At 39.2% G+C, this 134,302-nt stretch overlaps 6 protein-coding genes and 1 long non-coding RNA gene across 45 annotated transcripts in view; 5 read left to right on the top strand and 2 right to left on the bottom strand.

Annotated features, from left to right (window-relative positions):
* The first annotated feature begins 18,178 nt into the window (after positions 1-18,178).
* On the top strand, positions 18,179-46,263 carry LOC138369772 (hormone-sensitive lipase-like). 2 transcript variants are annotated; one of them, XM_069333349.1, is made up of 12 exons: positions 18,179-18,562; positions 23,988-24,177; positions 26,666-26,786; positions 27,179-27,286; positions 27,590-27,783; positions 29,837-29,944; positions 30,929-31,103; positions 33,654-33,842; positions 34,001-34,470; positions 34,853-35,085; positions 37,035-37,200; positions 38,020-46,263. In XM_069333349.1, the coding sequence occupies exons 1-12, from the start codon at positions 18,213-18,215 to the stop codon at positions 38,239-38,241; spliced, it is 2,526 nt and encodes an 841-aa protein (XP_069189450.1). In that variant the 5' UTR covers positions 18,179-18,212; the 3' UTR covers positions 38,242-46,263. The 2 variants fall into 2 exon arrangements, with proteins under 2 accessions (XP_069189450.1, XP_069189449.1); XM_069333348.1 differs by having other exon boundaries at positions 27,590-27,795.
* Positions 46,070-93,804, bottom strand: LOC138369774 (uncharacterized). 2 transcript variants are annotated; one of them, XR_011229944.1, is made up of 4 exons: positions 93,562-93,798; positions 90,167-90,270; positions 59,615-59,730; positions 46,070-46,787 (listed from the first exon to the last, which is right to left on the bottom strand). It is a non-coding gene; the product is annotated as an uncharacterized lncRNA (long non-coding RNA). The 2 variants fall into 2 exon arrangements; XR_011229943.1 differs by lacking the exon at positions 90,167-90,270 and having other exon boundaries at positions 93,562-93,804.
* LOC123765162 (uncharacterized) lies at positions 52,365-55,865 on the top strand. Its single transcript, XM_045753639.2, has 2 exons — positions 52,365-52,480; positions 53,771-55,865. The coding sequence occupies exon 2, from the start codon at positions 53,778-53,780 to the stop codon at positions 55,863-55,865; it is 2,088 nt and encodes a 695-aa protein (XP_045609595.2). The 5' UTR covers positions 52,365-52,480; positions 53,771-53,777.
* On the top strand, positions 59,737-65,186 carry LOC138369773 (uncharacterized). 7 transcript variants are annotated; one of them, XM_069333356.1, is made up of 5 exons: positions 59,737-59,916; positions 62,513-63,658; positions 63,812-63,835; positions 63,881-64,006; positions 64,037-65,186. In XM_069333356.1, exons 2-5 carry the CDS (start codon positions 62,521-62,523, stop codon positions 64,924-64,926), a joined length of 2,178 nt encoding a protein of 725 aa, XP_069189457.1. In that variant the 5' UTR covers positions 59,737-59,916; positions 62,513-62,520; the 3' UTR covers positions 64,927-65,186. The 7 variants fall into 7 exon arrangements, with proteins under 7 accessions (XP_069189457.1, XP_069189459.1, XP_069189455.1 ...); XM_069333358.1 differs by having other exon boundaries at positions 63,881-64,216; positions 64,355-65,186; XM_069333357.1 differs by having other exon boundaries at positions 59,738-59,916; positions 63,881-63,994.
* LOC138369771 (uncharacterized transmembrane protein DDB_G0289901-like) lies at positions 72,267-77,738 on the top strand. The gene is made up of 2 exons (XM_069333347.1): positions 72,267-72,366; positions 74,568-77,738. Exon 2 carries the CDS (start codon positions 74,581-74,583, stop codon positions 77,446-77,448), a length of 2,868 nt encoding a protein of 955 aa, XP_069189448.1. The 5' UTR covers positions 72,267-72,366; positions 74,568-74,580; the 3' UTR covers positions 77,449-77,738.
* LOC123764982 (exocyst complex component Sec15) lies at positions 81,754-118,368 on the top strand. 5 transcript variants are annotated; one of them, XR_011229941.1, is made up of 15 exons: positions 81,754-82,104; positions 100,108-100,273; positions 100,984-101,168; positions 102,777-102,944; positions 103,256-103,377; positions 105,655-105,854; positions 107,161-107,301; positions 107,622-107,720; positions 108,553-108,642; positions 110,711-110,934; positions 112,334-112,525; positions 113,909-114,149; positions 115,010-115,180; positions 115,291-115,477; positions 117,321-118,368. XR_011229941.1 is itself a non-coding variant. In XM_069333350.1 (15 exons), the coding sequence occupies exons 1-15, from the start codon at positions 81,950-81,952 to the stop codon at positions 117,439-117,441; spliced, it is 2,433 nt and encodes an 810-aa protein (XP_069189451.1). In that variant the 5' UTR covers positions 81,755-81,949; the 3' UTR covers positions 117,442-118,368. The 5 variants fall into 5 exon arrangements, 3 of the variants coding, with proteins under 3 accessions (XP_069189451.1, XP_069189452.1, XP_069189453.1); XM_069333350.1 differs by having other exon boundaries at positions 81,755-82,104; positions 115,010-115,151; XM_069333351.1 differs by lacking the exon at positions 81,754-82,104 and adding an exon at positions 90,063-90,219 and having other exon boundaries at positions 115,010-115,151.
* A 14,183-nt stretch (positions 118,369-132,551) lies between these two features.
* Positions 132,552-134,302, bottom strand: part of LOC138349576 (electroneutral sodium bicarbonate exchanger 1-like) — a 287,070-nt gene continuing 285,319 nt past the window's right edge. For all 27 annotated transcript variants that reach the window (XM_069333338.1, XM_069333316.1, XM_069333339.1 and 24 more), the window contains one exon: positions 132,552-134,302. This exon is cut by the window's right edge and continues 2,264 nt beyond it. The gene's annotated coding sequence lies outside the window, so the exon portion shown is untranslated.

The following is a 134,302-nucleotide window of genomic DNA, read 5'->3' as shown; positions in this document are numbered from 1 at the left end:
AAGAGCAACAGGTGTATTGTGCAAAGCAGGAGGAGGTGGAGGGGCAGATGGAGGTGGAGGAACAGGAGGACCACGTGAAGGAAGACCTGGAGGTGGAGGTTTAAGAAGAACAGGAGGTGAAGGTGGAAGAACAATAGATAGGAGGAAGTGTATTCGATAAAGGAGAGGAGTACAACGGAGGCTGAAGGAGCTTAACAGGAAGACTGGAAGGAGAAGAGTACACAGGAGGAATCATGTATCTGAAGCCAGGGAGCCCGGTGCGTGTGAGATTGGATCTTTCCATTGGCAACAAATTCTAACGTGTCTGCGGGTACCCTAGATAGTTTTAGAGTCAAAACTGACCACTCAGAGAGAGCGGGCTCAATTTGAATGCGCCAATCAGAGCACTTCAGATTTAAGCTCATCCAATGAGAGGTCGCCTCGGGGAGTAAGGAAGGTCGGTCGACACGGCGAGATGTACTACTGACGGGCGGGAGGACCAGGATGGACGCGGCGAAACATCTCTGGCTGCTGAAGGAGTTCTTCAGTTACCAATTTAGAGATCACTGCATGAGTGGAAGTGTCGCAAGAGCGGCCAGGGGAGTGCCGGCGTGAGGTTAGTGCTTCCAACACTGGTTGTGGAGACCTTGAGGTCATCACAGTGAACACGCCGCAACATGGAGCAGCATGGGGCGGGTCAGTAGGTCCCCGTGCACCGTGCACCGTAGTGGTAAAGCCCTCGTCTGGCGCGTCGCGACCACTTTGGCCCGGGTTCGTATCCTGGCCGGGGAGGATTGACCGGGCACCAATCTTTAACTGTAGCCTCTGTTCACTCAGCAGTGAATGGGTACCTGGTTGTTAAACGAATTGTTCGGGGTCGTATTCCGGGGAAAATTAGCATTAAGGACCTGCCCGAAACTTTCTGCGTACTTGTGGCTGTACAAGACTGTAACAACTCTTGTATATATAAATAAATAAAAAGTAGTTCGACCTTGGGGGACCGCGATATCAGCCTAACGTATATATATACATGTATATATAAACATAGGCGAATTACTATTGAAGGTGGTATGGGCTGTGTAAGTGTAGATGTTTGATGAGTAAATGATACATTGTTGCAGATGGCAGTGAGCAGCAGTACCAGCACCACCAGGGCCCTCATGTAGGGCGCCTGGCACCCTGGTCACGGTCACCATCAGTGCCAGCTGCAGCCAGTGATGGAGCGGGGAGGGAGGTGGTCTCCCTCACACTGCTGCCTGTGATGGAGCGGGGAGGGAGGTGGTCTCCCTCACACTGCTGCCAGTGATGGAGCGGGGAGGGAGGTGGTCTCCCTCACACTGCTGCCAGTGATGGAGCGGGGAGGGAGGTGGTCTCCCTCACACTGCTGCCTGTGATGGAGCGGGGAGGGAGGTGGTCTCCCTCACACTGCTGCCTGTGATGGAGCGGGGAGGGAGGTGGTCTCCCTCACACTGCTGCCTGTGATGGAGCGGGGAGGGAGGTGGTCTCCCTCACACTGCTGCCTGTGATGGAGCGGGGAGGGAGGTGGTCTCCCTCACACTGCTGCCTGTGATGGAGCGGGGAGGGAGGTGGTCTCCCTCACACTGCTGCCTGTGATGGAGCGGGGAGGGAGGTGGTCTCCCTCACACTGCTGCCTGTGATGGAGCGGGGAGGGAGGTGGTCTCCCTCACACTGCTGCCTGTGATGGAGCGGGGAGGGAGGTGGTCTCCCTCACACTGCTGCCAGTGATGGAGCGGGGAGGGAGGCGGTCTCCCTCACGCTTCCATCACGTCACCACGTCATTCAGCCCCCTCCCTCCCGCTCCCGGGGTCCACCACCTTGATAAACACAATTTTAACCATTAACACGACCTAAACTGGACCAAAAGTGCCTATTATTGGTCAATACAGGCTGCCTCGTATGGACCAATAGGAGCTGCCACTTACAGACCAATAGGTATATCTGTATGTTATGAAGTTATAATAATTTCCCACAGTCAGGGTTACAATACTTTGTTACAATTATCGAGGTTGTCATGGGGCCAACTAGTGATTTTCCACTGGATGCAATCAGGTGAACAGAGGCATCAGGTGAAATAAAAAGTTGCCAAAGGGTTCTATCTTACCACGGGATTTGAACCCGGGTCCTTTGGTGTGTGACCGACCTCTCCTGAGCCCTGAGCCGCAAAACTGTTGTGGTGTCACTAACATAAGTTTACTTCCGTGTTGGGATTAAGGCCTCGTGTCCTCTGGGGCAGCCATTAAGGTGGTGGCGCGACCTGACTCACACACACAAGTAAGTGTATTCACGACTTTAGCGCCGCGGGGTTCATTGTTGTTGTTGACCAGACCACACACTAGAAGGTGGAGGGACGACGACGTTTCGGTCCGTCCTGGACCATTCTCAAGTCGATTGATTGTTGCTTCATTGTTGTTGTTGTTTAAGATTCGCTACTTGCAACAAAAAGATCCAAGTAGCACGAGCTATGGTGAGCCCGTAAACTGTCTCTTAGACGGGATTCAGTTCCTGGACCCGTTATGTGCCTCGCTAACCCTTTCCACCACCGCTATTCTTAGCTATTTGTATCTGAATTTACCTGAGAGCCGGTATCTCCAGTGTCCTCGAACAGTACAATAAGGTGACGACCTCTCAAAGGTCTCCTTATTATTCCTGGAGATATTTTTTTTATGTGAATATTAAGCTGGAGTACTGTCCTGACATTTATGGCTTCGGCAGGTAGGCGGTTCCGTAGATTTATTAACCAATGGGTGAAAAAGCATCCGTTTTACATTGTGGCTGGTTGAGCTTGAAACTGTTCCTCCCCGTGTGGGTGACACGTCTCTTTAAAAGAAATGGTCTTCGGACACACCTCTCGGTGAATATACCCCTGATTGTGTGTGTAACTTGCCATGCCTAGGCTTCTACCGCCCATTTCTTATCCTAACTGGGTTCACACTGCTAAAATATTTATGTACACTATTATAGTGTTGCCAGCCAGAGGCTTAGGGCCCGCGTAGGAGTATCCCTGAAATAAACAGTACCGCAGTCATGCATAACATTTCTGACCTTCACCGAGACATACTCACCCACGTGATGACCGACAGTGAATGTCTTACTGATGACACCAGGTACAATCTTACCTAACAAGGTTTATATTAGCTTATAACTATATTTTACTGTATTATTTTAGTCAAACAATAATAGCCCCTGGCAGAGCTCTGATGTTATATCCGTCGACGACGCTACGTCACAGAATGACGGCACTCGACCTCAATACTCTGAAGTCAAATCAGAGTCTTTGCTTGTCTGAAGTCCCAGAGGTCGGGTCGACCCAATTCTTGAGCAGCGGCAGTGTCTTTGTAAAGCAGAAGTACTGTGACACTCCTGTTTCACAAAGACGGGGAGAGACTGGCCCGGGCAGCGCCGGGTACCCCGCCTGGTGAGTGACTGACAAGAAGGTCAGAGGTCTCTGCTCCCCAACACCAAGTTACTGCTCTGTTGCAGTATTCTATGTGAGATACTGTTGAATAAAATCGGCTCTAATCTGGAGGAGTAATGTCGATTATTTGTGGCGTTCTTCATGTGCCACCGATTTTGTCAAGCAACGTTCCTGCTACGACATTCATATTCGTCTTGACAAGAGGAGGCAGACACATATGCCTGTACACACAGAGATCACACTAACGTGATGCATCAAATGAACAAATCCACAAGGGCCGTGACGAGGATTCGAACCTGAGTCCGGGAGCATCCCAGACACTGCCTTAATCGACTGAGCTACGACAGGGTTAACTCTTTTTCAACTCTTTTTAACCCTGTCGTAGCTCAGTCGATTAAGGCAGTGTCTGGGATGCTCCCGGACGCAGGTTCGAATCCTCGCCACGGCCCTTGTGGATTTGTCCATATGCCCGTAAATCAGACCATGTCAAATGTTTGTCACACATACGCCGAATTTCGGGGAGAAGCAACCTATATACGCATATTCTGGGTACCTACCCAGGTCGACGGGTTAACTCGATAAACCGGTCGACCAGGGTTTCGGTCGACGGTCGACCTCCACCCTCGCCACCCAGGAGGAGGCGAGGGTGGAGGTCCAGCTGCACCCTCCCACCATGATCAAAGGGTCGATGAAATACCTGTGCTATATCTCTCACAGGTGGCGCGGGGTATTGGGTGCTGGCAGGCTGCTTGCTATCTTATTTCAATACTCACATCCCATACACACGCCTCTGACACATTTTCTAGTGTTACCATGGCTTCGTATATTTATATCTACAAATCAGAATTGTCTGTCTGTCTGTCTGACAGAGGTTGGAGGCAAGACCCTTCAGGATAGCCTCACACAATTGTTAACATTAGTTACTGTTAGGTTCGTGCCTAACATGATCAGGTCAGTGTTAGCATAAATGGAACGAGTGCTTCTTGGCATAGTCTCAGGCTCCCTCCTGAAGCATCCCAACAAATTTGTCAATATTTTTGTAATTAATCTAAAAATTAATCTTTTAATTTTAATATAAATTATATATATATATATATATATATATATATATATATATATATATATATATATATATATATATATATATATATATACATTATGTATATAATATATATATATATATATTATTTATATAAATAATATATATAATATTATGTATATAAATGGATACCACTTATGATGCAAGTATAAGGACCCATAGCCTCGAAGAAGGGAATAAAGAGCATTCAGAGAAACTGACAGGGGTCAACGAACGCATTTCTTAACGCTAGTCCATAATAAAACTGTAAAATGACTTCGGAGATTTAAATTTTTCAAATATTAGTATAACCATCATTTCCCGGACATCTCGTGCGCGACGTCTTGCCGGCCAACAGAGTATTTGTTTACAAGAAACGACAAAAAAGATAACAAATAAACAGAGTTCCCGATGTCTCGGCAGGAAATTAACCTGAATTTGTGTGTTGGCAACAGTTTCTGCCCGAAACGCTGCGCGTACTAGTGGCTTTACAAGAATTTTATTACTATGCTATGTATCTTCACAATCCCAATGTACCTTCTTGTATATAAGGCTCTATATATCTTGTATATATATAGGCTCTGTATAAATAAATAAATAAATAAACAGTGCGTGGCGGCAGGGGAGGGAGATGGGGGACGAGGTGGCGTGTGTGTCTGCCTCAGTTTTCACGGAGCCTCATCCACGCACGGAAAAAAAAAAAAAAAATATATATATATATATATATATATATATATATATATATATATATATATATATATATATATATATATATATATATATATATATATATATATATATATATATATATATATAATATATATATATATATATATGTCGTACCTAGTAGCCAGAACGCAATTCTGAGCCTACTATGCAAGGCCCGATTTGCCTAATAAGCTAAGTTTTCATGAATTAATTGTTTTTCGGCTACCTAACCTACCTAACCTAACCTAACTTTTTCGGCTACCTAACCTAACCTAACCTATAAAGATAGGTTAGGTTAGGTTAGGTAGGGTTGGTTAGGTACGGTCATTTATCTATGTTAATTTTAACTCCAATAAATAAAAATTGACCTCATCCATAATGAAATGGGTAGCTTTATCATTTCATAAGAAAAAAATTATAGAAAATATATTAATTCAGGAAAACTTGGCTTATTAGGCAAATCGGGCCTTGCATAGTAGGCTGAGAAGTGCGTTCTGGCTACTAGGTACGACATATATATATATATATATATATATATATATATATATATATATATATATATATATATATATATATATATATATATATATATATATATATATATATATATATAAAGAAGGTACATTGGGTTTATGAGAGTACATAGCAATGAAGTTTTTTTACATTCTTGTAAAGTCACTAAGACGCATAGCGTTTCGGGTCCTTAATCTAAACAGATAATTTTAAGTGGGTAATTCGCAGTAAAATTTGAAGAAATGTTAACAGGTACAGTGTAAGAAATTTTGAAGAAAATTAATTGGTACTTTATAGTAAATTTTGGGGATTATAAACAGGTATATTGTAGCATAATTTGAGGATTATTTTTAGGTACATTGTAGTTAAATTTGCGTTCAATATAACAAATTTTCAAATTCAAATTCAAATTCAAATGTTTATTTAGGTAAAGTACATACATACAAGGGGTGATACAAATATTGATGAAATATCATGAAACAATCATGATATTTTTATCATGAAACAATCATGATATTTTTATCATGAAACAATCATGATATAAGATGAAAGAAGTGATTACAATGGTATAGTATGTCTTAGGCACATATATTGGGGCAGTTGGTAGCCAAAGATACAGTATATCTCCACACTCCCTCTATACACACACACAAGAAGCCTGGAGATATTATATAGAGATATATGACAAACTGGCTCTATATAATAACCTGAAGTCATTATATAGAGTGAGGTCATGTGCATGACCTCACTCTATATAATGATCTTGTATAATCTGGCTCAATACATTTCTTCTACCTCCTGGCTCAATATAATCTATTGTACATGACCAGGCTCAATATATTCTATGCGACCAGGCTCAATATAATCTATTACAGTATATATATATATATATATATATATATGACTTGTTACAATATAATATATTTGATAAAGAAATTTGGTTCTCATTGATCGTAAGTTTTTGTGAGAGCCGAGACAACAATCCCGGCTGATCACGTCACACTGAAGAAATTACTGGATATTTGCTTTGGTGTTGGGCTAATTAAAGTCTATATTAACCTCTGAAGGATTATTAAAAAAGTTTTTGAGGCGCAGTGGTAGCATTTGTTTGTTGTTTTTACATTCAGCTACCCGGAACAAAAAGTTGCAAGTAGCACGGGCTATGGTGAGCCCGTAGTAGACTTACCTGCCGCAGGAGCGGGGCTGTAAGGGAGTAGTAGCACATTCTACCCCCATGTCTTTGAAGCGATTTCGTCAGAGTTCGAACCCTATCCGGAGTATATATTGACTAGAGGCTAATCCTTGACTTTCACCCAGTAGTAATTGAAAACCTGGTTGTAAACCAATTGGCGGATAGTGCTCTAGGGGAAAACTAGTAGAGTAAGGCTTAGAGTAAGCTGTGGGAAAATAAAAACTCTAAGCCTTCTAACAAAAGTCAGAAGTCCTCTACACTAGTGCCCACCTGAGGGGGGGGGGGGGAGGCACCCTCAGTAACTGTCTGGTCACAAGCATACTTTAGTCCTGAACAAAACTATGGGTAAACTATGGGGTTCAGTGCCTGAAACTATTATGTATCTCTGTAACCCTTTCTACGGCCGCCAACGGGATGGGTATTGGGTGCATAATAAATGACTAAACTAAAATATACACCGAGAAGCGTCCATCTCCGCTCCTGTGGGATGTATCCCCATTGATAAGGGGTGTTGGGGGAGAGGGAAGAAGAGGAAGGGGAAAAAGGGGGGAAGAGGAGAGGAGAAGGGGTAGACGGGGAGGACGAGGAATAATGAGGGGGCAAGGGAAAAAGGAGTGAAAAGGGGAGAGTGAAAGATTGGGGTAAAAGAAAGGGAAGGGGAGGAGACCACCACCGGTTTCACAAATCAGATCTTTGAATATGTTAGATATTAAGTCACTGAACATCCTCTCGTGTGTACGCTATATATTTAAAACTCTGAATTGTAACGTCATTCCTGACCTTAAAACCTTCCTAGAAGGTTGTAACAGAACCCATGAGCACCACACCAGAAACAAATACCTATTTGATATTCCAAGAGTGCGACTTAACCAAACTAGAAATACTCTACAATTAAAGGGACCCAGAATGTGGAATGACCTTCCCAATCATGTTAAAGGCTGTATCTCTCTCAACCAGTTTAAGAGAAAAACTAAGTACTACCTAATTAACTCCATGTAACCTCCCTTACCCCTAAATGTCAACCCGTCTTACTATTTTTAAACAATGCTGTTTGTTGACCAACTTGTATATTGGCTATTTTCTACCATGTTCCCCCCCGCCTTTTTTATCTTTTATTTGTTTGTTTTTTTCAACGCAATTTATACTTTAAGCTCAATTATTATTAAGTTTCAGTCTAAGTGTTTTTTCCACCACCTCACCTTGCCCGAAACGCTATGCGTACTAGTGGCTTTAGGTATTGTATGTACCACCTCTATCTATAAATCCAACATTATGTTTGTAAATCAACTATGTATGTACTTTCCTGAATAAAATTTACTTTACTTACTTACTTTACTTGTTTCAATTAGCCTAGAACCCAGTTCCTTCAATATATATATATATATATATATATATATATATATATATATATATATATATATATTATTAAATATGACCGAAAAAGTAAGATTAATAATTCTAACACGAATTTTCTCAATCTTTCGTACATTACGCTTGTGAAGCGTAATGTACGAAAAAATATGTCTACAGGAAAGACTGCTACCAAAATATACTAATATATATATATATATATATATATATATATATATATATATATATATATATATATATATATATATATATATATATATATATATATATATATATATATATATATATATATATATATATATATATATATATATATATATATATATATATATATATATATATATACAAAAAAAGATACAATAGGTTGTGTAAGTACAGTTTTCTGATTTACTGGTACATTCCCGAAACGCTTTGCGTAATAGTGGCTTTAGGCATTGTATGTACTAGCTATACCTATAAGTTAAACAATCCTTGTAAATATTTATTGTATGTATGTACCTTACCTAAATAAAATTGTATTGTATTGTATTGTATTGTATTGTATTCTTGCAGACACAATACGACTTCAAGAAATAGTGTTGTTACTCCTTCTGAAGAACACGTTTTCTCTAATATACAACTTTTAGTAGCTGAGACTGTATTATTTTATAATATTCCTGAATTTACCTGAATGGCCACCCATATCTTTAGTGACCTTGATGGGACAGGAAGCCGGCTACTTGTCAAAGGTCCCCACTGTTCCTGAGGATTTTTTCCAATTGCATTTTGAGTTGAAGTAATGTACGTCTTGGCATTTGTCACCTGCAAGAGAACAGTAGGCATTTGTGTTAATTGCAAGGGAACAATTAGGTATTTATTTATGTCAGTTGCAAGGGAACGGTAGCCATTTATGTAAATTGCAAGGTAATAATTGCTATTTATGTAATTTGCCAGGGAACGGTAATCATATCAGACGTATCGAGGTATTTATATTTCCCATCCATACGGGCATTCAACCTGCAGTTACTAGCCAACAGATCCAACGGTGTTTAACCCATTTGCAAAGTGACGGAGAATTATAATGGTAATTATGCTAATTAATATAATTATGAATCCGGTAAGTAAACACCCGAAGCATCAACATTGTCCTGAACTGATTGCAGACGATGAGTCACAATAACGGGGCTGAAAATTCTAACGATTCTTCGCGGCGGGGATCGTTTTCCAGGGACCGTAGGATTAAGGACCTGCCCGAAACGCTACGCGTACTAGTGGCTGTACAAGAATGTAACAACTCTTGTATATATCTCAAAAAAAAAAAAAAAAAAAAAAAGATGATGACCAGACCACACACTAGAAGGTGAAGGGACGACGACGTTTCGGTCCGTCCTGGACCATTCTCAAGTCGATTGTGAGAATCGACTTGAGAATGGTCCAGGACGGACCGAAACGTCGTCGTCCCTTCACCTCTAGTGTGTGGTCTGGTCGACATACTGTAGCCACGTTATCGTGACTCTTCGCCTGCAGAAGATGAAGAAAAGACGTTTCTATAGTCCAACCACTTGAGCTGGAGGGTAGAGCAACGGTCTCGCTTCAAGCAAGTCGGTGTTCAATCCCCGACCGTCCAAGTAGTTGGGCACCATTCCTTCCCCTCGTCCCATCCCAAATCCTTATCCTGATCCCTTCATATAAGTGCTATACAGTCGTAATGACTTGGCACTTTCTACTGATAGTTTTACTGATAGTAGTTCTACTGATAGACCCTCCTACTGAGAGTAGACCGTAGAACGGTAGACCGTTCTACTGATAGACCCTTCCCTTCGGTCCGTTCTGGGTCATTATCATGTCTTGTGATAAAAGAGAGGAAGGACAGACAGATTAATTATTAGCCAATTAGCCAAGAGAGTGAAATGAAAGTTGAGGAGCAGTGAGGGCGTCAAACGCTTTGCTAGACTTGGGGTTTTATTTATCAAATAATTACAGTACAGTTACATGCTGCAATAATACCAAGCCACATAATATACAGTTTAAGCACTTTTTATTTACTATAACGATAAGCAAACGGCATATTAAATAAAGCTAAACCAATAGCAGTCTCCGTGGTGTAGTGGTAAGACACTCGCCTGGCGTTCCGCGAGCGCTATGTCATGGGTTCGTATCCTGGCAGGGGAGGATTTACTGGGCGCAATTCCTTAACTGTAGCCTCTGTTTAACGCAACAGTAAAATGTGTACTTGGATGAAAAAACGATTCTTCGCGGCAGGGGATCGTATTCCAGGAACCATAGGATTAAGGACTTGCCCGAAACGCTACGCGTACTAGTGGCTGTACAAGAATGTAACAACTCTTGTATATATCTCAAAAAAAAAAAAAAAAAAAAAATAAGAAAATAAGAGAGTACATTACACGGACCTGTACACACATGAGTCACAGCTGATCTGCCACTCACTAAAAATCTTACTCTCTGTACCTATTTTTATTTTCAAATTACGACTTTTTACACCGAAAATATGCCAATTACTGAAAACGGCGATGGGTCATATTTTGCCCAAACCCCCCTGCAGTTTTCAAAATATCTGAAATGTCGGAAATTTGACTCCTGAGCGTGATTTTTGAGCCGAATTCTGACTCTCTGCACCTATTTTCATTTTCAAATTACGACTTTTTATACCGAAAATATGCCAATTACTGAAAACGGCGAAGGGTCATATTTTGCCCAAACCCCCCTGCAGTTTTCAAAATATCGTAAATGTCGGAACTTTGACTCCTGAGCGTGATTTTTGAGCCGAATTCTGACTCTCTGCACCTATTTTCATTTTCAAATTACGACTTTTTATACCGAAAATATGCCAATTACTGAAAACGGCGATGGGTCATATTTTGCCCAAACCCCCCTGCAGTTGTCAAAATATCGTAAATGTCCGAAATTTGACTCCTAATCGTGATTTTTTAGCTGAATTCTGACTCTCTGCACCTATTTTCATTTTCAAATTAAGACTTTTTATGCCGAAAATATGCCAATTACTGAAAACGGCGTTGGGTCATATTTTGCCCAAACCCCCCCTGCAGTTTTCAAAATATCTGAAATGTCCGAAAATTGACTCCTGAGTGTGAGTTTTGAACCGAATTCTGACTCTCTGCATCTATATTCATTTTCAAATTACGACTTTTTATACCGAAAATATGCCAATTACTGAAAACAGCGATGGGTCATATTTTGCCCAAACCCCCCTGCAGTTTTCAAAATATCGTAAATGTCCGAAATTTGACTCCTGAGCGTGATTTTTGAGCCGAATTCTGACTCTCTGCACCTATTTTCATTTTCAAATTACTACTTTTTACACCGAAAATATGCCAGTTACTGAAAACGGCGATGGGTCATATTTTGCCCAAACCCCCCCTGCAGTTTTCAAAATATCTGAAATGTCCGAAATTTGACTCCTGAGTGTGGGTTTTTAGCCGAATTCTGACTCTCTGCACCTATTTGCATTTTCAAATTACGACTTTTTACACCGAAAGTATGCCAATTACTGAAAACGGCGATGGGTGTTTTTTGCCCAAACCCCCCTGCAGTTTTCAAAATATCTGAAATGTCGGAAATTTGACTCCTGAGCGGGATTTTTGAGCCGAATTATGACTCAGGGTTGCCAGATTCAAATTGCTAAAAGTAGCGAGCTGACGGTCTAAAAGTAGCGAGCTGAAGGTCTAAAAGTAGCGAGTTTGTAATAAGAGTAGCCCAATTTTTTGTTTAGTGACTGATACGGGTTTCAAAGTAATCTATTATGATATATAGAGTACATTAAACGATTTTAATTGTTTTATTAACATTATCTCTGCATATATATATATATATATTTAACCAATATGATAATAGGAAAACTTACCAATATTTACTGTTTGAAGCTTAATGGGTGTGGAGTCCTTCCACGTCTTTACAGTTGAAGATTACCAAGATCTTGATCTGCATCCACAACCTCGTTCTTGTATATTGCAGACTCATATTTAAGCATTGACATGGGTGGTTCAAATGACGAGCAACAAGTTACATTTTCTTCAAGATATGTTTTGATTCTCAAGACTGGTGTCAAAAGCTCAAGTCCCATTCCCATTCAAGATTTCTCAGTTTAGTTTTCACAGACGTTACTCTCGAAAATATCCGTTCAACCAGGGCATTACTGATTGGCAAGCTGTATATTTTCAACACAAACTCAGCGAGGTCAATCAGTATGGGATCGCCAGCAGTGTTCTTGACAGTTATTGTCTTGGTCTAAAATGACGATTCAGATGTCGGAATTTGTCCCTTACAAATGTTGGACTAGTCAATGGTTAACAGTAGGCGCCACTGACTTTCAATTTCACTAAGCTTAGATTGGTCAGCTAATACTAACGGAAGTTCCGAAAATGGTGGCCATGTAAGCTAAGGCATACGATAGGTAACAGATTTTTCACCTTTTTTTAAAGTTTCAACATTACTTAGAATACGAGAAAGAAGCTATTTACAAGCTTTCACTAAAAAATTATCGCATCTTTCTTGAACATTTTGAAACTTTTCCTGGGTTGTAAAATTGTTTTGTCTGTTAGTGGCCATAAGTGTTGAAAATTCGTAACCAAAGTCAACTTTCTCCAGGGGCAGATACATAGAATTGTAGTCCAAATTAACATGAAGCTTTGCATGATGAGGACGAAAGATTCTTCTGAGTATTCCAAGAGTGAAGTTTTCTAAGACAGTGTGAAGGCTATACTGATCTGCTTCATCTTTTGATAAAGTCAATTCATCCTTTCAAAATCATTTAGGATTGGTTTGAGACATGTGAAATATAGCTAATTGAAAATTGAAAATAGTTGCCTTGCAACATATTTATCACAAGAGGAAAAAGCTAATTGGTAATGAGTTGTTAGAGAACCCCACTGATCAAACGGCCGCTTTACACTACCGCTCCTTGCCAACCATCGTCTTCCTGACGAAGGTATTAACTGTAAGGGATCTTTCCCATCATTTATCAATCTGTAAATTTCTAGATAACTTTCTCCCCTTAATGAAGATCTGTGGAACCAGGTGTAGCTTTTGGGATGAACTATTATTAACAATTAAGGTTGGGAAATCTATGGCCCCTGGGGAGGATTACCTTGCCTTGCGGTTACTTTTTCTTTCAAAGGTTCCTAGGATCAACGTCCCCAGGGGCCGGTCTCTGACCAGGGCTCTCCTGCGGTAAGTGATCTAGTCAATCAGGCTGTTGGACTCGGCTGTGATTTGTACAGATTATATTATTAAAGCATAAATAATCATCATTGAGTTTCTTAATATTAGTAGCCCAACTTGCGTTTAAACTAGCCAAAAAAATCGCAAGTAGCGAAATTAAAAATTTGGGAGCGTGGGGCTCTCAAAAGTTGCCCAATTCGCTACTTGTAGCCCAATCTGGCAACCCTGCACTAAACAATAACAGTCAAGCGAGCACCCAACAGGTACAACAATAACTCCAGTCAGGTACGATAGATACAACACTTTTTACTACAAGAAGGTACGAATAAGATGATAGTAAGAATACTTTTCATCTTATTATTAGAAAAGGATGAAGGTATAAGAACAAAAGGAAAGTAAGAATACTTTACTCTTATTCTAAGAAGGTAAGAAACGTCGTCGTATCTTTATTTTGTGATGTGTCCTCACCTAGTTGTGCTTGCGGGAGGGGAGGGGGGAATGAGCTTTGGCTCTTTGATCCTGCCTCTCAATTGTCAATCAACTTGTGTGGTTTGGTCATCAAACTGTTTATTATCTATCATTGCAACACTTATGTTATGCGAGGCTGACTCACGTAAAAGTAACGATAAACTCCAGAATGAAACCGAAATTTCCGATGGCTACATCATCCGGCGCCTGAAAGACATGATTATTGAGGTCATCAACTCCTTCTTAGATATCGTTACGGATGGAATTTTCGGTGAACCTGTGACTTATTTTGTATATAAAGTGAGCTAGTTTCGTGCCTGCCCCGAGGAATAACGTGTCATCACGTAACTGTTCGTATTAGTGCCACGAGCAGGTGACGAGGGCGCACCCAGACCCACCGCCCTCTGTCACCTGCCACGGAGGTATAATCTATTTATTCTTCTGAATGTGAGAGAGTGACAGATAAATAATTATATAAAGGGAGAGGGTCCCGGTTGTACAGTCGGGTTCGTTTTCGACTTACAATCAAGAATCCCGGTCGGGACAGTTAAATAGTTGGGCGCATTTCCTATCACCTAATGTCCAGTTCACCTAGCAATAACTAGGTACCCAGGAGTTAGTTAGCTGGTTGAGGGGTTGCATCCTGGAGGGTGGGGGTCAGTAATTTGACCCTGGGGGGGGGGGGAACTTTGTTATAAGCCTAACATATACACTGGCTGCCTGTCCCTCAACACAATGAAATATTTTATTATAAAGGAAAGAGAGAGAGAGAGAGAGAGAGAGAGAGAGAGAGAGAGAGAGAGAGAGAGAGAGAGAGAGAGAGAGAGAGAGAGAGAGAGAGAGAAAGAGAGAGAGAGAGAGAGAGAGAGAGAGAGAGAGAGAGAGAGAGAGAGAGAGAGAGAGAGAGAGAGAGAGAGAGAGAGAGAGAGAGAGGGGAAGAGTGTGCGTGACTAGACTCGATCTGAGGGGATAAAAACTGGGCCGAATATAGGTGACTCATGTGGCACCAGGCTCTCCCCTCACCCTCATATATCACACACTATCTAGCCTCCTCCCCGTTCCCTACCCTCATCCAGCACACCATATCTACACCCCCCCCCCCCCCCCACCCTACACACACTATACATCAGCCCCCACCAGCCCCGCCCCCACACAAGGCACCCTGTGTTTCAATCTAATGTTATCGGTGATTATCTCGCACCATTAGATGTGTGTCGGAGGAGCAGGACGGGGGGGGGGGTCATTGACCTCATTACTCTCTCACATAAGAGGCAGTCATTCCCTCCAGGAGCACTGCACGCACGCACGCACGCACGCACACACACACACACACACACACACACACACACACACACACACACACACACACACACACACACACACACACACACACACACACACACATTAATTGGAATGCATTAGGGGGTGATGTGGTGGAGGCTCACTCCATACACAGTTTCAAGTGTATATATGACAGAGCCCGATAGGCTCAGGAATCTGTACACCTGTTGATTGACGGTTGAGAGGCGGGACCAAAGAGCCAGAGCTCAACCCCCGCAAACACAACTAGGTGAGTACAACTAGGTGAGTACACACACACACACACACACACACACACACACACACACACATCCTGTAACTACACTTAGGTAATTACCGGGGGCCGGCCGGCCGAGCGGACAGCACGCTGGACACGTAATCCTGTGGTCCCGGGTTCGATCCCGGACGCCGGCGAGAACCAATGGGCAGAGTTTTTTCTCACCCTATGCTCCTGTTACCTAGCAGTAAATAGGTACCTGGGAGTTAGTCAACTGTCACGGGCTGCTTCTTGGGGTGTGTGTATGTGGTGTGGGGAAAAAAAAGTAGTTAGTAAAACAGTTGATTGACAGTTGAGAGGCGGGCCGAAAGAGCAGAGCTCAACCCCCACAAGCACTACAGGTGAATACATGCCCAAGCGGTGAGGCGTGTACGAGGGTGGGCAGGGTACGTCAAGAGTGTACCGTACAGGAGGGTGGGCAGGGTACGTCCAGAGTGTACCGTGCAGGAGGGTGGGCAGGGTACGTCAAGAGTGTACCGTACAGGAGGGTGGGCAGGGTACGTCAAGAGTGTACCGTACAGGAGGGTGGGCAGGGTACGTCCAGAGTGTACCGTACAGGAGGGTGGGCAGGGTACGTCAAGAGTGTACCGTACAGGAGGGTGGGCAGGGTACGTCAAGAGTGTACCGTACAGGAGGGTGGGCAGAAATTGAAATTGAAATTAAAATAAGTTTATTGAGGTAAAATACACACAAAGGGATGTGGTAGCTCAAGCTATTCTCACCCCGTTCAGTACATCGTGTTAATACATACATATAAACACATCACAAACAATAAACATATTACCAAACATTCTGAGAGATAAACATCTACATTTCCTAAGGGTGGGCAGGGCACGTCAAGAGTGTGGCGTGCACGAAGGCAAGCTACGGGACTGCGAGCAGCTGCCAGATTGGGCTACAAGTAGCGAATTGGGCTACTTTTGAGATCCCCGCGCTCCCAAATTTTTAATTTAGCTACTTGCGGCTTTTTGGGCTAGTTTAAAAGCAAATTGGGCTACTTTGGGCTATTAATATTAAGAAACTCAATGATGATTATTTAGGCTTTTATAATATAATGTGTAAAAATCTCAGCCGCGTCCAACAGCCTGATTGACTAGACCACTTATCGCAGGAGCCCTGGTCAGAGACCGGCCCCCTGGGGACATTGATCCTAGGAACCTTCGAAAGAAAACGTAACCGCAAGGTAATCCTCCCCAGGGGCCAGAGATTTCCCAACCTTAATTGTCATTAATACTTAATCCCAAAAGCTACACCTGGTTCCACAGATCTTCATTAAGGAAAGAAAGTTATCTAAAAATTTTCAGATTGATAAATGATGGAAAAGATCCCCTACAGTTAATACCTTCGTCAGGAAAACGATGGTTGGCAAGGAACAATAGTGTAAAGCAGCTGTTAGATGAGTGGGATTCTCTAACAACTCACTACCAAATAGCTTTTTCCTCTTGTGATAAATATGTTGCAAGGCAACTATTTTCAGTGTACTCTGATCCCCCCAATAAGCTATATTTCACATGTCTCAAACCAATCCTAAATGATTTTGAAAGGATGAATTGACTTTATCAAAAAGATGAAGTAGATCAGTGTAGCCTTCATACTGTCTTAAAAAACTACACTCTTGGAATACTCAGAAGAATCGTTCATCCTCATCATGCAAAGCTTCATGTTAATTTGGACTACAATTCCACATATCTGCCCTTTCTTTCAACTTCAGAAAGTCAACTTTCTACACGGAGAAAGTTGACTTTGGTTATGAATTTTCAACACTTCAGGCCACTAACAGACAAAACGATTTCATAACCCAGGAAAAGTTTCAAAATATTCAAGAAAAATGCCATAATTTTTTAGTGAAAGCTTGCAAATAGCTTCTTTCTCGTATTCTAAGTAATGCTGAAACTTTAAAAAAAAGTGAAAAATCTGTCGCCCAGCATATGCCTTAGCCACACATGGCCACCATTTTCAGAACTTCCATTAGTACTAGCTGACCCATCTAAGCTTAGTGACATTAAAAGTCAGTGGCGCCTACTGTTAACCATTGATTGGTCCAATATTTTTGAGGGATACATTTCAATATCCGGATCGTTATTTTGGCAATAACTGTCAAGAACGCTGCTGGAGAGCCCATACTGATTGACCTCGATGAGTTTGCATTGAAAATATACAGCTTACCAATCAGTAATGCCCTGGTTGAAAGGGAGAATAACATCTGTGAAAACCAAACTGAGAAATCGAATTTTTGACATCAATCTTGAGAATCAAAACCTATCTTGAAGAAAACGGAACTTGTTGCTCGTCATTTGAGCCACTCATGTCAATGCTTAAATATGAGTCTGCAATATATAAGAACGAGCTTGTGGCTGCAGATCAAGAAGAACTTCTTGATAATCTTCAACTGTGAAGACATGGAAGGACGCCACACCCATTATGCTTCATTCAGTAAATGTTGGTAAGGTATCCTATTATCATATTTTTTTAAAATATATATATACAGACATAATATTAATAAAACAGTTAAAATCGTTTAATGTACTCTATATATCAAAATAGATTACTTTGAAAACCGCATCAGTCACTAAACAAAAAATTGGGCTACTCCTATTACAAATTCGCTACATTTAGACCGTCAGCTCGCTACTTTTAGCAACTTGACTCTGGCATCCCTGCAGCGGACGACACTGGCTGGAGTGTGTAAACAATGATGGCTGCGGACGGTGGTGCGAGCGGCTCCTGCCAGCCCATCCTCCCGACCCTCTTCCACATGCTGGACGACAACACCTCCCACTTCAAGGACGACGACTCTGAGTACGGCCAGCGGCTGCACAGTGGCTTCGTGCTGCTGAAGGAGAACATGGAGAAGGTGCTGTATCTGAGCGAGGCGGTGAGGAAGGAGGCGCACTTGTACGACTTCGACCAGCACACTCCAGGCAACGGCTTCAGGAGCTTCAACAGCATCGTGCAACAAGCCATCCTCAGCGTCTTCGACCTCTGCAAGCAGATCTGCACAAACAGGGATTCTTTGCTCTTTAGGAAAGGACATTTTGTTAGGTAAATATTAAGGATGGGATTGAACGCTGAGTGCAGTTAGCGATACTGGCCAATGGCTTGCAGTGCAGTGTGTTAATGAACCTCATAAACAGTACATTACCTGCAGAACTTTACCTCATAAACATTACATTACCTCAAAACATTACATTACCTGCAGAACATTACCATATAAACATTACAATACCTCATAAACATTACATTACCTGCAGAACATTACCTCATAAACATTACCTGCAGAACATTACCTCATAAACATTATATTACCTGCAGAACATTACCTCATAAACATTACCTGCAGAACATTACCTCATAAACATATTACCTGCAGAACATTACCTCATAAACATTATATTACCTGCAGAACATTAACTCATAAACATATTACCTGCAGAACATTACCTCCTAATCATTACATTACCTACAGAACATTACCTCATAAACATTACATTACCTGCAGAACATTACCTCAAAGATTACATTACCCACAGAACATTACCTCATAAAGAATACATTACCTGAAGAACATTACCTGCAGAACATTACCTCATAAACATTATATTACTTGCAGAACATTACCTCATAAACATTACCTGCAGAACATTACCTCATAAACATTACCTGCAGAACATTACCTCATAAACATTATCTGCAGAACATTACCTCATAAACATTACATTACCTGCAGAACATTACCTCAAAGATTACATTACCTGCAGAACATTACCTCATAAAGAATACATTACCTGCAGAACATTACCTCATAAACATTATATTACCTGCAGAACATTACCTCATAAACATTACCTGCAGAACATTACCTCATAAACATTACCTGCAGAACATTACCTCATAAACATTATATTACTTGCAGAACATTACCTCATAAACATTACCTGCAGAACATTACCTCATAAACATTATCTGCAGAACATTACCTCATAAACATTACATTACCTGCAGAACATTACCTCAAAGATTACATTACCTGCAGAACATTACCTCATAAAGAATACATTACCTGCAGAACATTACCTGCAGAACATTACCTCATAAACATTATATTACCTGCAGAACATTACCTCATAAACATTATATTACCTGCAGAACATTACCTCATAAACATTACCTGCAGAACATTACCTCATAAATATTATATTACCTGCAGAACATTACCTCATAAAGATTATATTACCTGCAGAACATTACCTCTTAAAGATTACATTACCTGCAGAACATTACCTCATAAACATTATATTACCTGCAGAACATTACCTCATAAACATTATATTACCTGCAGAACATTACCTCATAAACATTACCTGCAGAACATTACCTCCTAAACATTATATTACCTGCAGAAAATGACCTCATAAACATTACATTACCTGCAGAACATTACCTCATAAACATTACATTACCTGCAGAACATTACTTCATAAACATTATATTACCTGCAGAACAGTACCTCATAAACATTAGCTGCAGAACATTACCTCATAAACATTATATTACCTGCAGAACATTACCTCATAAACATTACATTACCTGCAGAACATTACCTCATAAACATTATATTACCTGCAGAACATTACTTCATAAACATTATATTACCTGCAGAACAGTACCTCATAAACATTAGCTGCAGAACATTACCTCATAAACATTATATTACCTGCAGAACATTACCTAATAAACATTACATTACCTGCAGAACATTACTTCATAAACATTATATTACCTGCAGAACAGTACCTCATAAACATTAGCTGCAGAACATTACCTCATAAACATTATATTACCTGTAGAACATTACCTCATAAACATTACATTACCTGCAGAACATTACCTCAAACATTATATTACCTGCAGAACATTACTTCATAAACATTATATTACCTGCAGAACAGTACCTCATAAACATTAGCTGCAGAACATTACCTCATAAACATTATATTACCTGCAGAACATTACCTCATAAACATTACATTACCTGCAGAACATTACTTCATAAACATTATATTACCTGCAGAACAGTACCTCATAAACATTAGCTGCAGAACATTACCTCATAAACATTATATTACCTGCAGAACATTACCTCATAAACATTACCTGCAGAACATTATCTCATAAACATTATATTACCTGCAGAACATTATCTCATAAACATTACCTGCAGAACATTACCTCATAAACATATTACCTGCAGAACATTACCTCATAAACATTATATTACCTGCAGAACATTACCTCATAAACATTACCTGCAGAACATTACCTCATAAACATTACCTGCAGAACATTACCTCATAAAGATTACATTGCCTCATAAACATTACCTGCAGAACATTACCTCATAAACATTATATTACCTGCAGAACATTACATGATAAACATTACCTGCAGAACATTACCTCATAAACATTATATTACCTGCAGAACATTACCTCATAAACATTACATTACCTGCAGAACATTACCTCATAAACATTATATTACCTGCAGAACAATACCTCATAAACATTACCTGCAGAACATTACCTCATAAACATTATTTTACCTGCAGAACATTACCTCATAAACATTACCTGCAGAACATTACCTCATAAACATTATGTTACCTGCAGAACATTACCTCATAAACATTACCTGCAGAACATTACCTCATAAACATTATATTACCTGCAGAACATTACCTCATAAACATTACCTGCAGAACATTACCTCATAAACATTATATTACATACAGAACATTACCTCATAAACATTACATTACCTGCAGAACATTACCTCAAAGATTACATTACCCGCAGAACATTACCTCATAAAGAATACATTACCTGAAGAACATTACCTCATAAACATTATATTACTTGCAGAACATTACCTCATAAACATTACCTGCAGAACATTACCTCATAAACATTACCTGCAGAACATTACCTCATAAACATTACCTGCAGAACATTACCTCATAAACATTACCTGCAGAACATTACCTCAAACATTACCTGCAGAACATTACCTGCAGAACATTACCTCATAAATATTATATTACCTGCAGAACATTACCTCATAAAGATTACATTACCTGCAGAACATTACCTCTTAAAGATTACATTACCTGCAGAACATTACCTGCAGAACATTACCTCATAAAGATTACATTACCTGCAGAACATTACCTCATAAAGATTACATTACCTCATAAACATTATATTACCTGCAGAACATTACCTCATAAAGATTTCATTACCTGCAGAACATTACCTCTTAAAGATTACATTACCTGCAGAACATTACCTCATAAAGATTACATTACCTGCAGAACATTACCTCATAAAGATTACATTACCTGCAGAACATTACCTCATAAAGATTACATTACCTGCAGAACATTACCTCATAAAGATTACATTACCTGCAGAACATTACATTACCTGCAGAACATTACCTCATAAAGATTACATTACCTGCAGAACATTACCTCATAAAGATTACATTACCTGCAGAACATTACCTCATAAAAATTAAGTTACCTGCAGAACATTACCTCATAAACATTACATTGCCTGCAGAACATTACCTCATAAACTCTGCATTTGCCCCAGGAAAACGGTAACTGCTTCCTAATTTTGACCAAAAGCATCATAGCATTTCCACACTATTCAGACACCCATTGTACTGAATATGCAATTTAGTATACAGTACAGTACTGTATTACTGGATATTCTTAACACACTAATTAATTAACCTAATTTATCCTAACATATATGGTATAAAATTAGCTCTGGATGATTACAAGTTAGTGATTCTTGTGTTTGGAACATTGATCACTGGTTACCTTGCGATGATTTTGGGGCTTAACGTTCCCGCGGCCCGGTAATCGACCAGGCCTCCTAGTCGACACCTGGTGGATGTATGCATTTTATAATACAGAAATGTTGATCTTTCTATTTATGTCTGTGATGCATTATTGGATACATGGACGTAATTAAAACACTGTGTTAGTTGCTGAAGAGGCAGGACTGTTTGGAGGCTGCCTCTTTGAGTATTTCCTGGGGTACTGTACTTGCTAGGATTGTTGCTGGATAGGTTATAGGAGTTCTCTGATGCTTTTTTTTCTTTCTATTTGGAAATTAGCAAAAGATATCCGGACAGCCCTTTTTTTTCTGATAAGCTCCATTTTTTTAAATTTATTTCTCTCTTGGTAAAACACTCAGACTGCCCATGTCTTGCTATGTAATTACTGTAATGTTGAACTCTTAACGATGCTCTTTGATTAAGCCCTCAGATAATGAGTCCTTATGCTTAACATCAAGAACCTGACAGGTATGTTTCCAACTACATGGTCTTCAATCCAAGCTTCAAACAGTGAATGTCTGACTTTCATAACTTTTGCAGCACTTAATGGTGTCACACACCATTAAAACCCTGGTTTGTGTCTCGGAGAGGCTGCAGGATCCAGTAAATTCAGTAGAACTCCGGTTTCAACTATTTTGACCATGTCGTAGTTCAGTCGATAAAGGCAGCGTCTGGGATGATCTCGGACATAGATTCGAATCCTCGTCACGGCCCTTGTGGATTTGTTCATTTAATGGTGTCACACACTAAGCACTTACTCTTATACTGTCAGCAGTCTTAATAATTGTGTTCAGTCATAGGTGCTGAAGCATCAAACATATTTAACATTTTCATTTTCACGTATAAACTGATGGTTTTCCTGGCTTTGGTTTTGGTTTTGAGGCACCACTATTATTTGATGGATGCATTCCGCTCATTTTGGTGTGGGGTTCTTCTACTTTAAACATGGAATTAGTATATATGACAAGTCAGTATATTTGCAGTGGAGACATAAAATTAAGGGACAATGCAGAAGGTATGCTGAGCCTTGTGGATCCCATTGTTAAGAGAGCAAACAAAATTGGTTTTATAATTTTTTCAAATTAACACATTTCTGTTGAGGAAACTCTGGACATAAATTGAATTTAAGGGATGTAAATTAAAAAAAATGGTTGCAAAATATCATTGCATGTTAATTGAAATGAGTTAAATTGAAGGATGTATAAGCCTTCATAAAACCATGAAATTGTCATGCTGAAGTAAAATGGTAACCAGTTTAAATTAATAATTAATCTTACAAACTTTGTTGAGGAAAATATGGCATGGTTGAAACCTCATATAACATTTAATTTAAACAGCCTGAAATAATAAAGTGGCTCTTCTGAACACAAAGTTTTACTGTGTCTTTTAACTGCATTAGTCTAAACCTGCAGAAGTTTTATTGATATGCCTAGAAAACCTTCTTGATGTAGGTGTCAAAATAAATTTGTATGATCTCTATGTCTTGGATATCATCATTTGCAAATTAATATTGGTGTTAGAACACAAACTTTAAATTATACTTTTCTGTTTATTACTTTAGGGAAGTTGAAGCATGGGGGCAGACCTTAGCATCATTGGCTGTACTTCTGGAGTACATTGATAGCATGTTGTTGCCACGGTGTGAAGATGGTAACCTTCTTTCTGGCACAAATAGCTCTCCCAATGAGTTGATGAGTATGCTGAACTCTGTACCTCAGTATTCTTTCTATGGCCGCTGTCTGGGCTTCCACGTGAGTATTAGTTAGGTCTCTGATGATACACTTTAGATGCAGCTATGTTTTTTTGGCAACAAAATTAACACTGTGCAAAACAAATATTTCAGAATTTTCTTTAGAAGTGAATGAACGTTACCTCAACAATTATGTTTTCTGATGTGCCATTGCTTCATCTTCTGATCTATCTTAATTGTTCAGATGTCATAATACTTCATAAAAAATATCCTCAAATAGTCTCACTAATCATTATTTATGTAAATTATGCTCTTCACACAAACATTAGTAATCTCTTGTTTATCAGATATACTGTATTTTATTCATATACTGTACTCAAGAACATTCATTGGCATTTTTGATGTTCTTGAACATTCAAGAATATTTATTCATATACTCAAGAACTAAATCAATGTTTTAAGTCTAAAAATAGTTTTACAAGTAAAAAAATAAATACCCATTACTGTAACAGTATAATTTTGTTAACATATTGAACCACCTATTGTACTGTCAATGGCTTCACATGCAAATTATAATTCACTCAGAATTTATTAAGTACGTGTATATATTATTCAAGTTTTTTTTATTCATATAATATCAGTCATTTGCACACATTTACATTTAAAAACTTAGGGCTGTAAATAATTGCACTATGAGAATATTTATAAACTTGTGAACTCAAAAGGGCCTCACCCTGCACTGTTTAACCAATTTGTGTATCTATACTGAAGAACATTCATTGCTAAATATTTTGATGCTGAAATCAATGTTTTAATTCTAATAAAAGGTTTACAAATCAATTGAAGGTCTGTATATATATTTTTTAACATTGCCAAGTGAGCAGTCATAGACGTGGTTTTCTTTGGACAAGAAAATTATCCCACCCCTGGAATGCAAAAGTATTAAAAATAAAACATTCTCCTTGTTTGTCCTCTTGTTGATCTGGCATAATCACATAGGAAAGCAGAACCAGGGCTGACCAGTGAGAGCAAGCAAACAAACCCTGTTAAATGGGCAAAGCCAGACTGGTGAAACTAATCAGCTGAAACTAATCAGCTGAAGCTGATTAGTTTCACCAGGGAAAGACTGGGAAAGGCAAGCAGAATCAACCAAGATGGAATCAGGAAGGATGGACTGAATTAAAATGAGCAAACACTTAATAGAACCAAAGGAGAGCCCGATAAGGAAGCAGACAGGACCCAAACACCCTTTATTCCAAAAGCAATCCTATCCACGGCATGATGAACTGACAGTTATGCAAACAACAGGAGTCACAGTAGTAGCCCCAGGGTGGGCACAAAAACCCCAACACTGAGGGAAGCAGTTCACAGCTGATCAGAGACCTGACACCTTAAATGGAAATAATACCAAGCACCTTCCTTCTCTGACAGTACAACCACAAAAATGAGGTAATATTTTCAGAGCCCAGCCCTGAAACTGAAACCTGGCTTCAAGACTCTTGTTCTCGGTATTCTGATCCAACACCCTGTTAACCACAGATTAGAATGGGTGAAGGCATGCCTGTTACCAAATAACAAATGATCTCTCACAAAAAATGTTATTTAGTGATAAAAGGTGAGATACACAGATATTAACAAAGCCACAAATGAATACAATGGCAATGTGGTGACAAAACTACAGTAACTCCAAAATGCATGTGCAGCACTAAGCACCTTGACCTAAAACAAAACCCAAGGTACTGTTATATTCTGGATTAAATGAATGCGAGAAAAACCAAGCTGCAACACTGCTGAACGATCACAACAAAAAATGCCCGTTGACAAATGCTCGATGAACACACAATAGGTTGTGTATACTGTAGATGCACATGTGGCATCCACTGAAAAGCACAGGGCAACTAAGCATGAGACTGTCTCAGGATGGACACTAATTAAACAAATGGGTACCTTACTGACCAGGAAACTTGGTTTACGAAGGTCTGGAAAGAAAAGAAGTTGGTGTTTCTGTCGACAGTGCTAATACTGTAGTTGCATCTGATGGCTGGTTGGGACAGCAGTCAGGTATCCAACTAGCAGTTTAGTAGAACAATACTTGACACTCTTTGAAGCCAAATAGTTTGGAGAAGGTATTTTGAGTAGATAATTGAATCTTCTGAAGGTTATTCCTGGTCAGATGGAGAATTCTCTGGTGTTTCCCTTTCCCAATTAAAATTCTGGCAGGGGAGGTTTGAAAGAACCCTGCACTACATCAGAGATGAGGTCACTCTGGTCTGGTTGGAATCTGGGTATGTCCTAGTTAATATCAGACATTGCTTAAGGGACTGAATGAGTGGTTTATGTCCAGAAATATATTCTATGTTAATTTGGTAAAGTGTAAACTGTGGGTCTCATTGTTTGGTGTGAAAATTAAAAATCACGATGTTTACTGGAGTTTTGTAGTCAACTTCACATAATACTAGTTGATGATTATACTGTATGTTAAAGGCCCACACATACATACATTTTTAACCATACATTATCTGAAATTAAAATAAGTTTTAATATTACAGTACTATCCATCCCTGCGGAAGACTCTGAAGTATCTGAATATATGTCTTAGTGCATTCAGTGAAGTTTACTATGCAGACGGCAACAGTTTTATGCAGCGGACTAAAAACACGGTTATGTCAAGTAAGTGAGAGAGGCTCAAAAGGACTATATAAAAGGCTTTTATACTATGGTTAGTACAAGTCTTTGTATAGACAGTGGGCTGTTCAAAATCTGGATCATATTGTTCTAGAATCAATCAGAATTTGCTAATAATCTTAATATTATAATGCTGTACAGTTGAATCCCCTTTTTTTGGCTATTTATCATTAAATGTTAAAAGATTTTTCTTATAGCAAGTATATGTGTTTTGCATGTCCCAGGCAGGACAGAAATGGTTGGGCATGTTTCCTTTCACCTAATGCCTTTCTTTACCTAGCAGTAAATAGGTACATGGGAGTTAGTCAATTGTTGTTGGGTTATAAGTAAGCCAATTTTAAGAGCTGTTCTTTTACAAATAAAATTTTCCTCTTTAGGCAGCAAGTATGTTGTTGATGCTGAGCTTCGATCTCGTAGAATTGTTGATGTGGTTCAATACTCTTCAGTAGAGTTCATTAAAGCATTTTGGTCTGTGGCAGAGACAGGTAAAGTATAAGCAAGAGGTGCACTCTTGAATTGTTTGTCATAAGTAGCTTTTAACAATAACATTTGCTTTTATCTTTTTCATAACACTTGTTTTGCCTGTAAAGCTGTTCATTAGAAACAATGCAGTAGAGTGAATGGGTTTTGTAGTATTCCATATTTGTATTTTTAATATCATTTTTCTGATTCATGTAATATCCTTTAATTGCTCGGCAGTCCTCTTATACGATACACGCCTCCTAAGTGTCAGAAACTTGCTAGAATTAGAGGAATTAATCCATTTTGTATATCATTTTTTTTTCCAGATTTTATGACACAGTTGCCAGGTATTGTGGGTCCAAGTCTGGCTGTGCAGCAAGTAGTGATAGTGCCATGTGAAGAGCAGCAGGTTATGAAAATGGATGGCACTGCTACTGTTGTTGTCCCGCCTCCACATTCCCACATTGAGGGGCAACCCATCACATGCCACTTACTCTCGGCCCAACTGCGTGAAGGAATGGTAGGCAGGAAGGTAGGGTAGAAAAAAACTTAGGTAGGCATGGGAGCATCACAACTGTTTGGCTTCAGAAACACCTGCAAAACCCATGGTAACAAAATTTTAAATCTGATATCTGCTCTCAAAGATTTAATACATTTTATTTGCTGAAATTCTTGGAATGTATATTTGCTAAAGATTTATCTGGCTTATTTTACAGTAGCAAGTTTTTTTCAAATACAGTACTGTAGTTACATTTATATCAATCTTGAGTAATGAACATGAAAAAAGGAATGTCGCAATACCAGACGGGAAAGAAAAAGTAATAGGAAATCTTAGTTGTGGGATAGCAAAGAAAGCTTGTTTTAGATGTGATGAATTGTTTGAAGATATTGGTAGTTAATGCTAGTTTTTATAGTACCAAATTTGGTTTCCCTTATTATTTTTCATATCTTTCTGTATGCATCATTACAAATTCTATCCTAGGGATGAAAATGGTTTGTTTGCAACTCTTGTGGGAAGGGGTCAACATAAATACTTGTATAATAATCTGGTCATATGGAATATATGATGGCATACCCTGAGCTATAATAGAACTTTGTCATTTTCCACCCCATCACAGGGTTGCTCCCATGGAAAATAAGTATGAGATACACTGGCCGGAACAGTAATCTCGAAGTGTGCAGTGTTGATGTTTTATTGTTCTTTGTATAATTCAGCAACCAATATTAAAATGTAAAAACCAGTAAGAATATTTTACATTCTAACCAAAGTTAGAATGTAAAACTGGCTAATCTCATATATTTGGAGAAGAACAAAATGACCATGGGAGGTTATTAGCCTGAAAAGGCTGTTCAGTGAAAGTTGAGTAGAGTATATACCACTAAAATAATTATTATGAATTAAAAGTACTGTACATATTAGTGAAAAAGGGAACTATTCTGGTAGCTTGTGCTGCATACATTCTAGCTTTTCCTAATGTTCCACTGCAGCCCATCCTCTAAACAAAGACCCAAAGTCCATTCCATGCACCTGCCAAACCCCCTGGTTATGAATGAAAAACGGTTTACACACGACTCACAACTGATGATGTTCGAACACTTCCAGAACAAGTTCTTCGCTGGCGACTTTTGTTAGAACAATGCTGTAAATGCTTCACCCACATACTATAAATAATCGCCAACAGAACCTTAACACCTAACCGAACCTAACCAGAGACTAAATATGCACAATATGCTAATATATAATAATATTAATTTGTATTTGAGAAAAGTTCTATTTTGAATGAACAGCATGTTAAAAATTGATGAATGCGTCTTTGGGGTCGACCAGTGGATGGAATGGACTTGGTCTGAGGACGGGTTGTCTACTGTAACTATAATAGTCTAATATAACATTGGCTCAATAATCATTTTCCGTCTTTGTAATGTGTTTCTACAGATTCCCCTGAAATAATTTATTCTTACCACCTTCTTTCCACCGAGGTAATTACATTTATTATTCCATATTTTTTTGTTTAATTTTTTCACCCTTAGCTTCATGTTTTCAAAAGCTGTTGTAATAAATTGTTTTGGTCTTACCGTTTGGTACTTTATAACTAAACTAATCTGTGGCCAGGCTTTCTCTACAGCTTGTTGTGATAATTGTTGACACTAATACCTTACCAATAATTTCTTGAAGGCCAGCATTCACTACTAATCTAACTCACTGCACTTGAATAAGCCTTACTAATGCTTGTACAGTATATATAATTTATGAATAATTGACTAATAAATATGTTATCTTGACAAAATATGATGCTTTTTATGATAACGATATAAGAAATTTGATTGAAGTAAATTTTTTATTGAGAATTTTTTTAGTTTTGGTTTCATATATATTTTTACATTGATAGTTGCAAAATATTAGCAAAAATTGATTTCCATTACTGATATGACATGCAAAACAAACATGAAAGGTATTAATTAATTGACCAGTCCTGTACAGTATTGCTTGTGTGAAATATCAGAATGATAAGTTTTAATTTATTGGCCAAATTTGTTTACACTTGTTTTTTAAAGGATTTAATTTTGTTTAGCCTGGAGAGCGAGAAAGCAAGAATTCGTCAATATTGGCTCCTTCAGATGGCTTGCTCATCCACTGTCACGGTGGAGGCTTTGTTACCCAGTCCACCAAGGCACAAGAAGTGAGTAGATCTCTTCTTATTACACACTATCCACACTTCAGCTCATCAACACCTATAAGAAAAAAACTTTGGAGGTTATAAAATGATTTGACACTAAAAATGATTAAAAAGATTGTTTTTAGACAGGAAAAATTGTTAGAAGATTCATCAATAAAAAATGTCTATTTTTGCTCTAAATTACTCCATTCACCTGGGCTGGGTTTTTAAAACACAAATTACTGTTTGTTTTCTGGGGAGGGGGTCCCTTCGGCTCCCCGGAGCTATCTGGCCTGATATGAATGTATTAGACTCTAGCATCAGTCAATGAGCATGGAGTTCTAGGCCTACTGGAGACCACGAGCCAGAACCTGGCCCCCCCTCAAAGAGGCACGAGGAGCAATGGCCTATAGAAACCCCCGTGTGGTTGGAAGCATTCTGTCTGCCATCGAGACATAGATGACCTCCACGGAGACACGGGGAGCCTCCGGGTCTCGCCCAGCAAATGGCATTTCATTACTTTCAATGCAGTTTTTTTAAAACACTGACATAACAATCCACCTCCAACTGTGTCACTGACACAACAATCCATCCACCAACTGTGTCACTGACACAACAATCCATCCACCAACTGTGTCACTGACACAACAGTCCACCCACCAACTGTGTCACTTAAGCATTCATCTTGTTTCCATGTACAGGTGTATTAGTTGTAGGCAAGACTCTCCTAACTATTACACACTACGTTTTTACTGACTTGATCAGTTTGGTTAGCGATCGTTAATTGGCCTCCTTCACAGGCTGTAGATATAATAAAAAATTTAAAATCAAAGTGTTATTCTGTAAATGAAAATGCATTTACTTGTATTTAATAATTGAGTTTTTTTTAAGTTCTGGGTCATTTTCTTGTAATTTAATTTTATTTGTTGTAGAAATGGTAATCTCTACACACCCACTCGTGTAAACAAAAGGTGTTCCTAAAGTCTGACCTCTCTTTGTTCTGGACAGGTATTTCTCCGGGAGTGGGCATCCAATATTGGTGTTCCAATTCTGTCAATTGACTACTCCTTGGCACCGGAAGCCCCTTACCCACGTCCTTTGGAAGAAGTCTTGACTGTTTACTGCTGGGTGTTAAACAACCTGAAGCTGTTGGGAACTACTGGAACCAAAATTGTTATGACAGGTAGTGTAACCAAATTAAATTTTTTTTAATTCAGAGCTCATGTTTTTCCACCAATATCCGATGAAAAATACGAGGTGAAAGTTAGGTAGTTAATGTAGATTCTTTAAAATATTACTCTGTTCACTAAATTATTTGATTAGCTTTAATTAAAAAAAAATGGCAGTATTATTTAGATTTTGTGAAGGTACCTGGTATACAGTATTTTGTTTTTGCTGCCACTTGAATGTCAGCTGTGACTCATTGTACAGCTAACATGTACAAGACCCTGATACACTGTCCAGTTATCTGACTCACCCGAGTGTACCAGAAATGTCATTTTATCATATTCTTTCATTGTCTTATTAATTCATGATGGTTTCTATACAGTAAGTACAATGTCATCATCATTACCTAGCAAGCATTCACTATCATATATCATAATTTCTCACCACATTGTTACTATCTTTTTGAGATCTTGAGATGATTTCGAGGCTTTTTAGTGTCTCCGCGGCCCAGTCCTCGACCATGCCTCTACCCCCAGGAAGCAGCCCATGACAGCTGACTAACACCCAGGTTACCTATTTTACTGCTAGGTAACAGGGGCATAGGGTGAAAGAAACTCTGCCCATTGTTTCTTGCCAGCGCCTGGGATCGAACCCAGGACCACAGGATTACAAGTCCAGCGTGCTGTCCGCTCGGCCGACCGGCTCCCTATACAGTACTCTACTTTTTGTTTTGCTCTACCATTTCATCTATTTATTTCATCCTATAGTTGGAGAAATAATTGTGCTTCATCAGATGTAAAATTCTATGCATCTGTCAAGTGTAATAAGAAAAAAAGGTACATACATGATAAATACTAAAAAATAATAATAATAATTTGTTTTTTATTTGGGCCTGCAACTTTTCTAACTTTGTTTTGTTGTGTGTTCAATTCGGCTCAATACCATATTATTGTATTGCCCAGATGTGCATCTCTTTCTTAAATAAAAGTTAATTGAGGCTAGTTTTTGTCTGTTATTGATAGGTAACATGGCCATGGTATTTGTATATAGTTGTTCTTATACATATTAAGAAGGTATTCTGGTGGTGCAGAGGTAATTACATTTTAAACTCAACACTGACACTGATCTGTCAGTGTTGAGTTTAAATCAACACTGACACATCATTGTTAGTTTCAAACATGGGATGACTACATTTTGTAACCAGCTTGTCATAAATCGTTTAAAGAATTACCAGCTATATATCTTGCCAAATGGGCAAGTGGCACAGTAGGGTGACCTGTGGTGAGGTTTCCAGTGCAGTCAGCTCATATCTGATCGGTCCCAGGTTTAAGTTCCCGTCAGGACAAGATGTTGCTGTGTGTGTTCATTTTAAAGTAAAATAGGAACCTGGGAGTTAGGCACCTATTATGGGTTGCATCATAGAGAAGGTCAGTTATTGGACTAGAGCAGTGGTTCCCAACTGGGGGTCCAAGGAACTAGTAGTATATATTGGATTGTAATTTAACATACTAAGAACCACATATGAATGTGTTGAACTGAATGTCTCCTGTTATCATTTACATGTTGTTTTAAATAAGGAAAACAATGCAGGGTTTGTGAACAAATGAATGTGGATTTGTTGCAGCAGTGTGAACTGTAAATTTTGCTAGCTTGATCTGTTGTAGGAAATTCACAGGTGAGAATGGGGTTGTAGGGGTCCACAGGTGGGATCTTTGTTGTATGGGGTCCAGTGGTGAGAACGTGGTTGTTGGGGTCCACAGGTGGGATCTTTGTTGTATGGGTCCACAGGAGAGAACGTGGTTGTAGGGTCCACAGGTGGGATCTTTGTTGTTTGGGGTCCACAGGTGAGAATGTGGTTGTAGGTGTCCACAGGCGAGATCTTTGTTTTATGGATCTGCATGTGAGAACGTGGTTGTAGGGGTCCACAGGTGAGAATGTGTTTGTAAGGATCTACAGATGAGAGGATGATTGAAAAGGAGGAATGAGACATAAGAGATTGGGAACCACTGGCTCTAGGGTAAGCTTGATAAGCCTAACTAACAGGTTTACTGTCACCCAACAATGGAAAACATGTACTTGTCCTTTCCTTAAGTCTGTGGCTGTGCAATAAAAGTCATAAGTGAGTGAATAAAAATAGAAGGGAAGAAATAGATGGTACTGTATATAGGCACAAGTAAAGGGGGAAGAGTCATATATAAAAGGAATTCTGTACCAGGTACAGAATTTAGAGCAAGGACAGTGTAGAAGAGAGAAAACAAGCAATGTTTTCATAATTATGTACCCAAGGGTATCACTTATCACTGGTAAACGGAACACCTGCATGGTTATCCTGAGTTGAACTGTGCCTCTACCTTCAAATTAATGTTCTCGCCTTCAGTTGCATAAACACTTGTTGGTAATTATCTTTTTAGAAGCCATTCCACAAGAATATCCTTAAAAGTATTTTGTAAAATAAATTAGTGTAAACAATTGTTATATTTATTCACCCCAAAACACTATGTACTCAAATGTTAGAATTGTGTGTGACCTCCTTTATGATCTCTCATAACTGTATTACTGTCTACAGGTGACAGTGCTGGAGGTAATTTGATTGCAGGACTTACAGTCAAGTGCCTGGAGCTTGGAATACGTCCTGCAGATGGTTTGTTCTTTGCCTACACACCTTTTGTCTTTGAGCTTGTTCCATCACCTGCAAGACTCTTGGCTGTCATGGACCCTATGCTGCCTCTTGGCTTTGCTTTAAGGTGTCTGAAAGGTAGGAATTTCTTAGGAAGTGGCAGTTTTATGCATATGTTTAACTTTGGTATAATTAATATCTATAGATAAAATGCCTACAGTAATGCCTTCATGTAAATATGTGAGTTTCACTAAACTTGTTATGCTTTTCTTAATGATGGACACTTCTGGCAACAGCATATGCAGGTATTTCAAGTGGAATAACGTCTCGAGTGACATCGCCAGGAGATGTAACGCTGCCAACCTTCACTTCTCAAGCATCAAAGACTTCCACAAATTCAGAACTCATAGAAGGCCCAGCAAATGATGCTTCAGCAAATGATGCTCCAGCTTCACTTAATGTTCCACAGACAAAGTCAGGAGTGTCAGATACTCAGAGTGATACAGAATCATTTGTTGAAGTCTCAGAAAGTGATGTCAAAGAAGCAGAGACATTAGTCAAAAGTCCCTCTTTTCTCTCAGACCCAGGATCTGATACCCTTACTACAGTCTCACTTACATCTGAGGCTTCCAAACTAGAAGATACATCCACAAAAAATAGTAATGGAAATGGGAGCAACAAACCAGAAGAGAAAGAGGAACGCTCTAGAAGATATGTCACAGAATTTTTAGAAAAATATGTTCTTGATTCTCGAACAGATAAACAGGTGAGTTACATATCATAGTGCAGTGATATAAAATAGCATTTTTGGAACAGTGGTCCACAGTACTAGTTCACAGTTACTGTTATTAGAATTTTGACTTAAAGTTTCTGGTCGGTGCTTAATTTGTGGTATGTTGTATATTGGCAAGTGCTGGAAGACTATTTTCAAAGTCTATTTTTATGCAGATCTTTAAGCATATTATGGGATATTTTTCTTTATATAATGTGTTAACAGTTTAAATGCATACTGCATAGGCTACTCCACCTTGCTTGAGAATCTTAGAGAGTATTCATTTAAAACTGCTCATACATAACTTCATGTCATTTACTGCCTGCATTCTTGTGATGTTTATTGCTCCAGTTAACATATTTGTGTGTTATACAAGGGTCGAAGGGTTCCAATACTTCGAACTGGAAGCGACGAGAGTGAACAGGAAGATGAAAATGTTCTATTTGAGGCTCCTAGTATGGGTGCTGGTATCACTGCTAAACTTGGCCGAGCCAAAGATGCAGTAGTTAGTGGCATTTCAGCAGGACTGACATCATTTGGACTGAGAAGAAAGGAAAGTGTCTCATCACCAACATCCCCTGTGAAGCCACTGCCTACAGCAGTCAAAAGGTCAGTGAGTGAAGTGTAGATGCATGTTGTCTTTGGGTGGAGGATGGACATGAGACACGGGTCAGGATTTGGATATTGGAACAGTTCAATTAATGTGAAATAAAATTTTGTACAAGAATTAAGTGAGATATACATAACATTAATTAGTGAGTGTATGGTAAGTAATATTAAGAGGTAATAAGCCATAGTGACTATGAAAACTGTTGTGACAGTTGGAGGCGCTACTATCTGTAACAGGTGATGCCGAATGGTTTGAGAACAGTGACTGATTGTTACAGTTAGTAAACTTAGTAAACAATAACAGTAGTGCTAATTTACATGGGGTTATATTTGTGCACAAAAATAGGGAAACACAGGAGTGATGGGGAAGGTGCTCCAGTGGATAAAGGAGCATTCTGCAACAGACGACAAACACACTGTGAAAGGCGAGACCTCATTGTGGCGAGATGTTACCAGTGGTGTCCACAAGGGTCAGTACTGGGGCTGAGCCTATGTCTAATCTAGGTAAATAACCTACCAGAAGGGATAAATTCCTTTCTCTCAATTTCTGCTGATGCAAAAATTATGAGAAAGACAAATATGAGGGAAGACTGCAAAAGACAACAGGAAAACCTGGACAAAATGAAAGTATGGTCCCTCAAGTTGCTTCTAGAGTTCAACTCAAGCCAGTAAAAAGTAATGAAGCTGGGCACAGGGAAAGACCAGACACAAGATATCAAACGAGAGAAGAAATCCTCCTGGAATCTGACAGAAAAAGAGACTTGAGTTGATATGACACCAAACCTGTCACCAGAAGCCCATATCAAAGGAATATATTCAGCCACATATGGAAAGTTGGTAATATACAAGCTGCTTTCTGGAATCTTAAAAAAAAAAAAATCAGGATTTTGTGTATCATGTCGGACTAGTTACGAAATTTGTGGCACTAGGATTGAGTCCTTATCTCGTTCAATACCAAACAAAGCTGAAGAAAGTTCTGAGGTATTCCTCCAGACTTAGTCATCAGAGCTGAGAGGTCTGAGTTAAACAGGAAAGACTAAAGGAGTTCAACCTCATGTCACTGGAGGATAGAAGAAATAGGGTAGACATCATTAACATACAAAATACTCAGGAGAACAGACAGGACAGACAAGACAAACTATTTAGCATGGGTAGTACACAAAGGGAAGATAGATGGAAAATCTATCACATTCTCTCTTGAACATCGTGAGAGGCCAGCCAGGTATGCCCTTACGTATAGTGGGAGTGTTAAAAAGCCTTGTGCCTTTGGTGTTAATAGATTTCTCTCTCTGCATGCCTATTGCACCTCTGCTTTTCAGTGGGGCTATTTTGCATATCCTGCAATGCCTCCTGGTCTTGTGTGATGTTATTTCCATGTGAAGAGTTGGAACCTGTCAATCTGATATTTTCCAAGAATAAATTATTGTGTATCTCTCCCACCTGCTCTCTAGAGAATACAAATATACAAATTTTAATCGGTTCCAATAATTTTGAGTGGAGGTAAACACCATACTCAGCTTTAAATATAGATATAACCAAGGCCAATATGTTCTTGAACCTATTAGACCCAAGAACTGGGGCTCTCATCCCTTGCGATGCAAATACAACTAGGCGAGTTGGTGTAGATTTACTGGCAACCTTTTGTTACACCATCTTGTGAGATCTTTAAGGAATAAATGGCATGCATGTAAATATGGAAAAATGGGGACTTTGGTGTTATGAGTGACATAGTAAGGAATTTGTGAATGCTTAAAAAATTAAAATTTGTATTAAAGTACAGTATGCTAAAATGTTTATTTCACCATACTCAGCTTTGCTTCACTTGAGTAACTAGGATCACGCAATACTGTTGTTTTTTCAGAGATTAGGCAGTAAAATCAATGTAAAGGAAAGAGTAATTTTAACTACTGTATTTTGTTACTGATAATCAAATGGTTTTTAAATTCCAGATCTTCTCTAGGTCAAATTCTAATGGGCAGGTCTCCGTCACGGAGGAACAGTCGATGTAGTCTGATGGAGGAATTCAGCGGAGTGGAAATAATAAATGATCATTATCTGAATCCTCTTAGTGCTCCTAAAGACATTCTCGCCAAATTTCCTGCTTCTGCCATTCTCGTGAGTCTGTCAATGTCTTATTAATTCCTTAGCTGTATTACATTTTAATAACTTTAAAGAATGAATGCTTGATATTTCTCATGTGTTATTTGGGGCTGTGCAATGTTAGGATAGGAATGTATGATAGTGCTTCAGTGTATGCATTATTAATCCTTAATTATAGGAGGAATTAAATTATCAGTAGTAAATATTTCGTTCTTTTCTTGCAAGCCTACGCAGCACCTGTCTTCCACTGTTGCTCTTCTTTTTTATTATGCTGTACTGTACTACTCTTCATAATATTGAGCAGATTAATATTTACTATTTCCATCCCATGGCAAGGCTGTGAAGTTTTTGGCCTTCATATTCAATCTTAAACCTTGGCTGACATTTGAGGCCTCATGACGCTTCATTTTTAATTAATTGTGATTTGTTCGACATGTGTGATATGAGGGATTTTTCTACCATAATTTTAATATAAATTGAGTCATAATGAGCATAAATATCTTTACACGTGTATCAACAGTTTCAATACTATTATGTCCATATATACTTACATACTGTCCATATATACATACATACTGTCCACATATACATACATACTGTCCATATATACATACTTTATATTTACATTTTGTAGGGACCACATGCACCATCACTATCTTGTGTTTGTTGATGAACTATAATTTAGTAAGCATGGCTGATTGCCACTTGCCTTCATGTAGGTTATAAAGGAATGATACATCCTGTAGGTTGTATAATTCCTGAGCTAAATCACTAATTGGGTATTCCCTTATTAATTGTAGCACCTCATTGTAGCTATTCTCTACCCTGTTTCAGACTGTAGAATATGACTTCTGCTTGGATGATGATGTTACCATGGCCAAGACATTAAAGTCCCTGGGTGTACCAGTCACTATTGATATTTTGAGCAGTCTTCCCCATGGATTTCTCAATCTGTCATTAGTGTCACAAGAGGCTCACTCTGGGTGTAAGAAGTCCATTTCACGCATAAAACAACTGCTTGGTATAGAAGAAAGGGAAGAAAATGCAAAGGGGTGATACCAAGAGTTAAGTCATGCTCATTCTCAGAATTTGCAGTTGGTATGTGCTTTTGAAGAGTATGTGACAACGCATAATCAAAGTCAGGTATTTTTAATTTATATAATGCGAGACCCTTATGAGTAAAATTTAGCAGCTTGCAATTTTGTGCCAATGCTTTAATGCAACCATTTAATGAGTTTTTATATTTTAGTATTTTTACTTTTTAAGGGATTAAGATTTATATACTTTTGAATAGATACATTTATATGTATGTTTCAAAGCTTTTGAGACAAAATAGAATTTGTATACCAGTAATTACTGAAGTATAAACACTTGTGGAGACTTAATTCTCAGCTCTTTAGCTGTAGTGAGTTTATATTGAGTATAGTATTAATGCTGCTCTAAGAAATAATGTAATCACGAACACATGTTATGAATGCAATATTGTCCGCACTCCTGAATCATTACATTTTGAGTTTGCATTAGAGGCTTTTATAGCAAGTTGATTATACAAGGTCTTAAATGTAAGAATTTTGTAACTGCCTAATTCAGCATCAAACCTCATTGCATTGTTGATGTCAGTTTTTTACAAGTACAGTACTCTCTTTTTATTATATTTATCATAGCATCAATACTAGACTAAAATGTTTGGAAAGAACTGGAATGTTACTTGCTTGACTAAGCTGTAAACTAATGCAACAACTCTCTCTCTCATCAACTGCAAATAATGTACCTCTATTTACTTTCCAAATAGTTTCCCATGTCATTGGATGTTACAAGAGGTATTAATTATGCACCAATCTCTATGTGTTGGTGCTGAAATGTTCTAACACAAGTACAATTCAGTATGAGCAAAACATTAACGGAGGTGCACCACAGTCATGCTCGGCTCGACTCAAGGAAGTGTGAGGAGCTGATAACACTGGCTGATCACAAGATTATTAACTTACCTTGTTTCGTGTCTGGCTTAATATAGTTAATTCATTTAATGATAAGAGATGAGTATACAGCTCAGTTATTTATATTATCACTTTTAATGTTGTATCATTGCAATAGGGTGATCCAGAACTGTCCACTTTCATTAGTTAGTATCTAATGATCATACAATAAAAAGGTTTATTGACAGAACTACATTACATGGCTTAATATGCAAGGCCTGGCTTGTCTAACAAGCAGTGATTTTTGTTATTTTCAAATATTTCTTTCCAAATTGTTTTATTCAGGTGAATATTATTATGCTGTGTTAAGAACGTGAAAGGCTGATTTGTTATGTTAGGTTTGATCAAATTTCTATGTTCTTTCAAGTCAAATTAAAAACAAATCCAATAATATATAATGTAAAGAAAAATTTTATGATAAATTTTTTGTTTAAAAATATGACATTTCAGGAAAATTCAGCTTGTTAGGCAATGTGGCCTATTAGGTACAACATATATATTTTATTACAAACATAACAGTGCTGTAGACTATTACAGGTGAAGGATGTGATTTGTACTCGGTGATGGAGTCAGTATTGGGGAGCTACTGAGCGGCCCTCTCGGCAATCTGACTTGAGTCCCTCAGTAGCTCTCCATCCCCCACCTGGTGAATAGGAAGCCACTCAGTAGCTCTCCATCCCTCACCCGGTGAATAGGAAGCCACTCAGTAGTTCTCCATCCCCCACCCGGTGAATAGGAAGCCACTCAGTAGCTCCCCCCAACCCCCACCCAGTGAATGGGGAGCCCCTGAGTAGCTTCCCATCCCCCAACTGGTGAATGGGATGGTTGGCAAACAAGACTCATGGTTGCATGTATCTAGGTGGGGGATTTTATAATGATAAAAGTTTTTTGCGTGGTTTCATCAGAGTTACAAGTTTCTTTAAGCAGTTACTTGTTTTGGAGCATTTGTGGGTTTCTGTTGAGTCCATTGGTTGATTCTGTGGTGATTTCTGATTGCCAGGCTTCCCTCGACCCAAGTGGGCCAGTTACTGGTCGTGGTACCCGGTAGGCACTCACGGGTCATAAGCTACTAGGTTTGGGTACTTACTAGTACTAGGCTAGTACAGTACTAGGCTTGGGTACTTAAAGGCTGTAAGAGTGATTAGCTATTGAGTGGTCTACTAGAAAACAGGTGTTTCACTAAATTCAGTGTTTGGTTTTTGAATATAATTTTATGGTCTATTGTGCTTTAGTGAACTGCTAGGGGGAAGCCAATTGGCATTTACATTTCCTAACATTACCATTAATGTTACTTTCATTAGTCATTCATTCATTGTGATTGTTACATTTCTGTTTGCTGTTTTCACCTAGATCTGTGACATGATCTAACTAGTCATTAGAATGTAGTTTGTCTTGTTATGTATCATCTTTAGTAGTGTTTATGATTGTTAATGTTAATTCTAATGTTGAAATGCAGTTATCACAGGCAAGAAAGAATCTCCCATTATAACAGTGAGCAAATACGGAAGTCAGAAGACGTCTAATTCTTCAAGTCCAGTAAGCATTTATATGTATATATTGCTGTTGCACAAAGAGTCATATTCTCAACAGTGCTGTTAGTCATCTTGGATTTTGTTGACAGATTTAATTATGTTCTCATATAGTTTATGTCTATGTGCTCTTGTTTGACTGTGCAGTCAGACAACAAATATGTACACATTTGCTTTTGCCAATATCAATGACCAGAAATGGTGCATATGTAACATAATGTTATGAATTGATGAGTACATTTTTTTTTTTATTTGGTCATCAGTTATCACATTTGGTAGCTTATAGGAAGTGGTAGCTAAGGCATCCAAAATATTGTACGAAACACGTGAGATGTCTGTTGTTAGTAAGACAAAGATACACCAATAGAAGAATGAATCATTTGTAAATGTAAAAAAGAAAATAGTGTGTGATATTGGATGAGTGGACTGAATTAGGTGATATGAAGTATGTGTATCTATTGTATATGGTCTGGCACTGACCATAGACTAGTATGCAATAGCTAGAAGATAGAACAGGAACATTTTTCTATTTTAAAGTTTCTCTTTGGTTGATGGAGTTTTATTAAATGTTGTTGCTCTGTCTTGAGATGATGTTTTGTTTCATTATGGTTGTAGCAGTCTACATTGTTGGTTGATTATAAAGTTTATATGCAAAATATTTTATTAGTGCCTAATGTTAGGCTCCAGTGCAGTTGGTTAATAATAATTACCTCAGAGGAGAATAATGTGCTTAAGCTCAGGTTTTATTAATGTATTGTGTGAAAATTGTTGATTAAGTAGTCCATTCTACCACTCGAGAACAAGAACAGCATCCCCCTTTTCTTAGGGGAGATGTCATCTATGGTGCCAAGGCCTCTTCTCATGGGCACTTAGTGCAACAGTATCTTGCACTTTACTCTTGGATCTGCATTGTCTTGCTAACAGTTATGCACAGTCTTGTAGAATGTCCGGATTTTTAGGATAATGATGAATCTTCTTTCCCCAATATTTCTTTGAGGTACATATTTTTTGACAAAACCATTGGTGAATCTGATACCTTTGACATTACTCCCTATATATATGTATATTTTTGTTCTTATACCAGTATTGGAATCTGAATGATATCTAACTATTTCTGAATATTGTGTGACAGTGCTAAATAGTCTTCCAGGCTTGGCACCTTATTTTGATAATTTATAATTGCATGTATATGTGATGAGGCTATCATGTTCTAGTGGCCTGTGGATATCAAATGTAATTTCATCTCTACCGATAATGTTTGAATGACATTCCCAGAGAGATTCACATCAAAGAAATGGGTTACAAAACACTTCCTTGAGCTATGTCAGAAAGAGCTTTACGTACAATATATACAAGCAAAAAAAAAAAATACATAAAAGTAGCATCCAGATTGAACACTTGAGTCGTGAACTAGTCAGAACTCTTGTGGCATCAAAAATGACCCCAGCATCTCGATACACTCAAACTACGGAACACATCATTTTTGTTTTTGTTTTTTATTCCTTTTCTGTGTATGTAAATGTATCATTCCCTTAATGCAAATCTTGTTGCATAATTTTTATATATTCTTTCACACAACTTTGATGGTGCAGTTTTGATGATAACCACATGCTGAGGATTTATAATTTAAATCTGAACTATAACTAGGTGTGCTAAACAGGGATGATCTGCAGGTATTTTTTGTTGTAGAGTGTGCAAGGTAAAGCCCATTGTTGATCATTTATATATATATACCAGCACCTAAGTCTTTTGTACAAGGATTTTTTATGTGGCTGTATGGTCTCATGTTTTAAAATTGTTTGGGTTATTAAATATATTTGTTGAAGGCATGTAACTGAATCTCTTTTATATATATGTATGTATGTATGTATGTATGTATGTATGTATGTGCTGGACTTATTTACAATAATGATAGTACAGTATGTATGCAATATCTTGGAGGCATTTTGTTATCATTAATTTATTTTTGTATTGGATAATACATAACATTTTCTGATTAGAGAAGTTCTTTAGTAAATGTTATAATGATACCTTTAATAAATATTACATCAATAAAAGTTATCGAGGTAAGACATTAATTATATAAATCATTGATGACAACTATTACTTTATTCCTGTGTTACAGTCTTTGTTGTGTGTGTAGGAATTGTAGCGTGACTGTTGCTTGAGTGGTTACGGTAGTCCGTTACAAGGTAGGACTTGTATAGCTGTGTGTGTGTGTGTGTGTGTGTGTGTGTGTGTGTGTGTGTGTGTGTGTGTGTGTGTGTGTGTGTGTGTGTGTGTGTGTGTGTGTGTGTGTGTGTGTGTGTTAAGCTGTGCCATACTCATTGTCAACATTGTATTGTGAATTCTCGACAAATCGTTTTAGTTAAATCTTCTTTCAAGTAATTGAAGAAAAGTTCCCTTTGCAGAATGTACACTTCCATTTTATACACAGCAGGCTTGCTTGGTAGGAAAAAGAGAATAAATGTACAAATAACGTGCATATACCAGCTAAACATATTTATGAGAAAAGCTTTTTTGTTATTGCAGTGTTAGAATACACATAATGATCCTAATTTGACTTGGGGCACACTTTGTTCAACACTTCATGGATGAACTGTCGTGTCTGGTTATGTTTTTGGTCTGGAATCCTTCATGAAACAATCCTGTAATTAATTCTGGTAAATTAGATGCATTAGCAACTTATAAATGCTGAACAATATGAGACAGTATCCAGACAGTATATTAGTACAGTATCCACCCACATAAATAATGTGGGTGGATACATTAAAAATAATAATAAATTCCCTTATTGTTTGTTGCCAGTACTTGAGCCTGAACAGTACCTATCCTCATTAAATAAAAACTATTCATACATTACTGTAAATATAATTTAATAATAAATCATTATACTGGGGGACAGACAGCCAGCAAATGTATATATTAGGCTTGTCAAAGTCTCCCCTCCCTAACGTCAAAATTACTGACACCCCCAAGCATGTAACCCCACAAGAAGTTGACTAACTCCTGGGTACCTATATACTGCTAGGTGTACAGGGGCATTAGATGATAGGAAAAATACCCAACCATGTCTGTCTCACCCGGGATTCAATACTATTGTTACTTTGGTGCAATGCTGTAATAATAAGGAATAAGCAGCCCCATTGTTATATATATACTGTGCTGCATTATAAATGGCTGAAAAACAGTTGAAAAACACTAGTACCTGTATACAAAATCATAATTTCTGACTTCACAAGAGTCACTGGGTGTTGCATTTGGAGATAGAGGGGCAAAGAAGCCATCCCTGAACTGTTTATGACAATAACAAAAAGGGGGCCTGGTCGAGGACCGAACTGCAGGGACGCTAAGCCCAGAAATCATCTCAAGCTAACCTCAAGATAGATCACCTACCACCCATGTGTCATCCTGAAGAGATGATTGACTAGCCCTAAATATCTGGCCTCCAACCACAGACAGTCAGACATTCTCTATTATAGATATGGGTGAACAGTATAGTTAACCCACTATTGCTTACAGAGCAATGAGAGTTTTTTTTTTTTTTTTTTTTTTTTGAGATATATACAAGAGTTGTTACATTCTTGTACAGCCACTAGTACGCGTAGCGTTTCGGGCAGGTCCCTGGAATACGATCCCCTGCCGCAAAGAATCGTTTTTTCATCCAAGTACACATTTTACTGTTGCGTTAAACAGAGGCTACAGTTAAGGAATTACGCCCAGTAAATCCTCCCCGGCCAGGATACGAACCCATGACATAGCGCTCGCGGAACGCCAGGCGAGTGTCTTACCACTACACCACGGAGACTGTCAAAGGTCCATGCTTTATGTTCAACGCAGAAAGTGTTGTTTCATTATTATTGTGGTGATGAATGTTGAATGTTTATTCCATTTGTTTGTTTGTATTCAGTATTATTTCTGTGCATAGTTATTGTCACATAAATCATGAAATTACAACACTGACATTCTAATACCTTTGATTGTAGTACTGTGCTAACATAGTCCCACCTTAGTTGTACTGACATCCACTTACCTTTGATTGTAGGTGGATGGCTAAAACACAATTGCTGGAAAAAATACACTTAAATTGCATGCTAGTCACAATGTCAAATATTTATGATTAGTATTGTTATCTTTCAAGTAAGATGCCTGCTTTATTTTATTTACACATAGTTTTTTTTTTTACAATTCAACATAAAATAATAAGTACATGAGGTTTCATTATGTGTGTTTAAGTTACGAGCTAAGTAGTTACACCATAATTAAGTATTATATCCTGTTTTCAACTGATACTCAGCATATTATTAAAAATGAAGAGACTGGTTATTTTACACAATGCATGTTGTGCATCAGTTACCTTGGACTCCTGAACTACAATGGTTCAGGAGGTCAATGGGTGTGGCAGTTAACTTGACCTCATGAACCACAAAGGCAGGGAGGTGTCGGTTAACTTGGTCTCGTGAGCCCCAAAACAGGGAGGTGTCGGTTAACTTGGCATCATGAACAACAAAGCAGGGAGGTGTCAGTTAATTTGGCCTCATGAACCACAATGCAAGTGGTGCATCAGTTATCTTGGCCTCATTAGCTATTAACCTTGGTCTTTACTTTAGTTCATTATATTTAAACTTACATATTTATATAATATATTCAATACCCTTTATCTACATTTAAAATTTAAACCATATAATATGGCTTTCTAGTTTCTCAGCCTTTTTTATGGATTTTATTTCATAAAAATGTGCGCGTGTTTATAGGTTCACATTTTGGAACCAAAGCCATGTGTGTATATGAGCATGTAAACATTCGGACATCCACCCTGTGTGTGTTTATGGGCACACATTGTGAAATTGGCATCTCTCAAATCATCATCAGTAGTTCCTGTGTAACAATATCCCATAGAAAGCCCAAGTCTAGCTAACACCGTCTGCCAATTGGAAATAGGGTGATGTATAGTAACTTTTCAAAATAACTATTTCAAATGTGTGTTTTATTTTAAGGCCATTCGGTACTTGGTGGACTTGGGTCAATTATGGGATAGAAATTTGCCTCTTATTGCCTAAAATATCTTGCGTCATTCTGCCGAACAGCTCATATTATACCTCATGGTTATTTGCAAAATAACCATGCTTTCTGATTCCCACCAATTCTCTTAGATGAAATATCACTAGGTACACTCCTTTAAGGAAATAAATTTATTCAATGCAACTAAGTTTGTTTCTGCTCTCACATCAGCATTTTAAGTACTGTACCTCGCTTTTACCTGTAACTTGAATAATGCTATACAGTACTGTATAGCCGTATTGGCTTAATGCTTTCTTTTGATAATTACTTAGACCTGCCTGTATAGAAAGTAGCCAGGATTGAAATAAATGTTAAGACTACATTCCAGATTTTATTTTTAAGTATACAGTATATGTATGTTATATGTATATATGCATGTATACAGACCTTGCAACAAACATTCATAATGGCAGCACATAGGTCACAAATGGTTTTAACTCACAAATTTGGGTTTTAGCCATGATGTACCCTTCAGTTTTTTTATGAAATTAATAAATTGCAGAATATTTTAAGTTGATTTTTTTAGCCTTAGCAACCTTCATGGTACTGTATACTGTTTCGTTTAATATTCAGTTGTAAAGATTTAAAATTGTGCAAGGGTTGTGAAAGGTTAAAATTTTATGCATTGGAGTAATTTACTGATATTTAATATTTATGTTATCTCAGACTTGATGTTATCTTCAGGTATCAATTGATATGATAATACAAAGTGGTACAGTAAATGATTACATGACACTTTCATTATATTTGTGTGTATAATGTACTGATCTGCTTGCATTTGAACTATACCTAATATGTAGTGTGCCACATTGATTAATAACTAATAAAATTAAAGGCTAACTTATGCAGCACTGATCAAATACTTAGCAACATTTATAACTACATATTCAGTAATATCAATTATCATCGGTGTGATTTCGTCAGCAGGCTTTCTTCCAAGTGTAAACCTTGACTCAGGAGTTCCTCGGCAGGTGTTGCAGGACTTGTGGTGGTTGACCTTGGGAACCAGCGAGGTCAGTGATTCAGCTCTGCTTGTCTGTGGGTTTAAACAAATCAGTTTATGCAGCTAGAATAAGAGACAAAACCTTGCATGTCTTAATAAGGGGTAAGTGCTTAAGAGTTTGAGGTAGAGAGGTTTTCTCATGTATGGAAGTATATAGAGGGCAAGGATGAACAAAGGTGTGCTCACATCTGACTAAAATGGGAATATGGACAAGTGGGGCCATGAGGAGAGCCTTCCTCGGTCAGCAGTGTGGGGGAGGACTTGTGTACTCTGTTTGGTATGTAAACAAATACTATTTACAATTCATGATGCTCTGTTGATTATTGCATTCAGGGACACCTTGCCTATTCTTTAATCATCAAATCGTCAAGTTTTTTATGCAAAGGAGATACAGTATTTATATTTTACATGAAGATACTGTTTATTTGTGCTTTAGGTTGTGTCCTTAACACTGTGTTGTTCTTGCAGTTAGTGGTCGATCTCCTTTACATTGGCTTTATTTTTAATTGGAATTTTCATTATATTGTTCACGTTTGTATTATTTTGTTATTCTCATTTGTTCTACTGTACTAAATTTTGCCACAGCTTTTGAGTTAACAGAAATGTAAATATTTTGTCTTGTGAGCACCTGTTGCCTTGTTCACTCACTGTCCCCTTCTCCTCCTCCCTCTCTTCCTCTTTATATATCTTCTCTCTCACTCTCATAGAACATAATAAATAAATGAAACTGCAGAAATCCTATTGGCCCGTACAAAGCAGCTCCATACAAACCAAAGGATAGTTCCTCTAGACTGGAAATATGCAAATGTCACCCATTTTTTAAAAAAGGCAAAAAGAGCTTAGCAGAAAACCACCATGCGATCAGCTTGACAACACACATCTGTAGGTTCACGGAGAGAATCCTAAGGGAAGGAGTAATTCACCATCTCACAGCGAACAATCTTGAAAAATCGATGCAACTTGAGTTAAAAAATCATCCAGCCTTACGAACCTGCTCGCATTTTTGGAAATGGTAACCGGCTCTCAAAGGACCTCCGGTGGATGTAATATACATGGATTTTGCTAAAGCTTTAGGTACGGTATCACATGAAAGACTAGCAAGGAAATTACAGGCACATGGAATGAATGGTAGAATACTAGAATGGAGAAAACAAAGGGGTCATGCTAAATAGAAAAAAATACGACTGGAGAAATGGGGTTTCACAGTGGTTTATTTTGGGACCGAACTTTTGTGTCATATACATCAACAACATGGATGAGAATATTACAAATTACATCATAAAATTTCGTAGATGACACTAAGATTTACGGTAAAGTGGGAAGTGAAAATTATATTGAGGCCTTACAAAAGAGAACTACATACTACATACAACTCCACAAATGGTCAGAAGACTGGCAAATGCTTTTTAATATCTAAAAATGCGAGATCTTGCATGTGGGGCATAACAACCTACGTCATAACTACCAAATTAAGAGCATTACCTTGCAGCAGACTGATGAAGAAAATAACCTTGGAGTCAGACTCCATCACTCTGAAAGTTGCACAACAAGTGGGAGCGGCAGTAAAAAAAAAAAGCTGATTCAAATCCTAGGAATAAAGCGTACTGTTGACTTGATGGTCAGAAGAAAAAGATGGTAGTTATTCAACTGTATAAATCTCTGTTGCAATTAATCCAATAATCACTTGGATTATTGTATCCAAGCATAGAAACCTCATCTTCAGAAAGACATTGCTTCTTAGAAAGTTATTCTCCTAAATTATTTATTTTATTATACAATAGGATTTATCTCTGCCGTGCTGTATGTACTTCATAATCACTTTTAACCTTTCTTTCTTGTTTTTATCATTTCTTGTTAGTTTGACAAATTGCCGTTGTTCTGGATAGACGTCACCATTCTAAATACGTCTGTTTTTTTCCAATAAGGATCCATAGTCCTATTTTTGTTAACGTTCTCTTGATATAATTTCCTTTTCATGTTTGCTGTCAGTGTTACTATTTCCACCATCCGCATGTTCTCCTCCTCTCGTCTCTCACTTTCTCCAAGGCTGTCTTTTCTTTCTTTGTTGTCCTCTGTTGCGTCTCCTTCATCCTTGTTATCACATCCTCCCTTGTTCTCCCTCACCAACGATTTTCGTTCTTTCTGCTTCCTGTATTCTATTGTCGCCATAATCTTTCTCTTTTTTACCTTCTGATGCCTCCCTCCATCTTTCTCCATCTCCTTTCCTTCTCTCACCTTACTCCCTTTCTATCCCTCCACTCCTCTCCTCGCTCGAGCGTGACATGTAAGACACCTGACTGGCCTTGAGGTTCACCCCGAAGGAAACAAAAGTCACTTGTGTGTACATAGGCTGTCTCGAGGGATTTTTAATGGAGAGTCCGGGGAGAAGCGGAGGGAAGAGAAGGGGTGCTTCGAAATCTGAGGGACAGGAGGCCGGAGGAAGGTGATAGGGGTTCAGGGGCAGCAATGGAGGTGTCTGCCTTTATTAAAGGGAATTAAGGGAAGATTTACAATGGATGAGGAACAGTATTGAGATGCCTTATCCAGGATGGCAGCCCATTACGTCCGGGTCAGGACATGGAGTCGGTACTGACCCAAGATTATAGGAATGAGGTCTAATCATCAGATCAGCACATCAGCTCAGGAAATCCCATCTGCCAATGACCCGGGGTCGTGAGCGTCACTCCCGACGCCCCAGCACCTCACAAACCTACAGTCAGACACAAGCATAAAGATCAGATAATCTACAAAAAATTGGTCACTAAATCGGATATTGTGGCACTGATGGGAACAAGGTTGTATATAAGAACAGGTAAATGGATAAGAATGTGTAAATGATGCAGATCTCACACATGGGATTAGAGGTCCCTCCCAAGGTCGAATTGCTGATCTTCCTCAGGATCCAACTCAGTAGTTGACTAACTCCCGGGTACTTAGAATTACTGCTAGGTAAACGAGCCATTAGGTGAAAGGAAACGTGCTCAACCATTTCTGTCCTGTTCGGGAATCGGGCATACAATTTGCTATTAACTCTTGACTGATTAAGGAACTGCAGAGGGATAATTACAACACTAAAACTGAAAACTAAAATTGTAATAATTGGATCATTTAAATTTCTTGGATCTAAATTGGATTGAACTCAAGGCTAGTATATTAAATGTGAATGATTATCAACTTTAGCAGACTACCCTAGAATTTTTAATTTTCGTACAGAAAAATATAAAACATCTTTCTCAATGCATGTCAGGAACGCAGGAGCAAATTTAAATGTTATTGTGGTCCACATGCTCTTAGGAAGTTGAAATAAGTAAAATAAACATAATTAGTTATCGACTACAAATTCCTAACTGGCTACTGAAACCTTTAACCTCAGTTCTTTGGTTCAAGTTCAAGTACGTTTATTGAGTACTCATACCCAATAATCCCGTGAATGACTGCACCCCTTAGTCATACTAAAAAATCCTATGAATGACTTTGCACCTCGTAATCATACTAAAAAAAATCCCACGAATGACTTTGTACCTCGTAGTCAGACCCAAAAATCACGTGAATGACTGCACATATGCGCAGTCTTATCAACACGACAGAAAGGTAGGTTTATCGAACGATGAACGTGCAATCAAACATAGTGTTCCTCATTAGTCTTCTTTATGCCATTCATCAGAACGCAAGTTGTAAAGTTTCATACCTCGCTTGTGTTTTGGCCTCACTACTGTGACGCGATCACTTGACGGAAAGAGAAGCTGTCGCACATTGTCTGCGAGTAGTTCATTTGGGCATCGGTCAATGCCCAAATTTTCAATGATGAATTTTTCATCGATTATCGTTAAATCAACTGTTATTATAAACTCTTAACGAGTCTAAATGTATACTTATATACTCCCGTATCTGTACTTTGCTTTATTTAATTAAAAACTCCAATTCTTTCGATGACGGAATTTTGCCTTGAGTGACCATGCAGACTTTGTTTTGCAAAGTCACTCAAAACCTTGTTTTGAGTGGCCCATCTCTGACGATGACTGCTGTAACTTGCGAGACACGTCAAGTGCCTATGACGATGGCTGCTGTATTCTGAAATGTACATGCGTCGATGAGAATGGCTGCTGTATCTTGAGAAGTACAGTCGCCTCTTACGAGGACTGATGCATCCTGAGAGGTACATTCGCCTCTGACGACTACTGGAACCTGAAAGGTACAGTTGCGTGAAAGGTACTGACAATAGTTGTGCAACCAGCCTCATCTACACTCTTGATGATCAATGTGCTCTGCTGCCTTCATGCGTTTCCTCTCTGATGTGTTTCACTCGGTATACATTTACGTCTCGCAATGAATAAATCATGGCACCAGATTTTCTTCCAGTATACACGACGCATCCGCCATGATGTTATACATCGTCATAATAACAGTGCACGTTATGGATACTTCAACACAACTCAACGGGTACGCGCAGCAGGGATGACAAGTCGGGCGAGGTCCCACTCACTTACACAAACAAGCCATCAGGGCGGGTGTGGTCCAACCGGATTTTGCAGATTTTTTAGGTCCTCTGGTGTGGGGAACACACTGATGTTGGTGTTCTTCAGGTGTGGGAAAACGCCGGTGTTGGTGTTCCTCAGGTGTGGAGGAGACGCCGGTGTTGGTGTTCTTCAGATGGGGGGGAGACGCTGGTGTTGGTGTTCCTCAGGTGTGGGGGAGACGTCGGTGTTCCATACTGGTGTCTTGGTCAGGCTCCGCTGCTGGGCCAATGTTACTCGGGAATGTTATCTCCTGCCAAATTCTGTTTCAATAGGCTCCTTTAAAAAATAATCCCACAATATTTATAAATCTAACCTATAAATATGAGCCAATAGCCCAAGCAGACTAATCAAACCTTGCCGGGAATTCCAAGAGCTTGCAGTGTTGGAAGGTCTAGCGGCACCGGGTGTCCTCACACTCCGTCTCCTCCTTCACTCTCCAGTGGATGCACGCTCCTTGTAAATCATTGGAGCACCAGTATCCTCTCCCCAACAATTATGCAAATCATCATTCACAGACGTCATTAACCTTGACCTGTGGCTTGCCATCATCTCCAGGCTACACACCGAGCCTTCTGCCACTACGAAAGCCCTCTAGTCACGCCTTTCCTCTTCTAAGCAACATAGTACCTGGTTTTTGAGGTGGAATATTTGATATTAATAGAGACGTTTACTAGCACATTCCCATTGTGCAGTAAGCTAATTGCATTCTCAATTATTTGGTCGCTATGTTCTCGAAATTACCTTCTTGCAAGACTAGTAGATTCAGAACGTAACGGGGCACACAGTTATATGCTGTTATTGTAAATTCAAGAGAATAGGATCAAGTAATCAAACGCTCTAATTATCAAAGCATTTTGCACTTCGAAAAGCTGTTGTAAATTAGTGAGGCGTGGTTATGGACGGCCGCCCTGGTTGTTCGAACTTGAGTCCCAAGCCTCAGCCTTCCAAGAAGTGTTGTGCCTTATCATGCAGTCACGAACCTGGCTGCCCCCTCATTCTTTTGTCTTGCACAAATTTATACCAAGCAACCGGTCAACCAGGATGTAAACAAAAGGACCAGCCCTTGAGGATATTAAGGTCCGTGGAGGTAGAGCGGGAACACCAGTTAGTGTGGAGCAGCCTTCCTGTACGCAGTCAGGGCGGGATACCTCTTGCTGCTGTCCACCTGAACCAACCTGCACCCGCCTGAAAATACTTGCGTCTTGTACCGTGAGTTAACTTCAGGTGATTCCGTTGTTAATTAATAAACTGGAAATGCAACAGATACTGCACTGACATTAAATTGAGCTCATTATTGAGTTTTTAATTGCTTGAATTATTTAACTTCAACGAATAAAAACAATATTGATGTAACTTTATATCTAATATATGGAGTACAGACTTTGTGAGCTTATATGTCAAGTATATGGTTCTTATACACGATAATACACGGAGAATACAGTTCTTATTCTTAATAAAACATAAAGTATACGATTCTTATACACGAAAACACATGAAGTACGATCCTGACCCACTGTGTAAGTCTATAGGAATTATGTATAGATTCCGGACCTTTAAAGTACAATAATATTTTAAAGGAATTCCCAATATTAATATATATTATCCATTGCAAAAGAAGTTAGTGTTAAAGGCGGTGTCCCAGGACATGAATGGTTCCAGCACGGCTAGGTCTCTTGATCTGCCACAACATACAAAATACAAAGTGCTAACCTAACCAGAAACGTACGAACCCAAGCAACCCACCTAACCTAACCATAGAAAACGTGAATTTTTGTAGTACTGTAGTTGATAGGAAACACCTGAAGCTCCGGACTCAGGCTACACTATTGTAAACAGCCATGCAATGCTGTATTATAACTACAGCTAATCATGGTAAAATTTTGACTGTTCTTTTACTGCTGTAGTGATTTCGATGCTGTAACGCTAATACCCAACAGTCCCAAGTTCGACTCTCTGGGAGACGGTACAGCCTTAGTTACACCGAATGTATCTATTTATGCACAAGGAAAATGAGCGTACAAAACCTGATGCGTATTGATGAAATATACGTATATTTATCAAGTATATTTACTTGAGATATAATTCCCGCTATCCTCGACCAAACGGCATTATATTTAAATTTTCTTAGGTAAACTCGTACATTATTTGCTAGCCATACGACTGTTCAATTTATTTTTCCTTGCACCACTAGTGCAACTGGTTCACAAATATTCAGTCCCTGTTATACGAGTAGGAAAATTGTCCGTGATGGAAACCTAGGTCACAGGAAAATAGCATTTGTCTTGCAGCGGTTGACCTCAAGTAAGTAATTATCAAGAGAAGGCACCAAGCCGGGGTTGACCTCAAACTGTGATTTACTGCCTTCCTTGACAGAATTGAAGTAGGTTCATGCCTTTTCCTATTGCATTTTTCTCGTCGCCAAAGGCGTCAGAAACTTGACAATGAAACAGTCACGTACGAAATTCATTTGATTGGTTTCTAATGTTTGTTGTTCTTCAGGGCAACCATGCGTGGATATGGCGTGTTGGTGCTGCTGATGGGGACGCTGGTGGGAGCCTTGAAGGACCCTGGTATAGGCGACACACTCTCCCCCGCCATCAGTGGTACAGATCTTGGCCATGAGAGGAGCAAGAGACACTTGGTGGATGTCTTGGAGCACAAGTTACGACATAAGCGAGATCCTGGCAGCCCTCATGGATATGGCTTCTCCTTCAGAACTGGAGGTTGCAGCACGTGTGGAGGAGGCGGCTTCCAAGGAGGAGGAGGAGGAGGGGGAGGAAGCAATGGGGGAGCAGGCTATGGATACGGAGGTAGTGGGGGAGGCGGCCATGGATGGAGAGCTGGTGGTTCAGGAGCAGATTTCATAAACACATTAGGCGGATTTGTAGCAGGTGGTCTTGGTGGAGGTGGTTTTGGTGGAGGTCTTGGTGGAGGTGGTGGTGGTGGATGCGGTGGAGGAGGAGGAGGGTGTTCCGGTGGAGGTGGTGGAGGAATAGGTGGTGGTGGTGGCGGATGTGGTGGAGGAGGGTGTTCCGGCGGAGGAGGACCTGGAAGCAGCGGTTATGGAGGTTCTGGATCAAGAGCGTCCAGCAGCAGCAGTTCATGGAGTAATGCCGGAGCATATGGCAGTGCCGGAGCGAGCAGTAGCAGCAGTGCATCGTCAGCAGCCAGCGGGGGCTCCTACGGCGGCTGTGGGTCAGGCTGCAGAGGTCGACGGTCAGTGGCGGGAAGAACCAGAAGGGAAGTCAAGAAGTTTGGCAGCGGTTCTGCTAGTGGATCGTTTTCCTTCAGCGCGTCTGGAGGATCTGGATCAGCCAGTGGTTCTGAAAGTGCTTCTGGGTCACACTCGGGCTCCGGGTCTGGATCCTTTAGTGGTTCGGGAGCCTTCGGTGGTTCTGGAGGAGGATCAGGAAGTGGTTCTGGATCCTTCAGTGGTTCTGGAGGAGGATCAGGAAGTGGTTCTGGATCTATCAGCGGTTCGTGGGGTGGATCTGGCCACGGAACAGGTGGTGGATCAGGTCACGGAACAGGTGGAGGATCAGGTGGTGGATCTGGGCATGGAACAGGTGGTGGATCAGGTCATGGAATAGGTGGAGGGTCAGGAGGTGGATCTGGGCATGGAACAGGTGGTGGATCGAGTCATGGAATAGGTGGTGGGTCAGGTGGCGGATCTGGCCATGGAACAGGTGGTGGATCTGGGCATGGAACAGGTGGTGGATCAGGTCATGGAACAGGTGGAGGGTCAGGAGGTGGATCTGGGCATGGAACAGGTGGTGGATCAGGTCATGGAATAGGTGGTGGGTCAGGTGGCGGATCTGGCCATGGAACAGGTGGTGGATCTGGCCATGGAACAGGTGGAGGATCTGGCCATGGAACAGGTGGTGGATCTGGCCATGGAACAGGTGGAGGATCTGGCCATGGAACAGGTGGTGGATCTGGCCATGGAACAGGTGGTGGATCAGGTCACGGAACAGGTGGTGGATCTGGCCATGGAACAGGTGGTGGATCTGGCCATGGAACAGGTGGTGGATCTGGCCATGGAACAGGTGGTGGATCTGGCCATGGAACAGGTGGTGGATCTGGCCATGGAACAGGTGGTGGATCTGGGCATGGAATAGGTGGTGGATCTAGCCACGGAACAGGTGGTGGATCGGGTGGCGGATTCGGTGGTGGATCGGGTGGCGGATTCGGTGGTGGATCGGGTGGCGGATTCGGTGGTGGATCGGGTGGCGGATTCGGTGGTGGATCGGGTGGCGGATTCGGTGGTGGATCGGGTGGCGGATTCGGTGGTGGATCGGGTGGCGGATTCGGTGGTGGATCGGGTGGCGGATTCGGCGGTGGATCGGGTGGTGGATCAGGAAGCGGGTTAGGTGGGTCGGTGGGCGGGGGCGGCGGGGGTGGCGGCGGCTGGTCTGGAGGCGGCGGGCAACAGGCCGGAGGCAGCGGGGGCGGCTACGGGGGCGGCGACGGCTCCTGGGCTACAGGCGAGGCCTACACTGGCGGACAGTCAGGGGTGAAGGGTGTGAGGGTGGGTGTCAAAGGTGACGGCCGGAAAAGTGTTAGCGTGGCTGTGAAGAGCAGTGATCAGGTGTAGCCTCAAGCTCGGTTCACACTGATTCAGTATGGTGCTCTTGTGTTTCACACTGCTTCACTGTAATGCTCTTATCTATCTATGTAATGCTCTTGTCTTTCTATGTAAGGATCTTGTCTCTGAGTAATGCTCTTGTCTTTCTATGTAATGCTCTTGTCTTTCTATGTGATTCAGTGTAGTTCTCTAGTAGGGGAAACATCATGACTTGCTTTTAAAATATTGATTTACAAACTAGGAAGTATTGTATAGTTTAATATGTACAAATACCCCGGGGACAGCCAGGTATCAACAGTTACAAATATGTGGTAATAATTAATTATAAGTCTTTCTTATTAATTACATTAATTATAAGTCTAATTAATATTAATAATAAATAAGTAATTATATTAATTATAAGTAAGGTGGAATTATAAGTCTTTCCTTATGACACAATGAGCTACTGAGAGACAGAATACTTGGGAGCTACAAGCATTTTGCCCCAAGAGTGTAACACTTATATGTTGTGTTTACTATATTAACCTACAATGTTAAATGTGATTCTTGTATTGTGATTTGTGGAGTTGTACTCACTGGATTTGTGCGCCCCTTGAGGGACTTGAAGTAGAGGAGGATAGAGATAGCCTAAGCTACTCTAGCCCCTTGAGATGTATTTTGTTGTCTCAATAAATGTACTTGTACTTGAATTGAACGTGAGTTGCTGAATATTGGATCCCGATTGGTGTCTTGTAGCAAGTGAAACACCTTGGTGACCTGAGTGAAACACATTGGTGCCCTGAGTGGAACACGATTGGTGCCCTGAGTGGAACATTGGTGCCCTAAGTGGAACAACATTGGTGCCCTGAGAGAATCACCATGTATACAGCCAGTGGCAGGTACCACAGGGCGTGGGGTGCTCCACAACACTCTGCCCCTCAGCAAGTGAACTAGTGTGCTGTGACTGCACACAGTCCGCCCCACTACACCCAGACAATAAAGCACTCATCCAGTGACTCGTCTACTGGCCCCAGTACCATTCTGTTTCTCTCTTCACCAGTTTTGTATGAAACAAGGGGGTTTCTTATGAAATGGGCTATTCACATTGATTTTAAATATCCTAGATTCCTTTACTTATGTGAATTTATATACTAGATAAGTAAAAGAGTAATTTCAGCAGCAAATTTAATGTCTTGAGTTTACAAATGTAGCAATAATTATGTAAAAGTAAATAAATGAAAATTGATGACTAGGCTTTTAATCTTATTGACTTTTCAAGTGTAAAGTAAATGTTCTAGTTTAATTAGTAGCCATGTTAATTTTCATACTGCATATTAAAAATGCCTGCAACATAATTTGCATATGTAAATTATGTTGTGGGTCTATGTAAATTTACTTAGAATCAAATTAACATAGAGAATTAATGTAATCTAGCTGGTAATATTTTAATTGGCATATAAGTTCCAAGGGCGTTTGGTGTTGGTTTAGTGATATGCACATATAATTAACATAATTTAAGCGTTATATAGTAACTAATTGTGCGTGAAGGCTGTGCCTTTGTTAAACCTATATCTAACTATCACTGAGGTAAAGCCATGTTTCAGTGTTCCAGACACCATTGGTGCCATTTTTTTTTTTTTTTTTTAGGGATATTCCTGCGCGGGCCCTAAGCCTCTGGCTGACCCACTAAGTGTTGCTTGTTTCTGTTTTACTTGGACGGAGTATGAGTATTTATGACTCGTATGGTCGCTTCAGTAAGATTTTGCCATATGTGTTTAACAATTTCTTCTGCTCTGTTGAATCTAAGTTGAAATCTTAATGGGTTTGTAACTGTGCACTGTGTTAGATAATGTTCCAGTGGTCTGTCGGGCATTTCTCCAGTGTTGACATTTCCTCTCATCTTCCGGAACCTGTAAGCCAATGATTGTAGGAGGCTCCATACACTTGAGGCCATGTTTATTTGAGAGCTGTATTCTCGGTATTCAAGTAAATTCGACATTTAACATTCAAAAGTTTGATGGCCCTCCATTGATCCAGAGGAAAGATAGTAGACCCGCTAGACAACTAATAGCTAGTTAGGCAGCAATCACCTCACCCTATTCTTCGGCGCTCTCTACGATTATGGAGGGCTTAAAGGGGAGGTGAACCCACACTTATAAATGTCTATATTTCTGCATGTAAGCTTTGTATACCCGTGTCTTTAATATAAAGACACATTTAGAAGTCCTCGTGGTGTAGTGGTTAAGACTCGCCTAACGTTTGTCCTGGGTTCGTATCCTGGCCGGGGAGGATTTACTGGGCGTCAATCCTTAACTGTAGCCTCTGTTTAACTCAACAGTAAAATGGTCGGTTTATAAACGATTTGGCGGTGTCGTATTCCGGGGCATAGGATTAAGGGCTTGCTCGAAACGCTATGCGTGCTAGTGGCTGTACAAGAATGTAACAACTCTTATATATATATAAATAAATAAATAAAAAGTAAAGTGTGTACAAGTATTTCTGAAGATGTCACATTGCTGCTGAAGCGTCGGACACTAAAATGGAAAGATTAAGTGATTATTAGTTTCTTCGCCCTCTAGATGGTACGTAGAATGAAAAATATACATAAGAAAATTAACAATAGCCACTCTGCTGCTGTGTTTAAATGCATGTATATTAGAGAAATGACACTTATGTTCCCCAAAATTATACTAATACACACACACACACACATATAGGCCGAGAAGTGCGTTCTGGCTACTAGGTATATATATATATATATATATATATATATATATATATATATATATATATATATATATATATATATATATATATATATATATATATATAAAGTTGCAGAAGAAATGAAGTCTTTATACAGTAAGTGTGATCTTGAGTCCATCACAGAAATACAGGCAATGTAATTACAAATACTTACATATGATCATAAAACCCAATATACTCGGTCACGTAATTACGTTTATGGTTTATTATCTTATATAGTTATAAAATTTTAGCAGAAGTGTATATATATATATATTCTTTATGCTTAGGTCTCCCAAGGTTGAATTACTGACTTCCAGGATGCAAGACGGGGTGAGAATAGCTCGAGCTACCTCATCCCTCTGTGTATATTTATAACTCAATAAACGTATTTGAATTTTGAATCCCCAGGATGTAACCATAACAGTTGGTTAACTCCCGGGTACCTATTTACTGCTAGGTGAACAGAAACATTTGATGAAGGCAAACGTGCCCAACCATTTTTGTCCCGCCAACGGACGGAACCCGGGGTTGTGAGTAGAGAACGCAGCCATTGTATTACACATTTATTTTATCTAGTGAGTAATTATCAAAAGAAGGCACCAAGTCGGGAGGATTATGTAGCCCCAATTATTTGGTGTAAAAGATATATAAATGTCTTCACAATGATCATTAGGTGCTTCTTTGTTTAGCCTTTACATTTTTTAGAAGTAACCAACATCTGGGAATCATTCAACAATTTAGGGGCTTTGTATGGCATTGTTAGCAGTAAATAGGTACCCGGGAGTTAGACAACTGTTGTGGGTTACATCTGTTATACTCAAATTCAGTAATTAGCCTAGCGGTACAAGCATGGCAGCCTTCATATTATCAACAGTCGTTAATCAATATAGTTTCACCAGTCTCGTAAATGCAGTAGCTCTCTTTGGCTCCGATTTATAAACGCCCTTCAAAACATATTCTCAATAATTTCGTTATTAAAACATATATTCGACTTTTAAACAAAACAGTATATAAAAATTCCATTTTCTTACTAAACATTTTTTGCTGCATATGGAGGCCGGCTCCCAGGTGATGACGTCCTGTTGGCGAGTGCGCAAGTCAGGCCGCGTCCCTGGCCTCTGCAGTCCTGGGAATCCTCGTTACCATCCTGAAATATATTTGCTGCCTCATCATTGCCTTCCTGAATAAATAGTCAATGCCCCCAGACAGGCGCTAATCAAACAAAGGCGGGGGTCCTGCTGCGATATTAAAAGCGCGGAAGAGCGTGGAGGGAACAGTCGCTGTGGAGCTCAGGCCCAGCGAGGGTAATATTGCCTTCTCCCCGGCGTACACTGTGAGTACTCTGCTACTTACCTCACTAATGTACTGAGGTTTTACGAAGGTTATTTATACGAGTTCCTTCATGGCAAAAGATCTCTATTAGAGTCAATATTGCCGATATGACGAAGGTAAACTCGTAATATTGTAGCATATAAAAGCTGCATGTTTGTAAAAGAGACAAAATACCTACGTTGTTGATGGCCCCGCTACCCTGTCCGTTCTCCATTTGCCACTCCGTAAAAAATGCAGCTGTTTTTGCCTAATCAGAAACGTACAAACCAAAGCAACTCGCCTAACCTAGCAAAAGGTTTTTGCTTATAGAAGTAAAGTTTAATAACGAGCAGTCCAAATTGATCTAATTCCTGGCTTGAAGAGGACTTCATTCCTATAAATAATTTACAACAAGCTTTATGCTTATTTCTGTATATATGTATTTTTGCAAGTAGAAAAAGCTATCTGAAAGGGATTTTGGTCTATACATGGCCCGGCAGTGGGGATGTTACTGTATAGTCTATACTAACCTCTGTGATGTAAATGTATTCTTTATCTTAGCTGTTTGTACAGTGTGACCACATTGTGTGTGCAAGTGTTGGGCTGTACTGTACCCTATCATAACGTAGGTTCACACTCCATGTAAGATATTCTTACCTGGGTTTCCCTCATGACACCCATTTATATAACAATTGAACAACCTGCAGTTAACTGTAGGAGGTTACGAGTGTTCTACTTTTGCCTGTTGATAATGTGTTCGGTTAGGCTATTGCTTGAAGTGACCTGCACTACCACCTACCCATTTCAACCCAGCTGGTCTGGCACATCCTGCAGGAACTTGTCCAGTTGCCTCTAGAAAACCTTCACTTTTGTACCAGTAATATTTCGTATATTTGGCAAGAGGAGATTGAAGAGCAATGCGTTCCGAATCTTTAATTATTTTTGACGAAAGGAGCGTCGAAATCCGTCTGTTTTGTGCAAAAGGAATATTTATCTAATTGTCCCATATTACTCTATTTAGTCATTTTTCTTGAGGTAGGGACTTATAGAGGAACTAAATAAAGGAAAGACATTTTGTGAAGTTTGAAGAATACACACAGACCAGTCACATCTCTGCGTTGTAGAGTATGGATGTGGTATTGAGTTAGATACATCAAGTTTATTTCATAATAGCTACAATGAAGGTCCTGTCTTGAATTTTTTATAACAACTTTAGATAAGGCTGTGCATGGTGGTGCATGGGGTTCAACCACTGCAAACTACTTCAAGTCCATCATTACCCAGCAAAAATCTGCTATCAGAACAATAACAAACTCTGCTTTCAGACAACATTCAGCCCCCCTGTTTAAATGCCTAAATATGCTAAACATAAACTAACTCCACACATTCTCTTGTGCCAACTACATTTACAAAACCCTGTTCTTATATGCGAACCCTGCTCTGAAAATCGCCCTGGACAGATGTAATAGGACCCATAATCACCAAACCAGAAATAAATATCTCTGATGTCCCCAGAGTCAAACGTAATCTGTATAAACACTATACAAATAAAGGGACCTAGTATATGCAACTCACTCTCTAACGAATTGAAAAGCTGTCCAACTTTTGCCTTATTCAAAAACAAACCATAAAGTTCATAATTTCATCTTCATAGTTTCCTACCTAGTGCTTTAAACTCGCACTGTATCCAGTGCTACCCAGTCCCCCAATACATGCACCTAAGTCATATAACTTTACCACTGTAATCATTGATATCATCTGATATCATGGTTGTTATATTGAGTGCATATTCTATTGCATTATTCCTTGAAATGATCCTCAAATTGTGCTACAATGACTCAATTGATAACCCTCAAATTTTACCCTAATGTACCTTGTTATCTTTGTCATTATAGTGTATTGTCATTATTGTGTCTTAATCTAATGTTTGTTTATTGTGTCAAAATTTCTTACAATGTACCTGTAAACATTATTTGTCAATTTTGCTGGAAATTATCTACTTAAAATTATCTGTTAGATTAAGGACCTGCCCGAAACGCTATGGTTGCTAGTGGCTTTACAAGAATGTAAAATCATCATTGCTATGTACTCTCTTAACCCCCAATGTACCTTCTTGTATATAAATAAATAAATAAATAAGTAATTATGACAAAGTGGTAAGCTAACATTGCTATACAGTACCACTATTGACCGACAGCACGACGTTGATATGTCTCACTGTTGTTGATATGAGGTATATATAATAATATGCTCTATGCTATTAAAGAGGTATACCAATAATCAAAGGAATATATATTATAGCAACCATATGTGACTTAAAGTACAAATTCGATATTAATTATGAAGTAATTACGTGTATTATCAGTTTAAATGTCGCACAAGACTTTAATTTTTTTTTCCCTATTTTAGGCTTTTTTATATATTTGCTAATGTAGGTAATGTACTTTCTTTCGAAAGACGTTCCTTATTAAATTGTAAAGTAAGAATGTTTCAGGTCTTGTCAGGGGCTTCTGATGAGTTGCCATAAAGAAGTAAAACAATATTCGCACACAAATTGCATTTGTGACCGTCCATTATTAGCAAACCAATAAGAGTTATCATAATTAATCTGATTCCAGAGGAGAACATGCAGGGGAGCGCGATGTTCCTGTTGGTGGCGTGGACGATGGCCCAGGTCCTTACCGTTCCTGGCATCGTCAACACTGCTCAAGCTCTGGGTGTCGGTGTGAGGGCCAGCGGTGTGGTCAGCGGCGGGACACACACGACAGACTACTCCAAAGAGTACACCGATGACTCCAGAGAAGATGATGGCACGGTAGCTCACTATGTGAGTTCCGCCAAAAGAGGAGGTATTGGCCACGGAGGTCATGCCTATCGCGCAGGGCGGTCAGCGTCTCCCTTGGACTGGAACAGCGGGAGACTTGCTAGAGAGGCCAATAAGAAGCCGTGCCCGCTGTGCGGACTCGCTCAACAAGTCTCTGGAAGCGGTTCTGCCAGTGGATCCTTCTCTTTCAGCGGATCTGGATCCGGGTCTGGATCAGCCAGTGGATCCTTTAGTGGATCTAAAGGAGGCAGTGGATCAGGAAGTGCCTCTGGGTCAATTAGTGGATCTAAAGGAGGCAGTGGATCAGGAAGTGCCTCCGGGTCAATTAGTGGATCTAAAGGAGGCAGTGGATCAGGAAGTGCCTCCGGATCCTTTAGTGGATCAAAAGGAAGTGGTGGATCAGGAAGTGCCTCCGGGTCCATTAGTGGATCTAAAGGAACCGGTGGATCAGGAAGTGCCTCAGGGTCCTTCAGTGGTTCTTGGGGTGGATCAGGATCTGGAGGCGGTGGATCAGGTGGCGGGTCAGGTTCAGGAGGTGGATCAGGCTCAGGAGGTGGATTTGGAGGAGGAGCAGGTACAGGAGGTGGATCAGGCTCAGGTGGTGGATTTGGAGGAGGAGCAGGTACAGGAGGTGGATCAGGCTCAGGAGGTGGATCAGGCTCAGGTGGTGGATTTGGAGGAGGAGCAGGTACAGGAGGTGGATCAGGCTCAGGAGGTGGATCAGGCTCAGGTGGTGGATTTGGAGGAGGAGCAGGTACAGGAGGTGGATCAGGCTCAGGAGGTGGATTTGGAGGAGGAGCAGGTACAGGTGGTGGATCAGGTTCAGGAGGTGGAGCAGGTTCAGGTGGTGGATTTGGAGGAGGAGCAGGTACAGGTGGTGGATCAGGTTCAGGAGGTGGATCAGGCTCAGGAGGTGGATTTGGTGGAGGAGCAGGTACAGGTGGTGGATCAGGTTCAGGTGGAGCAGGTTCAGGTGGTGGATTTGGAGGAGGAGCAGGTACAGGTGGTGGATCAGGTTCAGGTGGTGGATTTGGAGGAGGAGCAGGTACAGGTGGTGGATCAGGTTCAGGTGGTGGATTTGGAGGAGGAGCAGGTACAGGTGGTGGATCAGGTTCAGGTGATGGATTTGGAGGAGGAGCAGGTACAGGTGGTGGATCAGGCTCAGGTGGATCAGGTTCCGCAGGTGGATTTTGGGGTGGATCAAGTTCAGGCGGTGGATCAGGTACAGGAGGTGGATCAGGCTCAGGAGGTGGATTTGGTGGAGGAGCAGGTACAGGTGGTGGATCAGGTTCAGGAGGTGGATTTGGAGGAGGAGCAGGTACAGGTGGTGGATCAGGTTCCGCAGGTGGATTTTGGGGTGGATCAAGTTCAGGCGGTGGATCAGGTTCAGGCGGTGGATCAGGTGCAGGAGGTGGATCAGGCTCAGGCGGCGGACGTGGCGGTGGATCAGGATCAGGCGGCGGATTTGGCGGTGGATCAGGTTCAGGCGGCGGATCAGGTTCAGGCGGCGGATTTGGCGGTGGATCAGGATCAGGCGGTGGATTTGGCGGTGGATCAGGTTCAGGCGGCGGATTTGGCGGTGGATCAGGATCAGGCGGTGGATCAGGTTCAGGCGTCGGATTTGGCGGTGGATCAGGATCAGGCGGCGGATTTGGCGGTGGATCAGGTTCAGGCGGCGGATTTGGCGGTGGATCAGGATCAGGCGGCGGATTTGGCGGTGGATCAGGTTCAGGCGGCGGATTTGGCGGTGGATCAGGATCAGGCGGCGGACGTGGCGGTGGATCAGGATCAGGCGGCGGATTTGGCGGTGGATCAGGTTCAGGCGGCGGATTTGGTGGTGGATCAGGTTCAGGCGGCGGATTTGGTGGTGGATCAGGATCAGGCGGCGGATTTGGCGGTGGATCAGGATCAGGCGGCGGACTTGGAGGTGGAGCAGGTGGAGGTGGAGGATCAGGTTCCGGAGGTGGATTTGGTGCTGGTGGAGGTGGGAGCAGCGGTGGTGGTGGTGGGTGGCAGGGTGGTGGGGGAGGGGGCGGCTGCCTCACCAACAAGCCCGGAGTGAGGTGCACCGGCTCAGGAGGCTTCCAGACGGGAGGCGCTGGGGGCGGCTACGGCGGCGCTGACGGCACCTCCTGGGCTTCTGGTGGGGCCTACACCGGCGACTCCTCCGGGGTCAAGGGGATCAGAGTGGACGTCAAGAGCCCGTGAAGTCAGGAACTCGTAATGTAAGGACCCCATGACGTCAGGAACTCGCAATGTAAGGAGCCCATGACGTCAGGAACTCGCAATGTAAGGAGCCCATGACGTCAGGAACTCGCAATGTAAGGAGCCCATGACGTCAGGAGACCGTGACGTCAAGAGCCCGTGACGTCAGGAACGTCAACACCTTCACACCCAGTGTTTCTCACAATGTGTCTTCATGATTGTATCCATTTTAAACTCTTGGGAATAAAAATGAATCCTCAAAATGACTTCAAATTGAACCTTTATACGGATTATCAGGTCAGGTGTTGGACTTAGGGCTATGAACAGCAAGGGTTGTTATGGCCACACCTGGTTAGGTGACCTACTTGCATATTTTCTGTATTTATAAAAGAAGATTTCTATCTGCTTGTCTGTCCAAGCTTGGAGGCCAGGGACCAGATTCACGAAGCAGTTACGCAAGCACTTACGAACCTGTACATCTTTCCTCAATCTTTGACGGCTTTGGTTACATTTATTAAACAGTTTACAAGCATGAAAACTTTCCAATTAACTGTTGTTATTGTTATAAACAGTCTCATGGTGCTTCGGAGCGCATTAACTGTTTAATAATTGTAAACAAAGCCGCCAAAGATTGAGAAAAGATGTACAGGTTCGTAAGTGCTTGAGTAACTGCTTCGTGAATCTGGCCCCCTGACGCTTAGAGCTAGCCTCACCTAACTTTGCAGGATGGTTGATTGATGGTGGTTGGCGGCCATCTTCCCCTCTAACTGGACACGACTCCCGGTACAACCACAATGAATTTTGAAATTGTGCTTTTTTATGTATTTTAGCTGTTCATAAAATTATGTTCTGATGGCAGATTTCGCTCAAAAATAACACTTAATGATAATATTTTAAATATCCATCGTATTTTTCAAACTGCGTGTCAATTTGGGCAAAATATTAAAAATCTCCGTTTTCTCTTATGGTAAAATTTCCTTATAAAAATGACTAAGTTTAAAACTCCAGAAACAGTATTGCAATCACCCTCAATTACGCTCAAAAATAGCACTCAAGTATAACATTTCAAATAACCATCGTATTTTTCAAATTGCGTGTCAATTTGGGTAAAATTGGGACCAACACACACCGCTCACCTGCGACGTTCTCTTGCTTGGGGAAGGATGATGTGTTTGTGGGGGGTGAGGGAGGGGGAATTTTGTGGGGAGGAGGGGGGGGAGATGGGTGTGTGTACTCACCTAATTGTGCTTGCGGGGGTTGAGCTCTGGCTCTTTGGTCCCGCCTCTCAACTGTCAATCAACTGATGTACAGATTCCTGAGCCTACTGGGCTCTATCATATCTACATTTGAAACTGTGTATGGAGTCAGCCTCCACCACATCACTGCCTACTGCATTCCTCTGACACTGAAAAAGTTCTTTCTAACGTTCCTGTGGCTCATTTGGGTGCTCAGTTTCCACCTGTGTCCCCTTGTTTGCGTACCACCCGTGTTAAACAGTTTATCTTTATCTACCCTGTCAATTCCTCTGAGAATTTTGTAGGTATTGATCATGTCTCCTCTTACTCTGCTGTCTTCTAGTGTCGTGAGGTGCATTTCTCGCAGCCTTTCTTCATAACTCATGCCTCTTAGTTCTGGGACTAGCCTAGTGGCATATCTAAACTTTTTCAAGCTTCGCCTTGTGTTTGACAAGGTACGGGCTCCATGCAGGGGCCACATACTCCAGGATTAATCTTACATGTGTGGTATACAAGGTTCTGAATGATTCCTTACACAGGTTCCTGAAGACAGTTCTGATGTTAGCCAGCCTCGCATACGCCGCAGATGTTATTCTTTTGATGTGGGCTTCAGGAGACAGGGTTGGTGTGATATCAACTCCTAGATCCTTCTCTCTGTCCGTTACATGAAGGACTTCATCTCCCATTCTGTATCTTGTGTCTGGCCTCCTGTTTCCACTGCCTAGTTTCATTACCTTACAGTTACTCGAGTTGAACTTTAGTAGTCATTTGTTGGACCATTCATGCAGTCTGTGTAGGTCATCTTGTAGTCTCATACTGTCTTCCTCCGTCTTAATCCTCCTCATATTTTTTGCATCATCAGCAAACAATGAGAGGAATGATTCTATACCATCTTGAAGATCATTTACATATATAAGAAACATTTTAGGTCCAAGGACTGAACCCTGCGGGACTTCACTGGTGACGTCTCGCCAATCTGAGACCTCACCCCGCACAGTGTCTCGCTGTCTTCTGTTACTTAGGTACTCTCTTATCCAATGAAGTACCTTCCCTTGGGGGGGGGGCAGAAGGAGGAGCGGGATGTGTGTGTGTGTGTGTGTGTGTGTGTGTGTGTGTGTGTGTGTGTGTGTGTGTGTGTGTGTGTGTGTGTGTGTGTGTGTGTGTGTGTGTGTGTGTGTGTGTGTGAGGAGAGAGAGAGGGGGATGTGTGAAGTGAGGAGAGGAGGGGTATGTGTGCGTAGAGGAAAGAGGGATGTCTGTATGAGTGAGGAGGGTATATGCTGGAGTGTGAGAGGGGGAGTGTGTGCGTAGGATGGGAAAAGGGGGGGATGTATGTGTGTTGGGGGAGAGGGAGGGGTTTCTGTGGAAGAGGAGGATATATGTGGGAAAGGGAGGGGAATATGTATGGTGCAGGAAGGAAGGAATGTGTGTGTGTGGGATGTAGGGGGATATGTGTATGGGGGAAGAATGAATTGTGTGGGTGGAGGAGGGAGGGAGATGTGTGTGGGGGGGACGGAGAATCATGAGTGTGTATTTTGGAAGGGAGAAAGATGTGTGGGGGGGGGGGAGGTCTTTTGGGGAGGGGTGGGCTGGGGTGGGGGGGAGAGTTTCTAAGAACACCGAAGGACATGTTGACAGAGTGGTGGTGTGGACACAGTCGGGGATACAGGGAAACATTACTCAGCAATCGAGGCCCTACACCCGGCTCCATCACACGGGTTCCTTAATACCTACTACACTCGCGGGCTGGTATACCGCTCTCATAAACTGAGCTGCTCCGCTCTACACCTTAAAGCTGGCTGCAAGTGTAGAGCATGTGTAGGTGGTCTCGGCGGGTGGTCATGGAGGGCGGGCGTCAGCTGGCTGCTGCGCGGGAGATCCCTCAGCTGTGCCGTGTGCCTCAACCGTCATGGACACGCCAGTGGCGTGTCCATGACGTCACAATGTAGGACACACCAGTGGTGTGCATGACGTCACAATGTAGGACACGCCAGTGGTGTGTCCATGACGTCACAATGTAGGACACGCCAGTGGTGTGTCCATGACGTCACAATGTAGGACACGCCAGTGGTGTGTATGACGTCACAATGTAGGACACGCCAGTGGTGTGCTTTTCTATAATAATGTGTAACGTTTCTGTATTATTGCGAAAATGTCGTGAAACTCTATGGACTCAGTAGCCACCATTTCATATCCACCGACCATTGGGGTCAACTCCCCTAAGATGGGGCAATGGGGCCCACCCTGACCTGCCTATGACAGTCCCCTAACACCCTGAAGGGTTTAAGAAGACTAGCCCCGAGCGTCTGAACTTCAGCTGTGGAATGACAGACATTGTGTTTTATAAGTATAGCCGGTAATTAATTAATTATGATGCCAGACACTAAATTTTCTTTAACTTGATGGGATTCTTTAAAGCCCAGACAATACCACATCTACTGTCATATATATAACCTACACTGTGTTTCACAAGAACGAATATCCGAATGGTTTCTATTGAGTTACGTAAAGCGTGAGACACTGTTCACCGTTATAACTTCCTGAAGCTACACCTCTGGAGTTAGTATCAGTCTATCACTTTCATTCAATCTCAACTTAAAGCTGGCATTCCTGCCACGCATACAGGTCACGTCGTACACAAGATGATGCGTCAGAGGATTTCGAAGCCTACCTAACGTAACCTAACCTAACCTAACCGGTTCCAACCGAGCTTAACGCAGTCTATCTTCTTCAGGTTATCTTGAGATAACTTCGGGGCTTAGTGTCCCCGCGGCCCGGTCCTCGATCAGGCCTCCTTTTTGTTACACACCCCCAGGAAGCAGCCCGTAGCGGCTGTCTAACTCCCAGGTACCTATTTACTACTAGGTGAGCAAGTACATCAGGGTAAAAGAAACTCTGCCCATTTGTTTCCGCCTCCACTGGGGATCGAACCCGGAACCTCAGGACTGCGAATCCGAAGCGCTGTCCACTCAGCTGTCAAGCCCCAAGTCTAACTTAAGCCAGTACATCGCAACCTAACGATACGGTTTTTGATGATGAGAAAACGAGATTTGTGGAGCCATGTTGTGTAGGAGCTGCCCACACCCCAATGTCACTACTGCCTCAACCACACTGATCAAACACGGCCGCTCCTCATGGCGGCCATGAGTCCGCTCTCTTAACTGTTCCCTTTGTCGGAGACATTTTGTTAGGCCTATCAAAGCTCCCCCAGGCCAAGACTGACTCTCCCCACGATGCAATCCACAAAAACTGATAAATTTATGGGTTTAGGGACCTGGCGGCTGAGTGGACACCACTCAGGGTTCGTAGTCCTAAGGTTCCGGGTTCGATCCCCGGCGGAGGCGGAAACAAACGGGAAGAGTTTCCTTCACCCTGATGCACCTGTTACCTAGCAATAAATAGGTACCCAAGAGTTAGACAGCTGCTACGGGCTACTTCCTCGGGATGTGTAACAAAAAGGAGGCCTGGTCGAGAACCGGACCGCGGGGACACTAAGCCCCGAAATCATCTCAAGATAACATCAAGATAACCTATCTATTGCTAGATGAACAGGTGCATCAGGTGTAAGGAAGTGTGCCCAAACGTCTCGGCTTACCTAGAAAACGAACTTGTGTCCATTCGGTACATACTGATGACTAACTCTAACACTGTAAATGACATAAACTTACAGTGAACTAACACAAATACTCATGGATACCAAGTAAAAAACAAAAAAACAAATACAAGAAAGATCTGCGTATTAATTGCGAATTACATAAATACAAAATTAAATTGACACACTTCCATTTAACACAGACCTAAAAAACGTATTAAATTCAATAAATTTCCTCAAAGATACTTTCACTATTAATATCACTGAACCACTGTGTAATAGTTAGCGCTGTCGTTTCACAACCAATTGAATCCGAGTTCTTTTCTCAAGCAGGCAAATCGCTTGGGCTTATTTCCTAACCCACATTCTATGAGGTCCAGGAGACCCCAGGAGGTCTTCACAATAGAGCAAGGAGACGCCCCTGTACTAAGAGAGGAGGCGTCAAACCAAGCATCCTTGGAGGAATTTGAGCCCACCAGTGATGAAGTCAAAAGGAAGCATAAACAGAAGAGCACAACTAGGTTAGTACATGATGTATGTGTTCACCTAGCAGTGAACAGGTTCCCTGGGAGATAACTGACTTCCTGTTCTAGACAAGGGAACCATAAATTGTCTTGTGCACCTAACATCTACAAGACTAAACTATTTCTAATCCTGACTTCTGACAATTTCCTGAACACTGCAAGGTACCATCTCGGTTTCATATTATAAAGAGCAAAATTAGATTAAAGCCATGAGAAGGATATTGGTAAGTACCCTATAAAACTAACCTAACGAGACTTAACTAGGCCTATTCTAACCTCATTTCATACTGAGTATTCCATAAACAGCTAAAGAACTCTTAGAAACGTGCTGGAACTCTATATATAGATCTGAATCTTTATTACAACAAACACTTACATTTAGCTCTGTACTACAGTAATCCACTGAAAATTTTTACTAGAGCAGAACCCTTAAACTGTTCAAGAACCTGAGGTTCACATATCACATGGGATCACATATCCATGGAACTTTTGCAAAGAATCTGAATCTATGTTCATTGACACTACCAGAGACTCAAGGACTGCCAGTTTCCAGGTTTCATCGTCTCCAAATGAATATGTTGACTTATTATGAGCAATCACAAGCACATGGTATGAGTGGCTTGTCACTAACGTGCGTGTGGATGAGAAGACTAGAATGACAATGGATAACGGTAAAAAGAGATTCAGATTTCATACCGCTTGACATCCCGGTTCCAACTGTTGCCTAAGTAACAACACTATTGCCTATAACTGTTGCCTAAGTATGCAACAGTTTTCAACTGTTGCATACTTAGGCAACAGTTGAAAACATGTACCAAAGAGGCATCTTTTTGAGCTTTGATGGCCTCATGTATAAACAAGTAGATGGCGTCGCCAAGGGTTACCCCTCTCTGTTTTACAAGGCTCCTAACAATCGACATACAACAAGGCTTTATCAAATATCATATTGTTTCTATCCTCAACCAGACCATTACAAGCGATATCCTGATCATCAACACTAAAATAATCGACAGACAACGACAATATAAGATTAGATATAGCCGAAGCACTACATATCAAACACTCTCATCCATCTGTTAACAGCCAGCTTACAATTAGGAACACCACACATTCCTCAAGACCAATACTGAACATGCACCTCACACACTACTTACTCCCAAGCCAACATCGACTGTGTAACACAATGCGTGTAATGTAAAACCTGCTAATATGTATCCACTTTCTTTTTGCTTCACGTCACGAGGTCTTGATTAACAGTGTTGCTACAGTTGAGAGATATGTCACTAATAGTTATGATAATATCTTTGTCAGGTTGTTTCACGGTCCTACGGTTTTGACTCGAGCTCAGAATCATGTTGTGGAATGCCAATTAATGAGATAATTGCACTCTTATAAAGTATACCACATGATTAATGAATATTTCTTTTCCTTACATTGAGGAAGTAAGATATTCTTGTTCAGACTCAAGGAATCACAGGTAAGTACACATTTCCAAGAACTTCCTCAATGTAATTTCCTTTCATTGAGGAAGTAAGATATACTTGTTCAGGCTCAAGGAATCGCAGGTAAATTTACATTTCCAAGAACCCACGAGTGACCATTGTCACCAGCCTGCCGGTGACTTCTCCATACAGTGTCCGTGGCTATTGGAGGAGTTAACACTGTCACTTGATTAAATATTGGCAACGTGACGTCAAAAGGTCAACATCGACCAAGTCTACGTGCGCAGTTTTTATGTAAAGTCCCTTTTCCCAATACAAGACATTGGTAAGGGATGAGGTCAAGGATACGATTGGAAATTATAAAGAGGCGAGATAAAAATGGAAATTTTATTGTGTATGCCTACATCTTAACGGAACATATGAGGCTTATACAGGGATATTTAATGAATTAGAATGGATAAGGTAAACACAAGAGAAGAGAGGCTTAACCCTCGTGGGTTCAGCAAGCATAGCAAGCCTCAGGTCATGGATGTAAACAAAGGTGGCGCTGCCTAGTATTTAACGAGGAGACTGGAGACGCACTGACAGTGCTGTGTGAGTCCTCACCAGCATCACATAACCTCTCTTCCAGTCTCCAGTTAACACAGTCGTGTGAGTTACTCATATCGTTAAAGTTGCATAAGTAATACCCACATGCATAACAAACAAGCAGCAACGGTTTCAAGCTCAACAAGCTACAATGTAGGACATAAAACAGATGACTTTTCTCCCATACAGTGATAAAGCAATGGAACCGCCTAGCCGCCGAACCCGTAAATGACAAAACAGTGTTATTTGGATCTTAAGTTACAACAGTAAAACTGAAGCTGTAATAAGTTTATTGTGTGTATTTATACCTCAGAAACTCATTTCAATTTCACTGCTGCAACTTTAGATACAAATAAATAAAACCATTAGGACAAATTGGGGGGGGGGGTACCTTTGACAAGCCGCCGGCTTCGTGTCCTCGTCGAGGCACTAGACAGTGGCCTTCAGTTCAATTTAGGTAATATTGCTAGTTCCTAGCCTTGAAGGTTGGGTCAGGATCATTGGTCTCTTGTGATCGTCACTTCATAATAGTTATATATACCTCCCACCGTGCCTTGCCATCGTCTCATTATAACGCCATCCATAAATATACCTCCCAGCGTGCCGGTCTATCCTCTCATCATAACGCTTTCATTATATATCTACTGCCATTCTACCCAAATAACGGATCGCTTAAACTTACAGACTTTGTTTACATTATTACGTCATGAAAATCGCGCACATCTTGCTACCTTCCAATGACTAGGAAGAAAACAAAAATAAAATTAAAAAATGAAATTAATAAATACTTTTAGATGTTCAAGAACTATAAGTAGAATTTACATATAGTACTGTATGTATAAAGTTAAGACTTCAACATTTATCTATACTAGCTACGCGTGGTAGCCGGTCACAGCATCATTTAAATACATCCTTTACAATTTTCAAGCAAGTCAGAGCAAACTTTTTAGGAGAATATTTAGTGGTGCTACAACTAGTGATCTCCAGTGGTGCCATAACTAGTGATCTCCAGTGGTGCCACAATTAGTGATCTCCAGTGGTGCCAACACTAGTGATATCCAGTGGTGCCACAACTAGTGATCTCCAGTGGTGCCATAACTAGTGATCTCCAGTGGTGCCATAACTAGTGATCTCCAGTGGTGCCACGACTAGTGATCTCCAGTGGTGCCACAACTAGTGATCTCCAGTGGTGCCATGACTAGTGATCTCCAGTGGTACCACAACTAGTGATCTCCAGTGGTGCCACGACTAGTGATCTCCAGTGGTGCCACAACTAGTGATCTCCAGTGGTGCCATGACTAGTGATCTCCAGTGGTGCCATAACTAGTGATCTCCAGTGGTGCCATGACTAGTGATCTCCAGTGGTGTCATAACTAGTGATCTCCAGTGGTGCCATAACTAGTGATCTCCAGTGGTGCCACAACTAGTGATCTCCAGTGGTGCCATAACTAGTGATCTCCAGTGGTGCCACGACTAGTGATCTCCAGTGGTGCCACAACTAGTGATCTCCAGTGGTGCCACAACTAGTGATCTCCAGTGGTGTCATAACTAGTGATCTCCAGTGGTCCCATAACTAGTGATCTCCAGTGGTGCCACAACTAGTGATCTCCAGTGGTGCCATAACTAGTGATCTCCAGTGGTGCCACGACTAGTGATCTCCAGTAGTGCCACAACTAGTGATCTCCAGTGGTGCCACAACTAGTGATCTCCAGTGGTGCCATAACTAGTGATCTCCGGTGGTGCCAAGGAAATATTACCCCGATAAAAAGATTTACCAGTACTTCATGCGTCAAGTTGTCATAAAATATATGCCTTTAATCACTGCAAAATGAAATTAATGCAGTAGAGTGATGAAATTTTTAACATTGTGAAATCGTTCGGGAAAATAAAGCAGCTTTATTTTTACTTAAAATGTACGTAAGTTACCATCTCTAGTGGCCTCGACAAGGACTGGAAGCCAGCGGCATGTCGTGCTTCCCTCCTCACTTCTCCCGATTTTATCCAGTTAGATTTTGAACTGCAGCAGTGTTTTTTGTATTTACGGCTTTGACGGGTAGGCAGTTCCATGGGCTCATAACCCTATGGGTGAAAAACATTGTAGCTTGTTGAGCTTGAAACCGTTGCTCCTTGTATGTACTGCATTTGTCCTTTTAAGGAAGTGTTCTGGATAAATATTCTTCAAATTGTTCAGTTTGTATCAATGATGCATTTGCTGCTATACATATATTTTCAGATATTTTCAACAAATTTTGAATTCCTTGCAGGCTCTGGGCGACTATGAGGACTTTGTTGTCGACGCGGCCGCTGCTGCTGCTGCTCATGGTGGCTGGCGCTGCCTCTTCCCTTGCACAGCAATATGGCGATGGTGACCCAGGCATCATCACCTACTCTACCGGAGGCGCGGGTGGTGGCTTCGTAGGACCAAATAATGGAGGAGGCTTTGGAAGCGATGAATTTGATAACGACGAAAGTGAAAGCTTGGAAAGCGGAAATGAAAACGGCGGAGGTATCGATAGCCTAGGCCACGGAGGCGTAAAATCACCCGGTGAATTCCTCACATCTCACCGTGATGCAAGGAGCTTCAAGCCAAATGTTGAACTTGGCGCTGCTTCTATCAACGTACGAACCGTTCGAGACCTCTTTGGTCGAAGGGGTTCATCTTCGAACAAACCAGGAATTGATGGTTCTTTCGGTGGAGGTGGTTCAAGTTCTAACAAACCCGGAATTGATACTTCATTCAGTGGAGGTGGATCGAGTTCCAATAAACCAGGAATTGATACATCATTCAGTGGAGGTGGATCGAGTTCCAATAAACCAGGAATTCATCTTTCATTGGGTAGAGGTCGTCGTTCAAACTCGAACAAGCCAGGAATAGATAGTTCATTCAGAGGTGGTGGCTCATCTTCGAACAAACCAGGAATTGATACTTCATTCAGTGGAGGTGGTTCAAGTTCTAACAAACCAGGAGTTGATACTTCATTCAGTGGAGGTGGCTCGAGCTCCAACAAACCACACTTTGGAGGATCATCATCCTCAAACAAACCAGGGATCCATGGCTCATTTGGAAGAGGCCGTCGTTCGAATTCAAACAAACCAGGAGTCGATGATTCGTTCAGTGGAGGTGGTTCAAGTTCTAACAAACCTGGAGTTGATGGTTCATTCGGTGGAGATAGTTCATTCTCTAACAAACCAGGAATCGATGGTTCATTCGGTGGAGGTGGTTCAAGTTCTAACAAACCAGGAGTTGATGGTTCATTCGGAGGAGATAGTTCATTCTCTAACAAACCAGGAATCGATGGTTCATTCGGTGGAGGTGGTTCAAGTTCTAACAAACCAGGAGTTGATGGTTCATTCGGAGGAGATAGTTCATTCTCTAACAAACCAGGAATCGATGGTTCATTCAGTGGAGGTGATTCATCCTCCAACAAACCTGGGGTTGGTGGTTCATTGGGTTCTCATGGTGTTACTTCTGACAGACGGGTTTCAAGAGCAGCTTCCAAATCTGGTTTGTGTAGTGTATGTGGAGATAGGCATCATACTGGAGGAAGTGGAGAATCTGGAGAACAGATTGGAGGCAGTGGAGGAGGTTTTGGAGGTGGTAGCCAATCCGGAGAACAGACTGGGGGTAGCGGAGGAGGCTTTGGAGGTGGAAGTCCATCTGGAGGACAGACAGGGGGTAGTGGCGGAGGCTTTGGAGGTGGTAGCCAATCTGGAGAACAGACTGGGGGTAGTGGAGGAGGCTTTGGAGGTGGTAGCCAATCTGGAGGACAGACAGGGGGTAGCGGAGGAGGCTTTGGAGGTGGAAGTCAATCTGGAGAACAGACTGGGGGTAGCGGAGGAGGCTTTGGAGGCGGTAGCCAATCTGGAGGACAGACAGGGGGTAGTGGAGGAGGCTTTGGAGGTGGTGGCCAATCTGGAGAACAGACGGGGGGTAGTGGAGGAGGCTTTGGAGGTGGAAGCCAATCTGGAGGACAGACGGGGGGTAGTGGTGGAGGCTTTGGAGGTGGAAGCCAATCTGGAGGACAGACGGGGGGTAGTGGTGGAGGCTTTGGAGGCGGTAGTCAATCTGGAGGACAGACAGGGGGTAGTGGAGGAGGCTTTGGAGGTGGTGGCCAATCTGGAGAACAGACGGGGGGTAGTGGTGGAGGCTTTGGAGGCGGTAGCCAATCTGGAGGACAGATTGGAGGTAGTGGAGGAGGTCATGGAGGTGGAGATTTTTCTGAAGAACAAACTGAACATCTTGACACTTCTTTGTCCGCGTCACGAACCACTCGAGACCTCTTTCGTTTAAGGGGTTCATCTTCGAATAAACCAGGAGTTGATGGTTCATTCAGTGGAGGTGGTTCAAGTTCTAACAAACCAGGAGTTGATACTTCATTCAGTGGAGGTGGCTCGAGCTCCAACAAACCACACTTTGGAGGATCATCATCCTCGAACAAACCAGGGATCCATGGCTCATTTGGAAGAGGCGGTCGTTCGAGTTCAAACAAATCAGGAGTCGATGGTTCGTCCAGTGGAGGTGGTTCAAGTTCTAACAAACCTGGAATCGATGGTTCATTTGGAGGAGATAGTTCATTCTCAAACAAACCAGGAATCGATGGTTCATTCGGAGGAGATAGTTCATTCTCAAACAAACCAGGAATCGATGGTTCATTCAGTGGAGGTGGTTCAAGTTCTAACAAACCAGGAATCGATGGTTCATTCAGTGGAGGTGATTCATCCTCCAACAAACCTGGGGTTGGTGGTTCATTGGGTTCTCATGGTGTTACTTCTGACAGACGGGTTTCAAGAGCAGCTTCCAAATTTGGTTTGTGTGATTTATGTGGAGCTGGGCATCATACTGGAGGTGGTGGAGGAGGCTTTGGAGGTGGTGGTGGATTTGGAGGGGGCGGCGGAGGTAATCATAATGGAGGTGGTGGTGGATTTGGAGGGGGCGGTGGAGGTAACCATAATGGAGGTGGTGGCGGCGGAGGTTTTGGAGGTGGTGGTGGATTTGGAGGGGGTGGTGGTGGTGGATTTGGAGGGGGTGGTGGTGGTGGAGGAGGCGGCGGAGGAGGAGGAGGTGGTGGTGGTGGTGGTAGGCCGTCCACTACCACCAACTCCCCTCCCCCAACAATACCCTCCGTCACCCCAGTGTACCGCTAGCTCCAACATATCACTCACCACCACCACCGTTTATACTGACCTTTCGCAGCTTTTACACCTGCATGTGTTATGTAATGTGTTGACTGGTGTCATGTGTTCACTGGTGGTTCAAAAAGATACTTTGGCAGAAGTTACAAATATTGTTTACTACTATTATCTTTCTAAATTATAATTGATTATTACAGGTGTACATGAGCTTATATATTTATATTTCCCTATATATTTTATACATAAACAAGTAACACCGGCATAGATATGCGTTTTGTACAATAAAAATTTGCTCAGTATAAGTCTTTTATTCCCGTTAGATAATCTCTCACACACCAGTATATATTAGTATATACAACAACCTATGTCAGACTAGAACTGGTGTATGCACCGCCGGCAAGGAACCCAGACTTTGTGAAACGGAAAAAGAAAATGAGAAAGTTGAAAGCGGCCGCCAGATTGATAGCGGTAATACTGGAAGCTGAGACTACAAGGACAGGCAAGAGAAGGCTGTGACCACTGCAGGAAACACCAGCCACAGTAGACATAACAAATACCTATTATACAAGACAATAAGATGCAAATAAAGAGTGAGGGATATAATGTTTTAAGTAAAGATAAGTAGATCGAGAGGTTAGTTTTAAAATTGGATGCGCATGTTCGCTGCAAGGATATAATAAAGTGTATATTTCACTGTATTTTTGTTTTTATTAACACGCAAATGGCCCAACCACTTGGACTGGATGGTAGAGCGACGGTCTCGCTTCATGCAGGTCGGCGCTTAATCCCAGACCGTCCAAGTAGCTGGGCACCATTCCTTCCCCCCCCCCGTCCCATCCCAAATCCTTATCCTGATCCCTTCCAAGTGCTATATAGTCATAATGGCTTGACGTTTTCTCCTGATAGTTCCCTTCCCCTAACAAGCTAATGTTCACGGTACTGTACGATACCCTAATCTATATGAGAGGTTACAGTTTTAGACAAGAACTATCTTAATTGGTTCAGCTAATATCCCCCATCTCGTAATATACTTTGTTATATACTGGATGTGAGTAGACTGATAACATGCACTCCAGGTTTATGATAACCACTATGAGTTTATCTCAATAATTATTAATTATATTTTTGTTGTAATGATTATAATAACAATTACAACTATTATTATTATTATTGTGGTGAAAATAAAATTAATTAATAATTATTATTCTTCCTTCTGCTTGGTCTTGAGGGAAGCCGGCCTCGGGTGAAAGGAGGCTGTGACGATCTCTTGTCTGGAACCCGTAGGTGCGGGACTCGGAAGTTCACCTCCTGGGGCTCTTGCGGCCCAAAGCTCTCCTTCAGGAGGCTGGGGTCGTTCTTGCCCTTTCTGGGGTGGTTCTTCTCCGGCCCCAACTACGGCGGTCTCCGGGTTTGGGGTCCCGGTGCATTCTTTTTACAAACTTCGAGGTATCCTACTGAACTGGAGCCCCTAGGGCAGTTCGTTGTTGCCTTTAACTTCGTTCTGGCAGTTCCTGCGACGCGCTGGAATCAATCGTATTGGCGTGTGCCTTTCCATTGGAGACTTTCAGCGCCATGGAGAGGGGGGTACCTACTGCTTGGGTGACAGCTTCTCCCCCATACCAACCTACCCTGGCTTTGCGCCATGGAGACGCCACTCCAGACCGACAACCAGCGCAACTCCACGGTCTCCTGAGACTGATGGATGCCTACTACTATGAGTTCATCTTCTAATGTGAAAAAGTAAATGAAATGGTTTCAAAGGTATCACATGCCATTTGGTCTAACATCATTGATAATTAGATATTCTATATAATGATAATGAGTGTGCTTTAGTTCATTTTCATAGTTTACATCTTAAGTTTTCAAGGTTGGGAGATAAATTGTGTGCCATAAGTAATATCCTAGCCTAATTTTGGTAATTACTATATCAGTCACACTGTCTGATTACCACAGATATAAACTACTTGGCTTGGCTTAAAGACTGTTGTGGTTCAGTTCTTGAAACACTTGTGCTATAAAAGACTATATATATATATATATATATATATATATATATATATATATATATATATATATATATATATATATATATATATATATATATATATATAACTGTAACTAGCCTAATGAGATTAAGCCAGGGTCTCCATGCCCCTTGGCAGTACTATAACCACTCTGCCACAGACTGTACAAAATATTGGGAAGTCGCCAAACTAACCCCCAATACCCGACAGCACTCGTGACTTTACAGGGCACAGTTCAAATCACATCAACATGCTAGGGCCGCATGAGCATCAAGTATGCGTCAAGCTTGAATGGTCCCCAGGCCAACATACATAAAGAAACTCTTGAACGCACAACGTGTAAGGAAGTTGGTTATAGTAATTAAGATAGTGTGTAGAGGGGGAGGGAATTATCAAGGGAAAGCGCCAAGCCATTACGACTCTCTATCAGTTGGAAGGGGTCAGGATAAGGATTTGGGATGGGACGAAGGGAAGGAATGGTGCCCAGCCACTTGGACGGTCGGGGATTGAACGCCGACCTGCATGAAACGAGACCGTTGCTCTACAGTCCAGCCCAAGTGGTGATAGTGCGTAAAGCTGAACATTGTTACAGTAATGAACATAGTAAGTAATGATTGAAGATCGTTACAGTGATGAAGCTAACTGTAGGTAGTAACTAAGAGTGATTGTAACCTATCCACCGCTGCCCACTGGATGGGGGGCGGTGTGCAGGACAAACAGATCAATTGTGACACTAGCTCTCTACATATGTCAGTTGCTTAATTTAGAAACTGTACTTGTGGTCGATCTCGAACCCATTGTTGATGTGACGACTTATACTGAATTTTGTAACTAGCTCATCAAGATTGTAACTTGCTTAACTAAATGAATTGTGGGGTTCAGTCCCTGAGCCCATTATGTGCCTCTGTAACCCTTTCCATATGCCTTTCCCTTTCCACTACCGCCCACAAGATGGGTATGGGGTGCATAATAAATGAACTAAACTAACTAAGTGATGAAGACATATGCAGTGAAGATGTGGCGTCCGTCATCCGACTATTAAAGTTATTTGAATCTAAATATTATTAACAAAAACCGTAATACTGTACCATATAGAAGGGAGTAATTACTGCACGCGAATGACTTCCTGCTGCAGGGCGGCGCCCGGGAGGTGAATCACGCCTCAGGCATTTCATACTCTACGCTAACCTATCACCTCTAAGTTATAACATTCTTTTGCATTATAGCATTATCTACTCTTCATATTATGTAATATGAAAACAAATTAACTGATTGTGGTAATAATAAACACATTAGCAATTAATTTCAATTTCTTATCGATTCAATTTCAATATGTATCTGAGCTTCTCTGCTTTGATTCCCGTGCAGAACGAAGACGTTTGAGCAACGTTTCCTTTTACCTAATGCTTCTGCAGTAGAAAATAAGATACCCGAGAGTTAAGCAAGGGTTGCAGGTTCAAGCGTTTCCTCTGGGAAAGCACACATGTGTTGGACTAGGTGGAGGGGGGGGGGGAAGTCTTGATAAACCAATATCAAGGCCTACCAATATCAATAACACACACAGCTAGGAGAAACCAATTATGTAGGGCGTACCATTTACCTGAGGGCCACCAACACAATAGTGGCCTCGACGCGGACATAAAGCCACAGGTTACCACAGATTTTCCCATTTGTCCTAATTATATTTTCAAATTGGATCTACCAGGTAAATTTAGGTAAAATTCAACATAATTTGACATTTACGGCTTCAGCGGGTAGGCGGTTTCATAGGTTTATACCCTTGTGGGTGAAAAAGGATTCTCCTGTTTTCAGTCCAAATGAACTAAACTAACTGTTTTCAGTCCTACATATTTGCTTATGTCCTTAATATTTGTATATGTCCTTAATACTACAGTTACTGCATTATATTTCACTTTATTAAGTATTACACTTACAGCATTTATAATTCTTTATAAATTAAAAAATATGCATTTATATTTTTATTAACAAGCTTAGGTATAGACAGCAATGTGCTGTTACCCTATTCTATATGAAAGATTACACAGTGTAGAATAAAAACTAACTATACGTTCATCTAATAATCCCATCTCACAGGATGGTTAGTCATACCTGTACAGTAAATAGTCAGAATAAGCACAATTATGGTTGTCATAAATGTGTAAAGAGTAACTTCGAGCACACAAAGTGCAAAGTTCCCGTAATATAATCTTATCACTATACACTGCAGATATTACACAAAACGAGCTAAACTATAAAATTATTTCTATTAGAAAACTGGAAGCCGCCCACCGCAGCGGCCCACAAGTCCCCGTGTGAGGGAACAAGTGAGCAGCAACCCTCCTCCACTCTATTTAACTAATTAATGCACATGCTGGAGGCAAATATTGCGGGAACTTTACAAGATGTTAATATTGTGAGAGTGGAGTGTGAGAGGAGGGAGGCTGTGAGAGGTGGGTGTGTGAAGGAAGAAGTTAGCAGCGGAGTGTGTTATGGAGGTGACGGTACAAGAGGACGACCCGGCCACTACCACTTATCCACCCAACAAGGGCTCTGAGGCCGCCCAGGAAGACCCAGTCTCCCTCAGACATGAGCTACTCCTTCATGAAATAGAGGCTATCGATGAGTACTGGGGCCCCACCTTCAGGTAAGGTTGAGAGGGGGGCGTGACAGCCAGGGAGCCTGATATCAACAGGTGACATGTCAGGTGTACTTCCTTCTCAAGGATATTGTAAACAGATCAGGGATAGCCAGCCTTGTATACCTCTACACACGGCAGTTTCAACACCTGCTTCATAGTGTAGGTAATTGCATTATAGAATAGCTAGGTGGGCAGCTCCTGTTTATTCCTAACCCAAACTTGCCTTAACCTAATAAAACGTGCCCAATAAAGTGTAACTAGTAATAACTAAGAAGATAAGTTGGATATGGGACCACATGTGTTTAGGACCACATATGTGCCAAGGCACTAAGTGAATACAGTATCAACTTGGCGTAAGTGAAGTAAAAATTCCAGTTCAGGAGTGTACTTTTGAATAACAGGTATTTTGTCAAGGTCTTTGGGAGTGAGAAAAGTGAGAGTGTGCCAGAAGGGTAACATATTTATAGAATGTTAGAGAATGAAATATAATAAAGAATAGAATGAGGAGAAAAGGTATACTCATTATTACTAAGGAAGAAGTTAGCTAACAAATTGATAGCCCAAAGCTAAGCAAATCCTTAAGTCCTCAACATGTATTTTTTAGGGCTATAAAAGACCGTAAGAGAAAGCTTAGCCAACTTTTGTCGAGCATATTCATTATATCACTAGAGTTGGGGAACATTTTCAAAATAAATACAGTACATCGTACCCAAGATGGTTCGGCACTGGATTTTAAAATGACAATACTGTACATCTTAATATAAATTATACAGCTTTTACAATTGGAAAACGAGCTTTTGTCAAATCGCCTGTGTTTTTTTCCTTCCTTTGTTTATTATTTGAATTTGTTTTAACCGTTACATCCTGAAGAATGCATACTCCTCCCTAACTATGTGAAGCCAGAATTAAATTGGTCACAAATCAGTTACAACTCTCAAAACTTGGGGACTGAATTTTTTTGGACTGATTTTTTCACAGATTTCAAACTCTATTTTCCTTGTTCTTTAGGTTGTTTTGATGATTAGGGACCAGATTAGGGCCTTTTTACTTATATAAAGTATACCCTAAATATATTCCCTAAATTAGTATAATTATCCCTATATATTTTTTTTTTTTTGGGGGGGAGGTTATTTTTTCTTGACTTCATTTCTACACACATTGACCTACAACTTTCACATACTTGAGTATGAATGCCAAACAATGTTTATTACAACATACAAGTAAATTCATGAATTAGAACTGCCTTATTTATTGTCGATAACTTGAACTTCAATTATATCTATAACTAGAATTTCAACGTGCATTCTGGTAAGTTGGTATCCAAAAATCTAGTTTCTGATCAATTCTCACCATTTTTACATATAGTGTGCACAGCTGTCTGTTCTACAATCCTTATAGAATTAATTTTTCATAAACTCTAAACGTTTGGGGTTATACATTTTTGTTGTCTAACTGTGCATATTTCAAATACCATATTGACAATTTTTTTTACAGTAAACTATACTGAAAACCTATATTCTAAATATATTAAAATGAAGATCATATGCTATTCTGAGAGCATAATAACACCAAATGAACAGTTGGTGGTATTTTTATATTTTTGCAGCTGATTTCAAAATCTGAAGTTTTCAATATTAAATTTTATAATTATTTTTTATTTTCTTTTTTCCAAGTTACAGTGGTAGCCTTTAGACAAAATTGGAGCATTTGCCTAGTAGATTATGCACAAAACATTTGAAAGTTTCAGAAAATGTTAAAAACTGAGTTCACTGTCACACATCATATGACATTTTGTGCAGTTTAAGGGTTAATGGGCGAGGTAAAGGTAGCATAGTGTGTCACTGTACATTGGTGATGTTTTCAATTGATCTGAAAATGGAAGTCCATATAAATGACCCTTGGGTGGGTGTGGCACTGATCTCCAAAATTATTAATTGTTACCCATAATGCACCTTTATAGGTGTGTGTTACTGTGGTTTTTGTACAGCTTAAGAATGAATATCCTCCAGAAAATGAAAATCAATTTATAATAAAATGTAACCCCTATACCTTTGAAAATAAATGAACGAGATTTTCATGTTCATGGTAAACAAAATACTGTAGATTATTTATTGTATTTTGTACTGTACTAGGTCACGTAGTTCAGTGGTCTATGTTCTCGACTTGGGGAGCTTGAGCTCGATCCCTGGTTGGTACAGAAACGGTTGGGAACAGTTCCTTTTACCTGATTTGTGTGTTCATTTAGCAGTAAATAGGTACCCAGGTGTTGGGCAAATGTTATGGGTTGCATCCCAGGAAGGTCAGTAGTTTGACCTAGGGAGACCTTGATAAAAACCAACATACAGGCTTCTTGTCCCAGATATTGGGAATTATTTTTAAATTATTATATTTTAACATTTTATTTTGGTATATTTAAAGTTCTTGAAATTTTTGTGATTTCATCCAAGCCAGCAGTGCAGGTACAGCAGGTGCTAGTTTTCTGGAAGGCCTTCTCTCATTGGCTTCCCAAGCTACCTAGGTTCGAAGCCTAATAAATCCTACCAGGCTCTCTTTATTTTGTTAAGTCATAAGCACCTATTGGAGACCAGATACAGGATCTGGTCCACTCATTAAATGCAAAGCGAGTGTGGGGATACTAGATAAACCAAGCCAAGATGAAAACAACCAGAAAGGTAGTATGTCCTAAACAAGCAACTGCATTATAATTTGCTTCATGTGCATGTTTTTTCTAGTCTAGCTTGTGTCTGACCTAAGTCTTGTTTGTCTTGACTTTCTGTGGCGAGAGTTGCCTGACCTGCAACCTGTTTTTGATACCTCACCTGCAACTTGTCCTTTAGTGCCTGACCTGCTGTAACAAGTAGAACAGAGAACAGTAATACGATCACTACTGAACGCTTAAACAACTGAATACTGGATGGGAACAGAGGGGCACATGTCCCTATAAAAATAAACACTATGAAGACCAAAGTTTGACTTAAGGTGTGAAGTTGATGAGCAGGGGCAAAATGAGGTGTGGACAAAACTGCTCGTGTAACAGTGACCTTGTGTCACCTTGTATGGGGGAGGAAAAGGAAATCAAGCCAGTCAAGAAGGTGTGAGTGTGTGTGTGTGTGTATAATAATATTAAATAAATAAATAAATAAATAAATAAAGATAGGGAGAGGGAATGAAGAAGGAAGAGCATAGTGAGTGTGTTATCTGTGGTCTCCTGAGTGACCTGGTTAGAGGTGATTACTCGTGCCAACTCACTGTAAGTGCACTTACCCCTTGTTCAGAGATGTTCCCAATTGCCTAAAAGTTTATATTTAGGATCCATGTACATTTTTCTACTTCGATTGCTGATAATTAAATTAGAACCCAAAGTTCAAGTATTAATCTTCACTCTTTCATTCTGTGGCAATTTCTGTCAATAATGATTAATAGATATTAATAAAATCTCTTTGATAAACTAAATTTTAATAAAAGTAAATACTGTACTGTACATTCATTCCCCTCCACAGTAAGCAAGAACAGAACCGGGTGTTACAGTATTGCTCTTTAGTGCCAGACCTGTGACCTGTCCTTTAGTGCCAGACCTGTGACCTGTCCTTTAGTGCCAGACCTGTGACCTGTCCTTTAGTGCCAGACCTGTGACCTGTCCTTTAGTGCCAGACCTGTGACCTGTCCTTTAGTGCCAGACCTGTGACCTGTCCTTTAGTGCCAGACCTGTGACCTGTCCTTTAGTGCCAGACCTGTGACCTGTCCTTTAGTGCCAGACCTGTGACCTGTCCTTTAGTGCTAGACCTGTGACCTGTCCTTTAGTGCTAGACCTGTGACCTGTCCTTTAGTGCCAGACCTGTGACCTGTCCTTTAGTGCCAGACCTGTGACCTGTCCTTCAGTGCCAGACCTGCGGCCTGCCCTTCAGTGCCTGTGTATAACCAAAATGTAAAAGGCCATCTTGACAGTGACTACCTATTGAATAAAAGCTATACAGTAATGTGGTTAAATGGCACAAATGTATATGACCTGGAATGTACTGAGCTTGACCTGCACCTTAATCATTAAACTGTATTTACAAACCAAAATTTTGCAAAACTAGCTATCTTCTTTAGTGCATGTATAGGTAAAAAATATGAAATATACTATACAGTATAGCAAATGTATAATTTAACACTGACATATACATTACCCCTACACTGTAGTAGACTAATTTCTACATTTTTAATATTTCCATAGCACATTGATATAGATGAATTTTTTTGGCAACTTATAATTGTATGGTGGTTCTGCGTACTGATTTAAAATGTGAACTGAAATTTCACTACAAATTAGGTTGGAGTAACATTGTCACAGAATTTGGTTACTATTCATCTAGGATTCTGGACCTAGCATGGGATTTTTTTTTGTATGGGTGTATCTACACTGGGATGCTTGCGGTTTGTAACTCATTCTTTTGAATGAATTTACTTGCAAAAGCTTGTGCATGCCATGCTATAGGCACAATGACCGATGCATCTACCATCTTGTAGATGTGCTTTCTGACCTTGAAATCTCAACATGGTCAGAATGAATTTTCCCATAGTATTGGGAAAGTCTCAACTCTCATCAGTTAACTAGTTCAACATTCTTTGGCAGGCATTTATAACGAGATACATGTTTAACCTGACCTCGCCTTCACTTTCACTTCAAGATAAGCAGCAACTGCATCGCTTCTGGAAGACTTGGGACCACTGCCCCATGACTGCAACCAGGATAGTATCCTCCAGCACTGAAGAATCAACTAGATAGATTATGTTCATCTTGATTTTGAAGAGACAAATTGTTCATCTCAAGACTTCACTAGTTTTTCCATCTCATTTTAGCGGGTTTATTGGCATTTGGATGGCTTTTTCCTGATGATGATGATTCCTCCTCCCCAACAGACATTGGTATATCAACTCTGACACAAGTTTCTCCCCAGGACACCAGCTACTTCCCCCTGATCAGTATTTCTTGACACCAGTTTTTCTCCCATCTAGCAGGTTGGTCCCCAGTACAACTTCGTAACCACCAGCATTTCTCTATCGGGCACCAGTTTCTCTTTGGGCACCAGATTCTCTCTGGGCACCAGTTTCTCTTAGGGCATCAGTTCACATTCCCTTCACTCTTTATTCCTAGCAATGATTAATTTAAAGTTTCAATGTGGGCCTTATGGCCTCTTGGTGCTCTCTCTAATGTGTGTGTGTGTATTCCAAAGTTGTTTTTAATCAGTCAAGCAACTTTGAAACATGTACAGACTAGACACACCTTGGAGCACACACATTAAAGTCCCCACAGACCCTGGGGACATGGCCCCATATTGAGAACCATTGCTTTAAATGGCACTACAATTGCTTATCTTCCTTGCATTAATTTCTCTACTATTTTCTTCTCTTCTGGTGCATGATTTCATTTTTTATTGATTCCTACCTATGATACTCATTTCTTTCCCTCTGATGTTTATTATCTCCTGGTTCTGCTATATTACTTCCTGGCACTGCTATATTACTTCCTAGCACTGCTATATTATCTCCTGGCACTGCTATATTACTTCCTGGCACTGCTATATTATCTCCTAGCACTGCTATATTACATCCCAACCTACAAAATTTATAGGACTTATAGTTTCAGTGGACGGAATGTACAAAATATGGATTACGTTAATCCTAAAAAGTTAGTTTTGGAATACTAAAGAGCAAACCAAACTGGAACAGAATAAACCTAAACAACCTGCAAAGATCTAAATAAGCAATGCTGAGCCTGACTTGCAATCTTAGGCGCAATTTAGTACATCATGTACTATACTAGGCCTAGGTAAAGTTAAATGTGATTGGTCCCATCTCTTGGGCCTTCTACAAAATGAATACTGTAAAATGCTACAAAATGTGACTCTTTGGGTGCAACAGTTCATATTTTGTACTGTACTTCCACCCTTAGTAACTATAGGTACTTTTTGTACAACAGGTTGCAATATTATCTCCTGGTCAGTACAGTCAGTTCACAGTTGAAAGGTCCCCTGTTTAATTTTCAGTAGAGACTTTTCCTTACACCTGATGTCTCTGTTCAACTAGCAGTATATAGGAACCCAGGAGTTAGGCAACTGTTGTGGATTGCATCCTGGGAAAGGTCAGTAGATGGCCTGGGGGGAGGGGGGGTGCTTTCATAATTATGCTGGCTTCTTGTCCCAATGAGATCATCTTTAGCACTTTAATTCTCTAATCTTGGCACTCCTTAATTATCTCACTCTGGCACTTGTTTATTATACTGCATTGTTTAATTATCTTGGCACTGATTATCTCATCCTGACACTGTTTTTTACTTCATCTTGACATTATCTCATTTTGGCACTGCTTAATTATGCCATCTTGGCACTGCTTATCTAATTTTTACACTGATTATCTCATCATTACATAGCTTGATTATTGGCACTGCTTGATTACCCCATCATGGCACTGCTTGACTGTCTAAACCTGACACTGCTTATTATATATTGCAATATTATAATATATAATATTATATAATATATAATTATATATTAGCATTACATGATTATCCCCTCTTGGCACTGATTATTATATCTTGGCATTACATGATTATCTCATCCTAGCACTGTCTCATATTGGCACTTTTTTTATTGTTTCCTCTTCACACTTTTTTAACATTGGCGCTGTTTGATTTGTTACAGTTAATCAAGGTGTACCAAGGTCAAATTGGTACACCTTGATTATCTTGCATTGGCACTGCTTTTTCCCATTGGCCCTGCTAGGTTCTCTCTCATTGACACTACTGTACTTGGTTATCATATGGCACTGCTTGAGTCTCTCGTCGTGGCACTGGAAAATTCCTCCCTTGGCCCCTCTGTTTGTGATCCCTCCCCACCCCCCATCCCTGCTTGAGGGGAGTGAGCGTTAAGGAATGCTTGTGAAGTGCATGAAGATGCCCGCACTCCAGTCTGCTGTGTAGGCCTAGCCACGCTCCATTCTGCTGTGTAGGCCTAGCCACGCTCCAGTCTGCTGTGTAGGCCTAGCCACGCTCCAGTCTGCTGTGTAGGCCTAGCCACGCTCCATTCTGCTGTGTAGGCCTAGCCACGCTCCATTCTGCTGTGTAGGCCTAGCCACGCTCCAGTCTGCTGTGTAGGCCTATCAACATGTCAATCATCTTGGTTAATGCAGCTTCACTTGGCAGTAATAGCGCGTCGACATTATTTTCTTATCAAACATACTAATAAACATATTCATGGACACCATAATAGTTTAGTGGGAATACTTGCTTAGTATATAAGTTTGTTGAGGTAGACCACATCGCGCACACTGTTGTAATTTTAAGTACAGCATTAAAAAAAAATCGCACGCGCAAAGATTAAGATGAATGTAATAACCTAGTTTGACATATACGCCTGTAGTCAAACGAGGCCTATGTAGCAAATTGGTAGCCTACTGTTAAATGTGGTACAGTAGGTCCTCACCTTGAAGGTGTGAGGACATGGTTGAGATAAGTGTTGTAGGGCGGCTGTGTGAGGCTGCAGGAGTGACATACTGTGGTTAGTGGAGGATATATCGACCCCAACCGCGTCTCCACCGCCCCGTGACACCACACTTATCACACACACACAGCCAACCTTCTCCTCCACTTGGCACTTTAAAGTGATGCGGTGTCAGTGTTATAACGGGTGTTGAGGTGGGCGTGTTACGGGCGTGTGAGGGATCAGAGGGTGCACATGCCGCCACTCGCCATGGTGTCGTCTGCAGCTTCCCGCCCTCATGCAGACCACACTCACTATTTGAAAATACTTCATAGTTTTTCCCTCAATACGTGCTAATTGCTATGCCATTCATGGTAGGAGGAGCTCTTATGAACACTGCAGACTTCCGCCGCAGACCTTAAGACCACGACAGCCTAGCGTCTGTGAGGACATCTAATAAAATCTTTGATATTGGGACGTAGTGTGGGTGGGTGAGGTGATGAGGGTGAGGTGCGAGGGTGAGGTGGTAGTGCGAGGAAGGTGGTCGCTGATAGCGTGAGGGAGGAGGACCTAGCATGATGGAGGAGGACCCCCACACGGTCACCCACCTGCTTAACGAGCTGGAGGGACCAGACACCAGCCGCGTCGCGCTCGTCATCAGGTGCTAACTCCCCACCAGTATTCTCTCCTTCCACTTGCCACTCCCACTAGCCTAGTCGAGAAAGTCGGACACCATTACTATACAATTCTAGCGTTTGAGGTTAATTTTTGGATATGATTGGGAGATTTGGAGTGGACAAGTTTGTACAGGTCAACCCCAAAGGGTTCAAACCTGACCAGCTGATGAACCTTAATGTGGCAAGGGGGGGGGGGGGGGGGGGTTACTCTAGACATTACTAGACTAGTATATTGAAAACTATTTAAAATTCAAAATGCTAGCTTGTATGGAGTCCAGTAATGTTTCTAGAGCACTTCATGGTAAATGACCACCACAAAGCATGCTGTACTTTTGAGGTCTTTTAGAGAAAAAACTTAAAACACTTCATATAGGGTGTTGTAGGCTAACATGCAGGGCAGAGAGAGGGGCCAAGTCAACCTCCCTGTGCTCTCATATTTATTACTGTAATTTATGCAACTCATTCAGTCAAAGCAAGACTTAATTTTGATGGAGAAATGAAGGATTGAATAATTTTTTTATAGTAATAATATTTATTATAAAATATATGTTGTATAATGTTAGCCTGTCTTGTTATTTTGGTTTTGTTTACATGGCCACTAAGTAAACATAGGAGTTTGATGCAAGGAAGTGGGTAATGTAATGTACTTCGTACAATGTGTAGTTATCACCCCATATGTAATAAACATTAATATGGAAATGCCATATACTGTATTTTACTTATATATGTGCAAAAAGGTACAATAGGTTGTGAGAATACACTTGGTAATTAAGTACTAAATTCTAGCAAAGCCATTAATACGCAGTTCAGTTCGAGTAAGTTTTAAAAGCTCGTGCAGGATTTGCAGTGAATTTTAAATTACAGTTTGGAAGTCAATCTCGAAAAACAAAAATAGATGTACTAGTGACAGGTATATACAGTAATGACAGAATTTGGATTCAAATAATTATTACCCATGTACAAATATATAAAACAATGTATGTTCAATGTTGGAGGCCTGATGCTTACAGTTAGCCTCCTGCAACTTTGTATGGTGAATTGTGATTATATGGTGTCATAAGGGGGGGGGAGGGGATTGAGGTTTACTCCCTATGCCTCTCTAAGTAGGATTAACACCTATTGCAGTTACTAGCGATGCCTATAAATTCTGAAATGGGGCTTTGGTTTTCCAAAGACTTTCACAATTTTCTGTCATTCACTACACACAATGTAATCTCAATATCATTACAACATTGTGTTTGTAACAATAGTAAGAATAACAGGGATGGGAGGTTATAGAGGGAGGAGGGAGAAGAGACCTAGTTATTGTGAGGTACCCCATCTATTATTATTAATATAAAGTAGTGGTGATCAGAAATTTATTATTAATGTACTGTAATTGTATTTTTAGATTGTAAAGTACTAGGTGAGTTAGTAGCACAAGGTGGGATTACAGTGGTAATGAAATTAGGTACAGTACTTCATCTAATCCTTACAGTACTATAATAATACAGTACTTCATTATTAATTTTTTAATAAAGTGCAGTACAGTTAAACAGTTTTTACTACAATAATTAGAAAGGGAGTTCCATATATTGGGGTCTCTATTTGCATGGCAGGTTTGCATAGAGTCTGGCTATGGTAATATCAGAGAGATATTTATTTCTGAGGTTCATGGGTTCTATTACATCCATCTGGGAAGACTTTCAAAATGGGATTAAAATTGAGGAATATGGCATTGTAAGTAAATTGCACAAGAGAATGTGTGGATTAATTCAAAATCATTTTTTGGGAGACTGGAAGTTTGTTTAGGGATTTAAGCAAGAAGCTGTCTTGTCTGAAGGCAGAATTTGTTATAGTTCTGATAGCTGATTTTTTGCTAGGTGATGATGAGCTTGAAGTAGTTTGCAGTGGTTGAATTCCATGCATAAACGTAGTTTTCTGATTTGTTGTGCAAATGCCATACTGTACAATAAAGGCAAAATCAATTGATGAATGAATGAATGAAAACAATATATGTATTGTACTGTACATAGTGAAAGCCTGACACTGCAGCAATAGGTTGAAGTACAGTATACAGTAGTATATATTTTCAGAGTGACCACAAAAACATGACAATTCTAACATTCTTGGTGCCTGTACACTCAAAATTGAAAGTGTCATGTAATTTGAGACCCCTAACACATAGAAGTCAGAAAATGAAAACAGTGATCCTCAAACTGAATAAAAAAATAAAAGGTTGTTGACAGAGTGAGAGGCCTAACTGTAATAATACTAGTAGTTGTACATGCACCTCACCACACACAGGGGGGGCCTCGTAGCCTGGTGGATAGCGCGCAGGACTCGTAATTCTGTGGCGCGGGTTCGATTCCCGCACGAGGCAGAAACAAATAGGCAAAGTTTCTTTCACCCTAAGTGCCCCTGTTACCTAGCAGTAAATAGGTACCTGGGAGTTAGTCAGCTGTCACGGGCTGCTTCCTGGGGGGGGGGGGTGTGTGTGTGTGTGTGGTGTGGGGAAAAAAAAAAAAAAATAGTTAAACAGTTGATTGACAATTGAGAGGCGGGCCGAAAGAGCAAAGCTCAACCCCCGCAAAAACACAACTAGTAAACACACACAATCCCAGGGCCAGGATTCATCAAGCATTTACACAACCAAGCATTTAGTTTTATGCATATACAGCAGTATAGTGTAAGTTGATTATATAGCTACCAAGGTAGTGTAGTAATTCCTAGCTGAATGTTTTAGCCACTATTATTAGACACAAAAGTTAATTATATTAGTATGGAGAAAAATGCCTGTGGTGATTCAATCCCTGTAATTCTCTATATCCAACCTAACCACAGTACATATTGGATTCCCATAGTTGAAACAGGAAACTGCCTGTTATTTATTGGTGGTGGGGTTTAACCCTTACTCTGCTCCAATTGCTATCTAAAAAAATTTCCATTTTATTTATTTACTTTTTTAATTATGCACACTTCGATGCCAACAAAATAGAACATGAAACAAGGAATATAAATTGGATAAGATTAGATTCAGGAAAACCTGGGCAAATATTGGTTTGTAAATAGTTGTAAATTTATGGAACAAATTACTGGATAACATAATGGACATAGGATCACTGGATTGTTTAAAATGGGGTGAAATGGATGCTGTACTGTATATGAATGAGTTTTGGTTGATATAGATAGCTGTCTTAAATAGGCCAAAAGGTCTTCTGCAATTTCATTTATTCTAATGTTATTGTGTGTACAATTTTTAAGATGCAGTGGACTCAATTTGAAAAAGAGGGAGTGAATGAGGGGATGTATGAAACAATTGACAACTGATAGGAAGCACACTCTACCTTGTCCTGTGAAGCAATGGGACATTGCTGTACAGTAGATGATTTACCAGCAGTATGCTGATGCAGATCTTTTTCCTTTGAGCAAATGCCACCTCACCCGATGTACGTGGTACACAGGAATAAAGATGGTGTATAATTCTCAAAATATGAACCACTGTTTTCCTCAGGAATTTTGTTTCAGCACTGGCACTTCTTGCAGCTCTGATACCTCACCGCAAGGGTTTGTGGCTCCTCCCTTACTGTGAACATCCTGTTGAGATAGTGTACTGTATTTGATACACAGGGTAACCACACATTTATTGTTATTAATGAAAGCTCTATATCTACTTTTTGAATTATGAATGAAGTACTGTACTGTTCTTCTGTTGTTTTTGAGCCTTGTATATATATTTTTTTTATGTTCAGTACATGCTGTACTTTTATTTTGATTTACTTACTTTACTTTTTCTTTTCTATCATAAATGTTATTATCTTGATTTAATTTGGAATGACTTGATTTAATTTGGCTTGTAAATAACATGCCAATTTTGCCATTTGGCTTTATTTATTTAGTTTGGAATCTTTAGGTGTAAGTCTTAATTTGAAATACCATGGCATGTTTCCTTTAAATTTAGATTTTTCTTAACCATTTGAAAATAAGAATATTGGGGTGCATATATACTTTATATACATACAAGTTTCATGTGAAATGTTCAATATTATTTAGTTGAGTATAAAAGGTGATGGTACATCATTAAGAAACTGAAGCCTCTGTAAGTCAGTAGAGGATGTTGGTATCATAGTTATACATCCTGAGGGAGCAGGTTTGCTCAATGTGTGTGAGAGAGAGAGAGAGAGAGAGAGAGAGAATCTAGCAACAACCACCATCATACCATTTATAATTAATTCTCTGAATAAGACAGTTGTGGTGTTTTGAATGAACAGTAATTAAATTGAACATGCACTGCACAGTATAACATACAAAGTTTCCAGTAAGGCAAAATCTAGTGGTTGAAAGGTGAATAGCAACTCCCATTGATAAGGAGATTGAAAATGATGTTCCCAGGTGTTGTAGACCCAACTGCATATTACTTCACATGGTAAGGGTTTATTTTTCCATCATTCAGCTTTTAATTGAATTTAAAGATTGGGATTACAGTACTGTAGTTTTAAAAACTGTCTCTTCAATCATGGATTATGCTAAGGCACAGTGAATGATGTTATTCTTAAAACAATTCTATTGAGCCACATCTGTGCAGCAACAAACTTTACTACATAATTTCAACTGATGCAATCTAGTGATGAACTTTCTGAATAGAATTTGCTAGCTACTAAGTTGTCAAAGTATAATTGAAAATACAAACTGACACCAAATCTGTTTTCTTTCATGAAGGTTTAAAGCATTTTTAAAGGATTGAAAGTGCTTGTATAGTTATTGTTATGGTATATACTGTAGTACAGTATATTGTAGATATGAAGTGCTCTTGTTATAAAAGTTTCTCATTATATAGGGTAACAGTGCTATTGTAACCCATTCCTGTGATTTGGTAGGTGTATAGCCACATTGACTTCGTTCTTTTTTCCTAATAATTAACATACTTTACCTGGCAAAGCAGCACACTTGACAAAAGTATGGCCAAAACCCCCATTGAACTGTTTCTAGTCATTATTTTTGTCTGAGTGTTTCATATGAAATATATTCCTGAACTTTAATTAGTCCATATCTGCCTATAACACAGTAATCCCGATTTAGCAGGTGACCTGACTTGAGACACTGGCTCGCTGGATTTACTTCTGAACCCGAATTAAAATTCAGGTTATTAAGACCTTTGTTGAACAAAACCAGAATAAATTCAAATGTGTTACTTTTTTTAACTTTGTCAGTAAAACAATTAGCTAACTCAAATGGGGTTGACCCTATATAGTTCAGATTACCAATCGTTCGCAGTGGAGAGTTGATATGGTGATACTGTTACATTATCTGGAGGAATTCATTATATGTCTGTTAAGATTTAAAAAATTACTCTGTATTGGAGTAAAGATATGAATGCTCTTTTTGTGAGAACCTGCTCAGTATACTGGAGTACAGAGGAGAAGCACTACCATTGTGAGAGCTGCTTGGTATACTGAGTATAGGAGAGAAGCACTACCATTGTGAGAGCTGCTCAGTATACTGAGTATAGGAGAGAAGCACTACCATTGTGAGAGCTGCTTGGTATACTGAGTATAGGAGAGAAGCACTACCATTGTGTGAGCTGCTTGGTATACTGAGTACAGAAGAGAAGCACTACTATTGTGAGAGCTGCTCAGTATACTGAGTATAAGAGAGAAGCACTAACATTGTGTGAGCTGTATAGTATACTGAATACAGAGGAGAAGCACTACCATTGTGAGAGCTGCTTGGTATACTGAGTACAGGAGAGAAGCACTACCATTGTGTGAGCTGCTTGGTATACTGAGTATAGGAGAGAAGCACTACCATTGTGTGAGCTGCTTGGTATACTGAGTACAGAAGAGAAGCACTACTATTGTGAAAGTTGCTCAGTATACTGAGTATAGGAGAGAAGCACTACCATTGTGAGAGCTGCTCAGTATACTAAAATGCACTTTATTCTAGTTTCAAGTTAAAATTATGTACAATTATTGCCTCCACACATTCTTTACCTACATACCGTATTCATTCATTGTGACAAGACATTGCAAATGCTCACTTCTGACATATACAAGTATGTACATGGTATGCAATTATGGTAAATATCTACATATGTAGAACATGTATTAATAGGACCTTGAATTATTTTTGTGTAATATTGGTGTGCAGTGTAGTCACAAGTGCACCCAGGAATGGTACTAAAGCACCAGTTATCAAGTCCTGCACTTCTCAGCTAGTCCAGTACTAACTGTTGCCACCTAAGGTTTCATGACAATTATGGCGAGCTAGATTATATAAGTGTAAGTACAGTACTGTATTGCTTTGAGGAGGTTTCCAATTACCTGTGCAGTATTTTATCCAAATATAACAGTAATAGTTTAGTTATGAGATTTGACAGGAAGGTTTTGAAAGTACAGTACAGTATTGTATTAATGTAAGGGCATTGTTTACATTGTATAATGTGTGGCAACATTTACCAGTACACACACACACACACACACACACACACACCCACTATAGGTTCCCTATGATACACTCGGTCATATAACACCCAGCACTGCTGCTTTGGTGTTAGTTTTCAGGGGCTGAGGGGGTGTGCCGGGCACAGGCTTGTGGAAAATTTAAATAAATGTAGTGTTGTGCTTTTGCTTAGTTTCATAATTTTGGGGTTTGGAAAAATTCTATAGTGACTAAATATAACTAGATTGACATCACTTTAGTGTGTAGCATTGTTGAAATTGACTTGTGACACACAATCATGGAAACTGAAGTGGAGGGGCAGTGTGAACTGGACCATTTTGAGAGGATCTTCACCACCTCGACACTCTATCAGGAAATAATGTGTGTCCTAACTTTCTTTTCATTGCTCAGTGATTATTTAATTTTAAATTGTTAAATACGATAAGAATTGTGATAGAAATGAACTGTGACTTGTCATAAGGCTGTTATTTTTAGGCCTAGATGTTATTTAAAAATTTCTTAACTATAGCACAAAACACTGTATATATGATTAGTAATATAATCTAAAGAAGATTACAGTATTATTGTATTTGGATAAGGTTCATATTTTGTGTCCTAGATTTTCTTGTATTCTGCTATTTCAGCAAGACAAATGCAGCCACACATGAAAGTGGAATAGGGGGTGGATGGTGATAATGTTGTTCATGATTAATCATAACATTTATTAATCATTCATCATTATTATTGACCAACTTTAACTATTGGTGTTAGAGGAACATGTACAGTACTCCACACATATACATAGTCTAACACCAGTAATAGTTTTCAAGGTTGTTAATTAATACGTATGTAATTGTTTGAGATGTTGAAAAATAATGTATTTAATCTTATTAATTTTGAGGAAAACACAAAACAACTACTGTAGTCTTTTAATTCATGAACAAAAATTATAACTATGAATGGTAAAGGCTACTAAGTGTAAAGTCTGCAGTCCTTCAAAATTAAATGCTGTATGAGGCGGCCTGACAGCTGAGTGGACAGCGCTTCAGGTTCGTAGTCCTGAGGTTCCAGGTTCGATTCCCGGTGGAGGCAGAAACAAATGGGCAGAGTTTCTTTTACCCTGGTGCCTCTGTTACCTAGCAGTAAATAAGTACCTGGGAGTTAGCCAGTTGGTACGGGCTGCCTCCTAGGGGTGTAACAAAAAGGAGGCCTGGTCGAGGACTGGGCCGCGGGGACGTCAAGCCCCAAAATCACCTCAAGATAACCTCAAGATGAGGCTTGGGAAAATCAAAATCTGCTTCAGAAAATTCTACTCTTATAAGTTTCCATTCAATTAAGCAGTGTACTCCCATGGTAACTTATTTTTGTCTGCTATTACTTGAGAAAGCTTATATTGAATTAGCTTGAAACTAGCACTACTTACAGCACATATTAGCATGAAACTAAGGTTTCTTGTTATTAAAGAGTTTAATATAATGTCAGATATTTTTGTAATATTTGGTTTTGATTGGAGAATACCTTATTGTGCCTTACCTTAACTTATTGACTTGAAACCTTAAACACTTAGGTTTATCATAACCATAATGAGTTATGGGTACGTGAATAAGGGGACACAGGTGGAAACTGAGTACCCAAATGAGCCACAGGGATGTTAGAAAGAACTTTTTCAGTGTCAGAGTAGTTAACAGATGGAATGCATTAGGTAGTGATGTTGTGGAGGCAGACTTGATACACAGTTTTAAATGTAAATATGATAGTGCCCAGTAGGCTCAGGAATCTATGCACCAGTTGATTGACAGTTGAGAGGCGGGACCAAAGAGCCAGAGCTCAACCCCCGCTAGCACAACTAGGTGAGTACGTATGTATACTGTATTCATAACACTGAGCATCCTTGCACATGTATGATTGAACCCTTCCTTGTGCTCCAATGAATGAACAGTAATTTCATGTTATGTTGAACTTGACTATATGATGAGGTGGAGAGGTTTGAGTCACTTGTTGTGCTATTGTCTTCCTGGCTAGGTGTAAGCTGATTGGGTAATGTTAATGGGCATGTAAAGGTTTAGAAAACATTCGTCTTTCTCAAGGCGTTTTATTTGGTGTCACAAGTTCTTCATGAACAAGTTGGATTGTCATACTCTTGTAGTACAATATGTGATGGACTGTATCTTCTGTTTAGTGTTAGTAAGGGTCACATTTCTTATGTCTTTCAGGTCTGTTTTCTCTGTCTTATGATTCGTTGAAAAGAAGTTCCTGTAGTAGAGTTTTATAAATGGGACAGGTCCTGATTTCTTGTCTTCATTAGTGGTAGTATGGCAGTTCAGCTTCCATTAGAGTACTGGTATCAATTGTTAACAATGATCTGCTTCACTCTGTTGAAATCCTCAGCTACTTGTGTAAGGCTTGCATACATGAGGATGGCAAACCTGACCAAGGAATCCATTATGATAAGTATACATGGTATATGTAAGGTAAATCATGGAGTATGCAGCTCCAGCTTGGAATCAACATCTTGTAAAGCACAAGAATTGAAAAGATCCAAGATTTACCATGAGAGATACTAGAGATAAAGAAATGAGTTATGAGGACAGGCTATGTGAACAAAAACTAATAACATTTGAAGAGAGGAGGACAAGAGGTGATAGGTCAGTCACATATATTGCTTGCCCCTTATGACAGATCTGGATGTATGGGCAAGTGTGCTTACCTAATTGTGCTTATGGGGAGTAAATCCAGCTCTGGCACTACCTCATAGCTGCAGTATCTGGTGCAATAATACCTCCCTAGGTTCTAGCAATTGGTCATACTTGCTCAAACTATGAATTATGCTTAATGGGTGCATATGGAGCATATTCTTTTAAAAATGGTTGCTGTTGGCACAACTATGCTATGTGTTCTGGGTTCAGTGCGTCCCCTATCCTCTATGGTCTGATGCTGGTGGTATTTAGCATTTGCTTCAAACAGGTCATTGGTTGCTTTTTGCGACCAGTAATATACCACCTGCCACATGCCCGTGTCAACCACCGTACAACTGCAACATTTACTGAAGATCATTCCTCAATTTGCACAATAAAATAACAATTTATGTTTGCAAATTATGTGGTAAGAAGGGTAGAATAACTTAATAAAAAGTAGGCATATATGCAGAATTATAAAAACAATTTTTTTATATCAAATAAAAGAAACTGCCAGAACATAGGTTTAAATTTTTAATGGCGAATTAGGCTCAAGTCGAACGTGCCAGATCAACTGGCTTGTGTATATATGATCCCGCAAGCCACTGCCATGAAAACCCTTACTGAAACTAGCCATAGGTGAACTACAAATAGAGGAGTGTGGGATTATTTAAAAGTTGGGATACATGAAGGAGATTTCATTTATCATTGGTTTGTGGTGGTACTGTAACCACCTTAGCTTATTTAAATGTTATTTTAATTAGTTCTTTTTTTTCACAGGACCATATACGATGGAGATGAACATGGCAAATTCATGGAAAGGTTGGATACAAGAATCCGAAACCATGACAGGGATATTGAACGCATGTGTAACCACCACTATCAGGGCTTTATTGACTCAATTCGGGAGCTTCTGCAAGTCAGATCTCAGGCACACAAACTCAAGGTAATTCTTGTTCATAAGTGTGATTGCTGTTTTGCTAATTAATGATTTATGTTATGCTAGGTATGTTTCATAAATGTTACTTGAAGAATCACACTGTATGTAAGCAAAGAAGAAGGAAAAAAATAAGATTCTAGACGCCTAACTCGCCCATGAAAAGAAAGGAAAGTGTGGTGATATTTTGGTTCATCACTTTCCTTTCTTTCATATACAATATGTGGGTTTGAGTGTCTAGTTTTCAGCCATGTTATTGTGAGTTACATTATGTAAATAATTGTTCAGACTTTATTAGCTCTTTTTGTGAATATTTTTGTTCCTTCATTTTCAATTATCAAAATCAACAAGGATAGTCCATCTAATGTGTACTTGTACTTAATCTTAAACTTTACACTCGATTTCATTAAATGTAACTTTCTGGTCAGCGATGTCAGTTACCAGTGGAAGCTGTTGGTGGCTTCCTTGGTGTCAACAATGTGTACTTACTGCTAAGGCAGCATATATAGTTTGCAGCAAATGTTTTATGTGATATCGTTGAATAAGATAACAACTTTAAGTGTTGAATATTATTGACAGAAATGCATGTGATTACAGTGATTTGTCTTGTAAGGAACAAAGCAAAGTATCATCATTGATAATACTAAATTTGTCAGCGATGTTTAATACTTCAACACTTCACTAATATTCGCGTATTCTTTCCTTAAATTTTACTTCAGACGGAAGTTGTAAGAATAGATGACGAAGCCCAAGAATCTGCAAAAAAACTCCTTGCTAAAAGTGAAGAGTTGATAAAAACAAGAAAGGTTCAATCCAACATTTGTGCAGCTATTGATGCTCTCACATTATGTTTGCCAGTGTTGACCACTTACTCCAAACTACAAAAACAGATGCAGGAAAAAAGGTATGCTCATGACTCTTATTTACATTTCTGCTTCCAATTTGGGGAGGGTCCCCTCGGTAGCTTTCTGTAGCCAAGCACCGGCTGAGTCATGCACAAGGCCTCAGAGACCACCCGTGTTTACTGGGAGCCAGGACTAGAATCTGGCTCTCTGAGGCGAGGGAAGCTTGGAGGGTCAGAGATCAACTCAAAACTGAGAAAACCTCAAATCAGAAAACATAAGCACAAGAAAACAAGCAATTGCTTGAAGAAAATTAGGTATTTATTGACAGCCCAGTGTTCCAGCCATCTTACCCCCTCACTCATGAGCTGTTCAAATCCCTACACCCAACAGGCAAGTAGGGAACAGGGTTATGAAGGGAAACAGCTGAGGGCCCTCCAAAAAAAGAAAGAAAGAAAGAACCTTTCATTACATTCATTACTTGATTTCTGGAATCATTAGCTTCATAAACTAGTTTACAATAGTAAGGCTGTCATGGCTCTTCCATGGAAGATGATGGGAGAAGATAATAGCTTGGAGCTCATGGACACCTCAGACATCGCATGAGGTTAACACTCAGGTTGACCTCCTAAAACAATTACGGGCTATTCATGTCCGTGCCACCTCTTGAGTGGCTTAATCTTCATCAATCAGTCAATCCTGAAACAAGTCCCGAGGCCAAACATGCGCTTAGCTTGGGAAGCCACCGAGGGCCCACCAGAAAAGGGCATTTCATTAGTCATCGCTTGATTTTATTATCTGGTGTGTGTTTTTACTTTCCTGCCTTATAAGGTCTTTGAAGAATCTGTTCTTGAAGTTAATATGGCTAGAAGTAGCTTCTACAACTTGTTTCAACATTTTGAATTCAATTTGTTGACCACCTATACCGGGTACATCTGTTATCTTTCATTTCTTGGAATAATTTTGCCTTTTCATCTTCTATCTGTGTCGTGTTCTTTTTTTCTCTCAATTTAAAGACGCTGTACTTTTCCATATTGTCTATTCCCCCTCAATATTTTGTATGCCATGATCATACAGTTTGACCCTTCAGTTTGCCATGTCTCCCTGTAGTAGTAATAGATTTCCTTAGTGTGTTCTTATAATTTAGTCTTATAATTTAATCTTTATTCAAGCATTTACTTCTTTTACTGCACATATCTGCACTTTTTCCAGGTCAGTTTTGCACTTCATGTGGTGCAGATTTCATGCCAGTGCTGCACTCTTGACATGGAATCTGCACAGCCAGTGGTCTTGCACTGGCTGTGTGTAAGGTGCTGGAATTACAAGAACTATTACATTTAACAAGTTTTGGTACTGTTATTAATAATAAATATTTTGTCTTAAGGCTTTAATACTGTAGTTGATATTGGTGATTTGTCACTTATTTTTGACCAAATGTTGTAATAAATCTAAGCCAAATAAAGATAGGTACAGTATCATTGTATAAAGAACTGACAAGCATCTAGAACTGATGACAACCCTATTGATGTGCATCCACATGTTCTATCTAGAACACCTGTTTGATGTGCATCCATCCATTGGAACTACTGTATTTAAAATGAATACAAGGCTCTGATGCTTATCCATAAAGCTTGTGTAGAAAACTGTTTAGCATTGATATATATTCACAGGTACTATCCGGCTCTGAAGACCCTGGAACAGCTTGAGCATACATATTTGCCTCGGGTAGCTAGTTACAGATTTGCTCAGCAGATGCGTGATAACATCCCGAGGGTGCGAGAAGATATCAAGCACGCATCCATGTCCGATATCAAAGATTTCCTGGAAGCCATTAGAAGGCGAGTTTTTATGTCATGGGACAAATTGATCTTAATGACTTTAAAATAATTAATACTTAACTGAGGATACATGAAAACTATGAATGTAGAGAGACAAACTATTATTTTGTTAGGAAGATGGCTGGAAAAAAGATTGCAGCACGTGGAATGTTATAAGTGCAGTGGGGGAGTGTTTGGTGAAGTGGTGCAGTGTCAGGGTGTTGGGTGAAACCAAAATGTGATATATGAAGTCTTGACAATGAAAAGATTATATTACTTGTAAATCTTTTATTTCAGTTGTTTAATATGTATCTCTGTTAACTTGTCAACAGGGTATCAACAAGAATTGGTCAGGTGGCCATGAAACACGCAGCGCTACAATACAACATGGATCCTAAACTTGCGGTGACTAGGAATGAGAGGCATGCACCCTTGCCTCCCAATCCATTTACAGGTTTGTTTCTTTGAAGGTTTTATGTGGAAGACAATTTTTAGTTTTCCTACTATGGCAACCCCACACAAGCTGGGCTTCTCTAATGATTGCTTGATAAGCCAGGTTATTTCTGCTTATAACTAGAGTGTCATAAGCCAACTGAATGACATCCTATGCATGAACCCATTGAGTTTTAGCTATTAGATTGACTAGTGTGGCCTTTGATTTTGACACTCTAAAGTATTTTACGTATACTGTACTACAGCATATTCGTAATGATTTTCTTTGACACCAGCTATTTCTTCTAATGTTGTATTCATCTACAAGAAATAAAAAATGCATTTCGAGTGGCGTTTTGTTTTCGATAGGTATTTAATGAAGTGAATTTGTATGAGAGATTTAATTCTTAATTTTTTTTTGTTCTTTTTAATGTATTGGACCTGAGTGTTGAATTTCATTTATTGATCTGAGGGAGATGGGCTGTGTAAGGTAAAATATTACTGAGTGTGCATTGGTGGCAAATAACTACTTGTTGTGGATAAAAATATGCTGAGAGTCCTTCAGTCTTCCATTATACAAAGTTTTTATTAGTGTGTTCCCACAATAGTTCTTGCTATTTCCACTACTGGAAGATTTAAAATAAGCAGAATTTTGGGGGTATCTGAAATAAAGTATTTAAGTATTTTTTCCATGTAAAGCAAAGATCCCTGTGTGCATATTTTCTCAGGAGTGTATCTCGCATGCATATTTAGGGTTGCCTGTGTGAGTTTATCACTCAAACTCATCATCATTTTTATATCTGAACATCACATTTATATCTGTTGCCTACAAGGCTTTGTTGAAAGTTCAGCTCCTCCACCAAAACTGTTTTCATATCCAATATTATATTTGCTTTGTAAATTATTTGTAGCATTTGGTAACATTGATATCATCTTATAAATGTCTTGGGTACACTAGCCAAGATATTTATAAGATGATAACTTGTATGCAAGATAATTTGCACATTGATATGTGCAAGTATTCCATTTGAAATGTCAATGAAGTTCTGTATCCTGATTATATCAAGGTTGAAATTGTATTAATGTAAACTGCTGTATTGTAAGGATAATATGCTGATTCAGAGTCATGAATGTGGTAGATCAATATATTATTCATATACATTATGCTTCTAATTTTTAGTTGTGAATTGGGTTTTGCATGACTCATTGGTAAACATTGTAAGCAAAACGACACATTAATCTGCTAATACAGTGGCACCTCGACTTACGATTGCCCCAACTTAGATAATTTTGAGTTACGATATAAATTTGATCGGAAAATGTGACTCGACTTACGATAGTGTTGTCGATTAACGATATTCGTTGATACATGTTTGGGTCGACCGAGCGCATGGTTCATGGTCGCGCTGGCTGACCTGCCTCAGTTTACTAGAGGCGCTGGCTTAGTGACGATCACACTTATAAGAAATTCCATTTTTTTCTTGATTTTTTGCTTTTTGAACATAAAACTGATCATATATCATGCCATGGGTCCCAAGAAAGTCAGTGGTAAGGTTCAACATATGAAAACATATGTGAGGATGACCATAGAGGCAGCCGAGCAAATTTCTTCAGGGAAGGAGGAGGCAGAACAGAATGTCCCTTCCTCAACAATTAGGAAGTGGTGTAGACTGTGGGAAGAAATGCAAACTTTTGTTGAAATGACTCGCCCAGAGTAAGCTGTAGTAGGCCGTTTCCTTAACCTTTTCAATGACACTGATGCATCACTACAGACAAATGTTAAAACGAAGGGAAAAAACAAGTGTCGCTAGACAAATTTTTAGTGAGACAGACAAGTAGTGAATCACAACTAGGTCCTAATGGTATGCAGGCAAAATGTAGGAGAGAGTGTACCCCAGAGAAATCATCACTGCCTGATGTAATAATGGAAGGGGACTCCCCTTCCGAACAGTAACACCTCTCCTCCTTCCCCCTCCTCACCATCTTCCATACTCCATCAAAAGTCCTCCATAAAGGTAAGATAAACACATGTACTATATTGCAGTTAGAGAAAAAAATTGTATTCCGTATAAAATGTATTTTTAAGTTAATATTTTTGGGGGTGTGGAAAGGATTAATTCAATTCCCTTTATTTCTTATGGGAAAAATCACTTCGACTTACGATACGTCTCTGGGAACGGATTAACATCGTAAATCGAGGCCCCACTAATAGAAATGAGTGTATAATTGTTTATGATTACCTTGGCATAATTACTGTATTTCATAAACTGCAAAGTTGATATTAAATTGTATGTTCTAGGTGAAACATATGAAGCAGAGTCTGAAGCCCAGAGTGACGAGGAGGAGGAACTGTGTGCTCAGGACCTGATCAACTTTGCTCCAGTATACAGATGTCTTCATATATACACTGTGTTGGGTGCTAGAGAACAGTTTGAAACTTACTATCGTCAGCAGCGCAGAGAGCAAGCCAGACTGGCTTTGCAGCCTCCAACAAATATGGTGAGAAATAAATGTAATATCTTGATAGCAAAACAGAAGTATAGTAATGTACTAGTAATTTATATCATATATCATATAATTTATATAAAAATATCATAGCACTCATGTTTTCTGCTCGTGTCCTAACGAGCAGAAAACATAATTGCTATGATATTTTGTTAAGAGCAAAAGCAAATTAGTAATTCTTTCTTCATTGGTAAATTAGAAAGCAGGTGATGGATTCATTTGGCATTAGGCTGTAGTGATAATGTAATCAACAAAGAATCTTAGGGCAAGTTGAAGCTATTTAAATTTTTTTGGAGAAATTTAACAAACATCTCACAAGTTGTAGTGATTGTGGGCTGAAAATTGCTGTTGGGTATGTATGTTGTATTAAAAATAGTAATTTATAATCTGGCATTAGCAAAATTTGTGTAAATTATGGGATTTTTCTTAAGCTGTAGATCTATTCATTCTGAGTGAAGTAACAGTAAAAGTACAGTCCAATCGTATTTATTAGAGCATTAAAACTCCATATGCTCTGTACAGTGTTGTGTGTGTGTGGTGGAAGTCTTTGTGCATGTGATCTGATAATGGAAGGAAGCTTTTAACAGAGGTGTGCACTGCCAACACACACACCATTCCTTATCCTCTAAAGCTCGGTGTGTTGTTTCAGCTTACATTCTCTTCATTTGGTACTTCTAGTAGCATCCCATAAACAGCTGAGTAGTGAGCTGGAGTATTGTGCCTCACCACTTGTTAAATTAAAATATATAGTCCCTTCATGCTGTAAATTATTTTTGTTCTTTCTTAAATACATCATAGTTCTTTCCACTTGTGTGTGTTTAACAGTGGATGATAAAAAGTGTATTATTGCAAATAAAAAAACAAAACAAAAACAAAAAACTCAATTTGCCAAAAATGTGACAAATTTGGTTTATTATGCACAAAGTCTTGAAATTTCTCTTGCTAGTTTGTCTCTGGAAACATGGTAATTTGCAGAAGCCACAGCAGCTATCTATTGGATGTATTTCATTTTGCTTATAGGTAAAAATTGTTAGCGGTGCATTTTAATGTTTATTTCAGAGATTTGTAATAGATATTAATGATTGAAGAACATGTGCACTTGAGTATGGGAGGCTTAATCTAAAATGTTTAGTGAGAGTGTAATAGATATGTTGAAATCATTAAAGTAAAGCAAACTATAAATATTAACCAAGATCTTCCACAAGTGACTGTAGTTGATGTTCTTGACAGTTTAGATCAAATTTAGTTCTCTATTAATATTTTAATACGAGCCTAAAAGCAATGTCATTGTATTTGGCAGCACGAGAACCTGGAAGGTTACCGACAGTATCTGTACGGAGTGGTTGGGTTCTTTGTGATAGAGGATCATGTACTGAACACTGGCAATGGTTTGGTCACTAGGCCATACCTGGATGAGGTCTGGGACATGGCCTCCGGTAAGGTACGTACCATTGAGAGAGCATCAACTTCAGTAAAAACACATCCCCTGACATTCCTGCTACAGTATATAAAATACCTCAATAATTCATTATAATATGCAATTTGACTTTTATTTTCTTGATTATGTACATGAAGATATATTTTGATACTGTCCTAACTTGACAATTATGACCTCTTATCTTCATATAGATTATTTAAATTATAAGTTAATTTTCATTAATCTTTTCAATATTAATGATTTTGCATTAAAATTGCAATAATAAACTAAGTTTAAATTTTTTAATATGTATGTTCTTGATATGTTTGTTCATTTTGTTTCAGGTTGTAAATAATATTCGCAACCATTCTTCATACTGCACTGACACTTTCCTTATGTTAAACATCAAGAATCTTATTATGCTCTTTGCCCATACTTTGCAGGTAAGAAATCAATGTTTGGGCTTGTACACATTTGTAGTTTGACTCATATTTGTGTGTGTATGTGTATATACTGTAACTAGTTGTGTTTGAAGGAATTAAACATCTTATTAGTTTCATAAAAATTTTTTTATTGAGTTCTCTATTCATGATATATGGTTTTCTTATAAGGTTCATTAGTCTCATTGTGTACCTTTTAGGGCTTCAATTAGAATTTTTTGAGGAAGTTGTATTACAGTACTCGCCTACATCACAATCCTGTGTCAGGTAACCCACTGCTAAAGTCAGGTCAGTTATCAAGGACAGCCATCTTTTATGTTTAGGTCTTTATAAGGGACCTCCCCCATTCCCTAATAATCTGCATCGAAACACGTTTATGTGAATAGTAAAGCATTTGTGAAATTTTGGGAGAACAAGAGGATAGGATGTTAATGTTGGCGTGGGCATGAGATAGGTATGTGTAATGTCACCATGCCACTTTAATATCTATATGGATGAGTTAAGTTAGGAAGTAATGGCAAGGACAGATGGATTGAGAGTGGAATTGCCTGAGAATCATTTAACAAAGGGGTCTACATGGGTGAGGGGCATCATGTAACAGAGGCAGACAACCAGGGTAGAGTAGATCATTACATGAAGTGAAGTGAAGGACTTTGGGATGGGGTTTTCAAGATCATGAAAGTGTAAAAGTTTTGTGTAGTGATGAAGCCTCCTGAAGACACTTACGCTGTGACAGCCTCCTGATTGACAGCTACTGGGAAGGAGATGGGACAATACACATAATATATAAAACACTGTAGATAAATATATTTTTTCTTATGGGTATCCTTTGCAGAACTATGGGTATACTGTGAATCCTCTGCATGAACTACTGCTGGAGGTGAAGGATCATTATAACGAGGTCTTGATGCAGAAGTGGGTACAGGTATGAAGTTTATATTTTTGATGGTGGAATAGGGTTTCGATTGGTAACATCTTCAAAATAAGTAACAAAAAATTTCCTATTTTATTTTTGACACCATTTCTTTCCATGGTGTATCTTTCAGTACAATACAATCTCGATTCAACAAACTATATGTGACCAACCCCAATTCAGTACAGTATGGTATTTGTTGGAACCGAAGATGCCTCCAGGATGCATTTCCTACACCCTATGGGTAAATTTCACTTGGCAAAATTTTCATTTCAACTTGTAATATATAACACAACTATCAAATGAATGCGCAAAATTTAACTACACCTAACTTATTTCTTGCATCTCTAGCTTCAAAACTCATATTCTGACGGTAGCAGGGCCATACCTAAGTGAAAAAACCTTTTTCACTCCAAATTAAAACAAACCATAGAATTTGGTTTTAAATATCTTCAGTAGCTTCCACAAGGCTCCAGCTATTGTTTGCAATGTTGAGTCAAAAATCATCAAAAATGTGATTGGAGCCATATTAAGATATTTACAATTCATAACCTAGTTTTTCCCATGCTCTAGGCTGATTTCACGGAGCAAAATCATAATTTCCTCCTGTCATATGAAGGGCAACAACCAAGATAACCTGTCTGTAAAAAGATTAAACCACATCTAACATATTTCCCATGCCCCAGCTTCAAAATTTCATTTTCAACTGAAAAAAGAACGATATTTTAATCGAAAAAATCTCTGCAACCAGAAATAAAAAAGAACAATAGAAGTTGGTTTTAAATATGCTCAGTGGCTTTCCCAAGGGCCCCGACTATTTCTTGTAATATTTGCTCCACCTGTAAACTCGGTCCCAGCATCCTAAGCAAATCCATACATAACCTACTTCAACGAACACGTGTTCATCAAATCGGGCGAGTAAATCTGGCATGGTGTGTGTGTATTCCGACCAGAGATTCACCAAATCAAGATTTGTTGAATTGAGGTTCCACTGTATTTATGAAGTTCAGAAAGAAGCTGTACATAGTATTATGTATAGTTACCTCATTGGTGCTTTTCATTTAATAACTTTAAAATTGCATATTTGCTCAGAACAATTGTTTTTAATTGTTCTGAGCAAATAATTTAATTGTTCTACTCTACCTCGCAGCTTCATTAGTATTGTCACCTTGCCTGTGCATAAAAACAAAACTATAAAAAAAATATTTAGTTTTATAGAATGAATGATACATTTGCATGAAAAAGGTAGAGAAAAAATAGCTTATTTTCTAGCTGTAATAGTAGATGCGTGAAGGAGTTAATGAGTGCCATCACTAGATACCCAGTTTGTGGACTTGTGTGTAGGAGTGAGAGGCCTCAAACAATCAAGTTGGATGGTTATGTTTGTGGCTTCACTTATTTGTTTTCATTGTGTATTTTTTGTGTTAAATAATTTGATTTGTTCATATAATTGATAAAACAAATATGTAAGACTGAATATAGGCATACAATATAATATGTACACCATTATATTACACAAAGCTATTCCTGGCACAGCTCATAAAATGTGTCTTACAACCTTTGCTGTGATTTGATGATGATTGCAGGCCACTAGTACACAATAACCTCATTGCACAGTAAGTAATTCAAAATTGTAACAGAATTTGTTATTGGGTTTTAGTTAACTCCATTACATCCATTCAGAAGTAGTATAACCATATTTATGTACTGTAATTTGTATAAAACTGGGCGATTATAACAAAAATGAGCAAATGGGGATAACGGCATTGACCTAGACTAACATACAGTACTATGTTAACTGAACTTTTAAGTGTTAAAAAACCTGTTTTCCAATTGTTGTTTCTGGTGACACGAGCCAATGGAAGCTTTTCGTTTTGTATATAAACATCTCTGGTATACATGCATTTCAAAAGTTGTTTGTTTATATTAATGTTTTGAGAAAATCAGTAGGAGCAATGAGGAAGATTCAAACATATGTGGTGAATACTCCCAGGTCATGCTCTAAACCAAAATGTTTTGCTCTAGGAATAAATGTTTTGCTATTACTGATTATCTGCTCATATAAACAACTTTATTTCAGGTGTTTAGAGATATCTTTGAAAAGGACAATTACCATCCAATACAAGTGGAGACACCGGAAGAATATAATAATATCATTGAGGTTTTCCCATACCATGACAAAGCGCTTGAGCAAGCATCTTTCCCAAAACGTTTCCCTTTTAGTTTAATGGTTCCTAAAGTATATAGGGAGGTCAAAATTTATATTGGTGCCTGCCTGGAGTTTTCAGAAGATTTAAATTTAAGGTAAGTAATTGAATACAATGGTGTTATTATATTTATTCTAATAAGGAAATATAAGAGTAAATTTATTACATTTGCCTAATAGTTTCGTCCCTCCCCCAAAATTTGAACGAAGGTGTAATAATTTTTAATTATTGCACCTTTGTTCGTTTCTAAGGTAGCAGCAGCTCTACTCTTTGACACTGGGGCATCAGTAACACATTTCTTCTTCTTGTCAGCCATTATTAAGGGTTATTCTTATTGACCAAACCATACACTAGAAAGTGAAGGTAGTACGATGTTTCAGTCCATCCTGGACCATTCTCAAGTTGATTGTGAGAATGGATTGTGAGAATTTGTACCACAATCGACTTGAGAATGGTCCTGGATGGACCAAAACGTCATCGTCTCTTCAGTTTCTAGTGTGTGTGGTTTGGTCAAGATATTTCAGCCACGTTATTGTGACTCCTCGTCTGCAAGGGTTATCCTTGAGAAAATGCACAGAAATCACTGGTCTTCACTCAGCCTGAGAGTAGCTGCTGACCGAACAGCTTCAGTTGGCCACAGTGTGTGATACCCACAAGGACGTACAGACATTAAAGTACTGTCTAAGCTCGCTTATCCAGACTTTATGGGAAGGACCCCTTATCGGATAAGTAGAACTCCTACAGGGAAAGTCCAAAAATGACCATACAGTATTTGCAGTTTTTTTGTACCACAACCAACATAATTTGGATTTCCACACATATGTACTATAAATCAAAAGTATAATTTAAAAGAGAAACCAGCTTATCTTGTAGTTTGTCGTCTTGTTTGATACTGTAGCTCTTAAAATGTGTAATTCTGGAAAATTTACACAACCTAACCTCTGGTTATCTAGATTTCTGTGCGGATATGGCGAAGTTTTGCCAGAAAATTATCCAGATATGATTTTGGCCGGATAACCCAAATATCTGGTTAAGTGGAATCTGGATAAGTAAGTACATATTTGTACTTACTGCACTGTTCATAATATCAAGAACTTGGTTCTTAATATTGTGACGCGGTGCCACTGTTTGCAAAACAGAGGACTTGCATCTAAGGATTGGAATGAGGAGCACTGTTTGATATGCTGATTATTTTATTCTTAAAATTGGGGACTAGGGCTTTGTTTTTAACATAAATATTTGGTTCTCAAGATAAAACCATGTATCATGTTTGATTAGATGTTCATAAGTTAGAGGTTTTTTAGCTTGGGATCTCATGTATACCACATGTTTGTATCTTTCACATTATCGAAATATATATAGTTACTTTATTTAGTAAATTGCTAACGATATTGGTTTGCTAATACTTTAAAGTACCTGCAAATACATTGTTTTAATGTGGTTATTAATAAGTTGAATAAATGTAAACAACTTATTATATGTTTTATGCTATTCAGTCAAACAGAAAAAGAGGATATGGTTCGAAAGTCGACCAACCTGCTCTTGACTCGTACCTTAAGTGGCTGCCTGGCAACTTTGATCAAAAGACCTGGCTTGCGTCTGCTGCAACTAATCCAGATCACGATCAACACACTTCATCTGGAGCATGCTAATGTTCTCTTAGAACACTATGTTGCCAAGATAACAGGGTAAGTTGATAGTTACCATAGTAAGTTGATAGTAAGTTATCTTCAACCACATTGTTGTGACTCATCATCTGATAGTTGATAGTGATGAAAGTCTTAGTATTAAAGTAATACCCTTAATATTATTTAATACTGTGTTCTATAAATGAACACCAGTTGAGGTCTTGTTAAGTTTGTAAATGCTGATAGTTTCCAAAAGGTTATTTAAGTCAGTTTGCGGCGTGAAAATTTGGAAATGCCAAATGGAACACCAAACACTATGGTGGAAACACCATAGGCTAGTATTAGAACTTATATTTTAGCACAGGTTTGTGAAACAGGTAGTCATCTATAATCTAATGCTGAATTGTGTCCTTTTAAGTTGAAATTCCTGCATGATGTTAGGTACAGGAAGTGGTGGCAGGAGTGATGTTAGGTACAGGAAGTGATGTTAGGTACAGGAAGGGGTGGCAGGTACAGGAAGTGGTGGCAGGAGTGATGTCAGGTACAGGAAGTGGTGGCAGGAGCAACATTTGGTATCAAGTAGGTAGTGGTAGGAAGAGTGATGTTAGGTATCAGGAAGATAAGAGACCAGGAGACCATATCTTACCAAGTATCATGATATAATATAACTGATGGGAAGCATTTACTGTATAAGGATAACTAAACCCTGAAACAGTTCAGTAGATGTCATAATCAGTCTTTGTGTCCAGTGGAATAAAATGTTCCAAATAGCTTATGTCATTTACCTGGAGAAGGTTCCTAAACTTCTACTTCACGAGCCCGGCCTGGGGCCAAGCTCGACCTGTGATATCTTGGTCCAACAAGCCATGTTGACCTGGGTTATGAAGTTCATTATTCTCCATAAAACTGGAGATTTGATTCCTGATCACTTTTTTTTTTTAAACTTTTCTTATGTGTGATGCTAGTGTGACTGGTGTATCATTTTTGGCCAAAGCTTTATTACCTCCCTTATGCAGTGGAGCTATATCTGCTGATTTAAGTGCTGCTGGTACCTCATCTGTATCCAATTTTTTCTCTACATTACATCGAGTGCTTGTGGTACTGGCACTTTACATTTTTTTATGAATGTTGAATTCCAGGAGTCAGGACCCGAGGACGAGTGCATGGGCATGTTGTAAATTTTTCTTTCAAAGTCTACTGTGTTTGCATTAATATCAGTTATATTGTTAGGGGGTTTAGATATAGTTTATGAAAAAGCTGTTTGGATCTTCCACTTTTGTGTTGTTTATTGCGATGCTAAACAGTCTCATACTGGTCTTTTAGAATTGCACTAATTTCTTTGTCTATGTATATCTTCTTAGGTGTGTTTGGAAGTTTGGCCCCTAAGAGATATATATATTGTGATTGAATCATATCTTAAGTTGGTAACTTTGTATCACTCAGGAGCATAGAAGACAGCAGTAAACCAGGTGTCGGGAGACTACAAGGCAAAGCTATGTTCAAGGACATAAGAGGAGAAGCAGAGGAGCAAATATACATTGCTCTCAAACATAAGATAGATGAATTCTTGGACCTGGCATCTTACGACTGGATGCTAGCAGAACCACAAGGCACCTCGTCATCTTATGTCACTGATTTAATAGCCTTCCTTAATTCAACATTTACTGCCTTTACTAATTTACCGGTAAGTTGGAACATGTTTTGTAGAATTGTATCTAATTGTTATGTAAAATATATATGATCAAAGGTAGCAAAGGGTCTCAGTAGTACAGTTTGGTCCAATCTTGACCATCAGTCTGGAATCCTGGGTTTGAATCCCAGGTGGGACAAAACTGGTTAGGCACGTTTCCTTTTACGTAATGCCACTGTTCATCTAGCAGTAAATAGGTACCCAGAAGTTAGTCAGCTGTGGTGGGGTTGTATCTTGGAGAAGGTCAGCAGTTCGACCATGGGGGGGGGGACCTTGCATGCATGGCATGAATACATACATACACACATACATACATAAATACATACATACACACATATACATACACACATATACATACACACATATACATACACACACCACTCACTCACGCGCTCGCTCGCTCTGCCTTTCCCCAACAAATTTAATTAAATTGTATAAACTGTTTTCTATGTATATTGAAGGTTCAGCTAGTGTCAGTATAATCCTTTACACAGTCATTTATGAAGCTGTGCGTGTGTGCATATCTATGCATGTATCTAAACTCCTTCTGTGGAGCTTAATATGCTTGATACTTGTGCCAGAAACCAATTGTTCAATTTGTTATTATCTGGCTCTGTGAGAAATGCTAACGGAATTTCAATCTGATTATCAGGAAGTGGAATTTATTGAGACTCGTAGAGAAAGAAAAGGAGTTACATTGTAATAATGGTTGGCTTTTCAAGGGCGTGGGCTCCAAAAGGTGATACAGTATTGGTATTTATATTTTTTCATTGTTAATTTTTGTGGTAAAGAGATTGTGGTGTAAGAGGGGATTATATTCAGGTGGATCTTATGTGTGGGGTGCTTATTTTCAGGTGAGAGTGGCACAGACTGCTTGTATGTCGGCTTGTCAACATGTAGCAAAGTCTCTGATGGCAATGCTGTTAAGTGAAGATGTCAAACAGATGTCACTTGCTGCACTAGAGCAAGTCAACCTTGATGTCATCCAATGTGAACGTACGTCAAGTAATAGCTTTTATAACGCAGTAAGGAATTTTAAGCTTCCCTTTTTATGGCAATTCCTGCAGGATATATATAGAAACAGTTCATTAACCATATTTGTAAATATATTTATAGCTTACAAATTTTGCTTCAGAATTTGCAGCTTTTGAACCAGTGGAAGGTTTTGAGGAGGGTGCCCTTCTTATGTGCTTCTCTGACTTGCGGCAGCTCCTTGACCTCTTCATGACAGAGGACTGGTCTACATATTTACATGATTATGGATCAGAAAACTCCAAGTATCTTCGAGTCAATCCCCATAATGCTATAATTATTGTTGAAAAGTAAGTAAAATGGACAAGAATTGGTAAATGATGGTGTCAAACAATTGCAGACGATGCGTCACAATAACGTGGCTGAATATATGATGACCAAACTACACATTACAAGATGAAGAGACGATGACATTTCAGTCCGTCCTGGCCTATTATCAAGATCTCAATCGACTTTATAATGGTCCAGGACGGATTGAAATGTTGTCCTCTCTTCATCTTCTGGTGTGTGGTTTGGTCATCATGTCAAACAGTTGTAGCCCCCCTCATTATGCAGTTGTAAGAATGAATCCTTGTGAAATTTTACAGTTTTCACATGTATGATCAATGAGATAATGACAATTTCTTGATACATAATTAAATGCTTAAATTATTATTCTTGTTATATAATTATTAATGGGTGACTGAAGATCCAGGAACAAGAGCAATGATAAAGGTGAGCATGATGCATGATGTAGTGTGGATGGATGCTGGGGGACACATGCAAGATGTAGTGTGGATGGATGCTGGGAGACACATGCAAGATGTAGTGTGAATGGATGCTGGGGGACACATGCAAGATGTAGTGTGGATGGATGCTGGGGGACACATGCATGTAGTGTGGATGGATGCTGGGAGACACATGCAAGATGTAGTGTGAATGGATGCTGTGAGACACATTCAAAGTGTAGTGTGGATGGATGCTATGAGACACATTCAAGATGTAGTGTGGATGGATGCTGTGAGACACATGCATGATGTAGTGTGGATGGATGCAGGGAGACACATGCAAGATGTAATATGGGATGGATGCTGTGAGACACATTCAAGATATCCTGTACCTTACTGTTTAAACTGTCTTGTCTCGCTAGCAATGGTGCACCTCTTCGGGAAATGTCCTGATTTTCAGGATGATTAGAAATCTTGTTTTCCCATTGTTTCTTTGAGTCAATATGTCCCTTGATGAAATCATTGGTGAATCTATTACCTTTGACATCACTCATCTTACATGTCTCTTTGCTCTCTTATTGGCATCTTAAATGATATCTAGGAATTTTGGAATATTCTGTGAGTACTAAATAGTCTTTATGGTTGGTACCTTGTTTTGATAATTACCTTCTTTGCAGGACAAATCATTTCTCAGTTAAGTAAGTTATGAAAATGGTTTGGCAATGTTGAATTAATATGAGGGTTACCTTACCTTGAGGTTACCCTGAGGTGCTTCCAGGGCTTAGTGTCCCCGCGGCCCGGTCGTTGACCAGGCCTCCTGGTTGCTGGACTGATCAACCAGGCTGTTGGACGCGGCTGCTCGCAGCCTGATGTATGAGTCACAGCCTGGTTGATCAGGTTGATCAGGTTGATCAGGGTAGATGAAGATACGGTATGTGAGTGAATGAGCATGAGGAAGAGAGATTGTGTTTTGAAGAGTGTGCCACTATAAGTAATCAAGAACAAGTTTCTCTTGACAGTTTGAAACCAGGGAGAATCTAGTTTTATGAAGGGAAGTGCTGCTATGGTACAGTAAAGGTCTATTAAGATTTAGTAAAGTAACAGTTGTATTCATGTGTAAATATGAATTATCAGATGAAAGAAATTATCATGGTTTGGCTGAATAGTAATTTGGAATATTTTAACACAATGTGGATGATATGCTGAAGTGAAACGGGGCAGGCTATCTATGATGCTGCTAGTTTGGAAGTCATGATAAATTAATGGTTGTTATTTTGATTGTTTAACCTTCCCCTTTATTGCTTTTTTATCATTTTTAAAGTAAAGCTTCTCCAATCCCATCAAAGTGAGAATTGAAGCAATAATAGTACTGGTAATAATAAAATAATGCATACTCTACCTGATTTTATTAAGTTTTTCTTTACAGGCTTAGAGAAGGTGAAAAGAGAGGCATGTTCTCAATCCTCAAGAGAAGTGACAAGAAGAAGCTCTTAGAAACTGTTCTCAAGCAGCTCCGTCAGCTCACTCACATGCAACACACATCATGAGGGCCCTCCCTCTCTCTCTCTCTCTATCTCTATATCTCTCTCTCTCTCTCTCCAGAGCAATGTGCTTCAAATACTCTTGTGTATATCCATCTTTATACAAAAGGTTCCTTAGTTAATTTTTTTTATCTTTTTGGGTCCGGGAAGGAAGGGGGGTAAAGCGTTGGAGTAGAGTGGATGCTGTGATATGTGTGCGGCTCATCAGTGTTATTAAGGCCACAATGCAGCCCCAGGTTAGTGGGAGGCAGTATAAACACTACCTTGTCTTTAAGGCTAGTAGTTAACTGGAAACCATTTGGCTTCAGAACTGATGCATTAATTAGTTAATTTTTGTAAATATTTTTCCAATATTTCGATTGAATTTTATTGAAAGAAAGGCAGGTGTTAAACATGTACATATCAAAGTCTGCTAATGGATTATGTTTCACAATTAGTCATCAGTGAATACTATTTTGTCATGATATTCACATAAAATTAAGCAACATTCCATTAATTAGTTGCAATTGTATATACAGTAGAATCAAAATCGTGAAAAGTTCAGCCAAAGGCTCAGTGCTTCTTTCTTTTGTGTATAAATGTGAATGAGTGTGAACTAAGGAGAAAGGAGGGAAAACATATAATGTCTTTATGCACTCTTCGTACGTCATGTTTCATATTATTCATGTGTGAAGTTTGTTGACAAAGTTAAGTGGTGTGAATCATAAACTTGTGTGATTTGCTCTTTCATCTTGCTTGGTGCATTTTATTTATATTTGAAGGAAGATCTTTTATAAATGTTACGGATGTCTGAAAGATTTGATGTAAATTATTACTACTTTGCTCTTCTAGGATTACATATATTCTGTACAAATAATGCTATAACTACTGAGAATAAATACTGTATTCCACTTTGTACAGATTACTGTTAAATATAATAAAGTATTGTGTTAATTTTTTATTGTCATTTTCCATGCATGCAGTTAATTTGAAGATGTTGTGCTGTACCCACATTAGGGGGCTCACAATGACATTTTGACATTGTATGCTTATCTATTGCTGCTTACCTAGTTGTGTTGTAGGAGTTGAGCTCCAGCTCTAGGCACCCATCTCATGCCCTTCAGTCAACTTGAACCCTGGTTCTTGAGCCTTTTGGTTTCTCATATAATACTTTACATTTGAAGTCTGCCTTAACCATTTCATTACTTTGTGGATAACATTTATTCCATATTCGAAGACTGAACAAATTATTTCTGGTGTTATGTCTGGTGCATTTACTGATATTTGTAGTTTCCCATGAAACGTATTTCCATGTGAACCCCCCAAAAACTGCTGACTTTGTGATTTGGTATTGTGCTCCTAAAATTAACACTGCTAATGAAGATGTCACAGAAAAAACTAAGTCAAGTGGAGGCAACACGTGTTGGCCTCCAATGACAAACCCCCCTAGTAGGTGAGCAAGAAGCTATGTATAGCATGGCTGTAGAGGATGAAGGAAAATCTTATATTTTAAGCAATCATGATTGTTTTATTCCATTTAAAATATTTACAATTACATTCACTGAAAAACAAATATTACATAATTGTTCCTCTTAACATGTAACTCACATATTGTGCCTGTCCTGATGGCCCTAACTTTGTTTGCACCAATAAAAAATGGAAAAAAATTGGGTTGTGTTTGCATGAAGAGTTCACACATGCGCATGTGAGTGGGGCTCGGAGAGAGCACCTGTACTGTCTGCTCTCGGCAACACGAAAATAGTTGAGTAGGACATAATATTTTCACCTTTCTCATTTAATATCTTATTATTTGGCACATTTTGCCAGTACATTGCTGATTGACAGACCACCTAAATCAGTCATCTCCCCAGTCACTTCCAAACTGTAATTCAAATTTAAAAGTTCTTATAACATTTGTGATATGTAGCAGAAAGATGAAAATCATGTACTTGTTCTGTCAAATGAGGCAGAAATGGCAGCATTAGTGGTAGTGTGGATGAGAACTCTGCCTTGAATTGGGCCTTAACAATAATCTAAGGCAGAAAGCAAGCTTTCCACCTATTTTCAGGCAATTTCTGATTGTCCTGTGTTGCTCTTTTATACAATGTTCAGGTTCTCATTGTCAAGCATAGTGGCATGTTTTTGTATGTCATCGACTCTTGATCTTGTCTGTATTGAATGTTCTTGATTCTGACAATGAACCTCAGAGGTCAGTATAAAGACAGCCTAAATGTAACTCATTGGTACTAGCACAGAATTGTGCTGTGCAAAGGTGGTGTAGTTATTAAGGTGGTACTAATGAGACATTAGGTAAGTGGGGAGAGCAATTGTCACTTACAAAAGGAATATGCTTTGCAACCGTATGGATACAAATTATGCTTGAACCAGCCTTAAGTGACAGGTCTGAGGAGTGTGTTTAAAAGCAGCAGCTCAGTAATTGTACCCAATCATTAAAGAGTCGGATAATTCTCCATCCTATGAGTTAATAACACTGAAAAGCAGTTCAATAATGATCGTCTTGTTTTTCTTATTGTTTTGGCAACATGCCTTAATATTTTAATACCTTAGAGTAACACCAGTTCTGCCAGTAGTGATATCCTCTATCAACACACTTGAAATTAGTCATAATATACCACTTCAGTCAATACAGTATTTGTTGCTTTAGTACTAGAGCACTATTCCATATGCTCAAACTTTGGCTGTGTTCCTTTTACACAAGGTTTTGCCAATAGTTCTCAGAACCATAACAAATGTTTGGATTCTTGAATAGCTGTGATGTCTTCAATGCTATCACAGGAGTCCATTTTGCAGCATCAATGTCTTATAAGCTCATGTAATGTAGGTTTTCCAACGGTTAATTTTAAAGCATTTGTTTCTAGGATTTTCTCAATCAAGGACAGATGCTCTATTTATTTAAAACAATTTTAAAGCTAAGTAGTACACTGATGTTTAAACTATCTTTGTTTAACACTGCCAAGTTTCAGTGCTGGATTTATCAAATCACTAATTTTGGCTCAGGATAATTTATTTGTTCATACCACTGAGGACATGACTGTCACTTAAAATTTAATTGCTTTTGTTTAGTTATATATTGAAAATATGACTTAAAAGATATTTGAAGTGATTGTGAATGAAAATTTATAATAACTGCAGAAATAAACACAGATTTTATATCAACAGAAAACATCTTGTGAACCTTAAGGTAGGGGAATACCATCTGTGTGTATGGATATTTGTGGTTATTTGATAGTATTCCATGTTGACTGTTAAAGGGATACTCATGATCATAATTCTGAGAGATGACTGAAGCAAATTTCATTTTGCCACTTTAGGGGACATAATTTTGATGCCTAGAGTGAGAGGGAAGGTTATCTGAGAAGAGCAACAGTGTTAGATGAACTTGTATGGCAGGACAGGTTGTGTGAAGTCACTGGAAGACTCCAACAATTCTAACTACAGTACTGTACTGTACTGCACTTGGATAACAGGTCAGCTTCTAAGTTTTCACTGCATATGACAAATTTAATTTTAGTCTACACAGGGAGCTCGTCATTGGTAATTATTAGTATTATATCACTGCAGGAGCTTTGGGAGTTTGATAATTGTTTAGAAACGGTCCCTACGTCTTGAAACATCACATAGCAAATGAAAATTGCTGCTCGGTTGTTCATCAGCTAAAACAATCTTATTAAAATGCAGTCACTGCTTATTATTGTATTACAGAAAATACAGTGTTATAATTTACAGCATCTTGGCATTCAGATTCAGAAAGTTGTATTGAAAATGAAAACTGAAAATTATTAGTACAGTATTTGAGTAATGAGAGATTGCAGTGAGTGCTTAGAAAATATAATACATACAGCATATGCAGCCACAAGATGATGACAATATCATAATATAATTGGACCTTTGTATATAAACATTTAAGTAAATAGAAAACTGAATTTTTTTTAAAGGATATAAAAATGCTAGTCTCACTATTTCTACCTAATACAAGTGTAAGTCATGGTGTTAATTTTGATTCAGTTCCAATCAATTTCAGATGTTTTATTTAATTATTTGTGATATATCTAAAAAGCGCCCCTTTTAGAGCCATTAATTTATTAGTTGTCTCTGGTACTTCGGTCAAGTTCAGGAATCATTGTACTGTAATAATCTTGCAAATGAACTGAATGTTGATGAATAACATTTCTACTGCAGAGAATTTCTTAGCTACTTTGCATTGTTTCATGCCCATCAACATTATTTGCTTATATGCTAATTCATATTTTTACACCATACTGTATTTTAATTAGATCAACTGAGTATAAATAAAATTTGAGTATACAGTACAGTATTTTAATATGCTGGCCATCTTGGCTCTTCTGCAAGGCTGATAATTAACATATACTGTAGTTAGAGTAAACACTTATCATTTGTCAAAACAGAATACTGTACTTTAATTTAGTAATAACTTGTAATAGATATTCATTTTTACTGCTGTTGTAATTGAAATGTTACCTAGGTTCAATATACAGTATATATGTGGAGATCTGGTAATGGTACACAACTATTATGATGACTTTATTGGACTATTGGTCATTACTACTTACTAGTATCTGGTGTATGAGCATTAATGTTAAATATTTAGTAAGTTGTTTATTCATTCTTCTAGCAAAATTACAGTAATTCATTTTGTAAACAAAATGTAGCCGTGAATGTATCAGTGATAGGGTCCCCTTGTCATTAGTGTCTATTGAGTACATCGATAATGTTCTTCCACTTGAGAAAACAATGTAAATGTTTACTGTGGTTCATAATCTCCCTCAGTAATATATACAGACCTCTACAACTTAAACACTTAAATTGTATTGTGGTTGACAGTTGTCTGACATTTACCACAACTGTATCTCTACCATCTTACATGTACACTGTATTTAAAGTTTTTGTTTATAAATACTACAGTGATTTGATTATGTGATCCGCTACAAACACCACTGTCACATTCTTCTATGCATTATGTAGTATGACTAAACATAACAATATTGCAGCTATTAACTTTGTATATTATTATTTAAAAATCTGTAGCCTTCAGATATATTAGTGTAGTAAGTATGCTACAAAATGCAGATCTGTTATACAAGTTGGTCATTAAATATATATTCATCTTCTAGACATTGCATACAACTACAAAGTTTACAGATGCTAAATATACAATATAAGGAGGCTGAAATAATAATTTTGCCATGGTGCAACAGAACATTATGCACATATATTTAATGATTTGGTGCCAGAAGAATATGTTTACAAAGATGGTTGTATCTCAATTAAGAGACATTAATAATGTTGAACAGCAGGTAGTGTGTATTGGTGAACAGCGGGTAGTGTATATTGGAAGAGAATTCAGTCATGAAAAATAATTAAACCTTGCATTTTATGAGAAGTACGGTATATTGAAATAACAAATTTCAGCCAATTTTTTTTTACACCTGCTAGAGGAGGAGAGTGAGGGGTTTAGGCAGAGGCTATCCTGATAAAACTTTAGACCCTGCAACCTTCACACTGAGTTTCAGTGTATGTACAGTATTGTGATGGTGTCATGATGGTCATTTGTTTCAAATATACCAGACATTTTCACATAAAAAGTTCAGAGATGCATTAATGCAATTGAAAATTATTGCTGGTAGCAGTGTGAGTAAATTTCACAGTAATATTTTATTTAATTGAAGATCAATATGCAGTACCTGTACATACTGTTGGGAGGGAGGCTTTGAACATGTGTCCGAGCCTGCCCTTCGTTATAATTAAGTACAGTACCGTTCTCCCACCACTTGCCACATACAAGTAGAGTGATTTATATTGATTATCATATTCTTGAGCTTTATTTAAGGTGAACAGGCATATAAAGTGTCAGGATGTCTGGGATGAGCCTACTGACGATATCGAGATATGACTTGACTCAAGTAGCAGGTGACATGACAGAATTATACCATAACTGAGTGTTTTTTACCTTTGTTGTTAACATTAAATTATTCAGTAAATTTATAGTTTTGAGTACCAAGTTTTTTTCATAATTATTCTCTTATATCAAATTGATTTATTACTGTTGAAAGTATTCTATATACAGTAATAAATGTGAAGCCAAATATAAATGGTTCTCATTATTATTTAACATAATTCACATAGGTTTAAGTTGTGTATTGGTGTCTTGTTATATGACTGGTGCCTGAATAGTTCTGCACTTACCTTATATTGAATAATTTAAAATTGTATACCTCTGAAATTGGCTAACATGGTGCTTTTAATGTCAGAGGTACATTTTATAGGAATCTACATGCAATTCCTGATGTATTTTTCTCCAATATCTTCCCCAAATCCTCACTACCTTTCTCAATTTTTGGAATACCAGTTTGTTAATTAGTGCCACTAAGTATTCATTTTTATATGGAACTATATTGGTTGCAAGATATTTCTTCACCTGGAGACATTGTTGAATACAGTTTTCCTATAAACATGTTGTAAATTTTTAAGCAAAAATTAAAATGCAAGGGCATTGTCCTCAGTGATCTGCTGTTGAAAAGTTACATAGTCACTCCATGCACAAAAGTATTGATTGTTAATGTACATAACAATTATGAACAAATTTATACAGATATTTATATTACAGAGGTTTTTGTCAGTTTTCACTTGACGTATAGTAATGAGTGACAGCAGTAGCACAACACATACGAACATGGCTTAGTCTTCATTACCTACTGACTTAACACCTGGCTTTTGAAAAGTCATTTACTGATATATTTCCTAGACTTTATTCCTGGGTATGAAATAGAAAAGTAGAAATAGGAAATACTGTACTTTCAAATGAGTACTTCAGTACATATTTAGCTCAACACACTCACACTTTATTTGTTCTATTTTATTTGATAAAGCACTACTTAATTTTATATAGTACAGTATAATACTTATCTTTTGATTTTTTTTTATGAAAGAGGGTTCTGCCTTACAAAGACAGTGATTGTATTTTAAGCCTCCTTAATTACAAATGAAAAGGTTTGGATTAATATTAAATGCAGTTTACACATGCTATGCAAGCATATATAAGCACACGAAACAGTTATACAGCATAAAGTGACTGCACTCTATTTAGCTAAAGCTTTACCTATCATTTTCCTCCGAATCTTTGCACTTAGCTGTGCACAATTATCTTCCCTGTTGGATATTTAATGATAAGTAAAATAGGTAAAGTAGCAGATAAAAGTGTGTTGCTTAATACAGAATGATTTTTATGTGAATACTGTATATAGGTTTACAGAAATCAGTTTCAAAGAAATACAAAACAATCGCCTTCAATACTGAACAAATTACAACACAAACAGTAGTTTGTGTAGATCAAATTAATTACCTTCAAATTATCAGTTAAATGGGCATAGCTTACAAACTCAACATACAGTACACACATTGTATGCACACAATGTTATTACCATTATACACACTGCCTCACACCAATCATACACACACATGCAGTCAAGTATATGACATATGAGGTTATTGCAAAAGTCAAAGACACATTGTTCCTCTTAATATCACATGTATATGAGCAAAGAAAGCATAGACTGTTTTAATGTTTTGGAGAGTTGTCAACTAATGTCAGTATAATGCTTTCCATGAGAAAATTGTACAAAAGGTACACCAATACATTTTAATTTATCACCAGAATTTAAATTGACAGTTAAATGGGCTATGTTTATTACAATATTTTAAAAAATTTACTTTAGTCAGTAACTGGTAATTTTAAAAGGCAGATATGCTTGACTGATTGACTTTAACTATTTTTTTAAGTAAAGAAGTAGACAAAATCCAGAAGAAATTGATTTCTTTAGAGTTAACAAAAGAAAAAAAGACCATAAATCTTACATGCTTTCAGCCACTCTTAAATTTGTGTAAGGAAATGCATTACATGAAACATTTTATCTCAGAACTTTCATAAGTACAATATGTATTTGCATTTTCAGAATTTTGTTGCACTCAATTCCTACGTATGATGATGGAAGACCCAAAACATGTTTATCTCGACTACTAGAAACCGAAATACTGCGTTGCTTTTTTTACTTCATCATTTACTGGGAACTGGTAAGGTCTTGTATGAAAATTTATTGCTTGAGTGCCCATTACTAATAACTCATGATGACTTATAACTCAATGTCATAACTTATAACTCATGATGTTTATTACCCTTAGATATACAGTACATTAATTAACATAAAGGTGTGCTGAGCTTCCTCTTATTTTCATTATAACGTATGTTACTATATATTGTTTTGTCGGGGAGAAGCAGCCTGCGTATACATATACGTTAAAGTCATATTGAGGTCCTCCCTAAGGTCAAACTATTAACCTTCCTCAGGATGCAACCCCACAACAGTTAACTCCTGGGTACCTATTTACTGCTAGGTGAACAGAAGTATCAGGTGAAAGGGAGTTTAACCAACCATTTCTGTTCCACCTAGGATTTGAACTCAGGATTCCCGATTGAGAGGTGAGAATGAACCCACCTGTACTACCGAGATCCTTGTTTACTATTTATTTTATGTGTATATTTTTTATGATTAGGCATTTTATCATTTGTTATGTGTTACTTTTGAAGAATTAGGATCATGTAATAATAAAAAATGCAGGGGAAAACATGGTTAGTTTACCAGATGGTAGTTGAGCCACCCTACAGCTACAGAATAGTACAGTACAGCACAGTATCTCCAAGAGTGTTTGTGGTGCACACACACACCAACTACACACACCCAACTAACCAAAACACTGAGAGTGGAAGACTCTAAGGTAGGTCAAAGTGTGTTGACCAGACCACACACTAGAAGATGAAGGGACGACGACGTTTCGGTCCGTCCTGGACCATTCTCAAGTCGATTGTACACAATCGACTTGAGAATGGTCCAGGATGGACCGAAACGTCGTCGTCCCTTCACCTTCTAGTGTGTGGTCTGGTCAACATACTTTAGCCACGTTATTGTGACTTATCGCCTGCAGGTCAAAGTGTGCATGACTGAGGAGGCATGGAAAAAGCTCTTTCAATTTATTAAATTTATTATTTTATTAAATACTATTGGATATACAGTAGCAGAATAAATATCAATATTGTATACGTAGTACTTATATACTGTACATGTACAGTGCTCTCTACAAAATTTGAACCTCCTTATAATGGATTTGTCTAAACAATAGATCAGATTACATTCTTTCCTTTTTTCATAATGTAAATATTATTCAAAATTATATCCTGTATTAATATTGTAGAAATGTTTTCCTTAGCATGTACTGTACTATAAATTGTACAAAAGCATTTGTTTGTGATAATTTTCTATAGCAACCAGACCCATTGTAAGGGTACACACATTTTCCTTCTATGTGTGTGTGGTCTTACCTCTCATTACTTAAGACTTTTGCAGGCTTTTCTTTTGATATACTGTATCATTATTTGTGACTTGAAACCATGCCATCCAGCAAGAGTATTATAGGTACATCAGAGAAGGATAGGAGAAACTCCCTTATCATGAATAAGAAGGCTGTGTTATAGAGAAATGTGGTCATGGCTGGGAAGACAAGCATCTGGCATTATAGAATAACACTACTACAGTACAGTATTACTTTTTCTGACATATTAAAGCAAAGGAAACTGATTATGGAGAATAACGTGGAGAGTAGTGGATTAAGGACTGGCTATTGGTGGTACATTAAGGACATTGTTTTGGGGCATTAGTCTTCGGAGTCTTGAAGTGGGTAGAATAGGTGTGCATTAATTGGCTGTTAATTAGAATTGGCTGTTGTGCATTAATTCAGCCAATTAATGCACAACTATATTCTACCCACTTCAAGACTCCAAACCAATATAGAAGCATCAAGAGGAAGTATAGGCCAATAGGCCTTCTGCAGTTACTTCCATTCTTATGTTTTTATACCCATTGGTTCGTGTTCTATCATATGCAAATGTCAATCACCTCATCCAAAACTTTTGTACCATATCACCTCACCTAAATGCGAGTATAAGTGTGGATGTATTTTGCGTGTTTACAGGTTACAGTTGTGTGTGTAAACTAAAGTCTTTGATAATGTAATAAGTTATTACGAAACGCGTTCAGGCGTCGCATCAGACTAGAAATAAAAATTAATTTTTGGAGAATGATTTTTCAATTACCATCGACAGTGAAAAGAAACATAAGAAATATTGAGAAAATTTGTGTTAGAATTATTAATCATACCTTTTCGGTCATACTTTTTTGTTCACATTTGTGTTCCTCGCATGTGCCCCAAAGAATGAGGTGATTTGATAAAATACTCTGCCCAAGATTACCATCAGAGTGCCGGCAGGATGATGGTGAATTAGCCTCGACTACCATCATCTTTTGTCCCGTCGTGATGGTCGAGTGGTTAAGGTGTCCTGTAGACCAGTTGAAGAGTGCTCCTGGCAGTATGGGTTCGAGTCACTTCTGGGGTGTGAGTTTTCAGTTGCATATATGCCTAGGGACCATTCAGGCTTGTTCCCATTTGTGTTCCTCACGTGTGCCCCAAAGAATGAGGCCATTTGATAAAATATATATATATGTTGTAATGTTGTATCTAGTAGCCAGAACGCAGTACTTGGCCTACTATGCAAGGCCTGATTTGCCTAATAAGGCTGGAAGAAAGGGACCCCTTAGCCTTGAAGGAAATTACACATAACGCATTAGAGGGAATGTTTAGATCCCCTCCAATATATATATATATATATATATATATATATATATATATATATATATATATATATATATATATATATATATATATATATATATATATTCATTTTCGCCAGATATTCGTCTTTTTTAAGAATGACATATATTGGCGACTTGTCACCTCTCCTGACAACTATCTCCTTGTTCTCACGAAGGCTTTTAGCTGCCGCTCTAAGCTCGGGGGACAGTATGGTGCTTCTGTAGTTGCCTCGATTCTTTCCTCCTTCTGCAATAAGTTCTGCTTGTAAGGTATCTTTGGTAGTGACCTTCTTTTGTGTCTCGAGGTCGAATATGTCGTCCAACAGAATTTCCAACTCCACTTTCCGGGCCATTTCACTCGGTCTGGACATAACATGACAGTTTATGCCCAGATTTAGGAGAGTGACTTGGTCCTCAGTGAGGTTAATTCCTGCAAGGTTCAGGAAGCCATCTCTTGGTCGTGGAATTGCCATAGGTCCTCCATATAATGTTGTTAGTTTCTTGATAATCCTTGTTTCAGTGCTGAGGTGATGTTGGTCTGTGAGGATGTCGAGGTGTTGTTCAATGCGGGTACGGATACTATGGTCGATGTTGCTATTTCTCCACTCGTTTGTAGCATGAAGTAGTTGCGTTTTTTTGTCTTTGATTTCATTCTCTGCCTTGTATATCTGATCACGAATCAGATCCTGGCGATATTTTATCGTGAAGGCTTGATTCCTTGCTGCTGGGTCGTGCACTTTAACATTAGTATATTTTGGTAGCAGTCTTTCCTGTAGACATATTTTATTAAATATGACCGAAAAAGTAAGATTAATAATTCTAACACGAATTTTCTCAATCTTTCGTACATTATGCTTCACTGTTGGAGGTAAATCAAAAATCACTTCTCCAAAATTCATTTTTATTTCTAGTCTGACGCGACACGGGCGCGTTTCGTAAAACTTATTACATTTTCAAAGACTTCACAAATACACAACTGATTAGAACTTGCGTTTCCCTGATTTTATATCTACATTTGAGTGAGGTGGGAAGGGTGATGTGGCATTACATTTGAGTAAGGTGGGAAGGATGATGTGGCATTAGAGGATATTAATAGGGTATTAAAAGTATCAACACAAGACAGAACACGAAACAATGGATATTGAATAGAAGTGTTTGTAGAAAGCCTATTAGTCCATATTTCTTGATGCTTCTATATTGGAGCGGAGTCTTGAGGTGGGTAGAATATAGTTGTGCAATAATTGGCTGTTGATTGCTGGTGTTGACTTCTTGATGTGTAGTGCCTCGCAAACGTCTAGCCGCCTGCTATCGCTGTATCTATCGATGATTTCTGTGTTGTTTACTAGGATTTCTCTGGCGATGGTTTGGTTATGGGAAGAGATTATATGTTCCTTAATGGAGCCCTGTTGTTTATGCATCGTTAAACGCCTAGAAAGAGATGTTGTTGTCTTGCCTATATACTGGGTTTTTTGGAGCTTACAGTCCCCAAGTGGGCATTTGAAGGCATAGACGACGTTAGTCTCTTTTAAAGCGTTCTGTTTCGTGTCTGGAGAGTTTCTCATGAGTAGGCTGGCCGTTTTTCTGGTTTTATAGTAAATCGTCAGTTGTATCCTCTGATTTTTGTCTGTAGGGATAACGTTTCTATTAACAATATCTTTCAGGACCCTTTCCTCTGTTTTATGAGCTGTGGAAAAGAAGTTCCTGTAAAATAGTCTAATAGGGGGTATAGGTGTTGTGTTAGTTGTCTCTTCGGAGGTTGCATGGCTTTTCACTTTCCTTCTTATGATGTCTTCGATGAAACCATTGGAGAAGCCGTTATTGACTAGAACCTGCCTTACCCTACAGAGTTCTTCGTCGACTTGCTTCCATTCTGAGCTGTGGCTGAGAGCACGGTCGACGTATGCGTTAACAACACTCCTCTTGTACCTGTCAGTGGAGTTGGAAATTCTGTTGGACGACATATTCGACCTCGAGACACAAAAGAAGGTCACTACCAAAGATACCTTACAAGCAGAACTTATTGCAGAAGGAGGAAAGAATCGAGGCAACTACAGAAGCACCATACTGTCCCCCGAGCTTAGAGCGGCAGCTAAAAGCCTTCGTGAGAACAAGGAGATAGTTGTCAGGAGAGGTGACAAGTCGCCAATATATGTCATATATATATATATATATATATATATAATATTTTTTTTTTTATATAGGGGGGTACCACCTCTGGTGCAATTATAGGGCCCCACAGCCTCAGAGAAGGGAACACAGAGCATTCAGGGAAAAACTTGCCATTTAACTCTGAATACGTAAGAGTGTTCGCTTCCCCTACCACCCTCCTACATATATACAGTATATATATATATATATATATATATATATATATATATATATATATATATAATATATATATATATATATATATATATATATATATATTATATATATATATATATATATATATATATATATATTATATATATATATATATATATATATATATATATATATATTATATATATATATATATATTATATATATATATTATATATATATATATATATATATATATATATATATATTATATATATATATATATATATATATATATATATATATATATATATATATATATATATATATATATATATATATATATGATTGAAAACTCCACACCCCAGAAGTGACTTGAACCCAGACAGCCAGGAGCACTATGGAACTGGTGTACATGGTACCTTAACCACTTGACCAACTGTGACCGTACAAAAGATGATGGTAGCCGAGACTATTTCCCCCACCATCTCGACGGCACTTGGTGGTAATCTTGGGCATAGTAATTTCATTGAATCATCTCACTTTTTGGGGCCAAGTGAGCAACACAAATGCAAACAAACTTGAATGGTCCCCAAGCATATATGCGACTGAACATTCCACACCCCAGAAGTGACTCAAACCCAGACACCCAGGAGCACTATGCAACTGGTGTACATGGTACCTTAACCACTCGACCAACTGTGACCATACAAAAGACGATGGTAGCCAAGGATATTTCCCCCACCGTTGCTCACATGGCCCCAAAAAGTGAGGTGATTCGATGCAATAACTATGCCCAAGATTACAACCAAGTGCCGTGGGGATGGTAGGCGAAATAGCCTTGGCTATCATCGTCTTTTGTACGGTCACGGTTGGTTGAGTGGTTAAGGTTGGTCGAAAGTGTTTAAATGTTAAACCAGGTGTTAAACCCGGGAAAGATTACCAGACACGAAGCATTCAATGACATCATCAAGAGAAGTTGCTATAGCTGGGTGTCCAGCACAAACGGAACCTCAGTTATGCAGACCTGACAAGTCACAAACGCCCAGATGGAGTTACCTTGCAGCCATGGAGGGAAGGTAGACTAATGTACCCATGTATGGGACTACACGTGTGCATCTATATTGGCTGATACCTATCTACCGTACAGTACAGCTGAGGGAGGTGGGGCGGCCACCTTCAGGGAGACCCAGAAAACTAACAAGTACAGGGACCTAGAATGTGGTTACAGGTTTGTGTCAATAGGCTCTGAGACCCTAAATGTGCACTTAAGTTTCTAAAGGAGGTGGGTGAGGAACTCATTAGGAAAACTAAACATTCAAGAGCGGCCAGTTTCCTGTTCCAGCCCCTCAGTGTCTCAATCCAGAGAGGAAATTCGAGCTGTATCTTGGGCCCGCACCCAACCTCCGAAGAGCTGGATGGCGTCTTCGAATAGTGATTGTTATTTGTGTGTGTGTTTTCTGTAACCTGTAGCATATTATATATATATATATATATATATATATATATATATATATATATATATATATATATATATATATATATATATATTTTCCCTTTCCTTTTTCATTTAAATGTCATTCTAGAAGACCATTTTTTTCTTTTTTTTTTGCTCGTAGTTGAGGTTATAAATTTTGATGATAGCAGCATTTTGAGGGTTAAGCTACATCATAACAGATGCTGTAATAATTTAGATATGATTCTGTACTTATCAGAACCAAAGAAACTAGCTACATATTAGTTGTATTTTTAATTTATACTTATGATTATGAAAGTAGTGAATGTTGGTGCTCTTGACCAGCACATTTCATGTCATACTGCATTGATTAACACTTTTCATTTATCTTAGTGTTTTGGGATTTCAGAAAATATTGGGCTGCATCCTCATCATTGGCTTTTATTCAAATGAGGAAACAAGTAAATTTTTCTTACAGATAATAAAAAAAATATTAAATTAAAATTAGCTTAATCATTTTCTTATAAAACATATTATGTAATATGTGCATATCTTGTATACTGTATATATAAAAAATAACGAAGTGCATTAGGAAATTACAAGGAAACCTTTAGTGTAATTGGAAAAATTAAAATAATGTAATATGTCAGAATTATTTATATCTACATTGTAATCACCAACAGACAGAACATTATGATTATCTCCATTATGAATTATCTTCTTTTGTTTGTTTACAGCTAATTAAGCAAACAAATGTTATCCTTAACAGGGTCAGGCTTGAACTTAAACAAGGGTGCATTGAGAGCTTTCTCTGACCTTGTAAAATGGGATCACCACAGCTTGAGCAGAGGTTGGTGGGCAGGAAATGGGGGGGAACAGCAGGTGTGCACCCACTTAAGAGGGGCCTGCTCAGGATGGGGGTAGGGGTTGAGCACGTAGTGTGACAGCAGTCACAAACGGCTTATGATAAGCTCCATCTCAAGCAAGTCCGAGATGAACAGCTTGCCAGAAGATGGTTTCTCTTCTAACCCAGTAAAGTGGCAATCAGCGATCAATCTCGATATCTCCAGAATCCTTTTCATTGCTCTTTAGGCCTCTCTCTTTTTATCTCTAAAAAAGTTTTCATTTAACACTAAGCCACTGTTTATTTTAAAATAACCACAGATCAGTAAATAGCTTTCCATCTCACCAGGATATTTAGTAAAGTATTAAGTTAAGTGTTCCTTAATACAAAGCAAATGAAAATTTATGCTTGTATGGTACTATACTTTAAAATTCCTTCCTGCCAGATATCTTAACTGTCTTCAACACAAGTGGGTACAGCATATATCAAGAGACTATTCTATAGTTTACATAAAAGAATGCTGTGTTTGAAAATTATGATCTTGATTATTCTATCAATACAGTAATTCATTCATAGATGACATACATCCTGCAACACAAACCACCTTGGTTGCTGGTTTGACTCCACCAAAAAACTTGGTACCATGCTTTATACATTTCCACTTTTAAGTCTTTCGTATATCTTCAATTTCCTGTTTGGCTGCTGCTATTCTTACAACATGCCACTTAAATTCTACTTCTGGAATGTACAACTACCTTTTTCTAAATTGAATAACTAACATCTGAATAATATATGCAAAATGTAGATGTTTCACTCTTAGGACAGCTGTACCATCATATACAAATATGAAAATAACATATTTGTATGTTTTTAAATTGAATGTCTGAAACAATTTCAGAATATTGTGCCTGCACAACTGTACGTTACATATAAGTTGGTCCAATACACATCAGCAGCAGCCCATCTTCATATCATACCAAAAAAAAAAATGCAGTATGTACTATATTATACACACAGTTAAAGAGCAGCTTTGTACATAATGAAACATAGTGGCTAATACTGAACATATATTGAACGTATATTTCTGCACTTAATGATGACTAAATTAGCCAAATGACGTAACTTAACAGAAGCCTAATAATGTATAAAACTTAAATTATGCTACAGTACAGAATATATAAAACATCAGTCATAATAGGTATTTATTCTGGTGAAATGTAGAACATTGAACATACTGTACTTGTAATTACATGATATGTAAAGTATCGTACACACTATGGTGTCTGAATATCATACATAAGAGAAGAGGAAGTAACATGATGTATACTTGATATATACCACAAAATGATTCTCTTATGGCAACATCTGACCAGGCATCAAGCCCACATCTGACAAGGACGTGAGCAACACCACTCCTCATCAGGATGATAACGACCAAATTCTACTAGGATTAAAGACCACACTTGTAGGCCAGGTATAGGCTTAAGGCCCATGACAGATATTTACTTGCTATGCTTAAAATACAACAAAATCATGAGGATGGGATGT

The sequence above is a fragment of the Procambarus clarkii genome, chromosome 29 (genome assembly GCF_040958095.1).
Source record: "Procambarus clarkii isolate CNS0578487 chromosome 29, FALCON_Pclarkii_2.0, whole genome shotgun sequence".
In the NCBI taxonomy this organism is placed as follows: domain Eukaryota; kingdom Metazoa; phylum Arthropoda; class Malacostraca; order Decapoda; family Cambaridae; genus Procambarus; species Procambarus clarkii.
Note: the sequence above shows the minus strand (reverse complement) of the source record. Positions and strands in the feature narration are given on the sequence as shown.

What these genes read in the sequence shown, in the direction of transcription:
- LOC138369772 (XM_069333348.1), top strand. Translation starts at nt 18,213, where the DNA reads ATGATGGCTGCGGACGGTGGTGCGAGCGGCTCCTGCCAGCCCATCCTC. An exon ending in TAAAAACACGGTTATGTCAA is followed by an intron (nt 26,787 to 27,178) that starts GTAAGTGAGAGA and finishes TTTCCTCTTTAG; the next exon opens with GCAGCAAGTATGTTGTTGAT. An exon ending in CTGCCTACAGCAGTCAAAAG is followed by an intron (nt 35,086 to 37,034) that starts GTCAGTGAGTGA and finishes TTTAAATTCCAG; the next exon opens with ATCTTCTCTAGGTCAAATTC.
- LOC123765162 (XM_045753639.2), top strand. Translation starts at nt 53,778, where the DNA reads ATGCGTGGATATGGCGTGTTGGTGCTGCTGATGGGGACGCTGGTGGGA.
- LOC138369773 (XM_069333353.1), top strand. Translation starts at nt 62,521, where the DNA reads ATGCAGGGGAGCGCGATGTTCCTGTTGGTGGCGTGGACGATGGCCCAG. An exon ending in TGGTGGAGGAGCAGGTACAG is followed by an intron (nt 63,659 to 63,811) that starts GTGGTGGATCAG and finishes GAGGAGGAGCAG; the next exon opens with GTACAGGTGGTGGATCAGGT. An exon ending in AGGTGGTGGATCAGGTTCAG is followed by an intron (nt 63,836 to 63,880) that starts GTGATGGATTTG and finishes GTGGATCAGGCT; the next exon opens with CAGGTGGATCAGGTTCCGCA.
- LOC138369771 (XM_069333347.1), top strand. Translation starts at nt 74,581, where the DNA reads ATGAGGACTTTGTTGTCGACGCGGCCGCTGCTGCTGCTGCTCATGGTG.
- LOC123764982 (XM_069333350.1), top strand. Translation starts at nt 81,950, where the DNA reads ATGGAGGTGACGGTACAAGAGGACGACCCGGCCACTACCACTTATCCA. An exon ending in AAACAGATGCAGGAAAAAAG is followed by an intron (nt 101,169 to 102,776) that starts GTATGCTCATGA and finishes ATATATTCACAG; the next exon opens with GTACTATCCGGCTCTGAAGA. An exon ending in TATGTTGCCAAGATAACAGG is followed by an intron (nt 112,526 to 113,908) that starts GTAAGTTGATAG and finishes TGTATCACTCAG; the next exon opens with GAGCATAGAAGACAGCAGTA.